The 144,179-nt window shown below is 43.3% G+C and overlaps 1 protein-coding gene across 2 annotated transcripts; it reads right to left on the bottom strand.

The window, feature by feature from the left end:
* Positions 1–101,707: 101,707 nt before the first annotated feature.
* Positions 101,708–143,718, bottom strand: LOC311523115 (uncharacterized protein). Of its 2 annotated transcripts, XM_084632835.1 has the most exons (6): positions 143,663–143,718; positions 117,803–117,919; positions 109,093–109,174; positions 104,598–104,651; positions 103,095–103,750; positions 101,708–101,965 (listed from the first exon to the last, which is right to left on the bottom strand). In XM_084632835.1, exons 5-6 carry the CDS (start codon positions 103,632–103,634, stop codon positions 101,873–101,875), a joined length of 633 nt encoding a protein of 210 aa, XP_084488961.1. In that variant the 5' UTR covers positions 103,635–103,750; positions 104,598–104,651; positions 109,093–109,174; positions 117,803–117,919; positions 143,663–143,718; the 3' UTR covers positions 101,708–101,872. The 2 variants fall into 2 exon arrangements, with proteins under 2 accessions (XP_084488961.1, XP_084488962.1); XM_084632836.1 differs by lacking the exons at positions 109,093–109,174; positions 117,803–117,919; positions 143,663–143,718 and having other exon boundaries at positions 103,095–103,722.
* Between the last annotated feature and the right edge of the window lie 461 nt (positions 143,719–144,179).

Genomic DNA, 144,179 nt, shown 5'->3' with positions numbered 1-144,179 from the left:
AGTTAAATGCTACTATGGTGGGCTTCTTAGGTACTTTCCCTCCCACCAAGAATGTTAAATTTAATTACATTATGGTCATTATTAACAAGCAGTTCAGCTATACTCACTTCTTGAACCAGATCCTGTGATCCACTTAGAACTAAATCGAGAATTGCCTCTCCCCTTGTGAGTTCCAGGACTAGCTGCTCTAAGAAGCAGACATTAATGGTGTCTAGAAATTTTATCTCTGCATCCCATCCTGAGATAACATGGACCCAGTCAATATGGGTATAGTTACAATCCCCCGTTATTATTGAGTTGTCTATTTTTATAACCTTTCTACTCTCTCTGAGCATTTCACAGTCACCATCATGGTCAGTAGTATATTCCTACTGCTGTATTCTTATTATTCCAGCATGGAATTTCTATCCACAGAGATTCTATGGTACAGTTTGATTTATTTAAGATTTTTAGTATAATTGATTCTGTGCTTTCTTTCACATATAGTGCCACTCCCCTACCACCATGACCTACTCTGTCATTCCTATATATTTTGTACCATGGTATTAGCGTCCTATTGATTATCATCATTCCACCAAGTTTCTGTGATGCCTATTGTATCAATATCCTCATTTAATACCAGGCATTCGAGTTCACCCATCTTAGTACATAGATTTCTAACAGTTGTATACAAGCACTTACAAAATTTGTCAATATTTAATTGTCTTCTTTCACGTGATGTAATTGAATTGTACTCTTTTTATTTGACTGTTTCTCTTTAGTTCCCACTTGTACTCTATCAACTTCTATCCTTTTTTCTTTATGAGGAGATGGAAAATCCCTATTAATAGAGCCTTCCCTAAGGGATGTCTCTGTCTGAATTATGTGCTCCTCAGCACTTGTCGGCTTTCCCCTCCCTGGCCCTTAATTTAAAAACTCCTTTACAACCTTTTAAATTTTACATGCCAGCAATCTGGTTCCATTTTGGTTTAGATGGAGCCCATACTTCCTGTATAGGCTCCTCCTTTCCCAAAAGGTTCTCCCGTTCATAATAAATCTAAACCCTCCTCCCTACACCATTATCTCGTCCACGCACTGAGACCCTGCACTTCTGCCTGTCTAACTGGCCCTGCACGTGGAACTGGAAGCATTTCAGAGAATGCTTCCATAGAGGTCCTGGACTTTAATCTGTTATGCAATAGCCTAAATTGGGCCTCCAGAATATCTCTCCTACATTTCCCAATGTCATTGGTACCTGCATGTACTATGACCACCAGGTCCTCCCCAACACTGCACATAGGTCTGTCTAGATGTCTTGAGAGATCCACAATCTTCGCACCCAGCAAGAAATTTACCATGCGGTTCTCCCAAGTCATCACAAACCCAGCTATCTATATTTCGAATGATTGAATCCCCCATTACTATTATCTGTCTTTTCCTAATAATTGGGATTCCCTCCCCAGAAGGTGTATTTTCAGTGTAAGAGGATACCATGACATATCTGGAAGGAGGGTCCCCACTATGGGATTGTTTCCCTCCACTCCAGTTTGATGTTCTCCTTCCCCGAGACTTTCATCCTCCTCAACAGCACAGAGGCTGTCTGACTGAGGGCAGGACCACTCTACTGTGTCCCAGAAAATCTCTTCTATGTACCTCTGCATCTCCTTTAGTTCCTCCAGTTCAGCTACTCATCTCAAGAGCCCATACTTGGTCTCTGAAGGCCATGAGCTTCTTGTACTAAGTGCACACATATGCCACCTGCCCACAAGGCAGGTAATCATACATGCTGCACCCAATGCAATAAATTGTATATCCCCCACTCTGCTGCTGGACTTCTGACTACATAATTTTTACTCCTGCAGCTTTTGTTTGGTTGGGCTTTTTTTGGGGAGGTGGGGTGGTGTTTACTGGGGGTATCAGACTGTTATGCTTCCTCTGAACTCCCTCACAGAACTACCCTGTTCACTGCTCTTGTTCGCTAGCTCTTCTGGTGGTTTAGGAACTGGCTTTTTAAACTCCTGTTCTCCCTGCATAGCCCTGCCCACTGGTTAATGGATCCTAAAGGGATTAGGATCAAAGCCTTGTTAAGAAGCTCTCCGCCTTGCCATGCAGGCCACTAGGCTCAGCACATGGCCCCCAAACAGACCACACTATAAACTTCAGTCAAGCAGGCACGCAGCAAGTACACAACAAACAAACAAGCAGAAAACAAACTGGGAATTGGTATAATCTCTGTTGGCAGAAGCTGTGTCTACACTAGGAGGGTTTGCCAATGTAGCTGTGCCAGCAAAACTTTTCTAGGGGCTGGTCTACATTGAAAACTTACATCAGCGTAAAGACATCTCTCAGGGGAGTGGATTTTGCACACCCCTGAGAAACATAACTATGTTGGCCTAACCCCCGTTGTAGATAATGCTAGGTCGATGGAAGAATTCTTCTGTTGACCTAGCTACAGGAGAATCCTTCCCATCCCAATGCAGTTGCAGCTGAGCCACTGTCACGCTGTAAGTGTAGACATAGCCTAGTGTAGACAAGGCTTTAGAAAAGAGTTGGAATTAGGTTCAGAGGAGCTCAAAGCCAAAAGAAAAGTGGCTCAGGGAATTTTTAGATCATACCTAGATACAACAGAAATACTATTAAAATCTGTGAGCCCTCAGACCCTACAAGGAAGTTGTGAATGGGATGACAGATACACAGTAAGTGTTCTTATTATATCATTAACCATTCAAGCCTTCTTATTGTGGTTACTAGGAAGACATCAGAACACCAAATACCAGCACACCCCAAGTGCATTGCAAGGCTACTTCACCTCTCTAGTATCTCTCCCTCTCTGATCCTTACAAAATACAGCTGCTACAGTTATCATTCTTTCCTTCCCTCTGACCACATCTCTCCTTGTTCTTGAATCTCCAGATACATCTCCAAATTGAACCCAAAAATGGAACAAAATCATGCGTATGGCCCTCTCATTTTTACAAATGGACTGAACTAAGACCCAAGGTCAGAACATCCTGAACTCTGAGGTATTAGAAATCCAGACCCATCTCTGAATTTTGCTGTTCGAGCCTCAATATAAAACATGGACTTTGGTTCAAGATGCAAAATTCAGACCTGGAATTTGAACAGCCTAGAGAGTTCAAGAGTGTTGTGCTTGGCCCAGTCTAGTGACAACAGCAAGCTGTAACATTGGATCTAGGTTTGAATCCCAAATCCCAGAAAAGTTAGGGTTTAGTTGGAACTGGGATTTTGGTTCTGGCTCAGTATAGCTCTAAGATAATATTTTTAAACGTTTGTACGATTTTAAATAAAATAATACATATATCTACATGCACCTTGTATAGTATCAGGAATGCCCACGTTTTGACATAGTGCCCTACAGCTAAATAGATAGGCACCTTTTCTCCCAGTCACAATTGTCCAGATCTCTTCTATTCCCATTCACAATGACAGCACATCCCTGTGGCAGCTACCGCAAATGCTTACATGGGAAACTCACTATTAGGAAAGTATTTAATTAACTTCTAGCTTCTTTTAATGCCATTTGGCAGCTGTAAACAAGGAGGAGCCAGCATCATGTGACCAACCAGTGGACCCTTTGCTGTACATAAATCTAGTTATCCCACTATATCTATTTCTGTATTTTTTATCTATTCCTCTCCCAGGGATATTAGGTGAATGAGATTTATCATCCTGCAAAAAAGCTACATTTTGGGATAACAGCGTCTCTTTAAGAAGCGTCTACACTTGAAGACACATGCACACACTGTCCCATCAACCATTAGACTCAGGATCCAAATATAGGCCGCGGTGACCAACTCAAGCCAGGTTTCTGCCCGCTCGTGTCCAGATGCTGTGCCTGACACGAGTGGCTTATCCAGGTGCAAATACCATGCCAAGGAGACAGCTTCCTACCTAAACAAAGCAACCTTTCCCCAAAAATAAATATATAACATTAAATCAAAATGCGAGGCTCTTATTGAGCTGAGACTTCATGAAAAGCACCAAACTAACCCAGTGACTACACACGCAGCCAAGTAACGTCAGCAGCCAGCACAGAGAGGCTGAGTCATTATTTTATTAACAGGCCCACAACTACTTTAATGGGGGCTTAGGCTGCAAAAACAAAAACATACATAAAAGCATTTGGAATTACTTCATAAAACACTAAATCACAATATTAACCGACTGACCTTTGCTCTACGCAGACCTGCTAATTTTAGCAATTACAGCCAACAACTTGAACATATCAAGTGGGCAACTGTTTAACAATAATGACATCTGCTTGGAAAATCCAATTATGTCTAAACATCTTTAAATCCCCACTAGGGGATACCTGCTTTCTTTTTGCAACTGTTAGTCTCTGCCTAATAGGATTTTAAACTCACAGCCTGCTGCACACGGAGGTGGCAGTGGCCCCCTCTCCCTGGACTGGCAACAGCAGGACTGCGATCATATTAAGCAGCAAGTATGAGTCTCTCCTTGGACAGTGATGGAAACAGTTTGATTTTCTGACATCCTAATCTGATAGACGGGTGCATTAGCTGGATCCCTTCACTCCTGCTTTCCCCTGCAGATTCAACTTTTCCCCCCACCTCTGATCTTATGTGCATTAAAGGCAACTGGTCGGTCCTAGGATGCTCCCTAAGGGGTTCCTCATGTCAGGGGCAGATGCTAGATCTAGCTGATCATGCATGCCCTAGTTACTAAGACGATCATTGCAGTCGTTTTTATTCTTTGCTGGGTATTTAAGGCAAGATTTCCTAGAAGACACTTAATGAATCTCTACACAGCTATATTTCCGTTCCAGGCCATTTTAAGTATTATCATCTGCATAGTGCCAACAGGTCGGGGTTCTTATAGCGTGAACCTAATCTTAGCAGCCAGATCATCTTGTGGACACCTCTTCTCCAACTCAGAGACCTGTTCTCCTCCCATTCGTGATCACACAAACACCCCATGTGGCAACTACAGCCGTTATTTACATAATAAAACATAGGCATTGTTTAGGTGGTAGAGTGATAAATGTTTTGTCCCTTTTAGAAAGTTTTAATCAATATGTAGCTCTTCATTTCATCTCCCTTTCCCATCTGTTTTGCTCCCCCACTACTTAGTTCCCTCTCCCCTGCTCCAAGGTTAGCAGCTCTGGTACCGCTGGTGACTCCTGCTCCTCTATATAGGGGCAATGCCTAAAACAAGTCATCTAGGCTGGCTGCATTTGCAGCCGTGTTTGTAGTTTCTAGGCTCATCACTGCAGAGAAAAGGCCTGTAGAAGCAGCTGGGAACAAGGAGGAAGAGCCAACACCACGAGACCAGGCAACTGTCCACAGATGTCCAATAAAGGTTCCCCAAAGACAGTGTGGGAAGCTCTGTGCTAGGCCGTTTACAGACAGTATAACAACAAGAGGCCTTATTCTGATCCCATGTACACTGCTGTAAATCTCTGAGCTCGCGGAGTTACACTGCTGTGAGATCAGAATCAGCTCCATGGCTCCTGCTCTTAATTGCCTAGCATCCCTTTGCCATCAGAGTTTGTCAGATTTTTGTGTCAAGATAGAAGAACAGAAATTCTTCTTTCTGCCTGCTTTTTTCAGATGGGGCCTGTAGCAAAATCATAATTATGTGTTTGCAGCGTCACAGTCTGACAGCATGGAGGAGATTATGATGTTACAATAATTATTGCTGCCCAATCCCAAGACTTGAGGAAAGTCTCCGTTTTCATGGCCCCATCCTATGATCTGCAGGAAATTAAATAGTTCTGATTCTGTTTTGGTCTAGTGACAAATGATGATGTAGTGTCAACCCATGATGATGCAAACACTGTGACATGGTGTCACAATGTGTTTCTTTTGCATGTCTGGATGAATACACATAGGTTGAAATCCCACATATTCCACATTATTACTATTGAGATGGCTCAGTACATGTACCTCGTACTGTGCAGTCGATGAGCTGTTGGGACAGTATACAGGAGCTCTCAGCCCCTGCTCCTGTGGGCTACGAGAGGTATGAGTGGGACATCTCATTACAAGAGGGAAGAACAAAGAGAAAAGGGTGCAATCTGTAGAAAGAGAACATACGATGGAGGTGGGTGGATGGAAGCAAGGAGACAGTTATGGAGGAGTGGAGGGATGGAGGGAGGGCAGGTGCTCTGTTCAGGAGCTCTGAACAGGAGAAAGTTAAAGATCCTATGGTGCCCTTTGACAGGCTGAAGAGGATCTCAGTGACACAGACTCCAGTGTCTCCAGCAGTGTGCGAGCTGAGTCCCGCTCATAACCAGAACATAATGGATATAACTTGAATAGGAAAGATGCTAGATTCTCAGAGACAGAGTGGGCCTGATTCATCTCTGCTGTAACTCCACCAACTTCAGTGGAGTCACACTAGGATTGAATTTGACCCATTATTTCTCCTGACTGTTTGGGGCAGAGACTACTGTCTCAAAGAAAAGGAGTACTTGTGGCACCTTAGAGACTAACCAATTTATTTGAGCATAAGCTGTAGCTCACGAAAGCTTATGCTCAAATAAATTGGTTAGTCTCTAAGGTGCCACAAGTCCTCCTTTTCTTTTTGCAAATACAGACTAACACGGCTGTTACTCTGAATACTGTCTCAAAGAAGTCAAAGACCTGACTTCCATTTTCTAGCACCTACATGGGGAAGTTCAGTAAAAATCAGAGGCAGCTTTGCGTGTGGTGGACTGAGACAAACCCTTTTGCACCAGTTTCCAACACACTCTTCCCAGGAGGCTGTTGGGTCATTAGTCATTTCCCCTGTTCACCTTAGTTCATCTTAAAACCTTCCTTTTCTCTTCTTCCGGGATTAACATGTATCTTTATTCACCTATTATTCACCTTTGTATCGCCCTAAGAGCACTGGAGCTCATGGGGTGGAGTGTCAGCACTTCCTAAGTTTTTTTAAAAATCCTTTATTGTTTTTCTTCCAATGTCTGCATTTCCATCTCCCCTGTGCCATGGCCCAGCCCTGCCATGCAACATTACAGGAGCTCCCCTCCTTTCTAGTGTCCCTCATCTCCCCATACTCTGGTCCCTGGCTCAAATCTGCATTACAGTATAATGAGCTCCCCTGCCTTCCCATTTCACCCTGTACTCTGCTTCTTACCTCAAATCTATGCTGAAGTCTTACAGGTAGGGTCCTCTCTTTCCTTCTGCTTCACATACAGGCGTGCCCTGACTTGTCTCTTCCTACTTTGGACACTGCTCTCATATGAATAAATAATTACCTGCATCACTCCAAGTTATCAACCTGGTATCCTCCCACTGTGTCCAGAAAAGGGCGTTTTCCCAGACCCTTTTTTGGACACAAGCAGCATCTGCCTGCTAAACTCCACACAACACCCCGACCTCTGAGGAGAAATGTTCCATACATATGATGCCTACAGACTATTTTGATCAGAGCACACATTGAACACACCAAGCCAGCAGGCTGAGGTTCTAAGCAGTCAGCGATGGAGTGTCTCTGGCCTGTGTTTATATTTGCCTGAGGAGAATCCCCAGCAGTGTTTAAACAGCAGCAGGATTAGGCCCAGCAGCACCAGGTGAGTCAGCGATGAATGACATCAGTGTTACTGAAGACAAATATGCCAACATGAACATGGTAGACGTGAGGAACCCGCGTGTGGTGATAACATTTTTTTAATCTTATTTTTTATTTTATTATTCTCACTCTTGTGGTTCCTCCAGCTCCCAGAATGAACAGGGATTTTTATTGCTGGGGTTAAAAAACACAAATTTGCATTACATCCTGGCTCCTGCTGTAATACTTCAGTCTCGTTTCTCTCTCGTCCCCTCTCCAGAACAACTGATGCTATCGCAGCCTGATTTAATTTCAAAGACGGATTGTGATTTGGCAGTTGGGGGGGGGGATGAGGGGGGAGCCAAGCTAATCAAAAGTCACCATCTGCTGCGTTGCCATGGGGATATTCCTCCCCAATAAATGTGCTCTTTGCCAAAATCACAGATAACAGCACTATAAAGGGTGGGAGGTGGGTGGTGCGGGGGGTGGATAAAAGAAAGAAGTTCCAACACTAGGGGGGAAAACGAGAGAGAAACAAGGGAGAAATGAGAGCCAAAGACAAAGTGGGAGAGAAGGAGACAGAGACGACAGAGAAGGAAAGGAAAAATGACAAATGGACAGAATACTGAAAAGGAGGAAGAAATAAGAGACATAGGCAGACAGGCAGCTAATGATGAAGAAATAGAGGAAGACAGAAAGACAACTGAGGAGAAGGAAAGGGGAGACACATACAGACATGCTACTGAACAGGAGAAAGACTGGAGCTGCTGCATAAGATGTAACAGCAAAACAAGTAGAGATAAGATAATTGCCCTCAAAGAGTAGGTTCTGGTGATTAGGAGACAACTGAAGTGTCAGTGAAAATTCCCAAGATGATGGTCTCAGTTCAGAAAGGTATCGCTATTCAAATTATGAAGCAAAAAATGTAAAAGCCCCCTGCTGCGACGAACAACAATGCACAGTGATGGTTGAGTTTCTGTTCCCTTAGCAGATAGTCTAATCCAAAAAGTACCAACAGTATCCTGCAGTAACAGTCCCAAATACCACAGCAGCTTCTGGGGTAAAGTGCAGTGTTTTGCTATGCTGTAGAAATTCAGTCCAGATTGACACAGGGTTTGGTTTTTAAAATAAAAATTCCCTGGAAATGAATGTCTTCAAAACATCTTGGATAGGATGGCAAAAGGGAAGGGTCACATCATTAGCTAACTATGCTGTCTGTTTTCTATCCAGCTTTCTTATTTTTAATATGAATATTTGTTGACCACTTGGGCTATAGAATCTCAACAACCACCACCCCAGGACCTCCCTACCCCAATATAATTTTAAAAACAGCTGTTACTGTACCTGTCTCCTAGAGGGCAACAGCTTCATCACCAGGTGGATTTTGGCAGTGGCTAGGGCTTTACTAGCCTGGTATATGCTGGGGCTTCAGCGCTGAGGATAAGCCAGTTGCCCAAAAGCAGCAGGATCTCCCCAAACCTGAAAGGGATAAAAGAGGTAACAGCTGTAGGTCACAGTGTGCTGAATGCCCCCTGAGCCTACTTAGACCATGCATGTGTGTGTGGAATGTCCCCTTAACCCCAATAACTAACAAAGGTATGGGAGTCATTCTGACCTCTCCCCTCTGCCCCTCAAGTAGTAACCCAGCTAAGTAGGCCACTCAGTATCCATGCTCATAGAGCTGGATGAATTATTCCCAGCAGAAGCATGATTAGCTGAATTTAGACCTTTTCTTCTGTTTGAGAGTGATCCATGACTAGATTGCTGTTCCATGACTGCGTTGCTCAGAATTATTCAGAGACTGCTTTGGGTGAGCTTGTTTTGCATTTCAAAACTCCAGCTATTTTGATTGGAGGTTTAAGTCACATGGTGCTGTTCCCATTCCCTGACTGGATGAGTGTAATACAATATGCCAACCCTAAACATTCAAAAATCACAAATCAGTCACCAAAATATCATGAGACTTTAAATGTATAGATAGGGTTCTTTTTCTTGGCCTTCTGATTTTGGTGCCTTTAGGGTGCACTTGAGTCACATTTTCACACTTTTCTCCACAACCATCAGGGCTAGAAACTTAGTTTAAAAAATAAATAAGTAAACAAAAGCTAAAATTCTCTCCTAATCACATGACTCCAGGAGCTAGGAGTTCAAAAATAAATATGAAATATTGTGAGACTTGCAAAAGATGGCAACACTGGCTAGAATCAGATGGAATGCTCTAGATTATGAATTCGAAACTCTCTTCCTAGGAATATTCTCCATTATTTCTGGATGAATTGTTTTTTCAACAAACATTCCTAGCTGTTAATTCATGCATTAGAACATTTGTGGAAATGAAACCCAGAAGGACACAGACACAATTGGAGTGACAATTTAAAAATTCACAGGGAAGTTAATGCATAACTTTTTTCAGTGTAGTTTTAGTGCTGGGAAAAGGCACTGGTTTATTGGAACTCTCTTGGGAGGAAGGGTCCCTGAAAGGGCCAATCCATGAGAACTAGATTGGCCAATCCCCTCAGAAAAGGGGAGGGGCCAAAAAAGAATTTCTACCCTCCAGCTAGGCTAAAGGGATATTCAGCATGCTCTATCCCAGACACGTACACCAACCAGGCCAAGAGGTGCATTCCACAACCTCACCCCAAAGACAAATTACACAAAGACTAAGAAGCCTGAGCAGTCAGTGGCAGTAGTAGGACTTCTCTGGATCACAGCAACCATTTGTTTGGGGCTGGATTCAGCTTGTATGCCATACAGACATCACTGTATGCCACTCGTCCTCAGCTTCAGACAACTGGAACTGATAACAAGTTTTGCTAAAACCCATCTTGGCCTTTAAAAGGACCACTGTATTCACAGTGAAGGTAGTTTTTCCAGACAGGGATTCTCTCAGTGAAATGCTGAGATTTCCCCCCCAAAAGTCTGGAATTATAGTCATCCCTGCTCCCCTCCCAGCACTCCTTCCCATATAGCTGACCCTGCAAATGACCACTGATCCAAGGTGCTCCTATAGGCCAGAAATACACCAGGGTGAGCTGGAAGGGAGGACTGGACCACAGGTCAGTCTGGGGGAGGTAGGGCCCCTGTTCAACACCTGGCCAGTAGAAGGACTCCATGATGTCCAGTGAACAGGAAAAGGAAGCGATATCAGAGCTTTTAAGTCTCCCAGATCAATGAGGTGGTACATGCTCCATGCAAGGTCTCTATGGTTAGGGTCCTGGAGAACTGCTCTAGGATTGTAAACCATAGAGATACTTACATGTTCTCTAGGACTCTAACCAGATAGTCCTCAACACGCTCGCAGCCATAGAGATAGGGCTAGAGGATTGGGCAAGGTAATAGAGTGGCACTATGTAAGGGGTCACGAGCTGCATCTCTGTAACCAACAGCAGATTGGGGACCATGCACTAGGAGGGGTCTCTATGGTCAGGGAGCTGATTGTGTAGGGACAGGGGAAAATATGAGGGAGAGGGTAGGCAGAGAAGGGGTGGACCAAAAGAAGGGGGTGTGTAAGTGAGGAAATTTGAGGTGGGAAGTGGGGAGGCAGACAGAGAGAGAAAAGGGAAAACTTAAGCAGAAAAGGGAAAGCCAGCCAGCCAGCAAGAGAGAAGGATCTGAAGGACAACTTAAGAGGAAGAACCAGATAGAACAGTGTGTGGGGAGAATCTTTGGGAGAGAGAGACAAAGTGGAAAATGTTCTACAAATGAGGCAATGATTAATAATAAAATGTGCAAATTGGGGGACATTACATCATTTGCATAAATTCTTCAGATTTCTGGACCTACAATCTTAACAAGTAGCCTGTGACAAATGGCAGAGGAGGTCAGGCACAGGGAGACAGTTGAGAACGCTGAGTGTGAAAGTAAGCAGCTGGCTGGCAGCAGCAGTCTGGACACTAGGGTGACCAGATAGCAAGTGTGAAAAATCGGGACGGGCTGGGGGGTAATAGGTCTCTATATAAGAAAAAGCCCTGAATACCGGGACTGTCCCTTTAAAATCGGGACATCTGCTTACCCTACTGGACACAGAGGGAAGGCCAGGTAGAAAGCCTGAGACTGGGGCCTGAAAAAGCTGGGAACCTGAGCGGGGAAGCAGGCTGTGGCTGGCAAATGGCAGAAACAACTGCTCTGGTGGACAGCAGGAGGACAAAGCAGAGCAGTCTCCAACAAGACTGCAGATGATTGGACTGAACTCATAGTACAAGGAGAACACTACCAAATATATCTAAAAGGGAGCGGCAATCCACAACACTCATAGTGACTCCCTGCAGAGGGATTGGTTTCAGTCCTTTGAGATCTGGCCAGCTTGTGTTGTCTCAAGGAGGAAATAACCACTTGGTTATTCTCCTAGTCCAGTTCCTGGGATCAAGAAGACAACATTAGATCTAGCCTTTCCATGTTTACTGCATGACAACAGTAACAGGAAGCACAGACCAGCCATCCAGCATTCTAGGTCTGTGGGAACTCAAATATTGCGGGGGTTTTGGTGTTATTCTGATTGACTTGAAATAGGGCTAATTTTAGCTCTATTGTACTGACCAAAGTTTCCAGCTAGACCTCTTGCAAATTATAGTGACTGATAGTGGCCACAAATCAGGTAAGTTAGAGGTAGGCCTGAGTGCTGTCATCTGTGCTAGCAGTTAATTATGCGTGCAAAGCTGGATGCTGGGGTAAGATTCTCAAAAACAGCCTCCTTCCATTCTAGCCCAGCACAATCCTCCAAGAAAAAAATCCCAGGAGCTGCACCAGCTGGAAGCTCACAGTGTGTGTTGTCTGGTTTATTGGCCTGTGGCATGAAGAATGATGCCAGGTGTACACATATAGGATTTTGTTTGTAAGAAACAAAAGGGATCTTGCAGAATCCACGAGGCTTTACTTTTTATTCTTGAAACACATGTTCACCCAATTCTCTGTTAGGGATTGTGGGTAGTGTAGACCAAGAGGCATTTCCTATTCTAAGTAGTACTGTAATTAGGGCTACCACTAGAGGGCATTCAAAATGCTGCAATCTAGATTCTGATTCACTCCTGCATGGGAGAGAGGAGGCAGACACAAGTGCAGAGAGCGCTTCCACCCTCACACCTCCATGTAAGAGCCTGTCACAATGGTACTGTAGTGTTGGTACTCCCCTGAGAGCCTTGAGTTTAGCATTGTTGGTGAAAAGGAAGGATCAGGGCCATAAGCCCCTCATGGAGAATGGGGGCAGGACAGGCGCAGGAGAGACTGAGATGCTCGTGGGCAGAGAGGACCTGGTGCTGGAATGGTTGGCTGACCAAGTTGGGCTGCAGCTGACGACTAAACTCAACTCTGCTATCTGCACAGCAAAGTATTGATGGGAGTTATGAGGACTAGCTCAGGCAGGAAGAATGGAGATCTGGCTTTCCTATCAGCATCTCCCCTCCTGCTTCCAACATGGGCCTTCCTTTACAGATTGGGAAACTGGGACAAAAGAGAAGTCAAGTGGTAAGTCAGTGACAGAGCTGGGAATAGAACCGAGATCGCCAGCCTCCCATGCTTTAACCACTAGGCATCACTCACACACACAGCACAATTTCCTTTCTCTCCTTCTTCTTTTCTCTTGTTGCTGCGTACTGCAACGCAGGAGGGAGGGAAGCTTGAGGTGAAGGAGGGGCAAAAACGTGGAGGCAATGAATATGAGTTAAAATAATGAAAGATTTTTTTAAACAGAACTGTCTCCTATTCAGCCAGCTTCTCACTTCTTCGTCTTCTTCTTTTTCTTTTTTTCAAATTAAACAGCAAATTATACTTATCAAAGAAAAGAAGGTAAAGAGAAATCTGAAAGGCTGCGGAAAACCTTTAATTATTAGTATAGTGGCATGAAAAGCTGTTGAGCCCCTTAGAAACGTACATGACCAATTATCAAAAATATAAGAGATGCAGAAAGAAAGGTTTGTCTAATAAGTATGAATCGCAGGGCCATTTAGAACATCAGTGTTAAAGCATTAGAGTTAAATGGAAAAGTAAAAAGGGGCTGATGGTTTTAACTATTTCACAGGAGGACAAGAGGTTGATACTGATAAGACAAGCAGTATAGTGAAGTTAATTATCTGCGGCCCGTGGTGCACAAAGCTGTTTGAGCTGGTGATTAATAGAGATAAACCATTCAAACTCCACATTTGTAAGGTGAATGAAGATGGCAGAGGAACTGCGGCCGCATACTAACTAATCTGATGGCGAGGGGCCCTGTTTCTTCTTAGGGCATAGTTTGGATTTATCACATTCAAATCTGCCCTCTACCCCAATAACTGAAGTGAGATTTAGGAAGTGAGGGGCAGACGGACCAAATTTCCCCAATTCAGCTGGGTGTTTGCTGAGTTGATACCTGTCAGGAAAATGTGACTTGCTAGTTCCCTAAATTAATTAAAAATACTCCAGTGTTATTGCTTTTTCAGAGAATAATGCAAAATGGGTAAGTTCTGTATGTATCATAACATACTAACTAATGTCTGTATGCACTACTACCTCCTCTTGGCTGGAATCATCTGTGTGTCATAGGCCCAATACTGTTCACAGCTAACAGAGGATCTCCTTTAACTCGAGGCGTAGAAGGCCTGTGTTTTTAGAATATGAAGATCTTCATGCTATTCCTGCTGTTGCTGTGAAGTATCAAATGACTACAACTTGCAGCATAGTGATACACTTCTGCCATATTGGGGACTGTGGCTTTGTTACATATTCTGTATAGAGGCACTCAAACTTTACAGTGTTGGGCCCCATCTAAGTAACTAAAAACAGAAATAGTCATGGGGGTAAAAAGAGTTTGAATAAGGCACTTTCCTCAGATGTGCGTTTCGTTTTATAGCCAGAGAGTGCCCATGTGAATGATGGAAGTGAATTGAATGGCTTAGCAGTTTAATGAGAGGTTTGGAATCAGGAAGCAAAGATGTGGATGCTGTTAGGACTGACTCAGTCCTTCATCCTTCTGAAGTCAATAAACTGGCCACCAGGAGATTTACCATGTTTGGGTCTGGCAGATAAGAGTAAAAATCAAGGGCCTGTGTGAACATTCAAGATGGATATATAGACCTTCATCTTACAAGATTTCCAGCCAGATCTCCAGACCAAAGTGATTTGGATGTTTTCTAACAGTCGGAACCTCAAAACTCCAGAACTTTCGTTCAGATACTTCTCCAAATCTCTTAAGTGTGCACATTTCTCGGAGAGCTTTCTGGTACTTCCTGCTTCTTGTTGGTTCCAGAACTACTGCAGAAACCAGCCTTTCCTTTGTGATATTTCAGTGCTTCTGTCTCTGGGTCCCAGCTGGAACAATGAAGTTCTGAGCTAGCTGTTAAAAATAAAAATAGGAAAAACAGTTGACTCTACTTTTTTGAACCTCAGGCTATATTTGGTGTTTGGATTTCTAGTTCAATTTGAATTTTGGGCTCAGATTGAGGTCAGTTGTTGTTTTCCCCAAACTAGTTAACTCATCCCTGATAAGTCTGGAAAGGCAACTGAACTTGTGCATCTGCAAACGAAAGAATGTTATATTTTTGGCCAAACTAAATTGTATACTTTTTTGTTTGTTAATTGCATCCAGGACAACCTAGCGCAGGGCCAAGTTTCAGTCCGGTGGGATTTCTGCATGGCCTGGATACAAGCTATTGTATATGGTGATCTCTGAAGGAAATGCTGACAGATGGTGACTGTAAAGGTGACCACCAGAACCAGCTTCTGACACACCAACCTCATTGCCAAAGGGGTCCCTTAGTTTGTGAGATTTCATGTGGGACACTGAAGTTTGCTGTGCTTGACTGCATTGATTGGGACTCTTCCTGCTCCGCACAAACCAAAACCTTTTATTTGAATCTTTCCAAACTTTAGTGATTTGCATGAAATAGAACCAGAACCCAAACTGCACCTGGTTTTCAGCTTGCAAAACCAAAACCACCCTCGTTTACATATTATAGAAATGGGATAAAATAGGAGTAATGTCTCTGAATTGCCCTTTAACCCCCCACCCATGCATGACCTGAGCTGGATTCTGTTCTGACTTGTGCACCATTGCTTTGGTGATTTGGTTGAATTGGAGCACAGATCAAAACCAAAACATGATGTCCTTGACCCATCTCTCTAGCCCCAGACAGAGCTATCAGGGTGAAGATGAAGGAATATGCTCTCTACCAAGAAGTCTATTCTGCTAGTTCTCAGTGACCACATCAAGGGAGAGGTAAGAGAAGACTCTGCTTTGTCATGATCATGCATGTGGGGGGAGATGGGAGCACTAGCTTTTGAAACTGGCCCTCAAACCTATAAAGGGCCAAACCAAACACCCAGATCTGAATATCTTCAACAATCAGGGAAAATTCTGATCCAGATATGAATTTTGAAGCTTGGGGCCCATTCCCAACTGTAACGTCCCAAGACATCGAGCAAAGTTTTCCCAAAGGGTTCAATAGTGAGCATTAATCCTTCCAATTAAGATTCCTCCTTGGAAATTACAGGTCCCTCCCCTCACTTTGCTCATCTCCATCAGTGTCAAGTTTCGCTTGTTGCCAAACAAATGGGTTTAAGTAGCTTGATACAAAACAGTGGCAGAGCAGTTAAAAGAGCATAATGGGCTGGGAGTTATTTGTCTCTGGTTAATTCACAGTGTCAAATGCCTATAATGTACCTGAGCAAGGTCAGGGGTGGGCCTGTCCCTAACCTTACAAACCAGATTGGTTCACCCTTCTGAGAGGAGGGTGAGCTTAATATAGAACTGCAGAACGAAGACAGCATTCACTATAGCAGAGGTTACTGGTGCCCTTTAGATCAATGTCAAATCACACATCCCATATGCTGCTATAAGCAGACTCCAAACAACATCTGCATATTTTAATGGTTCAAGAGCTATTTGTTGCTATTGCTGGAGGTTAAATCTAGAATACACTGATTACCATGGACACAAGGACAATGATGGTTTCACCAAAAAATGTTCAGAAGAGGTTCAGATTCAGATAAGAATCTTTAAGGGTGTGTCTTCGCTGCACAGTTATCTTTGGCTCTTACTCATGTATTGCTGCTAATACCTCTCCCAACCATATACAAACCCCTCTCACTACAGTTTAGTGATGCTGTCAGTCTAGGCTAACTGGCCTGGCTGGAGCAGAATCTAGAGCTTGGGCTTTGCTTCAACTTGGGCTGATAGCCCACCCACTTTGCAGTGATGATGCAGGCTAAATCACTCAAGTGCGGATAGTTCTCCAATGCCTTCCCACAGTGCCAGAAGATCAGGCAGGTTGTCCCAGAATTCACTGGGAAAGAATAATAGAGTGTCTCAGCTTACTGCAGCACAAAGAACCAGGGGATAGGCCCCCACAAGGGCTAGAGACACATGTGGGGGAACACAGTACCAGTGAGAACACAGTAACTCAGGAATGGCTTTACAGCGTGGCTGCTCAAACTTGAGCTAACCCAAGTGGTCTGACCTAGGTGCCCATCACCCAAGTTAACTCCGCCAACTTGAAGATATCCCCTAAAAGTTTCTGCAGCATTGAATTGGAAATCTCAAGAGAACAGAATGATGTCAAATGAGATTTCTAGTACTTCCTGATTTCAGCTGAGCAAAAATCAGCCTTGTAAAAAAATCTTGCTGCATTGTGCTCCTTGCAACCATATCTCCAACTGAACAAATGAAGCCCTAGTGGTTATCAGACCGTGGGCCAAATTCATTGCTGATCTAATTCCATTGAAGGCTTATCTGGTTTAGGGACATTTGCACGTGTATAAATTTCCCTGAGCTGCACACCCCCTCAGGCTCTATTGACTTCATTTACTACTGTTCAAAACATTTGTAACAAATAAGTTAGTCAATTAATTTTGCCTTTATCTAGCTGCAATTTTCAGGGTGCAGTCTGAAATTCTCTTGAATTTTTGACAGGTTTCAGAGTAACAGCCGTGTTAGTCTGTATTCGCAAAAAGAAAAGGAGTACTTGTGGCACCTTAGAGACTAACCAATTTATTTGAGCATGAGCTTTTGTGAGCTACAGCTCACTTCGTCGGATGCATAAACGGTATGCATCCGATGAAGTGAGCTGTAGCTCACGAAAGCTCATGCTCAAATAAATTGGTTAGTCTCTAAGGTGCCACAAGTACTCCTTTTCTCTTGAATTTGTTATTTCTTCAGCTAATTCTTCATATGTACATTGTTCATTGGAATATCTGATATGTGAAAATCAAAATTTTAATTGTTTTGGCTAACTTTGATTGGACACCTTTTCTATCTCCTTCCTGGATGACTAAAACTTTTAGGACAAGATTTCCTTGGCAAATACTCAGATTTACAAGAGTTCAAAATTGACTCATTTGTATTCTCTAATAGTAACCTGGTATTCCAGTGGAATATTTATGGAAAGTCAACACAAAAGGAGTGTAAGTTCAGGTAAAGCAAACTTTTTTGTTTTTAACATAATTGCATTTAAGATTATTTTATTAAAAATTACACATTTTCTTTCCACTGATGGAATTATAGATGAAAAATCAGAAATAACAATTTATCCAAAACATTATGAAGTAAAAAAGCCAAGTTAGAAAAATATTTCCAGCATAGGGAGACAAAATATAATATCTAGAAAAATGTCTATGAGAGAAATGGGTTAGCTGTTTAAATAATCAAATTAAACAAGAAAACTCAGCCATCTCTGAGAGTTTATTAATCCACCTATGGGCGTTCTGAATTTGTGATGGGGCATTACATATCCCCAATAGTCTAGTTATCGTGAAATTCCTGAAAAAAAAAATATTTCTTGAAAATTAGTTTTAATTTACTGGGCATTTTTCTTTACTTAAAAAAAAAAAGTGAGATGATTGAAAAATACCTGATTTTTAAAGCATAAATTTCTCCATGCGCTAACACCTATTTAAATGATTACTGTATGTAGTGTTAGAAGTATGTACACAATCAAAGGGTTAATTTCACCTCTAGTGCAGAGGATCAGTGTAAAGCCCTCCACACCACTTAAGCCTCATGTAGGGGGTCAGACAATTGAATGCACGTGCAGAGGTGCCTGCCTACTTCCTTCTCCTCCCCACACCCATTCTGGTTGGGATCAGGCCAGAAGATTAACCACAGATCCACATGTTTTGAGAATCACCTCTGTGCAAGAGGACTGGGGTTGATATTCCTGCCTCTAGGCTAGAGTAGCAGCCACAGAGTCTGTGTGGCAGTCCCATGCCTTGGCTTTGGGTTGGAGGCAGAGGTGAAAGTAAGCCGGTCCAGTCCCTGGGGTAGTGGCGGCAGGGCTCCAGCGGTGATTTAAAGGGCCCGGGGCTCTGGCCACTGCGGGGAGCCACGGGCCCTTTAAATCTCTGCCCAAGCCCTGCTGCTGGAGCCCTGGGGTAGCGGCAGCATGGCTCCATTGGCGATTTAAAGGTTCTGGGGCTCCGCTGCAGTAGCGGCGGCCGGAGCCCCAGGCCCTTTAAATTGCGCCTGACCCCCAGGGCTCCCAGCCACCTCTGCAGCTGGTAGCTCCGGAGGTGATTTAAAGGACCCGGGGCTCCCAGCCACCACTACTGCAGCCGGAGCCCTGGGGCCTTTAAATCTTGATTTAAAGGGCCCAGGTATTTAAAGGCCCCGCCGCTTCGGGTTGAGGCCATGCCCCCTGCTCAGGACTCCAGCGTACTGGTAAGTCCTTTAAGTTACTTTCAGCCCTGGTTGGAAGGGATGAATTTCACCTATCCAATCTCCCTGCACTTCATTCATATAGACCATGAATGACCAGGCTTGATGTAGGTGGAATAAATTTTGCTTAGGAAAAAAAAAGTCTCAGAAAGTGTTGTGTTTCGAGCAATAACAACTAACAGTTTGGAAGCTCGATACAAAAATAATGAAAGAGTTTAGCAAAAGCTAACTTGAACTAGATGTGTGCACATGGTAGAGAAAAACCTTTGTACCATCCCACAGAGCCACCACGTCCAAATTTCCAACAGGATATCCATCAAGCGTGACATAATCCGTTTTAAAAAAAGCCAGAGGCATTGCCAGCTCTCATTGCCTGGTTACATCCTGAAGGCAGGGTCCTGTCTCTAGCACTTTTTCCCGTTGTAACTTTTTCATGGGTATCACCTGCATTGCCCAATTCTTGGCATTGCTACTACAGTATATCAGCTTCCCCATCAAATATGTATCTCTGCTGAAAGCAGAGAGTCTTTTCTCTAACATGGCTTGTTATCATCATGACTGTCAATGCTCAAGGGGCAGACATGAAGAAGACCTACCAACGTCCTGGACCCTATCCCATTATGATCCTATTATGTGTGGTCTCTTTCCTCTTCTCTCCTGCTGTATGATAGAAAGATTAAACGATGTAACATGGAGATGGTGTCTTTTGGAAGAAACAGCGTTTGTCAGCCAAAATGAAGTCGGTCTCTCTCTCTAGCGACTGGTCTTCCAACTCTGACTGGCCTTCTCTCACATTGTTTGCTCCTTTAATCTCTTCTTGCGATACATATGTGGGTGAAGCTCTACTCATGCTTGGAAGTGGATGATCTCTGCTCACCCAACCAGTTAAGCAAGTTGGTGGGGAAAAGTTTGATTTCCAACAAGGTTTGTCTGTATTAGCAACTTTAAAGCCATAAACCATCACTAGTGCAGCTCTACCTGCGGTAGCAATGGAGAAAGTGGTAGACAGAATTTAGGAGTTTTTCCCATCATCTAATTATTATTATTCTTTGTTTATGGCAATACCCATTATGTGGTGGGTGCTTTCCAGACTTTCAAGAAGTGACAATCCCTGCCCCAAGGAGCTCACACAGTATAAGACGACCCTGTCTAACTCTGCTGTGGTACAATAAAACCTTGCTAATTCACACTAATGATTTAGGGGTTGGAGACCAACAGGTTTGAGCACCTTAGTCTACCTTGAAAGTCAGTGGGTGGTACGGATGCCCAACACCTCTCAAGATCAAAGCCCCAGGAGAGCTAGCATTACTGAATATGGTGAAGCAGCACACACAAAAGAGCAAGGATAATGCATCACAACGTGTACAGCACACATTTATAAGTTCCTGATTGTGGGGGTTTAATTTTATTTTATAGTGCTCAGGAGCATACTAAGTGCCTTACAATAAAGTTCAGATGACTTGATCTTTGCCCCAGTGAGCTTACAAACTAACACTTGGGCATGTGCCTAACTTTACTCACCTCTGTGGACTATTCATAGCTCCTGTGAATAAAGATAAGCACATACTTAAGCAGTTTCAGATCAGGACCTAAATTCAGACACGGTGCAACAGGAATGTGTGCTTAACAGAGCAGCAGGGCAAGGGTGTGTGGAAAGAAGGGTGAGGGACAGCAACAAGATTATTTGGTTACTCAGCAAAGGCTAGCGTACAGTACTATAAAGTTTGAGATAAAAATAAACAGAAGGCAGAGTTCAAAATACTGCAGTTTTAGTAACAAGAGACCTCACTACAGCATCTCCTATTACATCTCGCTGAGGGAGGAAGGAGAGACTGCCAATTATAGTTTGTAAATTATAAAATGAGCAGGTTAGAGGGGGTGGGGATTAGAGCATTAATGTATTTCAAGTTAATGGTGCTTGGCATGGGAGTAAAATAGAGCATCTCCTAGCTACCATTTGGAACAGGTTTGATGGGAAAAGGGGCTTAAGACCACTTCAAATTGTAATCACTTAATTGCTAGAGTATTTGTGGGTACCTGGAAATAAAACCAGATTTTACAATGGCTCCATTTTCCATGATGAAATTGGAATGATCAGATTTCTTCTTCTATATCTTATCATTTCCGTAACTAGAGTCCAATGTAAATTTTCCAGACCTACCCACTGTAGCGTTAGCGTCGTTCTTGATGTAACTCCATGGGCTTGCATAGTGTTACATCATGGATGAATTTGATTCCATATACCTGGTACTATACCTTCACACAAACACATTAACATATACATACAATTTTTTGCACCCAAAAATTAGGTAGGTAGCTGGCTAAATTAAATCATTTGTGCTCCAGATTAATGTTTCCTGCATACTTTTGCCCATAAATTAGAACAATTCAAAATAAGAGAAAGACAGGAGGGAGAAAGAGAGAGAGAGCAATGCACCAAAACCCAATATTGCAGCATGTATGTGCTCTGGACTACTTCATTTCTGTGTTGAAACCAATTTGTTGCATTATGTTTCTATCTCTTGCATGTCCACATTGCCACAAGGTCTTATTTTTACAAAACAGACTCATCACTCTTTCCCACAGGATGAAAACATGGTTAAATATTCGCTGTAAAAAAACCATTATGTGATGTGCTAGCCAAATGATACACATAACTCCAACGTAAGTGCTTTTTTGGCAGCTACTCAAAGGAGCAAAAAATCACATCGTTTTTAGCCCCAGTGATAAGATTACACAAAAGAAAGCAAAATATACAAAATGGGTTGATGATAAATATTGTACAATAAATGGAGAATAAGCTGGTTTTCTTGCTGTCACACCCTTTACAGTTTACTGTAATTTTTCCATAACTCAAGGCAGCCATGCCACTTATTTCCATCCTTTGGGTGTCCCCAAAAAAACGACGAAAATAAGGATCTGAAAAGATTCCTTTTCAGGAACTTCCTCCACCAACAATTTCCTCTTTTTCAAATGAGGTTTTCAGAAAGGAAACCATGGCCAGGGCTAACATTCCCTATGGGAGGAACTCATCTTCCCTTCACATGCAGAGATGTGAGAATGTTCTCTAATGAGACATATCAGGAAAAGAAATAATCCTCTCACCAGTAGAGTAATTCCCACCGGATAGTTGAGTCTGGTGCTCAGTCCAAGATGGCGCCATCTCAGGAGCCATATTTTCCATCTGACAGTAAATGCCATGTGGCAGAAGGAGATTGGAGAGTATACCACAGACTATACGCACTACTTACTCCAGGTGGACGTGAGTGGGGACAAAAATATACTACCCTGAATCTTCACTCAAATTCCCCACTAGTGCTAAAAAGACTTACAGTGGAGCATCAGGGTGGGGAAGTTTAACAGACATTATATGTAGAGCTGGTTGAATTATTTGTTGCAACTTTTCTCTTTTCCTTGTTTGCAAGTCATTCACACATTTCCCCTGATTTCTTCAGCCATATTTATTTTTTGTAAATGCTGGCTGGACTATTTGAAGAAACAACTTTCAACTTGTGGGTTGTTCATGAGCTGTTCACGTCAGACTTTTTCTAGTCATTTTTCATTACTTGTGGTGTATGACTGGTCTCTTAAGTCACATGGTACAGCTCCCCAAGTAACTTTTTAAACAGGAAAATAGTGAATAAGAAGTACACTGTTTTTGTGAAGATCCTGTCTAGCTAGAGGACACGAACATGGTCAATAGAATGGCAGTGCAACATGAATTAATGTCTGCAAACACCATTTTAAAGAAGTCAGTTGACTCTATCTGTGATTTTGAAAAGGAGATGAGAGCCACCATTTCTATTCATAGGACTTGTATGTGTAAATGGAGGGCAGAAAAGATCCCTGTTAAGACTAATGCAATTTACACTCACAAAGCAAGTTATGGATGCATTGAGAGGAGCCACTATTAATGGGAGCTCCAATTGAGGGAGGTCAACTACTACTATTAGCATTAACAGGAGTAACACTGATGCAGTGTGGGGAAAAGACAACCTCAAATATAAAGAAACTTTCCCTTATTTTCTTAATAAATCTTATGCTCAAACAAGACAATAACTCCCAGCTCTTTCACTCCTCACCTAGGCCAAGCTCTGAGGCTAGAATCTGAACAGAGTCAGACTGTTTCATTCTTCATTCATTCACTCATTCTTCATTCATGAAGCTGTGATTAGAATGTCTACCAAGAGTGAAAGCTTCAGGGTGTCAGCCCTTCTGTGTGCATTGCAACCCCCCTTTAATACCAAATGAAGTCACACACATGTGCTTTGAGACCTTCACTGGGAGAAAAGTTAGTGGCCTGGAACATTCTCTTTAATCGCAGCTTTCATTACATCTCTGAAGTTGGATGCTGGCTTTGTCTTCGGTTGCTCTTGTTTATCGCCCTGTCATCACTGGCAAGTACCTAGCGGACACATTTATTCCCTCTGTGGCACACAGCAGCATCTTAAACAGATACCTGTAACCCTAATGATGGCCCTTTAACGAAGAAAAAGCAGCAACATTAAATGCAAGTGGCATATTACCGCACTTGTTTTAAATTGATATTTAATTAAAAAGTTAATTATTAATTAAGTTTATCAATCGCATATCAGTTGTTCAATAGAAAAGGGCTCATTCATTTAATTATCTGCGTGCAACTGATAGTATATGCTTTTTAGACTGGCAAGGTTATCTCTGCATCTCTTCTAATTTAGATCAGTTTAGCTTCTAATCTATCCAGAGTGCTTCCTTTTGCAGGCTTTTGATTTGATCTATAAATGTTTACTTACAGAACTGTTAGGTATTAGAGGCTGATGAAATAAAGGAGAGAGCACTGGCTGGGTTGCATTACGCTCACTGAAGGATTCTGCCGCTGCTTGGTTAGAAAGAGCTTCTCAGGGTTTTCTTTCACAGTGTGCCTGCTGTAAAAGTTTCAAAGAAGATAAACATCCACCCAGAAAGTATGTTAATAGCCCAAACAACGGGGAATCTTCAAAGGACGGGAGAGGCCTGTGAGCAGAGTATGGCGACAGACGCCACCACTAGGTAAATCACCCCACTGCCTTTGCTGCCTAAATGACCGCGGCATGTGGATCACGGCAGCAGCCGCAAGAGCAGACCATTTGCGAATAGTGCCGCATCTGGCCAAGAGCAGTGGTAAAATGTACTTATTCCTAAGGGCGCAGTGGATCAAGAAATCAGTCCAGGGCTTCTGTTCTCCCTTTCCACGTCAGAGAGTTATTGGGAGTTAATCAGCAGCTGTATATTTAAAATATATATTTAATATATATGATCTATTTACCATGTAGTAAACTATCCTATAGAACTAGTGCCCCCCCTGCACCATAAATGTATTTCTAAAACGTTATTTGGTATTTATTTGAAATTGATAATTGACTTGGTAAAATTCTATTAAATGCATAATCTGGATCCTACATTTTCAGCTGGAAAGCTCCATTGCTGGAGGACACTGGCACATTTCCACATTCTGAGAGAGTCGATTCTGCAAGGTGCTGAGTGTCTTGTCTCCCACTGAAGTTAATAGGAGTTGCGAGCACTCTGAATTTTGCAGGTAGATGAGGTTAGCAATAGGTATTATATAAATAACTAAAAATGGAAACAAACCTAAACTTCAGACCCAATCACCCACTACCCCTAAAACTCTGAGGACGTCCACATCTAGAGCATGCCATGCAATCACCTCTATAAATGATTACGATTTCTATAGCACAATAGGTGTGCGTTGCATTTCACAGGCAAATGTGAAGACAAGATCCCTGCCCCTTGGAGCTTACAATCTAAATTAGATCAAGAACACAACACAAAAACTACAACAGACCATGGTGGATAGGGATAGGGAAGGGTGGGAGGAAACACATCAGTAAACAAAAGGAAGAAAGAACTGCTCTTGGGGAAGGGGATTTATTCCCCACAGAGAGAAGATCTTTGAGTTGATTAGATTCACATGGTTTCTTGCTGATTGCTCAGACTTTTAATTAATGTTTGAAATTAATTAATTATATTTATGATTTTAACTTCTGCACTGGAACTTTTGTTGGAAGGCCTCACAGAAGTAGTATGCCTGAAGAAGGGATGACGAAACAGACAATGTCATTTTAGAATTTAATTTATCAAGGAAAGGAAAAGTGTTTTACAGCAGGCCAATAACTATGATGCAGAAGTTCATATAATGCAGGCAGATGCTATAAAAACAGTCGTTTGTGTCTGATTGGAAGACAACATGCCCAGGGCAACACACCTTCTTCAGAAGGAAAAGTACTGAGGAGAGAGGGCAGTTAGAAGAGAGGATGGTCATTTGCAATGCAAGATGCTTCTGGAGTTTCCAGAAGAGCTGGGAGAATGGTGGGGAAAAAATGTCCCCAAATATTCACTCCACTTTTTCACATGGATTCAATTTTGCCTAGTTTGTGTCCTTTGCATATTTATCTTTCACAAGCATCCCAGTGGCTGGGCCTTTCCAAGCATTAAAGTTTATGGAAAGTGAATTTCAGAGCTGCATGCCCAAGAACTTGTTGAAACCGAAGTTTACATTTGCAAGTGTCATCCTGATATGGGCTATGCAGCCTATCTGACCAAAAACACATTTACTCACCTTCTCGTAACTGTAACATGTTGCATATGTCCATTACAATGTAGGTGCATGCATGTCCTGTGCACCAGTGCTACAGAGTTTTCTCTAGGGGTACCTGAAGGGGTGATCCCACCCTACCCCACCCCACCCACACCCCAGCCCCTCGTGCTCTGAGTGGAGGGTTTAAAGGGTGTAGCTGCCCTGCCCCTCACACTGGAAAGCCAGTAGATTCCAATGTGTTTAGGAAGGAGGGTAGACTGCTTAATGGACATATGCAACATATCTTGAAGAACAATAGGCAGGAGACAGCAAGTAACCATTTTTTCTTTGTCCAGTGCTTGCGTATGTCCATTACACTGTAGGTGGCTCGCCAGTTGTTATCCAAAGCGATGGGGGTTGGCATCTCATGGGAAGAGGGACTGCTCTTCCTACATTTGCATCGTCCCTTGATGCAGCAGCCAGTACATAATGTCTGGTGCACGTATGTACAGATCACATTGCTGCCCGGCAGATGTCCACAAATGCTTCAGAGGCTGAATGTGCTCTGGTTGAGTGTGCTGTCAGCTTCTCAGACGGTGCTGTTACGCCCTTGGCAGCATACAACATAGTGATGCAGCGGGTGATCCATTTTGAGAGTCGCTGTGCTGTACTCGATTAACCTCTCAGAAACTCTGCATATGAAATAAAGAGCTGGGAAGAAACCTGAAAGGGCTTTGTCCTATCTAGGTAAGCCAAAGCTCAATGACTCACATCCAGAGTATGCGGATTTTGTTCATCTTTGTGAGCATGTGGCTTTGGAAAGAAAACTGGTAAGTGTATGGGCTGATTCCGGTAGAAATCAGATGCCACCTTTGAGAAAAACTCAGAGTGCAGCCTAATCTGGACCTTGTCTTTGTGGAAGATGGTGTATGGATGATCAGTGACAAGTGCATTTAGCTCTCCTAGTGGAAGTGATAGGCACTTAAGGGCTTGGTTACATTTACATTTTATGATGCTCTAACTTGCTGGCTCAGGAGTGTGAAAAACCACCCCCCTGAGTGCAGCAAGTCAGAGCGCTTTAAAGCGCTAGTGTAAACAGGCTCCAAGCGCTGGGAGCCGCGCTTCCAGCGCTCGGAGCTAATCCCCTCATGGAGGTGGATTACCAGGAGCGCTTGGAGGGCTCTCTCCCAGCGCTCGTGCGCGACCACATTCACACTTCAAAGCGCTGCTGTGGGAGCACTCCCGTGACAGCACTTTGAAGTTTCCAGTGTAGCCATGCCCTAAGGCGGCTATCTTTCCCAAAAGGTGTAGAACGAAGCAAGAAGCCTGAGGGTCTCTAACAGCAGACAACCAGACAACCACTAAATTCAAATCCCAAATTCGTGCTGGATCTTGGATAGGTGAGAACAAGCTATCCAGCCCTTTCAGGAAAGTGGTCATGATAAGGTTTGTAAATACAGTTCTAACATCAATTTGAGGACGAAACACTGAAATAGCAGCCAGATGCACCCTAATGGAGATGAAGGCTGCATCCGATTCTTTAAGATGTAAGAAATAGTCCATAATTGTTTGGATCTTAGAGTCAGGGACACATTACAGGAGGTTGCTCAGATGGAGAAATGCCTCCTCTTACTCATGTGAGCAGCTCTTGTAGATTTTCCACTATTAAGAAAGACTTTCTGGACTGCCAGTGAAGAGTGCACCTCTTCTGCAATTAACTACTGATGAACCATGCTGTGAGGTACAGCACTCAAGGGTTCTGATGCAGCTCCCACCCCTGGTTATAAATAATGAGGTCTCTGGTTAGTAGCAAGAGCAGGGGTTCCTGAGTGAATAACCTGCATATTGCAAAATACCACAGATGCCTTGGCCACAATGGCACTATAAATATTCTGCCTCAGTCTTGTTTCAGTTTCAGAGTGACCTTGGGAATCAGGGGTAGAGGTGGACATGCATATAGCAGATCCTTGTCCGATGGAAACAGGAAAGAGTCTGAGATTGACTCAGGGCTGTGACCCTCCCTGGAACAGAACCAGGGACACTTCCTGTTCTGGCAAGTAACAACCAAACAAATCCATTGCTGGAAAAATGTTTGTGCAAAACACCTAGCTAGAACTGGTGTGTTGAGAAACCATTTGTGGCCTAAGCTGAAGGATCTGCTAAAGTGATCCACTAGACCATTTTGAATACCCGGAAAGTGAAATACCCTGAGGGTGGCTGAATTCCAAATGCAGAAATTCCAGAGGTTGACTGACTTGCACCCTGAGTATGTTCACATAAAACACCACTGGTGTCAGTGAGAACTTGGACAGACTTGCCCTGAGTATGAGGCAGAAACTGCTGACACAGTTGGAACATTGCACACAACTTGAAAATGTTTATGAGTAACTTGGCCTCAGGAGCAGTCCACAAACCCTCAACCTGAATCTTGTCCAGATACACTCCCTACGCCTGGCTGAAATGTTCCTTACCAAAGTCATGGAGGTTAGAGGTGAAGAGAAGGGGATTCTCCCACACACGTTGTTTTGGCTCACCCACCAGCCCAGAGAGGACAACAGCCCATCTGGGATGTATACTCATTTGTCCAAGTGGTGAATGGGTGGGTGATAGACTGACTTGAGCCATGCCTGGAACACTCTGAGGTGAAGCCTGGCATGACACGTCACTTATGTACATCCAGTCATGTGACCCAGGAGCCTGAGGCAATTTCTCACTGGAACTGCATGGTTGGTCCTCAAGGGACACACAGAGATTCCGTATTGTCTGAAATCTGGAAAGAGGCAAAACAATCCTGGCAGCAGTTGAGTATAGGACCACTCCAATGAACTCTATTCTTTGTGCAGGTGATAACATAGACTTTTCTTTGTTTATTTTCAGGCCCAGGATGCCTGGGGTCTGGAAAGACCCTGAACCAGCCAGTCGTCCAGGTAAGGATACATGTGGACATCTCTCTGGCAGAGGTAGGCCGCTGATACCTCCATGTATTTGATAAAAGCCCTTGGTGCCAATGAAAGGCCAAAGGGCAGAAAGGTGACTTGGTAATGATAATCTTCTATGATAAACTTCAGGAACATCCTGTGGCTACGGTGAATTGCCACATGAAAGTAGGCATCCTGGAAGTTGAGGGCAGCATACCAGAACTAGGAAAGGGATAATCATAGTCAGGGACACCCTACAGGACTTTATCTTCTTTTTCAGGTTCTGAAGGTCTGGCATGGGTCTGAGGTCTCCTCTGGCTTGGGGTATTAGGAAGTATCAGGAATAAAACCCCCTGTTCTCACAAAGAGGTGAAACTTCTTTTCTAGCTCCCAAAGAATGTAGAAGTCTGCACTTCTTGTCCTAGTACAGGCTTGTGAAAGGGGTTGCTGAAGTGGCATAGGGAAGGTGGCAGTGCAGGGGGATAGAAAGAAAATGCAGGGCATACCCCAAATTCCACTGTGCTCTTAGCACCCAGTTGTTGGAGGAGGTGGACTGTCACGCATGTAGGAAATGTGGTAACCTGTTTTGGAAAGGAGGAGAAGGGCCAGTATGTTGAAGGCTGCATACTATGCTGTCCTTAACATGGGACTCAAGACTGATGGCTTCAAGGCCTGAGGATGTCTATAGGAAGAGACTGAGAAAGTAGAAAGAGGCCTGCTTCTCTCAGACCTATGCTTTCTCCTGGATTGGTCAGCTTGACAGAAGGGGAAATATTGCTGCCTAGGCTAGTCCTCTTGGTAGCTGGTGTGTAGAGGCCTGCGAACTTTGAACTGCTGTAGAGTCTTTTAGGGTATGTCTACACTGCAGCCAGGGGATAGACAGACTTGCGCTAGAGGGACTTGAGCTAATATACTGAAAATAGATATGGGAATGTTGCAACACCAGCAGATGGTTGCAACACCAGCTACCACCCACACTCAGACCCACCTGACCCAGGTCTGAGCTTGGGTGGCTAGCCCGAGTCTCCACCAGAGCCACAGCAGCCGGACTGTTATTTTTAGTATGTTAGCTTGAAGCAAGCTAGTGCTAGTCTGCCCACCCAGCCTGGGAGACTGACTCCAGCTGCCGGGTAGACATACCTTTAGTGTGTGTAATACCACATCCATTTTGTATGAGAATGAAGCACAGCCTTCAAAGTGAAGGTCTCCAATTACATGTTACACCACAGCAAGAATCCCTGAGGAGGGCACCCAGGAGGGACTGCGCATAGTCGCTCCTGTAGCCATGGCCCTGGCAGCAGAATCCACAGTTTCCAAGGAACTCTGCAGATTGAGAGACCAGGCGACCTTCTGCAACAAGGGACTGAAATTTTTCTCTAGAGTTTTCCATCAGTTTATTTGCAAACTGCGAGATTGCCTCCCAGTTTGAATAATTGTAACAGGACAATAGGGCCTGACGATTAGCAAGGAGGAGCTGTAAACGTGCCATAGCCTGAAATATTTCTCCTAGAGAGATCAAGCTTCTTGGCATCTTTTTGTTTGAGGGTAACTTTAGCCCAGCCCTGACAACTCATTTCGTTCACCATGGCCAATACTAGCGAGCCTCGCATAGGATGTAATAAAACTGCTCACATCCCTGGGATAGAGCCTGGTATTTGTGTTCCATTCATTTGGCCACTGATAGAATTGAGAAAGAGGCTTACACTCACTGTTTTAATAGGTTGCACAATGGCACCATTTATAGGCAGGGCTACCTTGCCTGCGGTAGCAAGATGTAAAATGTCAATCAGTTTGTGAAACAAGGTGGGTGAGATAATATCTTTTACTGGACCAACTTCTGTTGGTGAGAGAGACAAGCTCTTCTTAGCTCTGAGCAGCTTGAAAGCTTGTCTCTCTCACCAACAGAAGTTGGTCCAGTAAAAGAGATTACCTCACACACTTTGTCTCTCTAATATGTTGGGACCAACATGGCTACAACAACACTGCATACAACCATCAGTTTGTGAGTATTCTTCTCCTCTAGCTCCACCTGTATACCAAGAGAAGCAGCCATTCTCCCGGGGAACTCTTGGTAGTTGGTAGGAGTTCTTAAAATTATCTGGAACTGGGGAGGATGCCTCTGGCCCAGGGCCTCATCATGCGATGAGGAAGATCCATGAAGGGAAGGCAAGAGAGAACGCTCCCAGGGATGGTCCTCCGGTATCAGTGTAGGCTGCAGCTCCCAAGCAGGTTGAGGTAAGTTCTGTAATTGTAAGTCCATAGGTTGCTTGGTACCAACTGTGACAAGCCTCTTGGTATTGACTGGAGAAGGCTGTCTCCTAGGGGATCTGCTCCTATGAGGCAGAGGCAATGTTGATCTGGATGCTGGGAGTATTCCCCAGGATATCCAGTACTACCATTGAGGAGATTTGTATGATACTTGGTCCTATTTGTATCTGACCCAAGATTCCCAAACCCTGACTCTACTTCTGTCAGATTTGCATCCATAAATGTGTGAATGAGACTTTGACTCCTGGTATTGTGAGACTTGAGAGCCCACCTTGGAGTCTGATGAAGAATTGGAGTATTTGGAAAGCCAAGGAGGTACAAGTACCAAGAAGGGTCCTTGGTGACTGTAACTGAGATCTATGCTGGGAATGTGGCACCAGAAGAAGCATAGAAGGCTTCCTAGCTGCTGGTGCCCTGTGGCAGGGAGGAGCTGGTACCAGACTGGACAAGGTTGAAGTAATAGTCAATGAGTCCACCACAGAGTGGTGCCAGAGCTGAAGTTCTTGGACCCTGGTGCTGCATGAGGGTCTTTGCCCTGAATTAATGGCAATGGTGGTACTGACAGGCATAAGAAGTCTTGTGCTTCTGCATGGGCCTCTGGCATTCTGGGCACTGATATATTGTTGGTTGCCCTGCTGTGATCAGAGATGTCTGATCAGTCACAGTTGCTGAAGTAACCAGTTTCAGTGGCTCCTGGGAGGGTGCTAGAGTTAATGACTCAGGTCTATTAGTATGAGCGAGTACTGGGGAGCAGACAGCTGAAGGACAGGATGCACTGTGTAGGAATGCCACATTCTTGACTTCGAGGCGCCTGATGCCAACTTATTTTTCTGAGGCCATGATTGATCTGATGTCTTTAGACTCAAAGAAGATGGTCCCAGTGACAAGGATCTCCTGGGGCTCCTATCTGCCAGTAAAGCTGGGGGAGCACTATGGGAAGGAATCATTGAAGAGTTTGCCTTGGATGATCAAAGGGGCTCCGACAGGGATTTGCTGAATTATTTCAAGTAAGGAATTTATAATGCATCTGCTCATGGATATTCTAAAAGAAATCAGAGAGGTTATATTATTTCTTATGAATTATGTATGCCAATCTACTTTCCATACAAGGATGGAGAATTTGAAACTGCATCCTCCGTGTTTTATCACAATATCTGACTGTGGCACTAAGCCAGGGAATATCCCAAAGTTGTGGCGGGGTTTGTTGGTTGGTTGTTTTCGACATTGAAACAGCAACTTTCATACAAATAAGCGAAGCCAATGAAACATGATAAAAAAACCAGAATTGTCTGTACACATTCTGGGTGCATTTGAGACTTTCATAAGATGCTTTCAATGACCATATGGGAGGGGGAATCTGGAGTGGTTTGTCTTTGTCTTCTGTGATTGATCACAGCGTTTGGCAGCCTTGAACCTGAAGTTCTTCTGCCTATACTCAGGAGATGGGCTTTTGGGATGAGAAAGAATTTTTTGTTAAGTTGCAGGGATCCAAGCAGCCCCTTCCTGCCCCAAGTGGTCCAGCAATGGACTTTTGGGGACTGGGCTTTTCTAGGCCAGTGACACAAGATAATAATGTTTGCATCTTAGTGTGATAGCTCAGTATCACAGCGCCACCACGCACACTTCTAAAAGATGTCAATTAGGACTGGGTGAACCAGTTTGGATCAAAAAAGAAATGACTGAACTATCAACCAAAACTCGAATTGGTTCCAAACCATTATAACAACTTTTTAAAACTATGATTGTTTCCTCTTTGAGCCCCTCTGCACTTCTGGGCTTTCTTGGCACCAGGAGTACAAATGCCGGGGTGGGGGAAGCATGTTTGTGTGAGTTTTCCAGCCCAATTTGGCAGACTCAGCTGTTAGGTAGTTTAGATAAGGGGATGATTAGTGGACTCAGCCTTAGGTTTGAAATACCCAGACTCCCTGGAACCACAGGTTCAAATCCCAGCAGGGTTGACTCAGCCTTTCAACATAGATAAAGTGAGCTCAATGCAATTTAAGCTGCAGCTACATTAGTAAAACAGGGGCATGTAGTTCTCCAACAGTGTACCCCTTCACCCCTTGGATGTAGCAATGGTGGACACTATAGTAGAGACTGAATTCAGCTAGGTGACATGCTGGTAAAGTCCCCTTGAGCTCTGTCTACACTACACTTTCTGCTGTGTTACTAGTGGAGCTGCACTGGTGGTGATTTGTGGATCCTAATTTTCCTAGAGTAGACAAAACCTTATTGGATGGGGCATCTTTCAGATGAGACTGACTGTTCTGTGCACACGTTAAGGATCCCATGGAGCTATTTGCTGCCATTCTCTTTGGCAAAAATTTCCTTCCCCACACTGTTATATTGGCCATTCCAGAGCTGGCTGCAGCTTAATGGTGCTGTGTATTCATTGCTTGAGAGTCACTCCTCAGTGAAAAGCACAACAGAAATGTATAGTTATTCTTATTATCAATCTGTCTGCTGATCTGATCAGCATTTAAATGTCTGGGATTTTAAAATGAACCAACCCTAGACATTTTTTGAGATTCTCTTATCACTGGCAATAACACTGTCTGTCAAATACAATTTGCAATTAGAGGTGATCAAATAATTTTTAGAAAACAAGTGAATGGATTTTTCTTTTTTAAATCATCTGTTTGCTGATTGTCCATGAACAGATCACAACATCCTAGAGTTTATTCATTATTCAAAACTATTCACAAATTTCTTCTCTGAATAACTTGAGCTTTGCAGAGGGTTTGTGAACACTGCCTTGCAATTATTTGCAATATGTTCTCTGTTGGTTAGACACTGTAAGTCACTGTAAGGGAACAGAAACAAAATCACATGACTTCTGTAACTAGCAACGGTAGACTGAATTTTCAATTTCCCACTGAATATACAATTTGAAATTCACTTTAGGCCAACATTCAAGTGCTGGAGTCAAATATTCGCTTTTCCCTAGTGTACACCCTAATAAAACTCGAGGGCTCAAGCATTCACAGACAGTGAATGGGGAAAGGTCATGCATATGGTAAAATGGAATGACATTTTCAGATGCAAATGAAAATTGGTGGAAAATTGTTTTCACTCAACTCAGCACCGTTTGCAACATTGGGACTGACTGATTGAATCAATTGTTGTTTGCAACATCGGTCCCAGGATATTAGAGAGACAAGTGGGTGAGGTAATATCTTTCACTGGACCAACTGTGGGTGAAAGAGAAAAGTTTTCAAGGTACACAGAGCTTTTCTTCAGGCCCTGTGTAGCTTGAAAGTAGTACTAGTAGTAGGCATCCTTCAGTCTCGAGAGACCATGGGTATGCGCCCCTGTGTAGCTTGAAAGCTTAGTCCAATAAAAGATATTACCTCACCCAGCATGTCTGACTTAATAAAGGCTAGTTTGGGTAGCAGACATTCCTACCCTGAGCTTCTTACCCAGTCTAAATACAAAGAGTTGCTATTAAGGTGATTCTACACCCTTTCTCTTCCTCTCCCACTGAAATATTGCCTTGCTCCTCTGTTCATCACATCAACAGCCTGAATGATCTGATGCCTCCCTCCCCACAAAAAAGCCCATTACCTGCACAAGCTGGGAGATGCTATGTATCTGTGTACCTACACATGGCTCTTTGGGGCAAGAGCAGCATCCCCAAACCCAAGGCTCCCAAAGACATACAGTTAAATTATACCTGAACAATTGACACAAAAAACATGTGAAAAAATAATTTATCTGATCCAACCCCCTAGGACACCAGGCTTCTCAAAGAGTATAACAACCCTCCTGTTGTTTAAGATTATTTCTTCTCTCCTCACGCCCATTGGTCTGCCATCACTTTCATTATGCTTTGGTCTAATTTAGATTTTCCTTGGGCCACTGACCTTGCCTTTTTAATTGACTGTAAAATACCATGCATGCCTATTATGCCATAAATATAGAATATTCATAATCTCTAAGAGCTGTGAGAAAAAATTCCCATGAATATATAGCTGAATTCTTGAATGAATTTGCCTCAGCAATGTTTGGGCCCCAAGTGTTCAGTGTGCACAAGAATTTACGTGATTGGGTTTTACTAGCATGAATGCTTATGGAATGTGCATTTCACATTTGCACTTTGAATACACATGGAAAGCAAATTTAAGACTGACCATGGGGAAGCATTCACATCAGAAACCTGTTTGTAAGGACATGGCTACAGTAGAGAGTTCACAGCGGTGCAGCTGCACTGCTATAAGCTCTCGAATATAGCCACACTAAGCTGATGGGAGAGAACTCTCCTGACGTTTTAACTACTCCAGCCCCCACGAGTGGCAGAAGCGGCTCTCCTGCCAACATAGCACTGTCCACACTGGTGCTTAGGTTGGTATAACTTATGTCACTTAGGGGGGTGGCTTATTCACACTTCCCCCCTCCCCCCCCAGCGACATAAATTCTGCCCACGTAAACTGTAATGTATACGTATCCTAAGAATGATAATAATCCAGTCACAGAACAGAAGCACTGACTTACTTGACCCATCACAACTCAGCAACAAAACTCCAATTTGTAAACCAGGTCACAGAGTGAAAACGAAAGCAGCAGCAGCAGCAGCAAACATTTTGTTGACCAATTCTGAGCCTGTGTCAATCTGGCCAGGAACATTCCATAAACAGCAAAAGGTGAAATTTGCTGAATAAATCATTCTTTTCTATTACCCTCCTCAGCCAGATTGTCCATTTGTCCCCACTGACCATAACTTAGGCATTGTCCTTGACTCTGAACCCATATTGTCCCCTGATGTTCAGAACTCTACCTACTCCCACACCCTTCCACAGTCTCAGCACCACCCCCTCTGTTGATCTCCGTAGCCAGGCCCCCCCCCACATCACTTCAATAGTTGTAACTCTTTTCTCTGTGGAGTCCCTGCTTTCCAGCCACCAACCATGCACAATGCCACTATTCACCTTCTCCCATGGACACAGAAGTGAAACTCTCATGTTTGCCCTCAAATAACTACACTAGCTCCCCATTCATTACAGAATTTGATACAAAATTACACTTCGAACTGTCCAGGGACTTATTCTATCTCTTCTCAGTACTCCATTCCCACTTCCTTTTGCCCTCCCACATGGCCTGCCCATTAGATGGAAGATCCTTCCCACCTTGAAGCTCCTGCTATCTAGGACATGCTCCATACATCCCTCCATCTCACTGCAAAACAGGACTGAAATCAATCTCTTTCCCCCTTCCCTTAAACATCTTAACTTGTTTCATCCGTCCACTGTTATTTATTCTTTAACTCTGTACCCATCTGATTTACAGCAGCTCCATCAACTGGGGTACTGTTTGCATGAGAAACGTTAGGCAGAATGGCACTCTACTGCCTATGTGCGCCTGTCGCTGTAGGGGTGTGTGGTGAAGGTTTAAGAGTCAGAGGAGGTTAACTGTTGGCTTAACCTTCCTAAGCCCATCTGCCTTCATGCAGGCAAAGACGCAAGCTCTAAACATGTATTATCTTTTCAGTACATTTGTTTCAGGAGCGGGTTGCACTAAGCAAAGGTACGCCAATTGATAATAAACCTGCTCCACAGTGTCATTTGTGGGTGATTTGAAGAAAAACAGACCATGTAATCAGGTCTAAGGGGGTCTATAATACCAGCAGACGCTAGTGCTGTCAGCTATAGAAAATAATTAGAATGTTATCCCTGTGGCAAGGAGAATGTAAATACATCTAAAATACGACATAATGACATTCTCCTCTGTAAGCCAGGGGATCTGCTTCAAATAAAAGGGCCATTAACACAACAATTAAAGCCGAGGGGGCCAGTGAGACAGGGAGCCAGCCTGGTGCAGGGCGAGGCGAGCGAGCACCCAGCGTAAATCTTTCGCCATCGCAGCCAGGAATGTGACTATTAGCCCTCCCCTGACCTGAGGGCATCCCAATAATGCATCTGCACTCTGTCAGGGTCAGGATTTCGTAACGTCCTCCAGTGTGGAGAGGAGGGCCAATTGTACAGTGCGGTGCTAGAAAGAACTAGTCAAAGGGGGCATGTCCATGTAGCGGGGCTCAGGGCCTCAGCCCTAATTCAGCCAAACATAAGCACAGACACTGCTTTCAGCATAGTTCCAGTGAAGTCAGCAGGACAACTCTTCTGCTTAGAGCGAAGCATGTGCCTACGTGTTTTGCTGAATCATGGCCCTTGTGAACTTGCCAGAGCAGAGCTGAAACTTGGCCTTTTCATAGCGTTATTCCTCTCTCTCTCTCCTTCCCTCCCCTGCCCCCAACCTCCCTGTACGTGTACAGTAGGCCTAGAATCTATCCCCTCTCTGTTTCCTTGGGAATTATGACACCCTCACTCAAGTGCTCCTGACCCTGATTTTTAGAGATCACCTAGACCCACCCACCAGAATGTCCTCATTTCCAGCTCCGGGGAACCTTTGAGGCAAGCTGTATATTGAATGCAGCATAAATTTGAACACTATTTCAGGGAGATTCTGTCACGGGTTTTGCTGTCCATTCAACAGACAGCTATAACAGAAAGCCCTGCATACATTTCAGACAACTGAATAATATTCTATCAGTTCTATAAACCATAGAGCAAACTCATACAAAGGACAGACAGACACTTAGAGGAAGGAAAAGATACAGCAGTTACCACACCATGTATAGCTTGCCCCGAATAAGAAATGGACAACAATGACAATATGGCACAATAGATAAAATCGCTAACATAGTGGGAAGCCTGATTTTAGGCAGAATGTACCTATCTCTGACACATACCCAGAGGGTACTACCTCTCAAACTTTGACAACACTTGTCATACCAATGAAATATCATTGAATTGAACCAACAAGCTCAGCCTCACAATGATGTCAGGCTTGAATAGAGGGACACTGCCAGTAATTTAGGCCTCAACTGTAGATTTTATTTATGTATTTTAAAGAGAAAGGTCTTACAAGGTTAAAACGGTTTTCATGCTTATTTTAAAAAAGTAGTGACTTTTTTCACCCCTAAATTTAAACTTTCTCCTACCATTATGTGAACTCATGTTCATATACTATGGAAGTGTCAGAACACTAGAACTAGAAAACTAAATGGGAAGTGAAACTGACCTGTCTGGTTCCACTATCAAGGCAGAGTAAAATACCAAAAAGTAAACAAACAGCATAATGAGTCAAAAGTGAACCAGACTGAAACATTCTCTCTGTTTTATTAATCTAAGGGAATAACAGTAATAAAGACTTTTTAAAAATGTCTCATTTTTAAGCCAGCCATGTCCCTTTCAGGACAACAAGATGATGCGCTTTTGGATATGCGGCTTTGGGTGTATGAGCATTAAGCCCCCTGTCTATCATCCACAAAAAAAATGAATTATTGTAAATATTTATGTGACATGCAATATATTGGCGCTGTTAAAAGTGACCTTCAAAGAACTTTTTGTTTTTAATTGGGCATGTGCCCTTGTCCGATTCTTTAAGATGTGTAAGGCAGACCTGTAAGTTTTAAAAAATTATGACTGGGGTTATTTACCTTATAAAGCCCCATATTACAGTGAAGACACTATAACTGTATATATAAATTCTTACATATATTAATGACCTCCAGGGAAGGAGCATTTGTGTGTCGAAGGGCAGATCTACTCTACAGGGTCAAGTCGACCTAAATTACGCAACTCCAGCTACGTGAATAACGCAGGTGGAGTCGACGTAGCTTAGGTCAACTTACTGTAGTATCTACACAGCACTGGCTCCTTACCTTATGCTTCTCCTTCTGGTGGAGTACCGGAGTCAACAGAAGAGCAATTGGCGATCTATTTAGCGGGTCTTCACTATACCCGCTAAATTGCCTCCCCTCCTTCCCCCCCGTGGATCAATCGCAGCAGCGTCAGTTCACGGTAAGTGTAGACATGCCCTAAGGGCTGAGAGAATGCACAACTCAAACTTCCCTCTTTAAATCTAGAGCCTGGTTGTCAGACATGCTGAGAACCTGAAGCTCCCATTAAATTCAGCTGGAGTTGTGGCTGCCCACCATTTCTGAAAATTAGCTCCCATCCTTGAAGGTAGACGTGGAAAAGATCTTTTGTTTATCTCGTCTGTAGGTCATCAGATTTATCCTTACCAATGTAGAATTATTCCCTAAAGAACAAGTACTAGTGCATGGTCCAGTATCGAATAAGTAGTCTATCTGTCTAGGTATGGCACTCATCATTGTATTATTTGGGAACAGAATTAAGTAAACAAAAATTATCCAGATGTCTAATATAGAGCACTGTTTGAAGATTCTCATTATAAATAAACACATAGATACTAACTAGTAGATTTGCACATCACACATCTGAGCATAAAATCATAGAAATATAAGACTGGAAGGGACCTCAACAGGTCATCTCCTCCAGCCTCCTCTGCTGAGCAGAATCAAGTATGACTAGACTAACCAACAAGTGGTTGTCTAACCTGCCCTTAAAAACTTCCAATATGGGGATTCCACAACTTCCGTTGGAAGCCTATTCCACTGCGTAGCTATTCTTACAGTTAGAAAATGTTCCCTAATACCTCATCTAAATCTCCCTTGCTGCAGATTAATCAGATTATTTTTTGTCCTGCCTTTAGTGGATATGGAGCACAATTGATCACAGTCTTCTTTATAACCGTCCTTAACATATTTGGAGACTGTTATCAGGTCCCCACTCAGTCTTCTTTTCTCAAGACTAAACATGTCCAGTTTTCTTAACCTTTCCTCATAGGTTAGCTTTCTAAAGCTTTTATCATTTTTGTAACTCTCTTCTGGACTGTCCCCAATTTGTCCATATCCTTCCCAAAATGTGACACCCAGAACTGGACACAGTACTCCAGGTGTGGCCTCACTTGTGCTGAATAGAGTGGGATAATTATCTCACGTTTTATGTATGACGCTCTTTTTAATACACCTCAACATATTAGCCTTTTTCACAACTGAATCATATTGTTGGCTCATATTCAGTTTGTGATCCACTATAACTCCTGATCCTTTTCAGAAGTATGACCGCCTAGCCAATTGTTGCCCATTTTATAGTGGTGCACTTGATTCTTCCTTTCTAAGTGAAGTACTCTGCACTTGTTTTTATTTAATTTAATCATGTTGATTTCAAACTGATTCTCCAATTTGTTAAGGTTATTTTGAATTCTAATCCTGTCCTCCAAAGTTCTAGCAACCCCTTCCATCTTGGTGTCATCTGTAAATTTTATAAGCATACTCTCCACTGCATTATTCAAGTCATTATTGAAAATATTGAATAGTATTGCCCCAGGACAGACTCCTGTGGAATCTCATTACATACGTCCTCCCAGTGGGATCACAAACCATTTACAATCACGCTTGGGTACATCTACACTTAGAGCTGGAGGGGAGTTTCCCAACTTTCATAGGTGTACCTGTGCTAACTCTGCTCAGGTTAGGACAGGTACAAGTAGTAGTATAGCTGTAGTAACGTGGGCAGCAGCATGTGGTGGTGTGGGCTAGTCCCCCAAGTACAAACCTGCCTGGACCCCGGGGGTATGTACTTGAGGTGACTAGCCTACGACACCACTCATCACTGCCCTAACTTGAGCAGAGCTAGTGTGGGTCCATCTACATGAGCTGGCAATGGCACTCACAGCTCTAAGAGTAGACATAGCCTTTGAATATGGTTTTTCAACCAGTTATGTACCCACCGTATAGTAATTTCATCTAGACCATATTTCCCTAGTTTGCTGATGAGACTGTTACATGGGATTATCTCAAAAGCCTTACTAAATTCAAGCTATATCACATCTACAGCTTCCCCCAGCCGCTAGGCCATTAACCCTGTCAAGAAGGAAAATTAGGTTGGTTTGGCATGATTTATGCTGGATTATTTAATCATTTCTTCTAGTATCTTTCCAGATTACAAAGTTAGGCTGACTGGTCTATAATTCTTCATATCCTTTTTGCTTGCCCTTCTCCCGTCTTCTGAGACCTGACCCATCCTCTGTGAATACTCAAAGATAATTGCTAACAGTTCTGAGATTGCTTCAGCTAGTTCCTTCGGTACCCTTGAATGAATTTAATCAGTCACTGACAATTAGAATTCATCTAATTTATCTAAATATTCTTTAATCTGTTGTTTCTCTGTTCTGGCTTCTGTTCCTTCTCCTTGTTAATATTAATTGTGTTAAGTATCTGGTCACAATTAACCTGTTTAATGAAGACTGAAGCAAAACAGGCATTGAACACCTCAGCTTTCTCGATGTCATCTGTTTTTAGCTCTCCTTCCCCACTAAGTCCTGGACCTACACATTCCTTTGTCTTTCTCTTTCTCCTAATGCAGTTATAGAACCTCTTCTTATTGCCTTTAATGTCCCTTGCTAGGTGTAACTCACTGCAGATGCAATAACTTATAACCTGTAACGCAAGGGCAGCAACTAATGCATTTGCTTGTCCCACATAAATGGGCCCTTCAGTCCATAGGCACCAACTCTATGAATGCTCCAGGGCTGGAGCACCAACAGGAAAAAATAGTGGGTGCTGAGCACTCACCAGCAGCCCCGTTGATCAGCTTCTCCCCCTCTCCTCAGTGCGTTCCACCCACCGATGGGCCCCACCTATCAGCTTCTCCCCCTCCCTCCCAGTGCCTCCCACCAACTGACGGCCCCTGCCAATCAGCACCTACCCGTCCCCTCCAGCACCTCCCGCCCAGCAACGGGCCCCACTTATCAGCACCTACCCCTCCCTCCCACCAACTGACGCCCCCCCCTGAATCAGCACCTACCCCTCCCCTCCAGCACCACCCGCCCACTGACAGGCCCCACCAATCAGCTTCTTCCCATCCCCCCCAATACCTCCCACCCATGATCAGCTATTCAGCAGCATGTAGGAGATGCTCAGGGGGAGACGGAGAAGTGGGAGCAGGAAGAGGCGGGGGAAGGGGCGAAATGGGATGGGAAGAGGCAGGGCAGGTATAGGGGTTTGGGGGAAGGGGTGGAGTGGAGGCAGGGCCCGGGGTGGAAAGGGGGTCAAGCACCCCTGGGACTCAAAGTCAGTGCCTCTGCTTCAGTCTGTACTAGAGCTGTTTAAAAAAATCTGTAATAAAAAAATCCAGCATCTGTAAATAGGGCTAGGGCATTTTTCAGCAAACTGGGAACCAAATTTCTGGAGAACTGGAGCTTTTTGGAGCAAACTTGGGTTGATTCAAAGTGACGTGGGAAGCCAAAGCAAAATCAGATGAAACTTGCCTTGTTTGTCTAACTTTTGTCTGAACCTAATTCGAGTGAAACTCTAAGGATGACACAAACCTCATCATTACAGTACCCAATGGGGTCACATGACAGGGTACTTGGCTTTGGAGTCTTAGCCAGGTCATGTTACTGCGGCCAGGAAATAAAGTTTGTTACTCTTGCCAGAATTCTGTGTATCAGACCCACATTACAGGAAAAAAAAAAAAAAAAGCAGCAATCCCAAAAACAAACAAAAACAAAACTAAAAACACTTGTGCAAACACTGTGAGCCAAACCCACTGAATTGCTTTTTTCTTTCTTCATATTTCTAAAATACACCTATTGTCACCCATACTGTGCTCCGGGTGCAGATCAAAAAATATTTATTAGCACCCATGTATATGTACTACTATAGTACATTGTGCTGGAGCACAAAACCATAAAAATCAGAGTGGGAATTAGGAGTTTAAACCAAAATCCTCGTTTCAAATAAACCTGCATTTTAGGGAATTCAAAATCTGCACCTAATCTAATCAGCTAGTCAATATAATTCAGGTTTCCAGGAGCTGGCATAAGGCCATGTGTTGTAGCCAATGACCATGTGCTGTAGCCAGTACCCTGGTCCAAACAATCAGGAACTTGGAGGGTTTGAAATTCAGATCCTGATCCAAATATTGCATCTCAAAAACATCTCTAATTAAATAATGTTGTTCATCAATTTCTCTCCCTCCCCCACACCCACAGCCCAATAGAGTATTGAAGCCTATATATTCCACAGTGCTTTCTCCAGTCTTACATTACCTCAAAATGATGCTTCCAAATCCAATCACTTCATTTGACAAACTGTTTCACAGAGACAAGGTGGGTGAGGATATATCTTTTATTGGACCAACTTCAATTGGTGGGAGAGACAAGCTTTCCAGCCACACAGAGCTCTTCTTCAGGTCTGGGAAAGGAGCTCCCAGCCTCCCAACAAAATGCAAGGTGCAACAGATTGTTTAGCATAAGTAGTTAGCACACATTTAAGGGACCATTCAAGGTAGATTTCAGAGTAGCAGCCGTGTTAGTCTGTATTCGCAAAAAGAAAAGGAGGACTTGTGGCACCTTAGAGTGGCCCGTTAACGCCTCTGCAGGCCTAGGACAAAAAGCCAGAAATCCAGTGTCTCTGGTCAATCCATGATTTTTAGTGTCTCACAGAGTAATGAATTTAAGCTTGGTCCAGTAAAAGGTATTACCTCACCCAGGGCCGTCCCTAGTGGTGTGTGGGGCCCGGGACAAATCAGCCTCCCCGCTAGTCTCCTCGCCTTCCGCCAGGCATGCCCGCCTGCCCACCCGTCCGCCACTCTCCCCCTCACTGCCCATCTGCCTGCCTGCCACTCGCCTCCCCACTCGTCTCTTCGCTGTCCGTTCGGTGGCCCTTCTACCCCCGTCCACTGCTCTCCTCCTTGCCGTCTGCCCTCTTGCCTGCCTCTTCACCCCCCTCCTGGCCTGCCGCTTGCCTCCTCACCCGCCTCCCTGCCACTCACCTCCCTGGTAGTCTCCTTTCCATCCGTCCAGTGTGCACTCCTGTCCGCCGCTCTCCTCCTCACTGGCCGGTCGCCCGCCCGCCTCCCTCCTCACCCCCCTCCTGCCTGCCGCTTGCCTCCCTGTTTGCATCCTCACCATGCTTGCCCTCCCACCTCACCTCCCTGCCCACCTCCTCACCTGAATATCTGAACAAATGGCGTCCCAATCATACATTAGTCAGGACACGGGACAAAGGGCTAAATATTGGGACAGTCCCAATTTTATCGAAGCACGGGGCTCCCCAAAGGGATGGCTCTGACCTCACTCACCTTGTCTCTCTAATATCCTGCTACACAGCTACACCTATACTTCATAGACTGTTTCACAGCCTAATGGATCTCACCAATAGATCTCCACTGTAGTGACTATACTGAAACTGGGCATGAAGTTAGTCAAGGATCACTAGTTGGCCCAGATGATACTAAATTGGGAAGAGTTGTAAATACCAGAGCGAAATAATACAAAGCAACCTCATCATGTAAGAAACACGGGGCATGGCATAAAACAACAAAATGAGGTTTGACGTGGAAAAAGTACAGCTAATGTTTCTGGAGAAAAAATAATCCAGAAAAAAAAATCCAGTGAGAAGGAGCAATCTGGAAGTAGTTGTGGCTGAAGAGAGCTAAGAGGGACAGCAAATAGTGTATTAGACAGGGTATGAGTTTGCAGTAGGATATGGCTGGGAAAAAATGCCAGCAAAATTTTGCATGCATTAAGGCATCATGTCAGGAGGCAGGGAGGGGAATAATCCTTCTCTGTATACCTCTAGGGCAGTGGTTCTCAACCAGGGGTACCCATACCCCTGAGCTATGCAGAGGTCTTCCAGGGGTTTTGTAAGCAAACAGGTTTTAAGTGAGATGTAACTTGAGGGCACGCAAGACAAATCAGACTCCTGAAATATGTACAGTAGTCTGGAAAAGTTGAGAGCCACTGCTCTAGGGCAATCATACTACTGCATTTGGATCTGAGCATCGTGTTACCAGAAAGATTGAAGGGGGGTTCAGAGAGAAGCAGTGAAAATTATTAGAAGATCAGAGGGTTTGGCTTATATCTAGAAAGAGAGAAATGCAAACATGCGTAAGGGGAATCACAGTCATAGCTTGCCAACATAAAGGTGCAATGGTGGAACTCCATAGGGGGAAAGTGATGCCACAACGTGGATATATGTTAATACTCAAAAAGAAAAGGAGTACTTGTGGCACCTTAGAGACTAACCAATTTATGCATAAGGTGCCACAAGTACTCCTTTTCTTTTTGCGAATACAGACTAACACAGCTGTTACTCTGAAACTTAATACTCAGTTACCTTTACCTCTCTGGTGGTGTCTGCTCTGCCTTCTTACTTGCAGGTGAGGAATGAGACTCCTTCCATGAGATCTTTCCCAGAGATGGGCCAGATCCAAAAGTATTTATCTGCATCCCCTCCCCAAAACTTTTTTGGGGGGGCAGGAGTCAGATAAAATGGCACTTGGATTTAAACCAGCCATTTTGGGGATCTACAAAGCAAAAACTCGACCAGCAAGATGTCACAAATCCAACTCTGTGCCCAGTTCCATCAGTGCATGCTTAAAAAAGAGATGGGCCAATACTGAAACCAATTATCCATAGCTCTCCCCCACTCCCAGATTTTGGGAGTTTGGCTAAAATGGGATCCAGACTCAAACCACTCTTGGTTTTGCAAAACCATCCCTGATTTTTCCCTACACTCACCCATCCCCATGTTCTTTCCTCCATTGTATCTCCAGAGGGCAGGTGGTCAGATAAACTCAGTGTCTGAGCAGCCAGCATAGGCAAAGGCTGCTGCAGAACAACAGAGCCAATCACTGTCATCAGGGGTTGGGTTTTTTGGGGGTGAGGGGGGTTGTAATGCAAACAATAAAAAACAAAAATCTAAAATAAACCCAGTCTCTGACTTTGGTGGAACTGCATAGGCATTTCTTGTTCATGTGCGGCTTTGCCAGGAAAGTTTTTTTTCTTTCAAAGTGGGGCAAAAGGCTTAAAAGTGACAAACCAAAGGGGAAAAAATCCCCCCAGTGAACAAGTGTCCTTCATATTTTCAACAAGGGATGGATTTTCTTTCTTTCTTTCTTTCTTACTTTCCAGCCACTAGGACTCCCATCTGGTTCCTGTTTCCATTTGTCTGATCTCCCAGAAACCTCCAGAAGTCATAAGCATCAGCCAAAAATTCCCCAGGCATGGACTCCTTTCCAAAATAGCCCACAAAGGGCATTGTTTAGGTTGGTTGGCTGGGGAGGAGAAGAGGGGAGAGTTTGATTTCTGAAACATTCCAGGGAATTTCTTGCAGCAACCATTTTTTTCTTCTGTTTCTCCTCTGTCCGAGCTCCCCGCTTAAACTTGTCACCGGCTGCTGGGGTACGTGCAGATGTGGCAGCCTCCACTCCCATTTTACAGCATTCAGCATCTCACTTGGGAGCTCAGCACAAGATGCAGTTCTACTCCAGGGTTCTATACCCAGCCCCACACCCCTCAAGAATGGGAGGAATGGTTAATAGGTGGGGTAATAAGATTGTCTGTGTGGCGGCCTGCTTACTATATTAGCCAAAAATTCAAACACTAACAGTTATAGATAATACCCCATCTAAACAGTACGGTGACACACACACTAGAAATAATAGTTTAGATGAGATAGATGATACAGACAGGTCCAGACCCACGGACATACTGTATCACTCAACCACCAGTCTTCAGGACCAGGAGTAAGGGATTGGGACAGGACTAGTTCAGATCAAATAAAGACCAACCCGCACCTTTGCCCCAAATTCAGTCTTTACCATTTCGACAAAGGTCTCCCTGAACATTTTCTCTGTAGCTTCCATCTGACTGGGAAGTCGTTCTCTGTAGCTTTTACAACCATAGTCTGCTGCAGCGCTCCGGGAGGACATAAAATGGCAGCAGCTGAAAAGCATGGCCCTGCAGCCAGGGGTCTAGGGATTCCTACATGAACGGAGGGACTAATATTTTACCTAGAGAGCGAGTGGAAAGGGGGAGTCCTTTTGAGAAGGGGAGATTTGTACAAAGTTCCTTAATTATCATTTTGCTTGGGACCTTTGATTGACACTGTCTGGGTTGATCAGGATTTGTCCTTTTGTGATGTAATTCATGTGCTGTATTACTGTATGTGCATTTAGGATCAAATTCAGGAAATCACTTAAGCATGTGGTTAATTACCATTGACTTCAATAGGACTTAAGCATGTGCTTTTAACTGACCACATGCTTAAGTGCTTTCCTGAATCAGGAACATTTTATATAATGAAAGAAGTAAATATGATTATTTACTATATACATCTCTGTTCCACGCACTGTTTCCTGCAGGGGACAATTGGCCAGAGCCACAGGGACTCTAACACGGTCTGGGTCTCCCTGCCCTGTGTACAGGGCAGCCTCACAGTCATTGGATTAAGTAAAGCTGCCTTCCAGTTTGGGAGGGATGAGAGGATTCTCCAAAACAGACAGCAATGTGTGTGCATGTGTGGGGTGGGAGCATAGGCATAATTTGATTTCTATATTTGGGCGGGGGGAGGGGAGGGAGAGCTCTAGTCGAGCCAAAGGGGCTACATGTGGTGGGGAGGGGCAAATTCTATGCCTACCCAAGGCATGGGTGGAGGTGGTGGGAATGGGGAGAGAATGGCTCAGGAGCCTGAACATGGGGAGTAGACGCTCACTTGTAGGTCACCAGGCAGCCCAGGATGGCAGTGACTGGGAGCTACCCCCATTCAATGGCTGTGTGATATGAGTCGCTCCAGTCCCCAGCGGACACGTGTCTACTTCCTAAAAACCACCACCCCAACTGGAACAATCCTGCCTTTGTATGGAGACGGGCTGGACGACCTAAAAGGCGTCTCCATACAAACTCAACTTTAATAGAGTTACGTAGGTGTAACAGAGCAGAACTGCGCTCAGAGGGGACGTCTACACTGCGGCTGTAAGCAAGCATCCGAGCCAGCCTGTGGACACAGACGGACAGCTGCTTGGCTTGAGCTAACATACTAAAAATAGCCAGGTGGGCATTGTGGCTGTGCCAAAGACTTGGGCTAGCCACCCAAGCTCAGGCCCAGGTGGGCCTGAGAACCCAAGTTGCTGCCTGAGCCATAACATCCACACTTATTTTTAGCAGGCTAGCTAGAGCTGAGCTAGCTCTACTCCGTCTACCAGGGCGAGGAGGCTGCCTACCCAAAGGCTACGTATACGCTGCAATAAAAGACCCGGGGCCCAGCTGCAGTGGGCCCAGGTCAGCTGACCCGAGCTCAGGCTGTGAAGCTATAGAGTTGCAGTGTAGATGTTCGTGCTGGGTCTGGAGCCGGGACTCTGACTCCATGAGGAGGATGGGTCTCAGATCCAGGGTTCTGAAACCCCATGAGGGGGCTCCAGTCTGAGCCCAAGCCTCTACACTACTATTTCTAGCCCTGAAGCAGAGCCCCGTCAGCTGACCCAGGCTCTGAGACTCTGTGCCACAAGTTATTTATCGCAGCGTAGGCATACCCAAAGAGTCTGCAATCCTTGGCTTGCTCTGGTGGCAGTCTCAGCAGAGATGACAAAAACTGAATGGGCCGTTGAGACCAAAGTCATCTCTTAACATCCCAACAGTGATCAATCCCGGCCAGGCTCAAGCACATTGGCCAGAGGCAACATACGGAGGTATGCACCTCTATAGCCAAATGCAGGTGGATCTACAGAACTGCGGTCTCCAGGGCTGTCAGTCTTGCACCTCTCACCAGCATTGAATTCGTACGCATACGCACAAGGAAATTAACATGGAAGCTGGGAGATCTGATTCCCAGCCCAGGTAGACAGACTCGCTCAAGCTAGCACACTAAATATAGCCGTGTGGACAGGGGTGGCTCAGGCTAGCCTCCCGAGCTCAGACCCAGAGTATCAGGCAGGTGTGGCCTTTAGGCAGCTAGCCTGAGCAACAGCCAGCGCTATCTTTAGTGCACTCGCTCATGCTGAGCCAGTGTGAGTCTGTCTACCGGCACTGGAGGTCACACCTCCCAGGAGCAATGTAGACGCATCTTTAGAGCTGGAAGACACGTCTGAGGTCTCATCGAATCCATTCCTCCCTGAGCCAGGACAAGGCTTATTCCCAGCAGTGTGTTCTTCATCAACTTTTTCTCGTCCAGTTTTAAATGATGCCAGTAGATTTCTCTTCCCCTAGTTGGTGAGGGTCTGGAATGTCATGGACCAACCACCATAAAAATCCTGTCACACCCCTCAGTCATAAAACAGACAGACAGCTGCTGAGTCTGTTGATTTAGAGCTAGCAAGACATTTGCATAAGAGACCTATTGGCATTTCTAGTGATTGCACCGCCTGAATTGCCTCTACCAACATCTCTCAAGTTCTCAGTGCAATTAAATACTTCATCAATAAAAAATAAACACTCTTCATTTTCTATTTATAAAAGAATCCCTTTCCCCCATGTTTTATTTTAGCAAGTGCACTGAACCATGCTCTCAATCTGCACTTCATTTCCTGCTATTCAGTTTTCTGTGGTTCACAGACAAAAATACCTGGAAAAAAAGAAAGCACAATAACAGATCCCAAGGGGCTCTGATTTACCACAGGAAAAATTGCAGACAGAGCACTCTACAACTGGAACCCACTTATCAGGCCTGGGAATAAGGAACAAGCCACCAGATCTGACCAGGAGTAGAGAGGGCACACAGGGGTGGGGGACAGGATGGAGAAGTTGGAACAAAAGGGCCAGGAGCCAACAGCTTCTTGGGTCCTTCATCCCAGCTGAGTCAATGGAATGTAACCTGCTCCTCACAGTTTGCCATTCAGCCCAGCTGGAAAATTGGATCAAAAGCAGAAACACCACTAAAAACTCAAGCATTAGCAGAGATTTTGGGGAGTGGTGTGCAGGGGAATATCATAGGGTAACTGTCCTGGAAATAAACAGAAAATTTTAGTCTAGCTCTGTTCGGCCAGCACTTTTCACCATCTTGATATTATATTTCTGCAGCTCCTTTCATCCCCAAGGATCCCAATGCACTGTAAACTATGTCCAGGAATCACTTCACCCACCACTGAAATGCAATGTTGCTGGGGTAGTAGGTAGCAGCATGTTTAACAATGCAGAGCAACAATTTAGAACAAAAAGTGAACAAGGATGCTGCATTGAAACTGCACATAGGACAACAGAATGCAAACACCCTCACTGTATCTTAGCAGGATGCTGGGATTAACTGCTCTAACGATGCAAAAAAATTAATGCCATGAGGTCTTCAATGTCTACAAGAGGTCAGGCCCTGAAGAGAGTATCACCTGAATCACAGTGCCTTTCTTGGCACAAGCCAATGGATTGCTTCAGTGCTGACTCAGGACAGAGCATGCCAATCCCCAACACCACCCTGAAAATGTAATAAAGAAAAAGGAAATGAGATATTAGATCTGAGCTGAGCTTTAGTGAATAAATGAGACAAAAAAACCTTCCAGCAAAAAAATGACCCGATGAACCCATCTCCATTCTTTGCCGCAGATCAGGTGAGCAAAGTCAACATGAGAAGGCAGCCGGGCCAAGGGAGAATAAGTGCAAAAGGAAGCATCTAGCAGAAGGGGCGGGAGACTGACAGCCAGAGGAGCTTTTTCTACACTAGCCAACTCTATAGCCAAAATCCAAATCTGAGGCTGCTCCACAGGTGGTAGCAGTGGTAGAGGTTGTGGCACGGACAGGCAAGTTTTTACCGTGTTGTCCTTGAATATTATTACTCTTATTATTTTGCAAAACTTTATAAAGAAAAACTTCCACCTGCCTTTTATCTTCCTGGAAAGTTTGAGGCTTGAAAATACATATATATACACTCACACAAAAGACACATTATAGATATTTGCACCATGATAGAATTTTTTACCCAACTGCAATCAGAGGAGGGGATCACGCAGAGGCTAGGGAGGAAATAAGTGATAGTTGCTTGAATTTGTTTATGTTCACCCCTATATGCATGAGGGAATGAATATGGTCAATAATATTCTAAGACAGTGTCACGTTTATACTCTTTGGTTACCAAGAAATGACTTGTTGAGCGTCTTAGGCATTTACAAAGAAGATTTTTTCCATTCGTTTATATGAAATATTTTATAGTGATTATCCAGCTACTTCAGGCTTTTATCTTGTCAGACCTCACGAGCAGAACTGGGTCAGATGGGAGAACTCCAAGGAAAATCCCAATGTGCTGTAGGAAGTGGTGCCATATTTCAATAGGCGGTGCTCTGAGTTAGTTTTGTACCAATGCCTAAGAGAGTCCTATCCAAATCATACCCTGATTTATTACATTCTGCCAACCTATATTTCTCTTGCAGTTTCAGCTGGATATGGGATTCTTCACCTCCTGTCCAAACTTGTTGCAGTGTGTTCCTGTGCATTGTTAAACAGCGGCTACATTCCACTCCAGAGGCTGATGCTCTTCAGCGGTAGGTGAGTCATTTTTATATTTGCTCTCTGTGAAATACTTTGGAATCTTCTGGGAAGAAAGAAATCAGAAATATAAGAGGCCAAAAATCTAGCAGTCCTTACTTAGGCAAACACCTACTGAATTAATGAGAGTTTTGCCTGAATAACAACAAGGACATAACAAAGCACCTCAGGAGTTGGCCAAGTTTTATTATTTGGTACTAATTTTTCATTCATTAAAACTCTACGTCACTGGTCACCCTGGAATGGAATCTACCATTGTCTGGAAGTTCCCCTTTCCCCTTATAGAGCAGTATTGTCTGTTTCTAGTCCCATTCTAGGATGTCTTAGAGAAGGCCAAGATTTGTAGCATTTCCCACTCCATGACAGCTTAGTCTAAATGAGGACCTGGAATTACACATCATAAACAAGGTAACTAAGTCTTAGAATTGGACAGGTCACTAGGTCTCTCTTTTTGTCCAACAGTCTAAATAATGTTTGCATTCATTACATTTAATTCCAGTGTCTTCTATATCCTCACACCCTATTTCTAAAATTGTAAGGAGATAACATTACTTCAGAGAGTTTTTGTAGTTACTTTGTCTTAGGACACATCCCCCCTGTATTATTATTAGTATGGAATCACACACATACAGTTAACATGTTCTAGATAAAACTTTCCTATCACGATTCCCTTTTGTCAGCATTCTTTTAATTATTATATGTCCCATTTGCAACAAGATTCTATTTTGAAGTCAATTAGGAGTGGGGTAGTTCTGTGGGGGTTTTGACTTTTTTTTTTTTTAATTAAAGATGATCTATAGTATTTCCCCATTTTAAACACTTACCACATGCTCCTTTGAACACATCCACACACTCTTACACCATACTTCAAAATCAAACATCTCATTTATGGAGAGTGTCACGGTTGCTCTTATCTGTTGTGCTAATTAAAGCTTTTTTTAAAAAAAGTGATGGTTGTTTGAAATATATATAAATGATTCTATAGCATGACTTTCTTATCATCTATTTTAATGTTTCAAATCAAGTCCTCTGCTGCATTGCATTCTGGGCATTATGCAAATGAGAAATTCTGAATACACTGTACTGTCAATGAACTTTATTCGGTACATGTTTGGCACATGGACTACAGCATTATTTTTTCAGTGTGTGTGTGTGTGTGTGTGAGAGAGAGAAGGACTGAATTGGAATTTACAATGCTTACATTTGGGGGACAGCGTCACTTAAAATATTTGCAAACATCTTATTAAAACAATTATCTGTCCATAAGAGTTATTTGCAGAATTGGGGACTTAGCAAAGAAAACAAAAGGAGAAAATGCTACATGTGTGCAATGACGTTGTGGTAGGAATCTTAGCTTCTGGAATTTCTTCACTTTTCAACACTTGATTACTTAGCTTTAATATTGCACTAACACTAGATTTTGCATTTAATTTCCTTAGTTTTCTTAATAAAAAATGAGATGTAAGTAAATAAAAAAATAAAGTTTAAAAACAAAAGGGGAAAGTGTCATTAAACCACAGTCTACAAATGCAAATGATACATTCTAAACTGAAATCACTTTAATTGAGGCATCTTTAATTGAGGCACCCTAAATTCCATCAAAAAAAGAAAAGGAGGACTTGTGGCACCTTAGAGACTAACAAAGGTGCCACAAATCCTCCTTTTCTTTTTGTGGATACAGACTAACAGGGCTGCTACTCTAAATTCCATCAGGTACCTTTTACCTCATCAGTCCTAAACAGATTCCTCCTTATTCCAGCCATCCTTGACTTAGCTATTTGCAACAATTACCTCCTTACCAGAGACATCCTTAGCCATTTGGCTTCAACTGAACAATGCATAACAAATACGCCCTTAAATATGGCATCCTTAGAAATAAGCGGGGGAAAAAGAAAAGTTGAGAACATAACATACGTGTGCAAAGATACCCATTTTAAATGTGCACAGCTTTAAAACTGCCAAAGCAATTTCCTTTAAAACTGAATTGTTTTTCTGTCCTCCGCAATGAAGAGTCTAGTCTTAGCTGTACTTGGAGCTTGCAAAAACAAATGTTTTACAGAATACATATGGGAAGAGTGGGTTTTGCCTCCGCACTTGTATAACTCTAAAAAGTAGTGCTAGTCATAAATTTTCCATCAAAATGTTTTTTTCAAATGGAAAATCACTCGTCACAAAATCTGAATTTTCTATGGGAAAATTTGAATTTTGCTGATTTTTTCCCCATTGGAAAAATCTAAATGGAATATTTCTTTTTAAGCCAGGTTGATCCAAATGAAAATGTTTTGGTTCAACATTTCCAAATAAAAAATGTTCAAATCTTTTAGTTCCGTGAAAAAATTTGAGATTTTGACTTTTTTTCCCCTTCCAGTTTAAGACAAAAACAAATTTAGAAACTTTGGAATTTCCCATGGGCTGGAAATTCCAATTTTCAGCCAGCTCTTGGTTCCCAGCCAGGCCACCCCTACTTTCCACCGCCTTCCCCAAGCCCTGGCTGGCTAGAGAGCTATCAGGAGATCCTGCCCCTACTGCTAGCTCTCCTCTGAGGGATAGGGCTCCTGTTGGAGAAGGGCAGACTGAAGGGACACAACAGGCCCAAATGGAACCTGAGCACAAGGCTGGGGTACAGGCCCACAAAGCTGCCTAAATTAGAGCCTGCAGCGCATGGAAGAACTGCCCAAAGGGAAGGTGTCTTAATCCAGAACTGAGGCTGGAGGGCAGTCAAGACTGAGGGAGGCAGAATTCATTTTAGGCATGTGGGATTTTATGTCGTATTTCTGTTGACTGACTGTTCTTTTTAATGGCATTTACATTCTCGTAAAAGTACTGGGATAGATCTGTGCAATGGAGCAATTCCTGGGTGAAATCCCACCTCCTCAAAGATTGTAATAGTTTGAAACAAACCTACAGAGAGAAGATCCCACCAAAGACTGGAACTATCTTAAACAGCTAAATTTCAAGCCTCACTATACTAGTGCCTACACAATGGAATGCTGTGGGGTGGGGAATCCAGATCCACCTTTTGGGATTCATTCCACTTTGGCCCTTTCCTGCTCCAATCCTATACCTGCCATTTTCAGCACAGGGCCTGTATTCTCACTGTATTAACACAGGACCCCCCACACTGCAGACTCAAGTGTGTCACATATACAGTGATATTTTTGCCTTCATTTTTGGCTCCTTGTGTATTCATCAGCTGGCTTTTTTTGTGGCCAGCATCCCCTCCCTACCATGCTGCTCTTTGGATGCCAACTACTTTCCCCCTCAAAAAAGAGCCATAGCAGCAGAGAGACGTCTGGTTTGCTTCCTGCCTGGCACTGGCTGGCACAGAGCAGTCTGGTGTTTTCAGGAACACTCCTTAGCTGCGTGCTCCACATGTCTGTTCCTCCTGGGAAAGTCTCCTCGTGTAGCTAGACTTGGTGACGTCAGAGGAGGCCCAGTTCAATTGTCCCCAGTTATTATGAGAAGGGTTGAGTTTATATGCCACACCTCAGCTTACAGGAAGTTAGACTGCATAAATCTCCACTGGAAGGGAAAGCAGTTTGTAGTTCAATAGGTTTGTAAAACTGCTATAGGAGACAGCCCTGAAGAGCTTTCACTTATTTAGCACATAAAAATTGGTGCCCAGTTGAGCCACATAGTTTGATGTATTCAATGGACAGGGATTTGTGGGGACTAAACCCCAGTAGGCAGATGCTGACATTGAACCAAGTTCAAAAGATTCAGAGGTTCATAGGGGGTACTCCGCTAACAAAACTCTGATGCCCTTTGGGCCTGATCCAATACCAGCTGAAGTCAATGGGAGTTTTTCCATTAATTGCAATGGGTACTGGATCGGGCCCTTTGTTTTCTGTGTATCACACCTTTACGTTAAGAACTCTGCCTGTTTATAGAGAAAGCAGCCATTTTGTTCTCCATGTGTTGCAGAGGGAAGATACAAACAGAATGCAAGAGCACATTTGGAGATTTTACTTTTGTTCTGTCTTGTTTTGTCATTTACCTTCATCTAGAACAGAAGTAATTCATACTAGCAGTCTCTGGCTGCTCTTTGTGTATGGAAAATATCTAACAGTTCAGTGCAGAAAAATAGCCCAAAACTCAGATGCTTGGGAACAATCCAAAACTCTTGATACTGCAAAATCTGACTGGGAACTTCATGAGAACAGGTTCCCTTGCAAGACATCACAGAGTTCTTAGGCCAGATCCTAAGTTCTGGTCAAATTTACTCCAGCACAGTAAAGGAGATTTAAAGCTGCCCTAAAGGGACAACTAGGAACTCCCCCAACACTTTATGTCATCTGTTCCTTTGCCGTCTGTCTTTGGGTTCTTCTAGCATGGGCTGGAGGCACTATGGGGTTATGCTATACTCCAGCAATCCTTGATTGTCAGAACAGTCCCTAGCTGGCTTAAGTCAGAGCAACCCTCTGGCTGTTGTAACATACCCTGGGTGCTAGTTTGGGCCATAGCCAGCCTCAAGACCAGGAATGCAGAAAGACAGCTTAGGACTAATTTTGCCTCCTGCCCTTCTCAGCTGCACTGGGCATGAGCAAGAAAATCCAGCCCTTTTTACATATTGCTCCAGAACTATCAGAGAGAACAGCCCTTTGTGATATTTTTGAACTCCCAATCGCATTTAGACACCCCCCCTCCCACCCCGTAGTAGCCAGCTCTGTTTCAACGATATTTTGAGTGTGGTACCTGTAACTGTGATATCTAAGCCCAAACACAATGGGCTTGCAAACCTTGCAAGGGCAGGCTCTTTAGTGACAGTTCTGACACTTACTGCCTTCATCTGGATCCCAAATAGCAAACAGAACAGACTCTCCCCTGGAATTTTGGCATCTCTGTTCCCAGCCAGAACCAGGCAATACAGACACATAGAAAAATGAAAAAGAATGGGTGGAAAAGTAACCAAACATTTTCAAAGGTTTTATCCAGAAGTTCACAATGAATTGGACTTAATTCATGCAGACCTGGTTCACCCTTTGCTAGTATATACAGAGACACACACATAATCATGTGCTGTGATAGGAATTACCCTGATAATACAGACTGAATTGTCCTGTCCCTGCCCTTCTTGCTTGCCTTTCGCCCTGCAGCTAGCAAAGATAATGAGTAACACTGATATTAAACAGGGATTTGAGCTTTTTTCCCCTTTTTTTTGGGGATAACATATTACAGTAGATAGAAAAATCCATCCGACTTTATTTAACTGTAACATTTATTAAGAGGAGTGAAAAGGTCAGTGCGGAGCTCCCGGCATATGGGCTAAACTCCTTTCCCTAGCCTTGAAGGCGACAAGAAAGCAGATCCTTTAAGATGTAACTATCTTAAGCTCCCCTCCGATGTTTAAACTCTTAGTAATTCTAGGTTTTGGAGACAAACGTCAAAGCAGAGGGCTCTTCCCTTCATTATTCAAGTAAAGGCCCCATCAATATTATCTGTAATAAGAATCTGCTGTTGACATGGCTCACCCCGCAGTTCCTGTTCCAGGCAGCAGCCCCTGTCAATAGGATTAAAGTGAAGGAATGCCTTTGACAAGTCCACTGGCTGCTGGTTCATTGCTGCCATCAGGCTGCCGTTTTGAAAAGACATCAGGCACCCATTTGCAGGCACAGTCATGGCTGGATGAGGGCAAACAAGACCAGCATGCCAAAAGGGGACCTAAACTTCTGGACTCTCATGAGGAGCTCTGTTACTTGCAGGGAGTCCGGGCATGTAAAGCCCAATTCTCCCACTGCAGGATATGCATAACACCCACTGAAGTCATGTGGAGAATGGGGCCACAAAAATGGGAAACTGACAGGAGAAATAAGGCAGGGAGAGAGAGTCTGTGACCAAGTTGAAGTCAGCAGAAGGCCTTCTCTGCTTCTCACACCCAGAAGGCCTTCTTCAGATCAGTCCCACAGTTACTTCAGTTAAGTAATTGGCAATACCAGCTGGCTGGAGGTTTTGAGAGGATTTTGATCAGTCATACCAGAGCTGATAGCCCCAGGGACATCATCTTCTGCCCATGGACTGGATATACCACAGGCAGCAGCTGTGCAAGTCTCTCTCTCTCTCTCTCACGCACACAGAGAGAGAGAGAGGCAACATGCATCAGCCCAGACCCAAGGAGACAACGTTCCTGGAAGGGTGAGAGAGGAGCTCAGTCTCCATGTTCCAAGCAATAGCTGGCTTCTCTGCTGCCAGTTGTGATGGATGGTGGGTTTTTTAATGTATACACCTACCCAAAGTAGACTCTGGCCATCAATCTCAAATGGGCTATCGATCAGACACAATTTCCAGTCACTGGTGTTGACCCATGCCAGACTGGAGCTGCTGAACTCGATGTGAAAGGTCTCTAGTCTATCCCAAGTCTCCTTGGTTATCTAGCCCTCTGACCTGAGCGGCACTGGAATCAGTGACCTGGCTATGAAAGGCAGGTGCAGGAAATACAGACTCCATATGTAACCCACACACTTTCCAGGTGTGGTGTTCTGTCCCATCTAGTGGAGGGCGGGGGGAGAGAAAAAGTCTGCTCTACAGCCTTAGCTAACAGCCAGTTGGCTTTTAGCTCATGCAGTAGAGACTTGGGCACTGAGCTCCAGAGGTCCCTGGGCTGATCCGAATGACAGGGGTCTGTCGGGGTTACACATACAGATGAGTATATTCTCCAGTAAATTTTAGCTGTGTTTCTTCACATGTTACGAGAAGGAAGGAGCTCATCTTGGGGACCATGTACTGCATCAGCGTGAAAATAAAATACTCCTAGTAAAAGCTCTGGAAGGAAAAGAATTCTATGCAGGAAGTGTTCAGGATTATTAATGAACAGTTGGGTTTATCTAATACTCAGTAATTCTGACCTGCATTTTATTTCTCCTCTGCTTCCTTGTTTGATATAACTCCTGTTACAATGGTCTTATAATTACTGACCAGCTTGCAAGCCCCGGGATTCACAAAGCCATGCTCTAACGGCAGGGCTGGTGAATTGAGGTAGGAAAGCCAGAGAATGGACCGTGTAGCCCTGCAGCATTGCTTTCAGGCCTCTTTAAAACCAGCTTTGTGTGACACCAGCTTAAAACCCAACGCTGAGCTACAAAAAAGTCAATTGCTAGGGAAAATTATGGCCACCTAACCTTGCATCATTAGGTTCTTCAAGTGGAGAGTGCGGGTGTGTGCGCGCCCCCAATCCGACCCCCTCATGTTTTCCAGTGACTAAATCTCAGTCTAATTTGTTCTGCTTCTGTCCCCTCAGGTGCTGAGGCCAGGTCAGGAAGCAGGCAGCCTGGAGTAAATAGATTAATTCTGTCTTTTGCTTTTTTAAACTCTATTATTGTCCTTAGGAAAAAAAATAACCCTCATTTTCAGGAATTGTTACATTTAATTAGGCTGCAGGTTCCACTGGGCTCCAAAAACAGAGCCAAGCAAGCACAAACGTCAAAATATTCTGCTCACAAGACGAAAAAGCCCAGGCAGAGCATTTCAGGAAAGGGAGCCCTGTCAGCAGCCCTGTCAACCCTGCTGCAGATTTTTCAATTCTAATTAGAATGATCTTTAATATTTTTTAAGAAACACATTTTCCATCTACCCACTTTGTGTTCTGATGTGGGTTTTATTTAAACTGGCCTGATTTCCTGGAGTGAGGAATACATGAAATGGAGACACACACATGTACACACCACACACATGTGCCACACAGACACACAACAGTGGAAAATGGGCCAAGTAAGTTTAGATTTCTATTATTCCAAATAAAAAGGCTTCCACTCCCAGCCACCAATGCATCCATTGTGTACTCGTATGTGAAATCAGTACAAACAGGTAGAAATGAGGGGCCAAATTCAGCCTTGATGTAAGCAGGTGCCTTCAGTAGGGGCTCTGCCCATTTATACTATGGGCTGAATTCGGTCCCCAGGCTTCTGTCTGTGCATGAGGCACCTCTGATCTAAACCAGAGAAATATTTTTAAAGGCCCCAATTCTGAGGGGTGGTGGGCACTCACCAGTCCCATCAAAGTCAGCAGGTGGTTGTGTTTCCTTTGCTCCTAGGAGGAGATGCCCAAACTTTGTGACAGCCCACAACGGTATCCCCTCAGCTGTGTGTTACACTAGATCATCTAGATGAAGATAAATTGCCTGTTACTTGAAGATTCTGGCAATTTACAGAAACCCCACAATGGATCAGCTTTGGCCCTGTTGCTACGGCAGGAGGGCAGCCCGGGCCGTTTTCTCATCAGGCTACTCCTGTACTATTATATGGGGGAATCTGCTCCTGTGGCCTGCATGGTGTTATGTGGGCTTTGATTTTAATATCAACATTAATAAGATTAAAATGTAACCAAAACAAAAGGGGCTAAGGAGCCTGTCTCCCCTGAGAGTTTAAAAAGCAAATGTTTCAAGGTTCCAGGTGAAATTCAACCCACAGTGAGGGAGGGGTCTATGCAGTGATCCCTGCACCACTTATATCCCATGGTAGGTCTCTGCAGGAACATGGAGGAGAGAGGCAGGGTAGCCACAAGGGGGTCTTCTGCATCTCTATGCTCAACAGTAGCACAGAAGGGGCTGTTGGGAGCTGGCCAGGGAAGACAGCATAGGATCCACTCTTATATGGAATGAGTGTCTTAAACACCCTCGCACAGAGGCAGTGGCTGTTATTCTAGCCCTTGATGGAAAAGCAGACATGGACAGGCTGTGTCAAAACCCTGCAGCCTGTCTACATATGGTTTTATTGGGAAGGAGTAGTGTGAATTCCACTTCTCCCTCCACCCAACTCTCCAGCCTAGTTCCTCACACAAAGCAAGGGTCAGGTGAACTTCATTCTAAAAACCAAGCATGATCATCTCTTAGGGGCAGAGAGAAAGAACACAGCAACAGGCCTAAATTGGGCCCCACTCCATCACCTTATAAAATATACCTTATAATTCTACAGTATTGGCTATCATTGCTGCTCGGTTACGAGTGGAAGCTCGAATGCTTTGGACCATGCAATATTTTTGTGGAGAGCTCCTCTGTGCTAGTTTGTGAACCCTAAAATGGGACTCGTTAACCTTGTGTGTGTCTAACCATCGCAGGTGGAAGGTTTTCTAGCACTTTCATGGCACCTTCATGCAGCTTAATCACTTTCTCTGTAACTAGTCTCCTGCTTCCCAGTCTAGTGCCCTACTCCCCACTAACTGCTAACTCCCCACTCTGCTGCCTTGCAAATATTGACCCTACAGGAGCAGACAACAGCAGGAGGGTGAGCTAGATTCTACTCTCTTGTGCATCATTGACAGAATCCACAGCAAAGTTCCAACTGCAGAATCTTTATTACCAAGAGGGTGATGATATCAGAGACAGAAAGTACCCAGCTGCAGGGGAAGTCTGTGGCACCAGCATCTTTTGACGTGTAAACTGAGAACATTTGACCTGGGATCAGCGAGACAGAAGTATTCCACAAGGTCAATTTCTTACAGAGTCAATTTTCAGCCTAGAATTGCACTTTAAAAACAAACCTGAAAGGCATGTTGTAGTAAAAATTGTGTGCTCTGCAACTGGGGATGGTGGCAACGCAGACACTCCCAGGTTAAAGCTACCTTCAGAGCAAGAAGGTAGAGAAGCTGGCTCCTATCAGAGATCAAAGCCCCAAGGCTAGCTTTCCCTACATTACCACAAGCCTCAGTTGAAGAGCACACACTCAGGGCTAAGAGGGCAGTGGTTCGGTGGTGGTGGGTAAGTTGTCACCTCATGAGCGTACCCAGTGTGAGGAGAACTTCCTGGTAGAGCTCTGTCTTCAGTTGAATCTCTCTTTCTGACAGACTATAGAGGGATGTGTGAGAAGGTATGTGATTCCTCTAGTATAAATAAAAAAGAAAAGGGGCTTGGGAATGAAAAAGCGACGAGTTCTCTCACCATTGGCAAGATTTCAGAGTAGCAGCCATGTTAGTCTGTATCCGCAAAAAGAACTATGTGGCACCTTAGAGACAAATTTATTAGAGCATAAGCTTTCATGGGCTACAGCCCTCTTCATCAGATGCATAGAATGGACCATATAGTAAGAAGATATCTATATCTATATTTATAGATATATACACATACAGAGAAGGTGGAAGTTGCCATTCAAACTGTAAGAGGCTAATTAATTAAGATGACCTATTATCAGCAGGAGAAAAAATCTTTTGTAGTGATAATCAAGATGGCCCATGTAGACAGTTGACAAGAAGGTGTGAGGATACTTAACATGGGGAAATAGATTCAATATGTGTAATGACCCAGCCACTCCCAGTCTCTATTCAAACCCAAGTTAATGGTATCTAGTTTACATATTAATTCAAGCTCAGCAGTTGCTCATTGGAGTCTGTTTTTGAAGCTTTTCTGTTGCAAAATTGCCACCCTTAAGTCTTTTACTGAGTGGCCAGAGAGGTTGAAGTGTTCTCCTACTCGTTTTTGAATGCTATGATTCCTGATGTCAGATTTGCGTCCATTTATTCTTTTGTGTAGAGACTGTCCGGTTTGGCCAATGTACATGGCAGAGGGGCATTGCTGGCACATGATGGCATATATCATATTGCTATATGTGCAGGTGAACGAGCCCCTGATGGCATGGCTAATGTGATTAGGTCCTCTGATGGTGTCACTTGAATACATATGTGGACAGAGTTGGCATCGGGCTTTGTGCAAGGGTAGGTTCCTGAGTTAGTGTTTTTGTTGTGTGGTTGCTGGAGAGTATTTGCTTCAGGTTGGGGGGCTGTCTCTAAGTGAGGACTGGTCTGTCTCCCAAGATCTGTGAGAGTGAGGGATCATTTTTCATGATAGGTTGTAGATCTTTGATGATGCGCTGGAGAGGTTTTAGTTGGGGGATGAAGGTGACGGCTAGTGGTGTTCTGTTATTTTCTTTGTTGGGCCTGTCCTGTGGTAGGTGACTTCTGGGTACTCTTCTTGCTCTGTCAATCTGTTTCTTCACTTCAGCAGGTGAGTATTGTAGTTTTAAGAATGCTTGATAGAGATCTTGTAGGTGTTTGTCTCTGTCTGAGGGATTGGAGCAAATGCGGTTGTATCTTAGAGCTTGGCTGTAGACAATGGATCATATGGTGTTTCCGGTATAGGGTGGTGTTTATGTGACCATCTCTTATTAGCACAGTAGTGTCCAGGAAATGGACCGCTTGTGTGGATTGGTCGAGGCTGAGGTTGATGATGGGGCCAGCAATAAAGGGGGAACGCTAGGAAGGGTTTAGGACATTTTCAAATGGGTCTCCCATAAACCCAGGAATCTCTCTCTCTCTCACCTCCCCCATCTCCCACAAAAACCCAAGTGTATGCATGACACACATCGTAGTTTGTGAGGTTCACAAAAACTCAGGCTCCACAAGGACATCCCATCCCCGTCTCTGTGATGGTCATAGGCCCTATGATCATTCCCTGCTGCCAGCAGTGACCCTTCTTGGTGACCCCATGCCCATCTCATGGGGAAACACCTCTAGTCAGTTGGGTTTATCCGCTTAGATTGTTCATTTTTCTCATATTTCCTGCAGAAGCACTAGTGGCGAAATACCTCAAAGGAGGCCAAAGGGAGGCCTGGAGAATTTTACACTGTGGCTGTTCAGGAAAAGTCACCAGCCTTTGCCTTCAGCCAGGCAAAGTTTAGACACTCCCTGAAAATGATGAAATACAAAATTGCACAATTCCCTACAGTGGAGAAGCAGCTGGTGGATTTGCCCTTGTCTTGACCAAATCATCAGTGCAGAGTCTTGCGTGCTTAGGAATCATGTCTGTAGGGGAACAGATGGAATTCTCTTGTTTGGAGCCTAGTCACTGACTCTCCAGGTAGTAATTTAGCAAGGGGAGAGCAGATAATTTCCTGTTTGACTGGTATATTTCAACGGCCTTTCTCCTCCAGGGTGCAAATGGGTAGGCGGCCAACCCTGAAGAAGAGTCAGATCACTTCAAAAGTACAGGACAAAAGAATGCTTGGTCCTTTTATAGTCACCCAGCATCGCAGTCATTGCTTGGGTGACTAGCACTGTAAGACATTTCAGGCTCTCCCCCACAGAGGGTAAAAAGTCAAGAGGGTATTAAGCTGTCAGATTGGGGCAATTTATGTATATAAACAGAGTCCTGCTCTGCTGATTTACACCCTGATAACAGAAGGCCCACAGGTAACAAACACAGAACATCACCACATCTGCCAGTGGGAGAAGTTTGGATTGAATGATCCATAAAAATGCAAGGCCTGTAGTTATCTAACTTCACATCTACATACACACGCAAACAACCACAGCCAACAAGTGCTCATGAAGTAACATGATACGAGCAATAAACGCTTTCCCCCAGCAAAAGTTAGGAGAGAGATTAGATAAGGCGGCTAAAACAAACTTTAACCTCCATGGTGGGAGCTCAGCCGGCCTTTTTCTTCAACTCAATTAAAAAGTTGCAGAGTTCCAGGGCACTGAATGCTTCAGAGGTTGCTTCTGCCATTCTGCTTCTAGTCCCTACTATTGCAGTTCTCTTCTCTATGGTAATTCCCCAAGTTCCCCCTCTCCTCATGCCAGCACAACCAGAAGGCCCATTCCCTCACATATACAAAGTATGACCCCCATAGCTCCCCTGCTTCTTCACACAACTCCACCAATTCCCTGGTTGATTCAGGGTCCAGTGGAAACTTGCCTTCCACGGGTTTGATCTTGCAGTCCGTAGATACACCAATATTCTTTACTGCAGTGAAGTCAATGGGGCAAAATTAATGAATGTTTTATGTGAACTTTGACTTTTATATGGCTCACAAATTGTTTGCTGAGGTGATTCATTCAACTACTTGTTACTCTTGCTGTGAGATTATTACTTTAGCCACAGGTGGCTGGCCTGATTTTCAGAGGTACTGAGCACTCTTAGCTTCCAAAGAAGGCAATTGATGTGTTGGTTGCTCTGAATATCAGGCCCATGGTGTTGTTTCTGTTCCTTGCCTGGGTGATTGAGTGCAGGAGAAGGACTTGAGCAAACTGCGTCCAGTTCCAACTTCATATGGTGGGACATTTGCATAAGGACCTACACTTGAGACTTTCATTTCCACCAATATTCTTACACATGAAAACTCACTGGGATGAATGATCACAGGAAACAAATCGAAAGGGTCATGAGTCCCCAGGTGAACTCACTGGTTTTAGTCAAATTAATGCCGGTGCATAGCTTTAATATGGCCTGCTTGTATGAGAGAAGGGAGCAGGACTGTGCCCTTTCATTTAAAATCCCTCCATGGGAAGCCTAAAGCTGGTTTAACATTCCTCCTGATCCACTTTGTGCTGTACAACTGCACCACTGTGGCCAATGGCCAAGAGAAGAGTCAGTGGCAATGGAGCCCAAATGCTGCTGCAAAGCCATGAGCCAGAGGGAGATGGCAGCATCACTTAGGGTACGGACACATGGCAAGCAGCAGCCCATGGCAGCGAGTCTGGGTCTACAGACTCAGGCTCTCGCTATGGCACTAAAAATAGCTGTGTAGACATTTGGGCTCGGGCTGGACGAGGGTGTGAAGTCTAGGAAATGGGGGTGGGCTTCAGAGCCCAAGCTCCTGCCTGCGCCCAAATGTCTACACCACTACTTTTAGCGCCCTAGCATGAGCCTGCGATCCCAGTCACGTAGATCTGGGCTCCGAGACTCACTGCCGCAGGGTTCTGCTTCTGTTTCTGACATACCCCCAGAGACAGAGTGAAGGCCAAGGGTCTGTGCACCTACGGCTCGATCCCAAGCAGAACTCCCAAGGTCCATGTGGATCTCATGGGATGCATGGGATGTGAGGGACAAACACCCGCTGCTTCTTTTGCAAAGGAGAGGGCATATCGGAGCCCCTTCACTGAAGAATCTGGAGGAAACCAAATGAAGCAAGTAAACTTCACTCCTCTAGGGGTAGTTCTGGGTAGAGGCACAAACTAGCCCTTATTTTGGTGGGTATATACAATATATACTACAGGACTGTGTTTGTCTTCTGTATAACTACTACCTTTGCTTAACCATACCATTGAATTTACTTGTGCAATGGCAACACCCACATGCTGCTCAGCAAACTTTAGTGCTCATTACATGCTTTGTGCCAAAATAATAATTGAAAAAAATAATTGTATTTATCACGTTGGATATTCCGTTTGTGATGTAAGATCTTTTGCCCAGTGAAACCACAGTCTCCATCCTGGGGAGTTCATCATGTTTCCACACACACTGTATAATGATATCCAGCAGGAAATCCCCAACATTAGAAGCTAGCATTTGACACTAATCACTATTTTCAAACCCTCATAAATCAACCAACCTGGAATATTGCAGCAAGACAGTCAGCCGGCAAAACAAGATACAACTGGTGAGGGGGGACTTCTGACAACAGCTAAATGGATGGACATGTTTGTATTCCCTCATCTATTTTGTCAGAATAGGAAAGAAAAGACATAGGATTAAATGTTATAAATGGGAAACAAAATCTCCTATGCTATAGACAGTAAATTTTGGCAACGGGCTATTGAAGAGACAAACCAGACCAGGACTATGCTGTTTGCAGCAGTGACCCCAAGACTATGCCCCAAATTCAGAAGGACTCTGCACTATTTACACTATTGTCCAGTGTTCTCAACATGTATGTTACACTGGCTTAGACTTACCTCCTTAGACTCATACCCGCTAACAGTATCGATGTGGAACCTAGCCCCTCCCTTTCCACTTCACATTTGACCTGCTAGCCCAAAATCTGAAGTGATGCATAAGGAGGTGTAAATTTAGAACTGGTGATTCCCTTAAACCTGCTCTGTTGATGTGTAAAGGAGTTTAAGATGGCATAACTCACTCACACACCAAAGGGCCACAAGAGAGGAGCATCGCCAGAAAAGTGGCCGACAGGGCTTGTAAGAAAATATAAATTAAATTAAGCCACCCTCCATTGTAATTTACATCTTTGTCTGACTCCTGAGTGTGTAAATTACACCATCGATTCCCCTATACTTCACTGAGTGTGTATAAGCAGATCTAAAGGAACCTGAGAGTAAAGGCTTTTCTACAAGCAGCTGTGCTGGTTAACTTAAACTGGTTTAAAAACTGATTTATGTAAAGCCCCTGTATGGACACACTTATATCAGTTTAAAACCGGTACTATTGGTTTAGTCTGGAAATTTACCGTTACAAAATAAATGGATATATCAGTTTTAAAACATTCATACATAAACTTGCATCAATTTAAAAAACCCACCTTTAGTTGAACAGCAAAACTTTGTGTATCAACCAGACTAAAGGGAGTCTAAGACCTTGGGTGAAATTGTTGCTCCTCTGAAGTCAATGGGTTTAAGCCCCCAGTATAGTTACAGCATTGTAGCAACCCTGATCTAATGCCAACTAGTGTAGAGGCAGTGCACTAGCGTAAACCCTGACTTGCTGACCTCAGAGCATGCGAGTCACAGTTTATACTGGAACACTAGATCGGCAGTAGGGTTTTGCACCGCTGTAGTTACACTGGTGACTAAAACCCCAGACCAGCCAAAGCTTAATACCATTTACACTTCATCTTTAATTTGCCCTGTCTCTTACCTCTTGCTACAAAACATACATCGATTTGGAGCACGATGGCCCACACATCAATACAAGGTCCACGATGTCATGTGATTCTGCATTGCTGTTGCCTCTCCTTTCTATATACTGTTTGTGGCTTACAGGCATATTTACAGATTAGGTTGCATGTAAAATGTAAAGGGAGGCAAGCAAGTATGCCATATTACATACAGCTACTTTCATGTAACATTGCTCTGTATACAGTTCAGTAAGACTATACATATCATGGGGACAGCATTGTTACACAAAAGTATTTGGTACCATATTGTTATACACAGAGATCACAAGTAATTGGTGGAGTCTTTATACCCAGGAGAATATTTGATCCAAAATGTTTATACTTGTATAACTAGGCAGATTCAGATGAGATCGAAAACTTTCTAGATATAGTATAGTGGAGTTTTGTCTTGGAGTCACAGTTATTTGTCTTTGTTTCTCAAATGCTGGAAGTTACTAACTGGTTAATGCTCAATTCACTTTAGCATGGTCTTGGGACGCTCAAAGCAGAGCTGTGATCTTTTCCATAGCTTCTATTTTCTGTATTGTATCAGGTACATTGTAATTATAGGATTTAACATTCTGACATTTTCTTAATCTGAAACAAAATTCTGTGGGTCATGAATCAAGCATTCTGGAATTTGCCTGTTGCCTGTCTTTGCATTGCAGCAGAAATCTCATCATTTAAGGGACAGGAAAACTTACTGAATTGCTCAATTAAATAATAACTGATCTTGAAATCACCAATAAGATTGTATTGCTCCCATACAAAACTGGAACCAGTCCACTTTCTCTCCAGGGACAGTATCCCTAGGATCATAGGTTCATATAGTAGAAATGGAAAAGACTTAAATAGTGCTAAAATAATTCATTCCCGCACAGAGTCTAGCTTCTATAAAGTGGATGTATCCACTGTTGTTGTTATTAGCAGGAAAGGTTCATGCCCACCCAGCACAGGTGCAGAGTATGAAAGGAATAACATAAAATAACGAGCATGTCAGGAGGTGCAGAAGACCCTAATATTGCATTAGTGAGAACGCTGCTGGCTAGTCACCAAGCTACTCCTGCCTAGTAGCAAGAATGAGGCCTGGGGAGATGGGGAAAGGAAGAAAACATAGCCTCATTGACCTAGGAGGATCACACTTAGGGCCACATCTTCTCAGACATGCCCTTTTCAGACCCTCTCCCCTTTCTGCCATGCCCACAGTGAATAAGGACACCAACATGCAGGAGGCCTGAGACTGCTCAGTGCAGAAGACTATACCAAACTCTTAATCTCACTTGCACCCACAAGTAACCTGTGGCTGCAGTTGTGCTGAAGCTCAACAACCTCATGGACCCTGCTATGTACCATGCAACAATGTTATGGCTTTAATGTGCCATAACAGAATCGGTGCACCTCACCCTTTTCTTTCCTTCTATGCCTCCAACACACGTACAAAGCTTGGCAGGATTCACAGCAAGAACACAGAGAATACCATCAACTTGATGTTATGGATAAAGTTCCTGAAATCTTTGTGGTCAACGAATGAATGAGGCCCAGAGCTGGGCTCACATCAGTATGGACATCATCTATGCATTCAAAAAGAGTCCTGATGCCACCCAGTGTCTATTAATGTCTGGTCACTGCAACACGTTTCCAAGGCCTGGGGGGCATTAATGATTGGAAAGTACCTTAAGTGATTAAATTATTTTTCAAAGATGTAGTGGTTTGTGGCTAACACTTTTTATTCCCATGAATTATATACTACATTTTCCAGTAAATGGCTCCTCCAAAAGCATGTTCACTACAGTTCCTTGCTTTCCAGTTTGAATTTAATGTCAACCTTCTCTTTCAAACCAGGGACCTGCTAGCTTACTCCAGGATCACTGCTTGGGGTTAACAAGCAAAAAAAATGAGACTAGCGAGTCACAGCCTCCCTAGTCCACGACATAGAACCATTGCAAAGTCTGGTGCTGTTGTTGCGTATGACAATTCGGGGAATATGTCTGCGTCCAGTTATTAATTCCTCTTTGTGTTATGAATAGAGTTTATGACTGTAACCTTCAGTATGGATTAGAGCTTCCGTTCTGTAGCAGAAAACAGGCTATGTCTGGGGAACTGAAACTGGGCCATCAAAGAGTCATCAGTACTGAATAGCTCTACCCTGCTAGAACAATGGGGTTGCTATAGGCAGAGTCACTGACTTTTAACGACTCTGCCAGCAACTCTGGGGCTGCAGCACGGAAAATTCCAGTGGAAGGACAGAAACAAAGAAAAGGTGTTGCAGATTGCTTATAAACATGACCTGCTAAGCACAGGCAGCCACTTCGTTGCCAGACCCGGAAGACTCAGCGGGAGAAGTGAAGGCAGGAGGTTCAGGTCCCTTATAGGGTGACCAGACAGCAAACGTGAAAAATCAGGAGAGGAGGTCGGGGGGGGGGGGGGTAATAGGAGCCTATATAAGAAAAAGACTCAAATAAATTGGTTAGTCTCTAAGGTGCCACAAGTACTCCTTTTCTTTTTGCGAATACAGACTAACACAGCTGCTACTCTGAAACCGGTTTCCTTCATCCCAAAAGGGGTTACGGGCTGGAAAAGACTCTTTATAGGGACTGTCCCTATAAAATCAGGACATCTGGTCACCCTAGTCCCTTAATGACCTGAGCCAGACTTACAACACAAGGCAAAAGCAGACTAAGGAGGATTGCATTTAGGAGTTTGTTGTTTTGCTAGATCTGTAACTCTCTTGTGCTGTCTGTAAGTAAAGTGTGCATATGTATTTAAGAAGCTCCTTTGCGAAGTCTGTGAATGATCCTTGCTTTGAAGAGTTACACTACAACCCAGAGGCCCCATGGTGGTGAACCCTAGGAGAGGATGCATAAGCTACTGAAAAGGCTGGTGAGGTTCAGCTCTGATCTCAGGGCCCAGGGCAGTTGAACTCACATCCCAGAGAAGGAGCCCAGATAGGAAGTCTGTACCTTGGGTGTATGCCCTAGAAACCCAGATTAGGGACAGTGACTGGACTCCATGCAGACCTAGCTGGCTGGAAACCAGATGGGATCCAAAGATTGGGTCTGATTATAACAGTTTGGTGACATCTGCTGGGGAGAGGGAGGGGGATTGAACAGGCAGTGCTGTGCAGAGGAACCTTCTATTAACCAAGGCTGTATCATTTCCCTCAACGTCATGAGCAATGTTGTGTGGATGGGATTTGAAATCTATTTTCAAGATAATACTTAGCTCAGATGTGGCATCTGTGTTACAGAGAAAGTCCTACTTCTGACCTAGTTTCCCAGTGAAGTCTAACTGAGGCAACAAGATGGTCAACTGACCTACTCATAATCCTACAAGGCAAGCAAGAGAAAGGATGATCCAATAACAAGGGCACTAGCCTGAGACACAGGTTCAAGTCCCTGTTTTGCAATAGCTTTCCTGTGAGATCTTAGGCAAATTGCTTAGTCTCTCAGTTCCCCATCTGTAAAATGGGGATAAATACATTAAAGATTGTGAGGTGCTCAGATAGTATGGTAATGGAGCCATATAAGTACCTTATATAGTGAGGAGTTACCAAAGGTGGTAAAGAAGCATGGATAACCAGTACATTTTGTGTATCCCCATTAACAATGTAGGAAGCAACTAGGAAAATTTTTGGCAATGAAGCCAGCCATTGATTTGCTCACTTGGCTGAAAGAATGATGCTAGAGAACAGGGATACAGAGAAAGAACTGGCCTCAAACCAAAGGATTTTGAAAAGCTCTCATTTTGCATTCTTTGCCCTTACTTAATCCAGCATTCCTAAATGTTGTCTGTCTTCGGGCATGAGTGAAAAACTGGAGGCACAGGGGAGGGGGGACAACTACCAGAATTTCCCTACTTCTAAGCCTCACTAAACTTTCCCTTCATTTCATCCCAGTCCAAACAATCCAGAAGTTAGAGACAAATCCTTCCCAAAATTCCAGATCTCTTCACCTCTAAAGAGATGGGTCTGGCGGGTTTGTGCAGGAAATACAATCCCGCTAGACTCTACTCATTTGGATCTGAACTGGGAGTTCAGTTATACCTGCAGTGACTGGCCAATGATTCCTGCTTTTGGCAATTATTTCACTCCTTCTTTGTAAGTGAACATCATGGAGTCACATGCTTGCTTCTCTCACTCTGCCAGCTAACACTGGACTCTGTTCTGTGCCACATTGTTCTGCCCTTGTGATAACACTAAGCAGTTCCAATGGATAGAAAGAAGCTGAAAGTGCACTGGATTGCTACTCTGAGCCGCAGAACACTAAAACATACTGGACATCTCAATAGGCCTGTCCCAGTTCATTGTTACAGAAAAAATGATGCCAGTGTCCATTGGGAGGCAAACTTGCTGATATCATGACATTATATTACCGATACCACGTACTGTGATTTCTGATGGAATGTCTAGTAGCCCTACAATAAATACATTCTTAATAAATGTATTATAATGAATGCTTCAGCAACTACTTGTGAGCATTTGCAACAGTGGGTATGTCTACAGTGCAGCTGGGATGTGTGATTCCCAACTTGGACAGACAGACTTGCGCTAGCTCAAGGTGAGCAAGTGTGCTAAAAACAAGCAGGGTGGATGCTGGAGTGGCTTGGGTAGCCACTTGAGCTCAGACTCAGGATGTTTAACTGCCATCCAGGCTGCAACATCCAGACTGCTATTTTTTAGCATGCCAGCTCAAGCAGGTCTAGCTCAAGTTTATCTACCTGTGCTGGGAATGCACCGAAGCCAAAGTCACCAGCACAGCTTAGATTTCATAATCACAATAAAGAGCCAGGATTATTTAGAGACATTTGGTGAACAACTTCAATAATGAATATATCTGTGAAAATCACAGGCTGTAAACAAAAGAAGAAATGAAACCTGTCAAATTATTTGCTCTTTATTCTTCATTCAGCTCTATTCAGTGCTATCCTTTAGGAGACCCCATTCCACTAGCTCCAGCCCGTAACCCCTTTTGGGATGAAGGAAACCGGTTTCAGAGTAGCAGCCGTGTTAGTCTGTATTCGCAAAAAGAAAAGGAGGACTTGTGGCACCTTAGAGACTAACCAATTTATTTGAGCATAAGCTTTCGTGAGCTACAGCTCACTTCATTGGCTGCATTCAGCCTCTTACAGTTCCGTTCTTTACCCAGTGGGGGGGGGGGGGGAGACACAGAATGGTCCCTTAGGGACTTACCCAGGATGGGACCCAGAGAATCACAGTGAGACAATTAACAGTGCTCCTGTACTGATACAACATCAGCTGCATTGATGTGGGACCATACTGTGCCATGAACTATGCATGGGCTATCAGCATTTACCAGGCATTGTACTCCCTAATGGAAAGAGCAGGTTTCAGACTGTAGTCCAGTAACACCAACAGGATCCATGGACCACAGTAGCCACTGATTTTAATAACTGCTGTCATTTATACAGTGCATAGGTGTACATGGTGCTATGCAGGCATAAAAGACATGTGGGCCACCTTCTGCTTTCAGTTACAGAAGTGTAAGTCCATGCAGCTACTCTGGAGTTACACTGGGCTAACTGAGAACAAGATTTGACCCACAGCCCCTGCCCTTGGGGAGCTTACAGTTTAGGAACCCTCAACCTTTACTCTAATATATAGTCCCATTCTGTTGACCTCAATGGAAATACACAAATGGTTAAAGCCTTTCTCATGAGAGAAAGGATTGCAAGATTGGGCTCTAGCTAGATAAAACATGATGGGACATGTGGAAAGGCCATATCAGACAAGGGAGAGAGTAGGGTGTGTTTACACAGTAGCAGGTAATGAGGTTACATGTTTTTGCAGTGCACCCATCACATCACCCATACGTTGTTTCTTATTTCATGTTGCTGAGGGCTTGATTCTGCAACATTCATAACAATGGGAGTTTTGAACTGAAGTGAGGCAGGATCAAGCCTTAAGTGGGCATGGGATTTGGAGAGGGACGGTTGGTTTTGTGGGGTGGGGGGGGAGACTAAATGAGTGGGGCTTGAAGAGGGATTTGAATGAGAAACAGGATCCAGGAGGACATTTCAGGCATAGAGGGCCAGGATACTCTATAATCAAATTGAGTTTCAACTTGGACATGCGACTAACTCCATGTGAGTCTTCGTGTTGCAAGGACAGTCAACAGACACCCAAGAGCTGGAAAAACATTTCCTTTCATCAGTTACAACAAAGTAATGGCAATAATATGTAGGAACAGAAAGTGGTTCTTTACTTTTTTCCCTTAACATCCCCCCTCGTTTTTTTTAATTTTGCTGAGTGACAGAGGATTTAAATGCAAAGTGGATCTAATGCACACCCTGAAGTCAGCTGGCAATATGCAAATGACCTGTCAGATTAAAATCTGAATGAAAGAGATAACAAGCTTATCTTCATAACAAAAGACTCTTACGGGCAAACTATTTGACGCGGTGTTGATGTTTGTTTTAACCTGTGGGCTTTGGACAGTGCAATATTTCAGGGTCTGTGCTCCCCTCCTGTTTCCTCTGTGTGTGTGTGTGTGTGTGTGTGTGTTTGCACTGGCAACAAAGGCAAGCGCTTTTAAAAAAGAAAAAAGCCAGCAAGGGCTACAACAGTTGATTTCAAAGTCTCTTTTCTGGGGGGGTGGAGGGGAGGAAGGTGAGGAATGGCTCTGCAGAGCCAGTGCTAAACAAGGCAGCAATAGGTCAACTCTCTCCTGCTACCAGCACTCCAGCTGCAGTGAGAATAAGCAAACAGTAGCCGGGGAAAGAATTAAAGGGGGGGATGAGGCGTGCGATTTATTCTTCTGGCACGTGTGCAGGGCCTGGAGATGGATCAGCTGTATTTATTCTGTGAAAAGGGGAAAGAAAAGGAGGCAAAAGAGCAAAGCGAGTTTCGCCGCACCGGGGAAAAAAAGATTTTCAATAAACCCCCAAAGGGGGAAAAAAAAGCTGCAGGTGTCTGCGAGGGGGTCTTTATGGAGCCACGTGGGGAATTAGCAAGTGAGGCAAGCTGCCTTTGGAAAGGAATAGGTTATGACTAAATTTGCATTTCTTAATTTAGGGATCTTCCACACACAAGCACCATAGAAAAGGCTCCGCATAAAATGTGGTTGCTTCAAAGCAAAGAGGGGGTGTGGGTGGGTACACGGATGGGAGTGGGGGGTCGCGGCAGCCATGCCCAGCTATTCACAGCATTAGGGATCCCACTGCACCAACACTCCCTCCTTCCTGGTGTCGCATGGGTCCCCTCATCGCTGGATCCATGCCGTCTCCCCGCTTTCTTCTTTCCACACTATGAGAAGTGTGGAAGCACTGAACACAAGTTCCTCGCCAAAGCCAGCATGCAAATTCTTCCCTTCAAATTCCTTAAATGCTGTTGGTCAGTGCCAGTGTGGGCTGTTCTCTCTCTGCTGGGAAATGTAAGCCCAAGAGGGCAGAAATAGGCTTCCCCCAGGCCCTCTAGTGAGCCCTCCAATGTTCAGAGTGCAACAGAATCAAGAGTCAGAATCTGTTCCCGCTCCTCAGGATTATGCACATGTATTATCCCCATAGAATCATAGAATATCAGGGTTGGAAGGGACCTCAGGAGGTCATCTAGTCCAACTCCCTGCTCAAAGCAGGACCAATCCCCAATTTTTGCCCCCGATCCCTAAATGGCCCCCTCAAGGATTGAATTCACAACCCTGGGTTTAGCAGGCCAATGCTCAAACCACTGAGCTATCATATTACAGAGGAAGAAAATGGCAGTACCTGCCAAGAAGAGTGACTTGCCCAAGGTCAGCTATTAGTGTAAGTCACAAGCAGAGCTGAGGACAGAACTCCACTTTCTTAACTCCGCAATCCTAGTCAATGCTTGCCCCTTCTTCACCTGGCTCATGGCTTGCACGCGGGAAATGAACTTGCTTCATCTGTTCCTGCATCCCTTCTGTGTTCACTTTCTGTGTTCACTCGTAACCTGTATCACATGTAAGCTTGCCCACTCTAGTACGCACAGTGGAGCTGGTGTATTATATGTGGGCTATGACACTGGATGGCACAGCAGCGAAACAGGGTTCCTCAAACCCCTCAGCAGAGGCCAGGCACATGGAGGAGTCAGACTTGGCTTGTACCTGAAAGTGCGGGGAGAAAATTCAATGTAAACTCTGTGCCTAAACCAGGGGTGAGCAAACTATGGCCCGCGGGCCGCAACTGGTCCATCAGACATTTTAATCGGGCCTTCGAGCTTCCGCAGGGGAGCAGGGTCTGGGGCTTGCCCTGCTCTGGCGCTCCAGCCGGGACGTGGGGTCGGGGGCTGGCCCCGCTCCGTGCATGCCGTGACACCACATGACTCCCAGAAGCAGCGACATGTCCCCCCTGCGGGTCATATGTAGGGGCAGCCAGGGGGCTCAGCACACTGCCCCCACCCCAAATGCTGCCCCCGCAGCTCCCATTGGCCAGGAACCGCGGCCAATGAGAGTTGCAGGGGTGGTGCCTGTGGATGGAGCAGCATGCAGAGCTGCCTGGCCACACCTCCACCAGAGTGGAGACATGCTGCTGCTTCCGGGAGCTGCTTGAGGTAGGCTCCACCCAGAGTCTGCACCCCTGACCTCCTCCCATGCCCCAACCCTCTGCCCCAGCCCTAATCCCCCTCCTGTCCTCCGAACCCCTCGGTCCCAGCCCGGAGCACCCTCCTGCACCCCAAACCCCTCATCTCCAGCCCCACCCCAGAGCCTGCACCCCCAGCCGGAGCCCTCACCCCCTCCCATACCCCAACCCCCAATTTTGTGAGCATTCATGGCCCGCCATACAATTCCCGTACCCAGATGTGGCCCTCAAGCCAAAAAGTTTGCCCAACCCTGGCCTAGACAATAAATCTTACATAGCCTGATTATTTTTTTTTTAAGAAGGATGTTTCAGAGAAGCCAGTGAGGCTTGGACAGGAAAAGGTCTAACACTTTCTAAATTCCATAATCCTGCATATCTGCTCCTTCTCTCGAACAGCTTCAAAGCCCCATGGCTTCTTCAAACTCTCCTCCTGATGAGAAGAGTTCCACTCATCCAATTAGGGAACACAAACAATATCACGTGACTCATCTGATGATTAACAACTAACTAACTAGCAAAGGTTGAATGTTGACAATTGTGTACTGAACAGTCACAGTGAACTGTCCAAGATCAAACTATAGAGTTAAAAAAACCCAAAACATTGACTGAGTGCATTCGAATAAATAAACCTGAGGAAACCCCAATCTACCCAGGCACATTCTGTGACTATACACAAAACAAGGAGTAACTCATTGACTGAATCATTCATTACAAAGTTTTATCCCTACCAGGACAAACAATGATATTTTTTCCCATCCTTCACTTTAGAATCCAGAAGACAGACATCATCCTGAGGGCACTAATCTAGACCATGATCCTACAAAGACTCAGATAGGTGCTTAAAGTTAAGCGTGTGTAAGTCTTCACAGGATGGAGCCTTAGCCAGGAAGCTCTGGGGATAAAGGCCACGTCTTCCTTTGTGTTTGGACAGCACCCAGCACAATGGAGGCCTTTGGGTGCTGCCACCATGTAAATAATTAACAAGTGACACGGTTAAAGTGAATTTAAACCTTAATTTTACAGTTTGAAGAGGAAAAAGGTTCCCCCCCAAATGGAAGTGGCATCAGGAAGAAGTTGAGAGAAAGAGCTAAACTTTCTCAAGATTCAGGGGTGCTTGTGTCTGGTGGGAGCGGTAGTGCTGGGAATAGATTCCAGGTTTGCTAATTCCCTATTCACCCAACCATGCTGCCTGCTTCACACGTGATTTTTATCCGGACAGCATTTCTTTAAAACAAAAGGCTAGATAAGCTCAAACATATTGGCATAAAGTGGGGTTAGACTGTTGCTCGTGTTCAAGTGAAAAGCAAGGCACAGCATGGCCTAGGAATACAGTGCACTGGGCTGCCCTGGGCATCTGGCACCTAGAGTGTGAAATGATTCTTTACTCACTTGTAGGGACTCATCTCTTACCACTCTGAGGAATGCTCGTATCAGAGTGGAAAAATGGATACAGGCAATCCCTGACTGTGGATTTCGATGCATGGTATACAATGCAATAATGTGCCTTGCTCCATCGGCTATTAAATTCAGTAAGTTGAGATACTGTACATAAGAATGGCCCTACTGGGTCAGACCAAGGGTCTATCTAGCCCAGTATTCTGTCTTCTGACAGTGGCCAGTGCCAGGTGCCCCAGAGGGAATGAACAGAACAGGTAATCATTAAGTGATCCATCCCGTCGCTCATCCCCAGCTTCTGGCAAACAGAGGCTAGGGACACCATTCCTGCCCATCCTGGCTAATAGCCATTGATGGACCTATCCTCCTTGATGATGGACCTATCCTCCATGACTGACCTAGATGGTACTGAAGCAGTGGTACTGAAGGCTGGTGCTGAAGCAGTTCCCATATCAGAAGGGCAAAAACACGTCCAATCCTAGAACTTCAATTGTTCCTGAGAGTGACTCTTCATAACACTCTGAGATAAATAGAAAACCAGATGGGATTCCAGGATGGAGTCTCTGAAGTGGGAGATTCCAGAGGAATCTAGGAGGGCTGGAATATATCCAGTAGGAAAGGAATTATTTATACAAAGGTTCTGGAGGTCACAGGAACAGACCTGGAGAACTGGAATGTTCTTCTGCAGCAGGAGCCAAGTATCTATGCTGCATTATTTACTGCTTGATGGAACAAGAAAGAAATGCAATAAAGCTACTAGGGTTGAAGTACTCATGTAGATTTCAGCACATAAAGGAAACAAGAATAATGCAGCACGAATCTCTATGCATCTGAGGGTTCACTTAGAACAGTTCTTGCAGGATGCCAATCTTCATATGCCTTCCACGCTTTTCCCAGGGCTCAGTCCTGCACAATGGAAACAAACAAGTTCCAAGGTGATCTGTGGGACAGGGAGTTGTTATCTGCTTGCACAGCATCTGGCACAATGGGGCCCTAGCCTAGTTAGCCTGTAGGCACTATTGCAATATAAATATTAAATAATAACAAAGAGACAGTTCTCATGTAAACAGTGACTCTCAGCAAGGCATATGGTTAGAATGGAAACTTAATGTGCTATTGTCTTGGATGTGATTGTAGGGCATGAAACCAAAGGCCCTGGAGAACCTTCCAGGGCACAAGAACTGCAATGAACCAGGGAAACTGCTACATTCCCTGTGGTATATCTAATTTCTGGGGAAGGCAAATTAGGCAAAAAATAATTAGGAGTGAGGCCCCTCTCATCTGAAATTTGGGCATGAGCAGATCTTAGCCCATAGATTTTTTCATAATATCCATTCTAGAAATCTCTTTAAGGACAACACCTGACTTCCCCAGAGCCTCAGACAAACCTGCAATAAGGTTAGTGTTCTGACTGAAGCAAGCAGCAGGAATAAACTAGATTCCTTTCAAGCACTCACAAAAACGTAGTTGCTCAACCACCTTGTTATTGTCCTCTGACTTCTGTCCTGCACCTCCTCTCGCGTTCTAAGGTAGGTATTGCATTTACTCACCCCTTGAGCCATTCAATTAGCATCAGATACAAGAGTTAAACTCTTTAGGACCACTGTACTATACGTGTAGGGTGACCAGATGTCCCGATTTTATAGGCACAGTCCCAACTTTTGGGTCTTTTTCTTAGAAAGGCTCATCATATCCCCTTGTCCTGATTTTTCACACTTGCTGTCTGGTCACCCTATATACATGTAACCTAGTTTAGTACTTCAAGCTTTTGTGACTGGTACTTCTGGCTGCTCCATACTTTGGGGAAGAATGACTCTGCATCAGGACTTAATAACCTAGGCTTTTCTTCATAATGGACTGAATACAAATCCTCAAAACACCACCTTCATACATTGAGGATGTTCAAATCTGGATCCAAATCAAGATCAAACTTCATGAGTTGGTCCATCTGTCGTACACACAAGTCTATTAGAGAAAGAAGCTAGTAGCCTGGAGTAACATATGAAAATCAGAAACTAGCAACTAATCTTGGTGGATAAGTACCACAGCTGATTGAATAATAGGTAACAAATCATGTGTCCAACAACTCTGCCCGCCTTTTATGTTTGTGGAATATCTGTGAGCAAGTTGAACGAGGAGTACTTGTGGCACCTTAGAGACTAACACATTTATTTGAGCATAAGCTTTCGTGGGCTAAAGCCCACTTCAAGTTGTGCAAGTTGTGATTGCTTGAGATTTACTTAGTTATGTTATTTGTTAATTTCACGAACACTGTGGCTTGCTGTTCTTCTTGTATTGATTAGTTGTGAATGGGTCACATAAATAACATGGTATTGTTTCTGATCCCCAGTTAGATGGGCCGAACTCAGATTTTGGGATGAATGCTTGTAAATTTAAAATGTACTTGCTATGAACATTAATGCCAGTGAAAAGCAATGGTGCAGATGTTCACAGAAAGCAAATACAAAAAGAGACAAGAATGTGGCCAAAGCAGATTTGTTTAAAAATCAAACTAATATTCAGGGAATGATTTCTGCAGTATTTACACACCTCTACTGAATCATCATATTTGCAGACAAATGCCATCTTCCCCACACCTAAGTTATAATTGCAGCAGCTCCACACTTTATAGCAATATTGCAGTGTTGCCACTTCTTGCAATTTTATCCTGTGTCTCATGATATGCGGTATTTTTCTTAAAGCCCCAGCCCCTGAAGGCAAGTGATTAGGTGAGAATTTCAGATTTCATTTATTTTTTAAAGCGAGTTTCTAAACCTCATGGGTGTGGAGAAGAGTGTGACAACCAAGTGCCTCCTAAAGGCTCAGAAACCAGAAGGCAGAGAAAAAGAATCCTCATTATTTATTGCTACTGTATTTTAATCTCATGCTTTTTAAGCTAAACTCATGATTTGGGAGAGAGGGTGATTCATGATTTTTGAAGGCTTGGACGATGCTGTAGTGGAGAAGAACACTCAAGGACTTTTCACAGTGTGCTCCCTTCCTTGGTTGTGCTGTAGAACACTGAGGGTTTTGCAAATAGATAGAAAATAGAACCCATCTGTGCTGAGAATCCAACAATGACTCTCTCTCTAGGCCCTAGCCCTTTTGAGACAATGTTCAGCATTTAGGCAAAAGAGCTGAGTCTGCCTTAAGTACAACCATTGTGACAGACAGTGCAGGCAAAAGAAAAGTGTAAATGCAGGGAAGGAAACTGATAGCTTCATTTGAACATTTGAACATTGACTCCACAGAACAACTGTCAGAGGTCCTGGTTGAGAAGGCTGCAGCCACTGCACTGCCAGCTAAGTGGAATATTGACAATGGCTTCCCAGTATCCACCGAACTCCGTGCCACTGAATCCACAGTGGAGAACCTTTAAAATCAGCCTGAAGAAATTAAACAAATTCAATAGCAATTTGGCATGAAGCCCGTTCTGTTAGAGGGAATTTCCTCTTTCTCCCCAAGGAAGATGGCTGGTAACAGAAGGAAGGAGGACATCTTGAATGCAACCCTACTACTCCTAAAGTAACTGGACACAGAGGGACTAGAGATCATCCCCAAACAGTTGGGAGCAGACACCAAGCCATACAGAAGGAAGACCTCCAGGTGGAGCAATAGCGACCATTAAGGAATTCTCCAAAGCATTAGTTCATGCAGACCTCCAGTAGCCTTTCTGACCATTGGTGCTAAGGGCCCTAAAAAGAAAATTTAAGCAAGTGCCTCTAAAGATGGATGAGGTGAACTACGATCACAAAACAAGGATTGAGAATGGAGACCTGTAGTGTCCATATCCAGAGCCCTCACAAACCCAGACAATTGGTTTGTTTATTACAAGGGAAGAATGTATGCAGTCGCTATCATTCTTGGATGTGAGTGTGGCTGCACAGACCAAAGGGAATCGTCCACTTGGAAGGTGGGTCTCTTGACTGCAGGGACATTAGCATACGGCAGGCAACAGGCCTGGAGACTGTCTCCTACCATGATGGGGGAAAAAATAAGTTGTTACATTTAAGCTCTGTGTGCCTCAATAGGAAGAATCCCACAACTAACTTCAGTGATCACCACAAATTCTCACGAATTTGCAACACTGCCAACCTGAAGTGTTAAAAAATCATGAGTTAGGCTCCACCAAAATTACTTGACTAGCTTAAAATCCATTATTTTTAAAAAACAACAATAAATGTGGGCGCTCTTTTTGTTCTGGTTTGAAACCTGTGGGCTGCACTCTGGTCTTGTTTTCAAACTTTTCTTCGTAATCGTGAAGGCTAGACACTTCTTTTTAAAAAAATGAAAGCTGAGATTCTTGCCTAGTCTCTTGACTCCAAGGGCTGGGGCTTTTCAAAGAATACCAAACATCTTGAGACAGACAATAACACTGGGAGAGTTGGCAAGAATACACCTGGACCTAAAGGGTGAACAGGAGTCACAGAGAATTCAGGTCTCAGGGCTGTAGTAGACTCCTTGCTTCTGTATCGCCCCCATTCATGGATAGGAGAGGTGTTCGGCCAGTGGATCTGTAGAATCACAGACATATTGGGCCATGCCCCTTCCCCAACGCTTCCTCTGCACAGACACACAGTGCCCCAGAGAACACAGCTCTACAACACTCAGGGGGTCCAGACCCTCTCTGTGGCCTCCCCATATCCTGAGTGCCTATGTAACAGAACCACAGACTTCTCCCCGCTGCTGCCTACCGGACCTTCTGTGGATAGGGGCAGGAGCTGCACCTTAAAATGTTACTTTCTTGGGATAGGGACCAGGGCCCCACTGAAATCAGTAGCAAAGCTCCCATTGACTTCAGTGGGGCCAGGATTTTGCCCTATTGGGTTTTGTAAATGCCTATATGAAGCATATTTCAGATTCTACGAAAACAGACATTATACACATTAAGAACCAATTCCTTAAATATCAATACTTGGATATGTTCACTTCCATATAAGTCAGTTTTGTGTCATCAGGCTATTTTGGAATACAGTCTGATGTATTTTACCTGTAGCTTCCATTTGACAATGCCATTTGCAGGCAACGCTGGGATACTGGACAGAAGAAAGTTTGTAGCAATTTAGAAATAGCTAATATACCAAAGAGGGTGATAAAGAGCTTTATGAAACAAAAAACAATGCAGAAAATCCCCTGGTGTTCCCAAACAATCAGGAACAGACTGACTTACACTCTTGGCCATTTAAGTATGAAATAAATAAAGAAGATGTTGTTCATTTTGTGTGTGTGTCTAATTCCATGTTCTCAATACAAATGCATTTAAGCTTGTCCCTTTAAAAGAGCTCTGGACAATCGGAATCATCTTTACAGACGACGGCGTCTGCTTTTAAATTAGCTTTTTAAAAAGCAGCCACTCTCTCTTTTCCCTTTTCCAATTCCCATTCACACTCAGTGCAGATAAACACCGACAGACCAGGGAGAGGAGCCATCCTACACTTAAATGGAAACTACATTTCAGAGGAGGGTTGTTTTTTCCTACAACACATGTCCAGCTTGCAGCCTGTCTGAAGCCATTTGGCTGCAGAGACTGTGTGTGTGTGTGCGCATGTCCCCATCACCTCATGTAACCAAAAAAGTGTTAAAAACTAGGCTCTCAATATGGCTAACACAGTATTTGGGTCTGTCCAGGTCCTCCTTGAGGGGATGCTGTTATAGCTGCTGAATCTCCCTTGAGTCAGACAGCACCTTCCTCTCCCACGGACATCTGCTTCAGTCCTCTTACAAATCTATTTAACGCAGTTATTGACTGTCCTGACTTTTATATCTCAGTGCTCTCAATTACACTGGGGCAAATCTGGAGTAACTTTATTGAAATCAGTGGATTTACAACAGTGAAACAGAGCAGAATTTGGCCCAGGGTATTTTATTAATAATCTTTTGCACTTCTGTAGAGCCTCCCATCTGAAGACCTGAAAGCACCTTACAAATCTCAGTGAGCTAAACCAGTGAAGTGGGTTAGTATTTTTAGCACCGTTTTATATGGGAAAAGAGAGGCACACAGGGGTTAAGTACTTTACTGAAGGTCAGACACTGAATCAGTGACAGAGCTGGGAATAGAACCAATAGCCCTGACCAGAGCTGGAGATAATATCCATGGTGAACCACAAGCCCACCCAAAGATAAGCCTTGGGTGCAAGGCTAGAAGCGATCATGGAGCCTTATCCAAGGCTCACAGAAGTTTGGTGAACAGAACTTGTGCTTGTTCATGGCGCTGGGAACCTGGCAGGGCTCTCTCTTCCTTGCTCTCTACCAACAATCTTTCGGGCCCTCCTGCAGACATCCAAGACAAGAAAGGATGATTAGCCCAACCCTGCAATCTCCTCTGCTAACCGCTGAACCACACTGCCTCTCTTAAGAACAAGACCTTTTTCGTAGCCACTTCTGTCAGTCACACCTCAATTCCCCCAGCTTGCTGTGTCTTTTAAGTTTCCCCTCTTTAATCCCAGGAACGTGCCCTGGCATGCTTTATTTCTAGATCTCCCTCCATTAGAATGAAAAATTTAAATATATAGAAGGATACTGACTTCACTCTGCTTATACATTTCCGGTTTCCACTGCTCAAAATGGAACAGGCTCCTATGTGTTGCTCCCCTGATCGCTAGACCCTTTAAGATGACAGTGTCCCCCGCTTTGCAGGTGGCAGCTCTGGGAAGGATATCGACGTGAGAAAGCAGTGTTCCCCATCGTGAAGAAACTATGAAGTGTATTCAACGAGAATGGTTTTAATTACAATCGGAATTTCTGAGCTATTGTGCCGAAAAGTGACCTCATTTGCAGCCAAAAAGGGCACACACTCGACCCGGGAGGCACCACGAGTTGGAAACGGTCAGGGAAAAGTTTCCATCCTGCAGCAGTGTTGGTGGAACAGCTATCACACATAGAAGTATTGCTTAAAGGTGGAATATTTTGTTGACGTATTAAACAATAGAATTGCTCTGTTTGCTAAAATGAAATTTTATAACTGGTTTCCAGGTTTTGGCGTGGGATTCTTAGGGCCTGTGATACAAATAAGTTCAGCCTTCAGCAAGGTAGCTACTTTCACTCAAACGTCATTTCTCATTAAAAACGGTCTTCTTTTCAAATGCATTCCCTCAGGAAGTGGTATGTCTAGTGACTGCAGCAAGGGACCAGCAGTCAAGCCACCTGGGGCTGGTGTAAATTGGAGTAACTCCTTAGAGTCAATGGATGTAACCCTTCAATTCTTGGGCTGACTTTGAAAGGGAATGGTTTCAGAGGAGCAGCCGTGTTAGTCTGTATTCGCAAAAAGAAAAGGAGTACTTGTGGCACCTTAGAGACTAACCAATTTATTTGAGCATAAGCTTTCGTGAGCTATAGCTCACTTCATCGGATTCATAAAGTTTATGCATCCGATGAAGTGAGCTGTAGCTCACGAAAGCTCATGCTCAAATAAATTGGTTAGTCTCTAAGGTGCCACAAGTACTCCTTTTCTTTTTGAAAGGGAATGTTGTTCATTACAGAGGATTTGGAACCCCAACTCCTGAGTTCTATGCCCAGTTTCCCCCCGACTTGCTGTGTGACTTTGCACAAGTCCTTTTATTTCTCTGAGCCTCAATTTCCCCTCTGTAAAATAGGGTATAATGATAACTCGCTGGGAAGCTGTGAGGCATTAAGATTTGTAACATGCTTTAAGAATTTTGGATGAAAGGTGCTACAGAAATATTATTACAACAAAGGTTGCATAACAGTTTCCATTCTAACCCGGTTTTCAGTTACTCGTAACTTTCTACCATGAGAAAGGTACACATACAACCTTTATTTTGCCCTCTTGTGTGCTTGAATTAGTATACCATCCTTTCTTGAACTTAATGTTTTCCCAATAATAAATATATATATATATATAAAAGAACATTTATAGTAACTGAATACTACTCTGTGTATATCATACAAGAAGAGTCCAAACAACATCACTGATACAAAAAGCACACAGTAAGTCATGATAATACAACACACTACACAATTACTTCACAGCTAAAGCTGGGGAAAAAATTTTAATAAAACATTGTTTTCAAGCAAAACAAATATTTTCATAGAAAATTTTCACTTAAGCCTTTTCTGGTTTTTTTACAAAAGAAAAAAATCCCCCAAAATTAATAGAAATTTTCTATTTTCATTAAATTTTAGTTTTTGAAAACCATTTTTTAACTCAATGTAATTTTTTGAAAATTGAAAAAAAAATCTGGTTTTGATTAGTTTTTTTCATTGAAAAACAAAAACACCCAAATATTTCTGAAAAAAAAAGGGGGGGAAATTAGCATTTTTGGACTAGCTCTAATCACAACACACATTAATTGGGAAAATTTGCTGGCATATATAGACTACCTACATTTTCAATAAAGCTTTCTTTGTAGTTAATTGCCTTATCCCTGAGTTGTACCTAATGCAAGCTTAGATTGAAAAGAATTTATCATATAAAAGAGCAAAGTCAATACAGATATATTGGATCATATGTCAATGAAATTGGTCTAAGCATACAGGAATGAAATCTGTAATACAAGATGTGGCAGGTTGTAGAAAAACTGATAATATATTGTATTTGAGATTAAAGATCATAATGCATGCCCAGATCATAATGCATGGACAGATTGAAGATTCCACATGCAATCTTAACTTTTGCATCTCTTGGCTTTTTGAGTGATTAACTCTGCATCTTTAACTGAAGTTTTCTTAACATAGATTTTTAAACTGAATTACATGGCTGTTCATTCATGCCAAGTAGTGAGTGGAATTTGGAGAAATCTGTGTTGAGGAAAATAGGTGCAGTTGCACCTTAAAGCAAATAATGATAAAACATAGCATTTATATATGGGTGACTGGCCTGTTCCTGTACACATACACACACACACACACACACCCCGGCACTGTTCCTCACACATTCTTGTCAACTGCTGGAAATGGCCCACCTTGATTATCGCTACAAAAGATTTCCCCCGCCCCCCGGCTCTCCTGCTGGTAATAGCTCACCTTACTTGATCACTCTTGTTATAGTGTGTATAGTAACACCCATTGTTTCATGTTCTCTGTGTATATAAAATCTCCCCACTGTATTTTCCACTGAATGCATCTGATGAAGTGAGCTGTAGCTCACGAAAGCTTATGCTCAAATAAATTTGGTAGTCTCTAAGGTGCCACAAGTCCTTTTCTTTTTGGGTGGATATTGTGATTAAGGCACTGGACTGCAAGTCTGAAGATGTGGGTTAAATGTTGGCTCTGCCACAGATTCTCTGTGTGACCCTGGCCAAGCAACAATCTCTCTGGAACTGAGTTTCTGCATCTGTAAAACAGGGAGAATATTTCCTTACCTCACAGAAGTATTGTGCGGCTAAATTCATAAATATTTGGAATTTGCTTACAGAGCCTCAGGATAAAAGAGGCATAGAATTGCCAAGTACTATTATTATTATAGCACTTTACATCTTCATGGCACTGACCAATCATTAGCCAATTCATTGAAGATCATGGTGTTTAGATTAAACTAAACTAAATAACTGGATTCTTTTGTGGTACAGCTCACAAGGGCTAATGCTGTTGTGCAAATGACTCCCAATTACATTAATGGTGGGGTGCTCATGCTACAGGAGAAGCCAACATTTACACCAACACCACTCAACAATTGGTTGGCACGTTTTCCTTTCCTTTCTCTCTCTTTGGAGATGGTTTTCTGGCTGGGTGGTGTTTTCCTTTTACTCAGCCTTGTTTGAGCCACTTGTTGCTTTTTACCCCAGAATCTCCTTTTTCATTTTTGCATTAAAAAAAAAAAATGAACAGCACATTTGTTAAAAAAAAAACCACACATGAATATTTTCTTTTCAAACTACTGAAGAATTGTTTTGTGGCCAGACATAATTGGAGCACTGGTCAGTTTCATAAGTACTGTATATCTCTGACTCTGTGAGCTAGAATCAGAGCCATGCAGATAAGGCTGTCATCAGAGATAACAGCAGTCAACAACCCTCAGTGTCATTATCTCAGCAAAGGGAAAAAGCAGGCAGCTCCCCTCAATATACAAAGTGTGGCAGTTATATATGTCTCCTTTACAATGATAGATGGTGGGGGATAAAGGGGAAATCTAACAGAAAACCTTGAAAGCCAGCCTGCTTGCTCCCTCCAGTCCCAAACTGCGAATATTTTTTATACACACAGTAAACAGGCACCCCTTCCCAACACATGCACACAGCAGAGTAGCTATAGCAGAATAACTCACGGACATAAGTCCATGTGAAGTCAGTCTTTCTTTTGTTGTTGTTGTTAATGGAATTTCTTAAAAAGGAATAATGAAGCAGTGATTGTCACACAAGCCTAACTGGAAGGCAAACAAATCTGCCAGATCAAGGCTTTTTAATTTGAAAAAATAAATAGAATAAATGTGAATTTATTTGCTATGGTTTGATTCCTCTCTGAAAACGCTAACCGTTAAGCCCCTTTTACCTTATAATCAAACTTCAGCAGCATAACAGTCTTTGGCGTGTAACTGTGCTGTACAAACTGCCCAGGGATTTAACAGTCTGCATCCTTCTTTCCACACACGCACACAGTATAAAACAGAACACTTCATCGCCACAGACTGCTGCTTCCAAACACTGACTTTTGTGTCAGCACCAATACACCGAAACATCCACACAAATGTGACATGCTGTCATTGCCCTTTTGAACACGCAGGCGAGTTGCAAAGCTCCAATCTAGTTGATTCTAATTAAATGCCTTAATCAAAGCACAAGGAATGCAGGAAGCAAAATAAAATAAAATAAAAAATGCACACAAAATAGAACAAGTTGAAATCATAAATAAAATGTTCTGGGTCTGTTTTCTTTATGTGCATTTCTGAAGTGACAAGAAACACACAGTAGGGCATTTAATTAAATCAAAGGGTAAGGAAGGGGGGACCTGGAAATGACCACGCTGCCTGCTATTATGTTACAGTTCACTAAAATGAAAACTTATTTTTAAACCTCTGGCATTAATTTGAGATTATTCAGATACTTAATTAAAAGTGCAGCATGTGTTAAATATTATTTCAACAAAGATTATCATCAAACCCTATGTAATAAGATCCTTCAATGCTTAGAGCGATATTTTATGCAAATTTTCGGTGCCACCAAATGAAGGGCTCTTCAGTCTTTTTTCCCCCCTCTTCATTTTGCTGCAGCAAAATGTTCCAGCCAGGAGAAAAGTTTCTAGAATAACAGGGAAACTATAGATAATACAATGCAAGGAATATCATCTCAGTGATAACCAAGCTTCTGTGATCAGCTACTTTACTGATAACACTTTAAAATAAATGAATAGGGGGCAAACTGTGCAGGCTAAGACTCCCACTATACTTAAATGGGCTAAATTCTACAATCCATGGGATTGCACGGGTTGTCTGACAAGACTGAATTTGCGCCGATGGGAATTCTGCTAGAGTAAGGACTGCAGGATATGGCCCTATGTGTGTTAGGAATGGGCCAAATATTCAGTTCCTATAGAAATAAGACAGGAAGCTTTTTAGAGCAAAAAATATATTTTCCTTCCTGGACTGATCTTGGCCCTCACTCATGTGAGTAGCCCCAATGGAGTTGATGGAATTGTTCACATTAGTAAGAGGTCTGGTGCTAAGCTTTTAAAGGGATATGTAGATGTACAGTGCTATATGTAGGAATTTTAACAAAAAGGATTAATTACTTGCTATTCTGAGCAATCCATTTTGTTTGAATACTAAGCCAGTCAAAAAATCCAAAATGAATACCTACTAGTTACAAGGGCTCTCATCTCGCATGATGGCCTCATCAGTCCTCTCTTAACAAACTTTAAGTTATTGACCAGGGCCAGTTTTGTATTTTTTGTTAACGGATGAATTGGTTTCCAGGGAAAATTTCCTTGTTTAAAGTGAAATGTACGTGTGCTGGAGGATATCATGTCGTTTTTTAAATACAAAACATTACTACTCACAGTGTGATCTAGGTAGTAATCTGACACAAATCATATTTGCTGTTCAACAAATATTCAGTAAATTATTTGTCTGAATACCAAAAAGTATTTATACATAGAAGAAGCCACAGTTAAAATGCAGGAAAAGCAATTACTGTCCGTTTGGGGGACCAGTTCAGCCAAGTATAGTTATCAAAGACTCATTGAAATAATCAGGATAAAAAGCTTCAAGACTACAGATGACCTAAAATATATTTTTCTGATGCATTAATGAATTTTTACATATCTAACACTTCCCCGCCCCCTCCCCCCCACAAACTGACTACCCCGTTGCTGGTTCTTTGGTCTGAATTTGATGCTGTAGCACACTTTGAGAGCTCTACTGAAATGACAAGACATATATTTTACTGAAAGCACAAGCCATGAAAATACAGTGATGGATAATTCTCAGGCGAGATTGTAGTGATTGGTACTTGGTCTGAGATTGTTGTAACATGCAAAATGTACTGGTTGCTTCAACAATAAATACATGGGAGAATAAATAATACAGAGATAAATGATTATAAAAGAAGAAAACTCAAAGAAGCAAAATGCCAGCCAATGTTTCAGGCTCTGAGACAAGAAGTGGAAGATGGTGGCTCTTGGTGCAACAGACAAAGGAAAGGATTTTTACATTGACCATCATTAAAATGTACTGTAAAAAAAAGTGTATTAAAGTATATTAAACACATATAAAATCATGTAACTGGCTAGTTGCCTGCCACATTAACATGTACTCACAATGATATTTTACCCAACTTTCTTTGTAGGGCATCTATTCAGGCTGTGATCTCTTCAGGGCAAAGATTTTGTCTTCATGGCTCGTCTCTGAAGTTCCTAGTAAACTGCTCATTCAATACAGATAAGAAATGACAATCCTCTAATAGTTCAACATGTACCATAGGAGGTGTATTTTTAAAGGATCTACTTTACTGGCAATGAAATGGAATGTTCAAGAGTTGGCAACATTTTTCCTTTAATAAAAGAAGTGCAATGGACTATAACTCAAAGACTAGGGAGCACCAGCAAGAATGACCATATCAGCTATAAGTTCTCTATCTAGTCTATATTCATAGCTAAGACTATACACACGGATATAGTATATACACACGTGTACACAGATAGATACAGGAACATATGTTAATACATATGTTATGGAAAATAAGCAAAGGCATTGTTCCTGGGAGGATCTTTTAGCTGCATGCTCTACAATAGCATTTCCAGTTTTTTAGTATTTTGGCAAACATTAAACAGCAATTCACTTTCTGGGAGAAATACTCCCCCAACACCATGTATCTTCATTTGAACCACAGGTTTCAGAGTAGCAGCTGTGTTAGTCTGTATTCTCAAAAGAAAAGGAGGACTTGTGGCACCTTAGAAACTAACAAATTTATGAGAACATAAGCTTTTGTGAGCTACAGTTCACTTCATCAGAATGCATCCCATGAAGTGGGCTGTAGCTCATGAAAGCTTATGCTCAGATAAATTTGTTAGTCTCTAAGGTGCCACAAGTACTCCTTTTCTTTTGAACCACAGTACAACATTTAGTGGTATCTTACTATAAAGAAACCAGACTAGTAGGATTTTAACCCTGAGAGCATATGATAAATACAATGATTTTAATTGTAAAGTATTAGATCATTTCCTTGTCACTCTAATGTATAGAACAACATAGTAAAGGGAGTTATATTTTTGCGGCTCCACTGCTTGATGCAATCCAAAAGCTATCATCAAAAGAAACAGGATACTACTGCCCTCTGTTGGCATCTGAAAAGTAAGTTCCCCAGGAGAAGTTTAAGAAGAACCAGGGTCTGATCTACACAGTCTCTACGATTATTTGATAATTAATTACTTCTGGGAGCTGTCAGATTTACTAAAGGAATCTCTGATTCTTTTTATTATGTCATTTTCATCCCTATGACAACACAGTCCAAAGGACAATGAAAATATACAGTGTGATGAAGCCCTTAAACAAATATGAAGTCCCTGTGTTTTGCCCACCAGTCTAAACAATTTGATAGTGGCAATAATAACTCTATTCACAACACAGCTTTCCCAGTGCAGCTCTTGTAAACTTTCACTATCTTAACTGTTAAACAAAACTTGGACTTTATCAAGGACCCTTTGTGCTTTATCTCACTACTTTATTTATGTGCTATGAAATGACCCAGATAAGTGATAGAGGCTACCCAGGAAAAGGGGGAGTAAGATTTATGCAAAAGTAGCTGTACAGATATTTTAAAAGATGCAGGGTTCATTACAATCAAAGAGATGGAAATGAAGGGCTGTAGAATGGGAGGAAGTGCACAAAATTAAAACGGCAAAAGTGCTGCAGTTCTCAATAGAAGTAACCTCATTGCAATCATTTTCTTACATCTTTGACAAAAACAGGGCATCCTGCTATTCTCATATAAGGCTAATTCTCTTTTCTCATATAAGGTTAATATAGAAGGCTTTTGCATCCTCATATAAAGCTAATATGTAATTATATCTTTGCATTCAGCAGCAGGATGAATAGTCATCTTCAAGTAGCACAAATGTTCTTGGGGCCTGATTCTGTCTTTACCCCGATTATAAAACACTGGAAGAATGCCACAAAATTAAACCCAGTGGGAGTTTAGAATCAGATTTCCGAATGTAGTCATTTTAAAAAGTAAATTGCTATTCCTTCTAATAATGTATATACGATGTAGGGTTCAAAGCTGCTCCCACTGAGATCTCTGGCAAAACTCGAATAAATACACATATACAGGTGGGTGCATAACTAGAAAGAGAAATGTGTGTGTGATTGGTATTTCAGACAGACATACAGACTCCCTACACATATGTACATTCAGTTGTTTAGGTACTCATGCACACACACAAACAGTTCATATATTGCAGGCATTTAAATCAGCTGATTAAAATGGGTGGGAATTGTAAACTTTAAAGGAAAAATTAGAGTCCATAATATGAAACAACCAAGGGAAAACTGATCCTTTAGAAAAAAAAAAAAGTTCAGATGACAATTACTGGATGCCAGTGCATCCTCTCAGGTGACAGGTTAACAGAGCAAAATAAATGTCAACAAAATTTTTTGATAGTGATAAAAATGCATGTTGATATTTTGATGCCTTAGGATGTACAATTGCAACAGTCTCCAAATGGATTAAGACTTTCAGATCAAAGCCAAGGTTTGTCCATGCTGAACATGCATCTTCAGCCTAACATACATTTAATAAAAACAGTCAAAGTTAATTCCTTTCTGAGGGTGTCTCAGTTTGCTCCATCTTACCTGGGTCCATTTATTGGCTCAAAGAGGCTTCGAAGTAAGACTGGCCTTCATTTCTGAATGTGATACAGTGCAGAAAACGTTTTTTAAAAATAAGTAGTTATAATAGCTTCCTGCGTGAGAAAAGCCTAGCAAAATCATATACACAAAGTAATAACTCTTAGTATTGTATTTTGCACATTTTATCTTTGTTGTTATATCCCATTGCCTTTGAAAACAAATTAAATTAGATACATATTATTTAGTGGAGCAAAACTCACTCCTAAATAGCATAGTAAAACATACTTCAGGTTTGGCTGTGCTAGTAAAGATCTCTGTCTGAAGAAGTGCAGTACTCAGTGTAAACACATAAAATGTTGGAAGTTAATGGGGTTCTGCTTATTGAGTTTTATCTTTATAAATTCATACAATTCCAGCAAATATATATATATATTAAAGATCTTGCATTTGTTTTCCTGTATTTTACCTGCATGGAGCAGTGGTATCCAGGACATACTTCAAATGCTAGAACTGATTACATATCTTAGGGGGAAAATTACCTCTGGTACAACCTCCATTTCCTAGCAGTTGACATGATTCCCAATATGCATATGATCATGGGTACTGGGTGTGCGTAAAATGCATGTTTACTGGTAATCTTAAATTGTCTGTATACACAGGAAGCTTTCTGTTAACTGATGACGTTATTCGTCTTGACTAGTTTTAAAGGGATAAGGGCAACATGTTTGAAGTGGGTTTGTTGTTCCTTCTGTAATATAAAGTGAAGGAAGAAAAAACTAGTGTGCTTATTATTTATTGACTGGCTAGACAGTTCAGGCTCAGATATCTGAACCTCAAATATCTGAAGCTGACTGCTCTCTGAATGTTATGTCCTACAATATCTGTTAATCACATGGAAAACTCCCTCCATTATCTGAAAATTTGATTATCCAAAATTCTTCAATGCTCCCCCATTACATTTAGATAATTGAGGTTGTACGGTGCATAACTGCAGACAGTTCGAACAGCAACAATTATCTTTCAGCTGATATAACTATCAATAGCATGTGTACAGCATATACTACAAAGGTTCTATTGTGTGCATGGAGAGAGATAGAGATGAGATAGATATAGTTCTGGGAGGCCATCTTCTTAGTAGTAAGAGTACAGAATTGGTGTCAAGAGACCAGAGCTCTAACTACTACCTATGCTACTGACTCTCTCTCTGTTACCGTGGGCAACCATTTACTTTCTCTGTACATTAGTATCCCAACCAATAAAAAGGGAATAATGACAATTATCCATCTTTGTAAAGTGCTTTGACACCCTCAGATATAAAGCATTATATAGAAAAGTGCTGGGTGCTATTGTCCTTTTAATCATGTTTTTAAAACTCAGTTGAAATGAGGGATTGAAAATATAACTCAAACCATTTAAAGAGACAGACTTTCACCTGGTATAAATTAGCAGGGACTTCAATGGAGCTATGCTGATTTACACCAGCTAAGGGTCTGCCCTTTAAACATAAGTTGCCAGATATAAGAAAATCAGTACTAAAAAGTTGTTTATACATTAAGTACAAATTATTCCACACAGATTCCAATTTATTAGGACAGTGAATCGCAGTTAACTCGCGCGATTAACTCAAAAAATTAATCACGATTAAAAAATATTAATTGCGATTAATCGCAGTTTTAGTTGCACTGTTAAGCAGTAGAATACCAATGGAAATGTATTAAATATTTTTGGATATTTTTCTACATTTTTAAATATATTAATTTCAATTACAACACAGTATAAAAAGTTGACAGTGTTCGCTTTATATTATTATTTTTGATTACAAATATTTGCACTGTAAAAATAACAAAAGAAATAGTATTTTTCAATTTACCTCATACAGATACTGTAGTGCAATCTCTTTATTGTGAAAGTGCATCTTACAAATGTAGATTTTTTTTTTTTGTTACAGCACTGAACTCAAAATAAAACAATGTTAAACGTTAGAGCCTCCAAGTCCACTAAATCCTACTTCTTGTTCAGCCACACTAAGAGAAACAAATTTGTTTACACTTACAGGAGATAATGCTGCCTGCTTCTTATTTATGTCACCTGAAAGTGAGAACAGGCATTCACTTGGCACTTTTGTAGCCGGCGTTGCAAGGTATTTATGTGCCAGATATGCTAAACATTCGTATGCCCCTTCATGCTTCGGCCACCAGCCCAGAGGACATGCTTCTATGCTGAAGATGCTAGTTAAAAAAATTATGTGTTAATTAAATTAGTGACTGAACTCCTTGGGGGAGAATTGTGTGCCTCCTACTCTGTTTTACCCGCATTCTGCCACATATTTCATGTCACAGCAGTCTCAGATGATGACCCAGCACATGTTGCTCATTTTAAGAACACTTTCACTGCGATTTGACAAAATGCAAAGAAGGTACCACTGTAATATTTCTAAAGATAGACACAGCACTCGACCCAATGTTTAAAAATCTGAAGTGCCGTCCAAAATCTGAGAGGGATGAGGTGTGGAGCATGCTTTCAAGAATCTTAAAAGACCAACACTCTGATGCAGAAACTACAGAACCTGAACCACCAAAAAAGAAAATCAACCTTCTGCAGGTGGCATCTGACTATGATGATGAAAATGAACATGCATCGGTCCACATGGATTTGGATTGTTATCAAGCAGAACCCATCATCAGCATGGATGCAAGTCCTATGGAATGCTGGTTGAAGCATGAAGGGCCATATGAATCATTAGCACATCTGGCAAATAAATATTTTGTGACACTGGCTACCACAGTGCCACGCGAACGCCTGTTCTTACTTTCAGGTGACATTGTAAATAAGAAGAGGGCAGCATTATAGCCTGCAAATATAAACAAACTTGTTTGTCTTAGCAATTGGCTGAACAAGTAGGAGGACTGAATGGACTTTTAGGCTCAAGTTTTAAAGTTTGTTTTTGAATGCAATTATTTCTTTTGTATATAATTTCTTTTGTATTTAATTGTAAGTTCAACTTTCATGATAAAGAGATTGCACTACAGTACTTATATTGAAAAATACTATTTCTTTTGGTTTTACAGTGAAAATATTTGCAGTCAAAAATAAATATAAAGTGAACACTGTACACTTTGTATTCTGTGTTGTAACTGAAATCAATATATTTGGAAATCTAGAAAACATCCAAAAATATTTAAGTAAATGGTATTCTGTTATTACTTAACAGTGCGATTAATCGTGAAATTAATCAATCACTTGACAGTCCTAATATTTATCATTGCATAATTTTTATGCTTCATTACAAATTGGTATCAACTGTTGGCATTTAAGCAAGGTTAATACAGATTTCAGTAAATAATAATCTAATCTATCTAGGTATTTAGACTGTGCTCAGGGATCCTAAAATACTTTACTGTCTCTATATAAACAACCTAATTAAAATGCAGCCACCTCTTCGGTAAAGCCTGTTGCTGAACAACATGCTGTATACCATTGCCAGGAAGGGCAATATATTTTCCAAGGACACCTGGATCAAACAACAACTCTTAGGAGAAATGCGATGGGATCTGTAATGTCACAGAATAATAGAAATGCAGGACTGGAAGGTATCTCAAGAGGTCATCTAGTCCAGGGGTTCTCACAATGAATTTTTTGGTGGCCTCAGAGCATGGCCACCAACTCTTGCTTAAGGCCACTCTGACAAACCAATCTCTCTGTCCCTGCCTCCCACAACCCTTCAATGAGAGCCCACCCTGGGGAAGGGGGTCAGGAACTCACTAGCAGCCTGTGGAGTTCCAGACTACCCATGCCCGGATGGGCAGGAGTGAGGAAGCTGCCCAGGGGAGCGCCCTGGGGACTGAACACCACAGCTGCCTCTACTGACAAGAGCTGCCTCTGGTGTCGCACTCTCTGGTCCCACGTGTCTCCAGAGGCGTTGCCTGGAGCTCCCAGGAAGGTTGTGTGGGGCAGGTCACTGATCTCTGCTGGCGGCACCAGCACAAACACCAAGGGGATGCATCTCACTGCCCTTGGTAACAACTAGTCAGGAGCAACAGCTTGGTACAGCAGGGAGGGGGCCACTGGTTTGCCCCCCATCTCTGCCCATGCTTTTGTGGCTGCCATGGCCACAAAAAAATCCGTTGGTGGCAACATTTGAGAAACACTGAGTCTATCCCCTGTGCTGAGGCAAGATTAAGTATAAGTCCCACAGAGGAGACAGGACCTTGGTCATTGTGATCTCATTGGAACAAATGTACAAATACTGTAGAAAATTAATGCTGTATAGTTATTCTAAACCTATTGATCACAGGTGAGTGACGCCTTTGGTGTTCAACCCAGATCAGTAAAGGGTTGCATCACCATCTGTCCTGCAACTCTGGGTGACTTCAATGCTATGCTGCTGTGGCTCACAGTCCTGACACCAGCAGCCAGCCTACAAACATTGAGGTCACACCCTGGCTTACACCACCCAGTTACTTTTTGCAGTGATCCCAACACCCTCCCACTTCTGAATTTCCCCAAAATTGTCTGCTACTGGGACAATCTGCTGAGGTTCCCAGAATTGTGAGTTACTGCGTTACCTCTCTCAGCCTGAACAAGTGAGAGTTTTGCTACTGTTTAGCTGTGTGACAATTCCCTGAAACACTAGCTTGTCTGATTTATCAGCAAACTCCTCAGGCCTCTGCCAGTCGAAACCTTGCGTTGCAGGTAACAAACACTAAACCCCATTCCCAAGACATTTCTCTGCAGTGTTCAGCCCTTCCCTGGAACCACTGTTCCCTCTAAGCGGTGTGTGTGTGCGCATGTACACAGATCCGAAACACTGCGCGCACAAAAATTTGCACAGAAGCACAACAATTTGCACAGAAGACATTTTTTGCGCACATGGCCTGTCAAAAATTTTAGGGAACATTGCCTGGAACACTCACAGAACTTATCAAGTTTGCTGCTCCTTTAAAGAGGCAATACACTGCAGTTCATTAATTTAACTGGGGTTTGACAAACACTCATATCAATCACATCACTGCATTGGTTTATAGTAAAAGTAAAACAAATTTATTTAACAAAAGGACATAGGATTAAGTGGTACCAAGTATAAGGAACGAAGACAGAAAGGGTTACAAGCAAACAAAAGTAAAATATGTTTCTAAGACTAAAACTTAATTTCAGCAAGTTACAACCTTTGCCTAAGCAGGTTTCTCACCTCAACTCACTTTCCAGAGACTTCAGCCCCCTTGGTTAAAGGATCCAATGTTCTGTGATTCAAGAGCTCTGGCCCCTTTAATCCCGCAAGTGATGGATACTAAAATGGCATTCTGTTCTGCTTATATCTCCCTGTTACAAGAAGCAGGAAGTCTCCCTGGGAGTGCAGTCACCATCCCCCATAGACTTAAGTATTCATCCTCCTCCACTGGCTCTCCTGATGGTTTTGCTTACCTTGCACACAGATGTGCTTTTCTTTGTCTTTGATCACACCTTGCCTAATTTATATTCCCTTGTCTGGAACAGGCATGGCTTAGGCACTGCTTGCTAAATATATTTTAAGAACATATGTGCAGCACATATCTATAAAGTCTCGTGGGTTTACCATCTATATTAATGATTAGTGAGTTATTAGTTTTCCAGAGATACATTACATGCCATCTCTTGGACGTATATCTTGATGTCAGTGAGCTGGGATACACGGACTATGTCAGGCCTGAGAAGAGCTGCTGACACAGAGTAATGAGCCACCAATGGGGGGCTGTGTCACTAGGTGAACAAATGCACAGATCTGTATGCATAATATAGCCTTGCATAGTGCAGACATACTTGTAATCACCATAAACCAAACTTCTTAAAAGCAGACAGAATGTGACCGTTTTGGATAGAGAGATGACACCTGAATACTCTGCTATCTTTTTGCTTTGTCTCAGAAGCATCTGAAATTCTACTTTAAGACTTTTCCACATGCTGGTTTCTGTAAATCACCCATCTCTTTTGGAGTGCTAAGGTGAGGTAAAAATTCTGTGCTCACTTAAAGCTTTTTATTTCTCTTGTAACATGGACATACTGGAGAGCAGATTAACTGGGGGAAGGGGGAAGGAAGGGAAAAGGGGGAAGAGAGAGCGAGCAAATGGTATTACCAGTGACCTAATTCTTCCTCTTAGAGAAAGAAAGGGGGAAGAAAGCCTCTTGTGATATCTAAGGGGGAACTTGCCTTGTAAACTAGCCTCCTGCATGAAACAGAAACAAGAATGTCACTGGTTGATCCAGAGGGGCAACCAAAAGCAAGGAAGAGCTTAACAGACCTGGTATTTTCATTTCAGTGCAGCAACAGGTATTATGCTAAGGTCCTGTCTACACTACAGAAATAACTGCACAGATGAGGAAAACTAGTGCATTCAAAGATCCTTTGGCCATAACTATAAAACATTTTTGTGCTATATATTTAATGTGTATCAAGTTTTATAAGCTACAGACTTGTGTTTTATAAAAGGGATCATCACTCTGTTACAGCATTCTCTCTCTCTAAGGTTTCTATACTTACACCTAAGTACCATACATTAAACCCCGCTCAGTCTGCCCCATTAGTACACCTAGTGTCATAGTAACCCAGTATTTCAAGATGTGAATCATTTTTACTCTATACTATAAGTGCCAATTATAACACTACTAGACTCTTTTATCTGAGCACTTTAGGAAGGTGGCTCACCAGAATCATCCTCTTTTTACACAGAGAGGTCATGTGACTTACCCAAAGTCATAAAGTCAGTCAGTCAAGAACAGAACTCAAGTCTCCAGATTCCAGCCTCTTGCTCAATCCACATTTGATACTAAAATGTATCATTTATCATAGCAGATCAGACAATCAGTCCATGGCGCCCAGTCTCCTGTCTCTAAATAGAGTTCAGTGAATAGTTTGTAACAGATCATTTATTAGATGAATTTAGCCTCATTTTCTGCATGCAGAACATCCAGGAGCAGATCATTATTTCCTTCGTATTATTTTTATTAAAAAATTATTCAATGGGCTTTTTTAGGTTTGTTTTTGTTTGGATTTTTTGTTAATTTTTTAAAGCTGCTTCAGTTGATCAGTTCTCTGTGAGTACTTCAAATTCGCTATTTGAGCTGTGACTGGTCAGATCCATTGCATGGTGTCATTTCTGCTCCCTGACTGGAGGAGCACACAAGCATGTCAGGGCCCAAACACTCTCACATGCAAATTTCACATTAAGTCTCCATGTGATTTTGATATTTGTATTCTGGGATTTGATTTACTTCATGCGAATAAAACTGAATGGCAAGAATATTCATGGGGCATGTATGCAAGAAGAATGTGAAGATGGTCTCAACTAGTTCTCTTTTAAAATTCCAGTGCCTTTTTTCTCTCTCTCTTTCATTATTCCCCCAGCTCTTTCTCCTGAGTGTCTGGTATCCAATGTTTCTGACAACATGGTGGTAGAGGCAGTTGCAGTGGGAGAAGAGAAATTTCTTCCTGACCCCTGCAGATTACCAGTTTATACCTTCGAAACATAAGATCTAATTCAATCCATCTAGCTAACCATTTCTACAACATCCATCATTATAGTACTGGATACTAATTTGACTGATTTAAACTTGGTAGCTTGAAATTGTATTTGATTTCACCAAAGGATTTTTTTTCCTTCATGTGTGTTCTCCAAAACCCATTAATTTTCATGTGCAATGGAAACACAGATTGAGATTTGAGGGCTATTTCTTCTACTTAACATGCAATCTTAAAGAAAAAAAAAAGTATACATTTAGCTCTGAAACCTGAAGTGTTCTTTGAGGGAAAACGAATACGTTTTAGCCTTAAAGGGATCACAGACTGCAATTATATAATTCTTGTTAACTGATGTTAAAGATAGGCTGGAAAGAATGTATGCTGAGGCCCTGTAATAAAATGAGCTCCTTTACTCCTTTCAAATGTTTGCAAGCCTTGGAGGTTATCCAAAGGTCGAATACAGGAAAAGTCTTGGTGAACAGAAAACATAATCATGAGTTTTTTTAATATGAGCCCTTTCTGTAATAAAATAAAATTATTGTAAGGGAGGGGAGGGCTAGCTCCGTCTCCTTAGATCTAGGGCCAGGGGGGCTGAGCTTTAATCAAATGCTGCTGTTCTATACCCCTCCCCCAGCTGAGCCTGTTGCTTAAAGTAGAGAGAACCCAGTTTAGGTGTGTCAGGGTGTGATGCAAAAGTACCAGCAAAGGAATGACTTAGGTTGCAGCAGTATTCTATAAAGGTGCAAAGACAAGAGTCTGGAATTGCACCCCCTTGGGTTCACTGCAGAATAGGGCAGGCACTCCAAAAAAAGAAATAAATACAGTATATGGTTCTTCATCATTGGCTAACTCAGCCAAAGAAAGACAGAACAATACTACCCTCTGTTTATATTACGCTTTTTGTTCTGAAGGATCCAAAATCACTTTCTAGAGCAGATAAAGGAGAATCAGTCACCTGCCACTGAAATGCAGCTGCTTCTGGAGTGGAATGAAACCACTGTTTAATTTCTCACAGGAACCTAAACAACAGTGCTAGAATGGAAGTGAAACAATATGGAGAATACCACATCCAACTGCAACTACCGTACAGGGGAATTTGGAGAGGCACATTATAATTACCCAGATTGAAATTTGGGAGAATACGAGGGTAGCAATCTCTACTTTTGCAAAAGTGCTGAGAGTTCTTTAGTGGTCTCAGACAGAAATACCAGGATGAGTTTTGCTCTCAATAAAGCACTCTCCATCTCACTTAACCCTCAGTCATTTATTATGAAGGCTATGCCACATGACCTAAGCCTCACAGATCCACAAAGACAAGGGCTTCCCCATGTCTTCATTGACCAAAAAACAGATCTTCCAATATGTGGAAGTCTCCCTTCGCTCACTCAGAATATGAATCTGGCGTAATGAGCAATGTGGCAGCAGTGCTGGATTAAACAGCATTAAAGAACACATATAGATCCTGCAATCTGAAGGCTACCCAGCACTGTGGAGAAGGTGCTCCTCCCCAACCCAATTTCTTCCTGAGCTGCTCTCCTTCCTTGACTCATGCATTTCCCCCCCCTCCTCTCCCCATCATCATCATGTCCAAGGGAAAGAGCCCGCCCCTTCAGATTACTGGGCAGAATTACGAAACAAACAAACAAACAAACAGGGCCTCACATTTCACTCCTCCCAAGCAAAAACTTTCCTCCCTGCCACAGCCAGAGGCAGCCCAGGCTGGCCGGAGCTCCGAGTACTCCCAACCCCCACAGCCAGAGGAGCCTCGGGGAGGCTGGAGCTGCCCCAACCCTGCCGCGCCTCCCCTCCTGAGACCCCCAAAGTGCCCCACAGGAAAAGCCCTTGTCTCTTCCCAAAGAACCTGAGCTTTTTATATGTGCCATACAGGTTCCTGAGCGGTTGAGGAGGTGGTATGTGCTACTCAGCTTCCTGGGTTCGTCAGTAATCGCCCTGGAGTTCAGGGAGATTGTGATGAACCCAGGAAGCTGAGTAGCACATACAACCTCCTGAGCCGCTCCGGAACCTGCATGGAGTATAATAGTAAGCTAAAACTTTCCCCATGCCAACTACCAAAACCTGCACCTGGGTGTCCGCCTGCAGCGCCTGCACCAGGGGAGGTTTAGCCTCCCTGGCCTATTATACCCACCACCTAGTGCTGGGTAGATGCCAGTGCAGTGTGAACATGTGGCTAAATCTTGCTTGCCTGGGCCCTACAAGGAGTCCCACTGAAGTCAGACAAGCAGGATCAAGTCTATATTGCATATATTCACTTTAACATCAAGTCACTGTGCATTAATTCACCCCACTAACTTGGGGTGCAACTGTCATCAATGTGTTGTCCAGCACCAACAACGCCCTCTTCTCTCCCATTTCCAGAAACAGTGTTTGGGGGTCCAGGTTTTTCGCCCTGCAGGACAGACAAGCCTTCCAAACGCTTAATAAAATTACTACACTTGAAAAACAGTGCATTTTTATTATTTTAACTTTTTCAACGAGGACCCACGCTCTTTCTGTAAGGATGTGATTCGTGTCCTACCACATTCAAACAGCAATTGGACTGGATATTGCTTTTAGACAGTGTTCTCTTTCCGATGGTATTACACGAACTGCAGTTTATTTCATTTCACGTCGCCTTCATTCAGCTCTTTCTCCTCTTCTTTCTGCATGGGGTTCCTCCGCTTTAATCTTGCACTCCTCCTTCTGTGTTTTAGCTGAAAATTCATCAGAAAATTCAGTTAAATCGTGCCCTTGAGAATTCAAACTTTTCCCCATTCAGGTCCTAATCCAGGACAGCACCTCGCTAGCATGTCCTTAAATCCCACTGACTTCTAGGATACTTAAGCACATGCTTAAAATCAAGCATGTGCCAAATTGCCCATCCTGAATAGAGATATTTGCCTGTATTGGGGCCTCAGATAATAGGGGATAGCCAATAGAGTGGACATGTACTCTGAATGGCTTGTGGAATGACAGACAAGGAAGCACCAAAAGCCAGATTTTCAAAAGTGGTCAGCTTCTGCAACCGAGGATGGATTCTCCAAAGAGTTCAGCTCCCATTTAGGTAATAAAATAAGTGGCAAGATTTTCAGATGAACTCAACAGGTTGGGTGGGAGGGCTTTGATAAGTCTGACCATGACTTATCCAGAAGGAGCTGCTGAGCACTTTTGAAAATCTAGCCTGCTGAGTGCTGAGCCCTGGCAAATCTGGCCTCCAAGTCCCTTGGAAAATCTGTCTCCACAGCATCAACTTTACAAGTCAGGCTCAAAAAGTAGTTTTTGCACCCTCAGCGAGCTCACAGACGACAAAGGGTTTTGCTGAAACTTAAAAGAAAAATTCACCTTGGGGCAAACATCACGCCTGGGCATTTTCTGACCCCAAAACGTGAATGTCTAAAAACGTGATGAACGTGTGGACAGAGGTGGCTGTCGTGGAGAGTACTCTGCATCCTTAACTCGAATGGATGGGATTAAATGACTGCCATAATGAGTGAAAAACTCATAGGAGAAAGAGAGGGAACAAGATGGGAAAGGAAGGGAAATCCTAAGCAGCAATTTTAGTGAACTTCAAACTTTCCAAAGGAAATGATTCTCCCCTGGCTTGAGGCTAAGCATGAACATGTTCATACCAGCTGAGTATTTAAGGTGCATTTGGAAGGCAAGTTTAGAAGACTAGATTTATTCTTAATAATGGAGCCATGCCCTCCCACCCATATTGCTGGACACCAGCCAGGCAAAGAGTCTGTGAGCCTATGATTATAAAAAAAAAGGGGGGGGGGAGGCACCATATACATCCACTTGACATTCATCCAAGCTAGAGACCCATGTTGCTATGATTGCTACCTCTGCTGCTGCTGACTGCAGCACCTTGGCTACTTCTGCTTTTGCCACCCTCTCTGCTGCTTTGGCTACTGACTTCAGATCTACTTGTGTTTTCACTGCTGCTGCAGCTGCTGCTCCCTCTGGGGCTGCTGCTCCCTCTGGGGCTTCCACCGCTGCTGCTGCAGCTGCTGCTCCCTCTGGGGCTTCCACTGCTGCTGCTGCTCCCTCTGGGGCTTCCACCGCTGCTGCTGCTCCCTCTGGGGCTTCCACCGCTGCTGCTGCAGCTACTGCTCCCTCTGGGGCTTCCACCGCTGCTGCTGCTCCCTCTGGGGCTTCCACCGCTGCTGCTGCAGCTGCTGCTCCCTCTGGGGCTTCCACTGCTGCTGCTGCTCCCTCTGGGGCTTCCACCGCTGCTGCTGCAGCTACTGCTCCCTCTGGGGCTTCCACCGCTGCTGCTGCTCCCTCTGGGGCTTCCACCGCTGCTGCTGCAGCTGCTGCTCCCTCTGGGGCTTCCACCGCTGCTGCTGCTCCCTCTGGGGCTTCCACCGCTGCTGCTTCCATGCCTGCTGGAGCTGCTGGTGGTGCTGCTGTTTCCAGTGTAACCAAGTGACTATTCAGCAAAATGCAGCTCCCGGAGGACAGTACAGGCCTGCAGAATCCGAAGGATGGCTCTGAACCTTTTGGCAAAATATGCAACCACAAAAAAATATAATAATCATGGTACTACGTTCAAGGCCATTGCCTGTCATCATAGCAAACAGCTGAGTGCGGGGAAGGGGGACATGGAACCATGTTAGCTGGAGGGATAGCCAGACTCAGAGGTTCAGAGCGTCTACCTGACAACACAGCTTCAGTTCTCAAATTCCAGCATTATTGCTACACAGATCAGAGTCACTTAGGATTTGGGACTTGATCTCAGTCCAGTAGCACAACCATTTACCAGATTTTTTTCAGTATTTTCATGTGAGGCGGCTTGGGAAGCAGAGAGAGAGAGAGAGAGAGACAGAAATGAAGGGAAGACTAGCTCGTTTCCAAAATCTGTTTGCTCAGTATCACAGCAAAAAAATCTCCCTGACCAGCAATCCAGTATGAGACATGGGAACACAGAAACTGAAACGTGTGTTTTTCCCAAACTGTCAGACCCTTCTGTGTGTGAAGAGATGCCAAAAGATTTCCCCCATAGGCAGGAAAAGTCAGCCACAAGTCAAGCAGTCATTGTATAGTCTTTGCCCCAAATTTCTGCCGAGGCACTTCACTCCTGGCCCACAACACCCCTTGCTGTTCCAATACTGGGCTCCCTGCACAGTTCTGCCAACGCAGTCCTGCAGGATACTTTTAAGATATGCTGCTATTGGACTATGCCTTGGACTAGGATATTCCTTCTGGTGGCACTGGAAAATCATCAGCCCATATGTAAGGGGTTTTGACAATCAAACGACATTATTGGTAAAAATCTGTAACAGTGTAATACACACAAAACTGACATTGGCAGACATGAGTAGGCAGTTCCTGTTTCAAGCTTACCTTCTCTTCTTCAGGTTTCTTTTCCTCGGCTATATCCAAACTATTGCATCTGACCTGTTGGAAAGGTCAGGTATCATGTCAGCTTGTGACTAAAGGCGTCCAATCCACATAAAACATACTTATTTTTCATTATAGTACGAACATGTTGTCCCAATAACAACATACATTGAAAATATAATTTCTCTGAGGGTGCTGCAATCTAACTACCAGTTACAGGAGCTGGTTTCTGCAATACAGTTAACAGTCCTTTTCAGGAATGCTAAATCCAGTCCAGGACATAGGGAGGACCTGTGTGGTGATGCTAAATGGCACAAGGTGTGTTTAGTTAATATGCAAGTTAAAGAGTCAGAGGGAGCCACGGGACCTGTCAGTGCCCAGCAGCCTAAATAAAGAATCACTATTATATTCATTACAAACAAGCCCTATCTACTCTCCACCATGGAGGACACTGCAGCCACTAGACCAGCAACAACAAACAGACACCTAGTTTTTTATTTTTAAAAGAGCTCTTTCCAAGAGCATGTGATCTATCACAGCAGTTCATATATAGGACTCCTGGGTCCTATTCCTGGCCCTGCCACAGACTCCCTATGTGACCTTGGACAAATCACTTCCCCTCTTCCGGCCTCAGTTTCCCCATCTGTAAAATGGAAATAATGATACAGGGTAAATTCATTAATATTCACAGACCCTTTGAAATACTGGCATGAAAAGTGGTCCAGAAAGGAAAGCATTATTATTTTCTCTATGTGCATTTTTCTACCACAGACTATAGTGTGTATCTATATTTATTCTAAAAAGCAAATGGCAAGTGTTTGGTTGCAAAATTTTAGGTAAATTGCTTTGTCAAAAAATGATTGTCTTACAGGGATCATCTTAAGGGAAAAATCCAGCAAACAACAGGGGTAGAAAAAAATCTGGTTTTCCATTTGTGAAACGTCTGTAGCAGACCGCCCCGACAGTGGTACGACCAGCATCACAGAACTTGGACTCCAACACGAGCAGAGACTTTTCACCAGTACCCTGAAGCTAACAACCCAACACTTGTGGAAACTGGTCAGGACAGTAATTTTATGTCTCATTTGACAGGGCGATGGCGGAGACGGACACAACAATCACTCCCAAACAGTAGCCAAGTAAGACTCAACAGACATTCTGACAGACTGTGGGATTTCCAATGCTAGCACACTCAGGATACTGCAGGAAGGACAGTGCCGGCCAGTCCCAGCTCAGGCACACTTCAAATATCATTACCCAGGGAGTCTTGCAGCATTTTGCATTATGAAATGGCGATGACATGATCACTCAGTGCCATTTAGCAGAGTGAACTAGAGAAGAAAACAAAAACAAGGCTAAAGAAACCATGAAAGAAAGGGTCGGGGGCTAAGACCCAGGTACCGGAGAAGAAAATAGAGAAGGTGAAAAGTACAGGAAAGAAAGAAAGAAAAATAAAGGAACAGGAGGAGACAGAGAGGTGGAGAAAGATTTAGGATAACATACAAGAAAGGGAGAGAAAAAGCAGGAAAAGAGAAAGAGAAAATCACCACAGGAGACAGAGACAGTCATGCTTAGGCTATGTGTACGCTGCAATCCAAGATATGATTACAGCTTGGGCAGACATCCTTGTACTAGCTTTCCCCACACTAGTGCTAACAAAAATAGCCATGTAGATGTGCCGGCACAGGCTCCAGCAATGCCAGTAGGCACCCGGGTTCCGGGTGGACTCATACAACACGTGCTGCCACATCTTCATTGCTGCTTTTAGAAATCCGAGCGTGGGTAAAGCTAGGCAGGGCTGTCTACACAAACCACAGGCATAGCTTGGAGTGCAGCATACACACGCTCTGGGCTACACTCAAGAGCCGGTAGGAGACCCAAAGGGCAACAGCTGCCTGAATGAATCCTGCTGGATGTGTGTAAGTCACTCACTTACGATGTAACTGCCACTTTTAACAATCTACCTGAATATCTGCAACTGCTTCATTAAATTGTAGCCCTGTAGGTCTGCTGACAAGAACCTGCTTCTCTCCCCTTTGGTAATTACCCCGAAGGCTGTCATGCTCACTGGTCAAGAAACACCACAACAAGTAGCCTTTCATGCTGCAAGCTTTACCTTTGACCCTATCTGTTCACATGCAGCAGGTAAAGGAAGGCTGATGTCTACCTACCACCCCCCCCCCCCCAGCCACCATTACACTTTCCCACTGCCAAGACACACCCTCCCACCCCTCTCTCAGGGGGGTGAATATGAACTCATTAGACAGACAGTCCCCTGCAACACTGCAGAAGGAACGGGAAACGGCCCACTTCTCCCACTGCACACAGAGAAATAGGGTGAATGCCAACTGTGACTATTCCCAGCTGGTCTAGCTGTGACTGAACATGCTGAAAGGAAGAGAGAGATAGCCGGACTCTACATACACGAGGAGAGGAAGCTTGGCTTTGGGGTTAAGGGCCTGGACTGAGATTCAGGATACAGGTTTCCTGTGGAACCATGGGCAAATCATTTAATCTATACCTGTTTCCCACCTGTAACATAACTAATAATGGGTATGTCTACACTGCAATTAAAAACTCATGGCTGGCCTGTGCCAGCCATCTTGGGCTTATGGGGCTTGGGGTAAGAGACTATTTAATTGCAGCACAGACTGCAGGACTGAGATCCCATGGGTCCCGCAGGAGCGGGTAAAATGTACTTTGTTGCGGGTGGGATTGGGTGGCCAAAAATCCCCCAGACTTTGGTAATTTGCGGGAAAACATCATCTCTCATCAGTTTTTCATAAATAGAATTTCAGCAATGTAAAGCAAGTTTTTTCTTTTTTTTTAAATAAAGGATTTAATACTTGACTTTAAAAGGGGGATAGAAAGAGATTTGATGTCTATTATAACAGGAGTTAAAGTAATTTTTTTTACATGGTGTAAGCAAGATTTATTTTATTCTTTTAGTGATAAAATTTGTGTCTGAAGTCCATTTATATGTATAAAATATATTAACTGACCATGCCATTTGCGTTTCTTTGTTTTGCGGGAGGAATTGGTCTCTCTTGCGGGATTTGCAGGATTTAAGGTTTTTGCATATGGGAGCAGCATAAAAATGCAAGAAACAATGTGGGAGTGAGTATTGTGGGGTGGCACTGGAGTAGAATTTTAAAAATAGTACCATACAGGGCTCTAGTACAGATGTTTGGGTTTGGGTTGGAGCCCAGGCTCTAGGATCCTGTGAGGTGGGAGGGTCCCACAGCTTGGACTAGAGCCTAAGTGTCTACATGGCAATTAAACAGACCCTTAGCCCGAGCCCTGTGAGCCTGAGTCAGCTGGCACGGGACAGCAGTGGGTGTCTAATTATATCATATTGTTTTGCCCATGTTAAAAATCTTACAACTGTTTCATTGAGAAGCTCTAGGGCCTCAATGCTTCAGAGCAGGGGCTTGTAATTTGGCAGGGAGGTCACACTTGTTCAGGGTTGTGCCTTTTGCCATCCCTCTAAAATTCACCCAAATTTGGCCGAGTTGTAAGCCTCTGAAAAATCATAGTTCAAACATGCTCATTGGAGATTTGAGAGAGCTTGGAGCTAAATTCTCTTCTGAGTGCTTGACTTTGCAACCTTAATGTTCTTTTAATATAGGTTTTTAAATGTAATTTATAAAAACGATAGCCAGTGATCTTTAGTGACATCTAAACCTGTCCCAGGTTTCTTTCCAGAGTTTGGAGACAAACAAAAGCCTTAGAGAAATGATATATTACGACATGCACACATTTAACCACTGCATGGCAAACTCTGCTGATGGGGTTAATTCATTTCAAAAGTAGGCTGTTAGTCATCAGAAACAAGGAGGAGATTCATGCAGTTGCAGAGCATGGCTGGTTCAAGCAATGAATATGAGTGAAAGGCTCAAGATTCAGCAAGCAAACTTCTCTCCTGCCCCAAATTCCTATGAAATGCCAGATAAGAAGGGTCGTCCATATGCCCCAGGCAGAGCTCTACTAGGATTGGTATCATCCCCGCCCTAGCATCTAGGCCCAGCTGACAGCCACAACATTAGGACTTTAACAGTGTAGAAAGCAGAGCAAGGTAGGAGAAATACAGCAGAGGTGGCAAGTTAGTACTGTTGCTGCTTTGAGACTAGAAATTTTGACCCACCAGACATTCTCTTCTATATTCACGTCCAAGCTGTTATTACTCAACTCAGTCATAGAGTCTGGGTCATTAAACAATACCGACAAGAATGCTGTGGAGAACTCTAGCTGCCTATCATCATATCACTAAATTACATTTTTGATCTCTGTGGTCAGAAATATCTGATTGATATCACACTTTAATAGCTCCCAAAGAACCGTAAAAAAGTTACCACAATGCTTATGGTAGAGCTTCTGAAAAGCCAAGGCAATCATTGACAAAAACAGAACTTGGAAAACTTCTAATTAACAAGAGGGTCCTCTGTAACATGTGACCTCCCACACATGACAACTACCCAAGTGACAGACAGATTTTTACCTCCAAGATGAAGATTTCTATCCACAAATCTGACAACAGAAGGATGGAAATGTATGTCACTTGTTGATCTTCCCATGGGAGCCTGCAGAGAGGAAAAAGAAAGAAAAGGTCAGGCTGAAGCGTGTGTGGCTGTCTGCTCTGAGGATGTACCCCATGTGTAACAGAGAGCTTCCTTCTTAGTGTGCCCCCCCACACACACACTTCATCAGGAGTCCTCCTTTCCTGCTCCTATGAAGCAGGATATGTCCATAAGTCTGGACATGCAGACGCATAGCAAGTCCAGAAACACACAAAGGATGACCAGGAGTAATAGGAGAAGGTTCTGAATTCAAAATGCTCTTCCTTCTCTCTACTACTAAAACCAGATAACCAGTGGAATTCAGCACACCTAAATGGGGACCCCATAAAGGGCACATATCCTTCAGAAGGCGCAGAAGGGACCTTTCTTATAAAACTCTGTCACAGTCCAGCCCTCTCCCAAAACAACGCCTATAAATTATCTGATGGGGTATTTTTTATTTGCTAATCTCCAGAAAAATGGGATGAAAACAAAGTATTCTGACTCCTTATGCGGCTGAGACCAAAATGGTAAAGAGTAGTATAATTATGATGAAGGGAAATCAAGACAGGGCGTACATATGACAAGAAATTGCAAAAGCGGAACAATTTCACTTAGAAAAATGGAGAGTTAGAGGGGCTTTGACAGTGGTCTTACTGAAAACAGATCAGATCTTTTGTGTAACAGACACACGATAAGAAAAAGGGGTCACAATCAATGAAACTAAAGACAGGGAAATTTAGAACAAATTGAAAGGGCAGAAAAGCTGACTCCTGTTAAGGATCATTTAAAGAGCTCCCATTATGATTGTTTATGTAAATGATCTCTACCATCCGGGCCCATAAAACAGGGAACTATCTAAGAGTATGTTTACACTGGCAGAGTTACAGCACCACTCAGAGAGCACTGAAGGGAAACCACTGTTGTGTGTTCACACTGTCAGCTGCCTGCGCAATAGGGTGTTCATACTTGCGGCACTTGCAGTGGTATTCGGAGCGGTGCACTCTGGGCAGCTATCCCACAGAGCATCTCTTCCTTTTCTGCTGCTAAGAGTTGTGGGAAGACGGAGGGGATTGCGGGGCATCCTGGGTCCTGTCCCAATGCCCTGTGTCGCATCCCAGCAATCCCTGTGTTTCCGTCCATATTTGGTGCCATCTTTCAATGGTTTGTGTACTGTGCGCTCTGCCTCTTCGGTCTGCAGGAATGGATCCCGCACTGTTACCAATATGCTGCTCACTCTCACCAATAAGTCACGAGTGGCAGTGGAGTTATTCCTTAAACTACAAAGGCAAGAGGAGTGCGAAATTGATCTCACCATGCGTAGTAATTACAACCTGAGATTGCTTGCAGCATTCACGGAGATGCTGACCACAGTGGAATGCCACTTTTGGGCTCGGGGAAACAAGCACTGAGTGGTGGGATCACATTATCATGCACGTCTGGGATGATGAGCAGTGGCTGCAGAACTTTCAGATGAGGAAAGCCACTTTCATGGGACTGTGTGATGAGCTCGCCCCAGCCCTGTGGCGCAAGGACACAAGAATGAGAGCTGCATTGGAGAAGCGCGTGGCGATTGCACTGTGGAAGCTGGCTATTCCAAACTGCTACCGATCAGTCGCTAACCAGTTCGGAGTGGGAAAGTCAACCATTGGACGCGTGTTGATGGAAGTGTGCAGGGCCATTAATCACATCCTGCTCCAAAAGATCATAACTCTTGGCAACGTGCATGACATTGTGGGTGGCTTTCCTAACTGCGGAGGGGCAACAGATGGCACGCATATTCCAATTCTGGCACCAGACCACCTAGCCACTGAGTACATTAATCAGAAGGGCTATTTCTCAATGGTTCTCCAGGCGTTTGTGGATCATGTGGCCATTTCACGGACATTAACGCAGGCTGGTTTGGAAAGGTGCGTGACGCATGCATCTTTCGGAACACTAGCCTGTTCAGGAAGCTGCAAGCCGGGACTTTCTTCCTGGACCAGAAGATCACCGTAGGGGAAGTCAAAATGCCCATTATGATCCTGGGAGACCCCACCTACCCCTTAATGCCGTGGCTTATGAAGCCATATATGGGGCACCTTGACAGCAGCAAGGAGTGGTTCAACAACAGGCTGAGCAAGTGCAGAATGGCTGTTGAGTGTGCTTTTGGCCCTTTAACGGCCCACTGGTGCTGCCTCTATGGGAGGCTGGACCTGGCCAATGACAATTTTCCTGTGCTTATAGCCGCGTGCTGTACACTCCATAATATTTGTGAAGGGAAGGGTGAAAGCTTCACTCAGAGCTGGACCACTGAGGCTCAGCACTTGGAGGCTGAATTTTAACAGCCAGAGACCAGGACTATTAGAGGGGCACTGTGCTGGGCCATAAGGATCAGGGATGCGTTGAGGCAGCAATTTGAAGCGGAAAGCCACTAATATTTGTTGCTATGCTCGGGACTGCAGTGATTGTAATGCTAGGAGGTGTTTGTGATTGGTGCAGACAATGCACTCTGAAGGTGTAAGAAATTTGCCTGTTGCTTTGCAGGGCTATGTTTGCTTTCAGTTAATGGAATAAAGATTGCTTTCAAACCAAAACAATTATTAAAAAAACAACCACCGGGGGAGAGAGACAAACAAAAAACACATCAGCATGGAGGGGAATGGGGGAAAGGAGGGTCGTAGGAGGAGGTGGGGTCCCGGGACTGTTAAAGATTTGCGTATGTCCAGCTATAATATCCAACCTTCTCCTTTGGCGTACAGTGCAGTAGAGTTCAAACCGATGACCAGAGAGGTGAGAACAGGCATTGTGGCACACCTCACAGCGCTGTAAGCGACCAGAGTGTCTACACTGGTACCGTGTCTCCCATTGGGGTGGTTTTCTGCACACTAAGTGGCTTGGCAGTACGTACACCTCGGGAGTTACAATGCAGAAAGCTGCTTTACTGCGCAGAAACTTGCCAGTGTAGACAAGGCCTAAATCAGATACATGCATGAGTTCAAAATCTCCATTCTGTTAGGACAAAGCCTACCTTGTCAAGCATTTTAGAGCCATGGCTGGTCAGTCAGGTTAGAATTGGCTGCAACTGGCACTCCCAGAAATGCTGACATTCTTTTTGAGGGCCACTCATCTACACACTAAATATAATTTTGGTACCTATGGAAAGGAATCTGTCCAACGGTGTATCTGATGGGACTGTCATGCTCTGTCCTCTTATGCTTACATGTTTCTGTCCCTCAGATAACTGGTTTGATGGGTTTGCAACCTGTATTTCACTCATATAGTTTATTAATTCATAAGAACTTTCATTCTCTGGAGCATTTTAGGAATTCTGCAAACTTTTATAGTGCTTATAGCCTTGTCAGCCATAGAAGCCGATTATTAAACAAAATCACCTTACAGGAAAAACTTTGTTTAATATTTAAACACAAATGTTAAGCTGCAAAACTTTAATTTTTAAAATGATTGTTATACTAATAGTAGAGCCAGGACAGAAGCTGCTTTGTTCTGTTGGAAATCAGCCTCTCAGTGACGCTGTCCCAAGTGATGTAACTTGCTGAGCGATATGGCAGACACCATGACGTAGCTCCAAAACACCAACTAGTATTGAAAATTCTATTTACTAAAAGTCAAATCCCTGACACAATGCACAGCCCAACACTGCACTGGGATTCTACAGGTTCATGTTGGGGTGAAGGAAAGAAATCGCCCTGCCAGCAAATCACTCAGCAGGAGTAGCAGTACTCTGCAGCCTCGGAGCTGCAGTAGTCTCTGCAGCAGCTTTTGTGTCTGATCTTTGTCTATTTAGATTGTAAGCTCCTCAGGTCAGAGACAGTGTTTTGAAGTCAGTGGGAGTTTTGCCACCAACTTCAATGCAAGCAGGGTTGGACTGTATTTCATATGGCACCAAAGTCCATACACACAGTGCACAAGAAGAAAAAGACTGTTTTATCCATTCCCGAAATGCAGCCACCTCTGGAGGGGAATGTTATGCTTGTTTACCACAAACACTACACAACAGTTTAGGAGAAGTAGTAATGAACAACATGGCAAAACCCAACCCTGCTCATATTGTGGAAATTTTCATTTGTGAATCAATGAAAATAATGTGCCAAAATTGCTATGTATTTTATTCAATCAGCTCTTATAATTGAAAAATATAGAGCTAACTCAGGGCAGCCAAAATGTAATTGACACAGCTGCAATGTAATACATTCTTGCAGAAATTTTTGTGGGGTCTTCTTTAATCACTGCAAATGATCAGAGATTTATCGGGGAAGGAGGAAGCAAGCAAAGCAAAGCATTTCTGGGTTCATAAGGAAGCACTAATCCAAGACCTATAATCCAATGAGAAAGTGGATTATTTAAGGAAAAGCCTTTGTCTCTATAGTGAAAGTTTTCTCTACCCTTTGAGATAAGCCAATAAATTCAGAAGAAACATTAACAGCCTTGAAACTTTGCCAGAATCTATGATTTTCACATTAGTATTTTTCAGAAGATACAAAACAAAATGGTAATTTTTCTGTTCTTGCTCTGTTGCACTGCATAGATATTGCTGCACTTCACTTCCAGCCCAGGGCAAAACTTGGGATATACTAAAATCCCAAAGGAAAACCCACTCATGGTATTTCCAACACAAGCCAAAGAACAGTAAAACTCTCATAAGAAAGACAGTTCTCAGGAGATTCCCAGACCAAAGAACTCCAGATTAGTTTCCATAAGCCTCTGGATAAACATCTGAAATGCTTAAGATTCAGTAAGAAATTGGCCTTTTCTACTGCACCTCTCACACAGCCCCTTCATATGCTGCTTGTCTATTTAGGTTGTACAGTCTTGGGGGCAAGGACCATGAATTTATGCATTTGTGCAATGCCAGCACTATCAGACCTTGAGGCTGAGCCTTTTGGGCGCTGCTGTGATATAAATCTTAATCTGATGCCATGGGCCAGGACTAAACAATTGGACCTTCTTCCCCCATCAGTCTACACCAGTCCAGTCCGCTATAATATTGGTGTCAAATTCAGCAAACAGGCAAGTTTTAATACATGAACATTCATTAGACACAAGAGAAACACCTAACTAAGTCAAATTAGAACAAAAATGAAAAAAGTCTATGGAAAAAAAATCATCTGTATATCACTCCTTTTCCACCTCTTAACTACAGCATGTTGGTCCATCCAACCATACACTGCATCTCTAAATTAGAGACAGCCTAAATAAACATTGCTATTGAGGAAGGCAGCCCAGAAAGGGTCCCATCAGAGGGATCTGTTTTATGCTAATCCTAGTTTGACAAAAAAAAAATAATAATAATAATCCCTGTGGAGACAAAATGGGTTTGGGCATTCTAAAGCTGAGCTAAAATCCCACTCTTCCCCCCCTTGTATAAAGCGAGCAGTCTCACAAAGAATCAAACCGTAGATTATCTTCAGGGTTATTGTGATTCGACTATGAGCTTTCTCGTTAGCCTGCCAATGGGGAAGGAGAGGGAGAAAGCGTTCGGAATCAGGCTGTTATCATTTATACCACATTACAATCCAAAATGAAAAAATGACTTGCTCCAGATTTGATAGAATAAAGCATCTTGAGATGCAATAGAAGTACCCAATTTTCAATAAAGATATTAAACCTAAGCTTCAAAAAAACGGGAATAATTACATCGTTTTTTGCTTTGAGTTTTAATGTTAAAAGTGTCAATTTATAAAACTAGGTGAACAGCCACAATTCATATGCAGACTGCAGCTAATTAGGCCCCCTTTGATCCTTTATTTTGCCTGGAAGCTTATTTAACAACTTTACACAAAACTCAAGGTTTTGGCACACTTGTGGACTGGGGGAGGGAAGGAGGGCTCAGCAGGGCATAATTCGTTATGCTGTTTGCTTAAGGTAGACATCTCATCATTTCCTAAACCATACAGTACCATCACCAAAACCAGCGAACACTTCCTAGCAGTGAGATCTGCTATTATTTGAGATCTTTGGATGGGAGGCCTTATAGAGATTTATTATAAATAATAATGCATTATTATTAATAGTATGATTTTCCATACACATGTTCTCAATCTGAATGATTTTAGATTAAGAAAACAAAGAACTAATGCCAAGTCTTCAGAAAAGCTCAGAGTGTATAGGTCTCCTCTGGAACAGGCTGCCTCTAAGAACAAACTGGCTGCAGACTCTGCCCAGTGGCAGCATTCTTAGAATGTAAAGGTGCAGTGTAGAAAGAAGAAAAGCGTTGCAGTTTCATAGATTTCACTTAGATTGTAGTGTAGTCTTCCAAATGAAGAGGTGGAAGCCCTCTCACTTTGGACACCTAATACTAAACTATCAAATAAAGTGTGGGGGACAAATTCTGTTCTGTTTCACCATGCAAATCTGGAATAACTCCAAGAAAAATGATAGCTTTACTCTGGATTTACACTGAAGTAAAAGTGTAAAATTTGGCTTTAGTGGGCTAGATAGGATGGGACCCCATAGGACTTTTCCACCTGTAATTTTGTGGCTATACTATATCACACCATCTTTTTTCTTTCCACGATGGGGTCCTCCAAGACCTGCCTCAGACACCTCAAGGTCTCCCATCACCCTACTCCGAATTTCCCCCTTTGTTCTCTCTGGCCACACAGACACACACACTGCTCCTGAACTGAGATTTGTAGCAGGAGAGACAGGATTGACAGTCATGAGCTCCTGTTTCTGGCGTTCTAGGAGACTCGCCACAGCAGCAGTAGGGAGCAGAATCATCAGGCACAATGGATGTACAGTGGTCTGGCTCCCACAAACACATCTGGAGGGCCAGTGGAGCCAGAGTGATTCAAGGGCAACGGTCTCAACTAATGAAAGCAGCTGTTAGTTGAGTTGACTCCTGGGCTGAGTACAGGTTTTTTTAATGTCTTACTTCATCACTGAGAATGAAATGTGGGGTGAAAACGATGAGATTACACAAATATTAGCTGCTATGTTGCAACAATAAGATGCTTACAAGAAAGGAGAATTTCAAAAGAGATTGGAGTTCCTGGGAATTGCAACTGGCAGAAACTCTTTTCTTTTAGCCAAGGCTCATCTACAAGTCACACAGTTAGATGTTGCCAGAGACCAATCCAACTGGGACGAAAACCCCATCCACCCATCCGCTAGACCACTAGTGTGTCACAACTGTGAATTCTGTGTAAAATTGCCCACACCAAAGACTTCCAGATGAGCAGGCAAAGGGTGCCGATAGATATGGAATTGCACCCAGGTATGTTAAAGCATAAGCCTGAGAGTCTGGACTCCTGGACTCTTAGCTGTTGACTTTCAGTGTCGGGGGAGGAGGATACTCACAGGCTCTGACTTACTGTGTGATCATGGGGCATTCATTCAGGTCCAGATTTTACAGATATTTAGGAGTTGCTCCACTCAGCAATGCAAGCCCTACGTGATTTAGGAGCCTAAGTCATTTTCCAAAGTAACTTAGGCACATAGAAGCCTAAGTCTCATTGAAATCCAATGAGAATTAGGCTCCTAAATGCCTAAGTCATTTTGAAATGAGGTTCCCAAGTCACTTAGCTGTTGTAATTCTGAGCAGAGCAAGACTTAAATACCTTTAAAAGTCTGGGCTCAAGCATCTCTGAGTCTTTGTTTCTATAAAAGTGAGGAGAGACATGCCTGCATCACAGGAAGGAGGGGGGACTGAGGATTAGGTTTAATGCATTAATGTCTGTAAAGCACTTTGAGAGCCTTTGATTAAGGTGCTAGAGCAAGGCAGCGTTATTGTTAAGGAGCTGTTGCCTCAGCCTGAGCCTAAGAACTGTAAGTAGAGAGAGAGCCCAAATCCTCATCCTTCTTCCCTCTTTGGAACAGAAAGGGAGGTGCTAACCCCCTCCCGATCCAACCCAATTGAAAATAAGACCACTCCCACTTCTCTTGGCCACTACAAGTCTTCTGCCCCCACCCACCTTCTTTGACCCTAGAGACTCTCTCAGTATTGCCGAACTGAGCATGCAAAAATTCACACCACCTTTTGCTTGGGCTGCAGCATCAACCGAGGCCCACCTCTGCTGCTTCCTAGATTGAGGGAGGGAATCTTGGGGAGCAGCAGGGAGATTCCATGCATCAGTGGGAGGGACAAGTTGGGACTCACTCCTTCCAAAAGTCTAGCTCTAGCAAATCTCTCTCCCTCTTCCCCAGCACAGTGCCCCCTATACAGTGAACCTATCGTTCTGAAGTTATAACACCTCTCAGGAATAGCCAATTAAATCTTGGAGTGTGTCAGTGTCCCCATCCAAAGGGCCCAGTCCAAGAACAGAGATCCTTATCCAAACCACAGCCCATCCCCATCTCGGGTCTTTGCTCACCTCCCCTCTCCTACAACATGAATGTTTTCATTTTAACCCTATCTATAATCCCATCGGGTGTATAACATTTTATAATTTATCATTCAGATACTGAACAACAACTCTCAGCCACCATTCATCTCTCACAAGTTCCACATGTCCAAACAGAGTAATCCTCTCACCTTCCAGAGCTCCAGTCCCCGGCTTGTACATTGCCCTGGCTTTCTAGACACCCCCAGTTCCAGGCTACACAATATTCTGCCTTTCCAGAGCCCCTGTCCTATTCTGTGCAACCCTCTGACCTTCCAGACATCCTAGTTCCTCTCCTGGAATCTTTCAAAAAATTGATCTTCCTCACCCCTATCAGAAGCTGTCCTGCCTTGTTATTTTACTGCCTTTCTTCTTGTCTTCTTCAGGTACATCTGTTAAATCAGTCTTCACCAGGAAGAGCAGGAGGACGCAGAAAAGAAGGTACCTGTAAGAAGGTAGTAGAGTTATTTCGTCTCTTATGCTATGGATTACAATATTAATTATTTAAAAGCAACAATCAGTACAAGCCATTTATACAGCATGAGAGATAGTGGTGGCTACTTTAATTTATTCACCTTGTCATTTTCATATAGGTATTGCCCTCCAGATGCTGGCAGCTAAGCACTTTCACACAGCGATTCCGTTTTGTGAATAGAGTGAGACCCAAAAGTTCAGGTTAAATATGAGACAAGGTGGATGAGGTAATATCTTTTATTGCACCAGCTTCTGTTGGTGGAAGTGACAAACTTTTGAGCTTCACAGAGCACTTTCTCAGGTCTGGGGAAGGTAACCGGAGTGTTCAAGCTAATTACAAAGTGGAACAGATTGTTAAGTATAACACATTTGGAGGGGAGACCGCTGAAAATGGAGTGGGCAATTAACAGTCACAGGACAAAATAAGGGCAGCACACAACATGATGTGTAACAAATCATTCTTCTCAAATCTGCAAAGTAAAACCAGGCTATAATACAGCAGCTCTTCAATCCCATTCCTAAATCACCGTTCCCATGTAACCCACCCAAGAATCATTAACCACTCTGTCACAGTTCCTTTTGCCTCTGTTCCAAGGCCCCACTCTCCAGGCCTCGTAACAGAGAGTGCCAAGACTTTGAATCTCTCCTGTGAGTCTTCTCCTGCAACAGAATTCCCTACCTGTAAGTCCTACCCCTGCTCCTGAGATCCACTCTCCAGCATCAACCCTCTTGTGTTGGACTCAGCTTCTCCTAACCAGGGTGGTTCTTCCCTTTCCTCATAGGGGCCTCTGCACAAGCTCTCCTTTAGCTCAGCAAGGGTTCCCCAGCTCTGGCCAGTCCTTACCATTGAACTTTTACCCTTCTCAGTGATTCCCTGTACCAGTTCTCCTGTGCTGCTACTGCTTCTCCTTCTCCTCCGTGGGTCTCTCCTTTGCTCCTCAGGCAGCTCTCACCTGCCCTTCTCTATCTCTCTCAGTCCGTGCTCTCAGGCATCTCTGACTCACGAGCTCTCTCCCCTCTCTAGTGCCCAGGAGCCCTCTTATAAGATCAGCTGGAGTGAGTTGACAAGTTGCAGGTGCACTGGCCTCTTCCCTCTTAAAGGCCAGTGTCACCTGGTGGCAGGCTGGTAAATAGATTTTCCAAAAGACAGATGGAAAAACTGGGCACAGAGAGGTTGAGTGTGTTCCCCAAGATGTCATAGCAAGTCAACGGTGGAGGCCAGAAGAGAACCGAGGTCTCTTGACTTCCCGTCCAATGTTTTAGCCACAAAAGCATCCTTCCTTTCCTCCTTCTTTCTCAAGAGCCACCAATATTTCCATGGAACTCAGGTAATGGTTACTGGCTGGGAGCAGTAAGATGGTGATCAAGGTGCTGAAGATAAACACTGGAACTTGTGTATCCAAATAAAAGGCTATGAAATATTCTATTCCAGAAACAATTCCAAGGAATCACAAGGGCTCTGTTGGCTCAATTCCTTTTGTGCTTCTAACACAGAGGGAAACATTCTCAAATGCGTGTGTGGGTGTAAGTCAGGTGACTGCATTGATACATGTTGCTTGACACTTTTATATAAGTTAGTTTTTGTTGTGGGCTTTGTTTGTTTGTTAATTTACCAGTCTCAAAGGGAGACTGTCAAGGTTGGGAGACTCCAAACTTGACCTACTGTCTCTTTTTTCTCCTTTAAATCAATTTGCAAGATTCAAATAGCTATGTTTTGCCACTTAAAAATAAAATAATATATGTATTTTGAAAGTTAACCCCCCCAGTATCAGCTACTCAAAGTACATGCAACAACAAAATGATGTGTGCTGATCTACAGTCTGAAGCAACTCTACAATGGCAAGCTAGCTCCTGTGCATCCCAGCACACAACAAAACTTACAACCAATCAACAAAATCCCATTTAATACTTAACAATACTTTGCAATTCAATTGCACCTAAATCCAAATATCTTAAAGTACTTAATTATTAATTATGTCTCCTAATCCCTCTGTGGGATAGGTCTGTTTTACTGATGAGGAAACTGGGGAACAAGAGAGGTTAAGTGACTTACCTAAGGCCATATTGATACACTGCCTGACCAGGAGAAGAACTCAGCAGTCCTGACTCCCAGCCCCTCTCTCAGAGAACTAGACAATGATCCCCCCATTGCAATACATTGCATTTTGGTTTTTATCCATTAGTTGTGTCTGCTATTTCATCTGATTTTAAATAAATCTGTATAGTGCTTGTAGTCCCACTAATTGCCATCATATAAAGTAGAAAGGAAAACTGTCACTTCATTCATTTCCTCACCACCACCCTCAACCAATGCAGGGCCATAAACTACAATACATTCAATACAATGACTCTGTATTGAGGGATTCCACCATTTCCCTTGGGAGGCTATTTTGCAGTTTAATTGTATATCAGAAAGCATCTCCTTTTGCATTCTGGGTAGGAACCTCTGAACTCTGCTTTGCTGTTCTATAATGTGGTCTAGATGAGGGGTTCTCAAACTGGAGGTTGAGACCCCTCAGGGGGTCATGAGGTTATTATGTGGGGGGTTGCGAGCTGTCAGCCTCCACCCCAAACCCCACTTTGCCTCCAGCATTTATATTGGTGTTAAATATATTAAAAAGTGTTTTTAATTTATAAGAGCGGTTGCACTCAGAGGCTTGCTACGTGAAAGGGGTCACCAGTACAAAAGTTTGAGAATCACTGGTCTAGAGCGAGTCATTTTAACCTCCACACTCTCTCAAGCTGATATACAGTGAGGGAGTCTCAGGACACATTTATAGACCAATCACTGGGAATTAACTGGAAAAGCTGCACAAACACATGGATATTTGTTCATATAAGAAAAATGAATGGCAGCTGCCTATGGTACTGCAATCAGGGGCAGTCAAGAAAATGGGGAAACCACCATCTGTGAACACAGTTCCAGCACAGACACTAGCTGCAGCTGTAGTCTCTCACTCAGCCGATGCGGTTTGCTAACTGCTGGTGTAAATATAGTAACAGAGTTGCACATATGGCAGGCCACAGGGGCTGTTTAATTTTAGAAATCAAAACTATCAAGTAATTAAGTTAGTCATCCTTCCTCAATTCAGGACCAATACAACCAGTTCCAGAGGCAGTGGTCACAACCACTGTGGTTTGTTTGCGCGCGCGTGTGTGTAAGTAAGTGTAAGCAGCAACTGGCAGACACATGATTGTACTTTTCTGAGTCTAGTTTTTCAAATCAATACTGGACAAAACTAGACTTCTGAAGATGTACCTTTAATAGAAAATCTATGTCTGTGGGTCTGTACTATGAGAGTAGGTGTTTGAGATTCAGATCCAAGGCATTTCTGATATGAATAAAGTGTTACCAAAATGAAGGATGAAAAATGTTCTGCATCCGCTAGCCTTTTTACCTCCAGAGGCAAAGTGTATGTTCAGTTGTATCTTAGCTCAGCAAGTGAAAGGATTTTGGAAGCCTCAGCCTGGTTCCTTGTGAACATTTACCAACTTTGCAAAGTCACCGCACAATTCCTAATCTTTTTTTCAGGAGAGGCTTGGGACTAGCTGAAAAATCAGAGAACAGGTCAGGATAGAGGTGCACCAGCAGAGCTGCTTGGGCGTCCAGGACTGAAAAGCAGGTGTTGCTGGAGCTGAGAATTGAGGTATATTGGCAGAGCTGTCAGGATCCTGGGACTGGAATACGAGGTGCTGTTGCAGGTCAGACTTGAGGTGGATGAAACAGCTCTGTGTGTGGACACTGCACAGAACTTAACTACATGATACCTATCAGCAGCTAGTCTAGTTCTGCTGTGGTAAATGAGGATACTGGACCTTTCTACATTGATCTCAACACATCCTGCACACTTACAATAGAGACCTTGATGCCTCAAAGGATAAGCAGCTTTCTTCAGGGAGTTTATCCTGAGAATCAGCACCAGTTGCATCAGGAGGGTTGCAAAACCCATCAATATGGGTTTTCTCTTCCAGTTAAAAACCAATGAAGGAGGAAAGCAAACAAGTCAGGGAGGGATTTTCTGTTTCTCTAGTCAAACATGCTAAGAGCAGTTCAAAAGAGGCTAATTAAATTCCAAAATCCCCAAGCAAATACGCTAATAATGATTTTGAAATGAGCAGTTAACCAAGGAAGCTTTCAAGGTGGGACTAGTTTGATACAGGAGAAAATGTGTATATGAGAGAGCTGTACAATGTGTGTGTGCGCGCAAGAGAGAATATCTGTGTATAGCCTTTGTACATAAGTGTATGTACGTGTGTGCGTGTGCACGCATGTGAAGGTGGCACAGAGAGGACACTTTCCCCCATTACTTCCCACTACTGAGAAGAAAAGCAGCCTGAATGTTCCCAGTGAAGTTTCAGATGTACTAAAATGACTCCCTTTCACTTACATATCTGGAGCTCTATTTAGCTATCCCTCTGTGTCTCACATGATTCTGGGCCAAGTTCAAGGAACAGGCGTCATGGCCTATCACAGACGCAGAATAGTAAAATGTAACATACAAGTTTGCCAATTCCCTTATGGACCTCCACGGCTGATTCATTTTGGCCCTGCGTCTTGTACCATCAATTATGCCAGCACAAAGTGAGCTTAAAATTCTGCTATTGTGATCTGAAGCAGAGAATCAGATCCTCTGTGTGTGATGCATGTCCGACCTACAGAGCAGTTATGAGTAACACATCAAGAGTGCCTGAGAAAAATCTACTTTAAGTACTTATATGGTCCAAACTACCGTAGTATCTGAGCACCTCACAGTCTTTCATGCATTCATCCTTACAATAACCCTGGGAGGCAGGACAGAGCTACCATTTCCATTTGCCCATCGCAGAGAAGGGAATTGAACCCAGGTCTTTGAAATCCCAGACTACCAACCTAATTACTAGGGTGGATAAAAGTCAATTAAAAAAACCACAGATGTTTTTAATTTAAATCAATGTTTTTATTTAAATTAAATATAGGGTTTTTTAAATAAACCTGTTTAAAATTAAATTTGAAATCATGACAACCTACATTAAGGCCTAAAATTATTATAATCTATTAAAATAATTTAAATTAAATACAAAAAATAACATTAAGCAGTGCATGTTTGCTGACAAGTTTTAAAGAAAGTCAGACCACTGAACTGATGGAAATCACTGGCTAAGCACCTGGAACCAGAGTTCATTGAAGTGCTAAAACAGCTTTTGACAGCAGTAGCCTCTTCTGCAGGTGCAGAAAGAATATCTTCTTCATTTCAGTTTATTCAACTAGTTCAATTCAATGACTAGTTCATTCAAAGATAAGGAAACAATTGGGGGCCAAAAACAGCAAGAAAGCTTACTTTCCTCTTCCAACGTAGGAATAACAACGAGGATGGGATCTACTAGTTCTAAAGCCTTGAAGAACATTGTGATCAGAAACAATCGGTTCAATTCAATAATTACAAATAAAGGAAGTATTATTTAGTAAGTTAGTTAGCTTTCAGTGCAAAACATGTTCAGATAAACTTTTCCCCCCTTATGTATCAAGCACATTTAAGGTAGTTTTATTTAATAAAAAAATGTAAATGGTGCTCTAGTGCATTTTAATTGAGTTTGAATTTCCATCCAAATACAACTTGACACAAACTGCAAGTAAAAATTCAATCATCAGATAAAAAGTTATGCTATGTTGCTTAAATATATTTAGTTGCAAATAAACAAGTTTTAATGGTTACCAACCAATGAGAAACAACCTTTCTTTAGAAAAATAACTAAAAAGTACACATGTAAAACACAATTAAAATCAATAATTTAAATCACATTTTTCTGCTTGTTGATTTAAATCCTGATTATAATTGGTGATTTAAATTGCTTTGATTTAATCAATCCACTCTGCTAATCTCTGGACTATCTTCTCTCTCAATCAAATGTCAACCAAACATAAGTACATAGCTCTCCTCTCTTTCTGCATCAACATATTCTCCTCAATTCTCATGTTCCCTGTCTCTAATTTGCCCTTCTTTTCCATGTGTTCCTACCCAGGCCAAATTGAATTAATCTTTTCAGGTAAGACTTCATGAAATTCATTCACATGCTTTACTAAAATTCAAATATACCTACCTCTTTACTTTTAGTCACTATTTTTTTAATTATATAAAATTAAAAAATCAAGCTTTTCCTGCAAAATATATTCTTCATAACCCACTGTTGCTTGTTAAATATATAAGTATAGAGTTAGACTTGTAGGATAGTAATTGCCAGGATCACTCTTCTTTCTTTTTTGAAAATTAGTACAACAGTTGCTTTTCTCCAACCTTCTGGTATCTCTTCCTGATGCCCATGGCATCAAAAGGAATTGTCAGTAGTTCAGCAAGTTTGTTGGCTATTTCCATTAATCCCTTGGAGAGGTCTGTGTATTTGTGTTTCCCCTAGTATTCTTGTAATTCCATTAGTTGCTTTCTGTTGGAAAGAATTAGATCCAGGATGGCTTCTTCTCTACTTGAAATCGCTACTTTCTGGACCATAAATTATCTTCCACACAGCTTCAAAACCTCTTTGGTGATGCTTGAGACTCTATATTTGTTATTCAACAGACTTCCAGGCAGTTAAAATCCCCCATCAGTGTATCTTTTGGTTTCAAGTGCCATAAGAGTTGGCCTAGCAATTGTTTCGGCCACCACATTACTGGAAAGATATTGACAAGCACAAGAGGATGTTAAGAGTAAGAAAAATGATAAAGGATGTGGTGCAGATGAATTTCTTTGAATTCCTAGAGGCAGAATGGGGGAGCTCTCCATTTCCTGTCCCGCAAACCCCTGCATGCAGTCAACCCTGCAGGGTGACTGGACTCCCCTCTCCACACATGTGTACAAACCCTGGAGGTCTCACCTCTCCAGGATAGAACACACACGACAACAGTCATTTTAACTTTATACAACCCTCCTGTTCTTCAAAAAGCAGTTCTTCCTGAAGTGACATCACAGATAGCTATTTGGAAGATTGCCTTGGTTGACCAGAAAGTCCATCTAGGGGTCAGAGCAAGGAACTGGGAGTCATGATTCCCACCTCTGGGAAGGAGTGTTGTCAGGTAGTTAAGAGCAACTGAATTGGAATCAGGACCCCTGGGTTTTATTCCACATTCTGCCACCTGACTCACTGTGTGACCTTGAGCTAGATACTCAGCAGCGTTATGCCTCAGTTTCCCCCTCTTTAAAATGAGGAAAATAATAAGTGCCTAACACATACTACGTAGGCATTTGAAAATTAATGTTTGCAAAGTGTCTCAAGTAAAAGACTCCAGAGAAAAGTATTATTGTTGTGAGGTGGCCTGGACTTGTCTTGGATGGTGCTAGGAGCTCTGATCTTTGTATGTGAATTTTTTCCAGCACTCCACGAGTTCTTCTGCATAGCAAAGTTAAAGGGAGCGAGAGTGAGAGAGAGACATCCACATTTGATTGGCTGTGACTAGCTGCAATTAAAAACTATAATTTATTATCCCGGATTACGAGTATAATTTCAATGCAGAGAATTAAGGTTTTCTTCTGAGATGGAAATAAAGATTAATTTTTAATTTCCTTTCTCACTGCACATTTAAGAGCAATGGACTCCACAGAAAACTACAGGTCAAAATAATTTTATGGGGGGATGACAATGTTCCATTGCTGAATAATTTAATGCTCTTGTTGCTTTTTTAATATTGGACTGCAGCTCCCTCATGTGAGACAACAGCAGCAGATGCGATGTGTGTGCCTGCGCTGCAGCAGTTAGGTCAACGTGACTTTGAGACAACAAAAAGTTTCACTGCTCGGCACTCGGGTGAGCTTCAGGACTTCCCCTGCTGGTGTGAGCTGCCTCGTATAAGACAGGAAGATACAGTCTTTAGAAAGGGATAGGCAGTAAGTGCTGGAACGGGTGAGGGGGAAAGGAGGGGTTGTTGTGATGAGATGAGGGTTTGAGGAGGAGGCACGAAGCAGAACAGAGGCTGGAAGAGTGCATTCAGCTGCACAGCAGGTGCATTTCATCTGGAATATGCTAAGTAGAGTCAAACTGTACAGCTTTCAGAGGGGAAGCCCTGTTGGTCTGCATCAGCAAAAAACAATGAGGAGTCCTTGTGGCACCTTAGAGACTAACAAACGTATTTGGGCATAAGCTTTCGTGGGCTATAACCCACTTCATCAGATGCATGGAGTGAAAAATACAGTAAACAGGTATAAATATACAGCACATGAAAAGATGGGAGTTGCCTTACCAAGTGGGGGGTCAGTGCTAATGAGGCCAATTCAATCAGGGTGGATGTGGCCCATTCCCAACAGTTGACAAGAAGGTATGAGTATCAACAGAGGGAAAGTTATTTTTTGTCGTGACCCAGCCACTCCGAGTCTTTATTCAGGCCTAATTTGTAGTTGCTGGTGAGTATTTGCTTCAGGTTACAGACAGCCCCCTAATCTGAAGCAAATACTCACCAGCAACTACACACCACACCACAGAAACACTAACCTAGGAACCAATCCCTGCAACAAACCCCGTTGTCAACTCTGTCCGCATATCTATTCAAGGGACACCATCATAGGACCTAACCACATCAGCCACACCATCAGGGGCTCGTTCACCTGCAGATCTACCAATGTGATATATGCTATCATGTGCCAGCAATGCCCCTCTACCATGTACATTGACCAACCAGACAGTCTCTACACAAAAGAATAAATGGACACAAATCAGACATCGAGAATTGGAACATTCAAAAACCAATAGGAAAGCACTTCAATCTCCCTGGACACTCAATAACAGACTTAAAAGTGGACATTCCTCAACAAAAAACTTCAAAAAGAGACTTCAATGAGAAACTGCAGAACTGGAATTAATTTGCAAACTTGACACCATCAAATTAGATCTGAATAAAGACTGGGAGTGGCTGGGTCACTACAAAAAGTAATTTTTCCCTCTGTTGATATTGACCCCTTCTTGTCAACTGTTGGGAATAGGCCACATCCACCATGATTGAATTGGCCTCATTAGCACTGACTCCCCACTTAGTAAGGGAACTTACATCTTTATGCTGTATATTTATACCTGCTTACTGTATTTTTCATTCCATGCATCTTATGAAGTGGGTTATAGCCCACAAAAGCTTATACCTAAATAAATTTGTTAGTCTCTAAGGTGCCACAAGGATCCCTCAAACTATACAGTAGATCAGGGTAGCCAATAGGCAGACTGTGGGCCAAATCCGGACCACCAAATGCTTTTGAATGGACCAAAAATTTTTTTTATTTACTTATTATTGTTATTATGGTGTGAAATATGTTTCTGTGGAGTCTGGACCTTGACTATACCTTGACCAAGAAATTTGGACTTTGACAAAAAATAATTGACTACCCCTGTAGTAGATGCATTCCCCCTGGGGTATGCTGGTTATAGTAAGTAAGATCCAAGAGGTTAAGTTTGCAGACAAAGCCTATTATTTATATTTCCATAGCACATCATTTGAACACAATAAAAATATTGGAGAGATGATGGATCCCACAAAGGCCTTGCTACAAAGGCTATATTATTGTTTTCCAAAAACAACTCTTAAAGGTAGCTAAACTGGCACAGTAAAATCTGGGAAATCCCCACACTTCCAAACCCAGTAGTACCCAAAGTAGGGTTTAATGCAGCAAGAGAAGGGAGTACAAATTCATGTGTATACATTGCTTTCAGGAACAGGTTTTCCTATGTTAGGCTCTCTTCCTGCTGCTTCAGGATCACATTGTTAAATGCCTTGGGCGCAATACCTGACCCTTTAAAAGCTGCTATTGGAGGAAATCTCATCAAAATTCTAAAATGGCTTATATCATTGCTCCAATACTAAGAAATTAACAAAAAAAATAGCCATGCTAGTGACCTGGATCCCAACTAATCAAATAACCCCCATGCTTGCAGCAGCGTGCACTAGAGGACCTAATACTAGGCCTTTCCATCTCTAGTTTTTGTGTTTTATTTACAATAATTGGTATCTGAGGGTATAAATGGGATTAGATGCTTAACTGAAGCATTTGCTGTTCACTTGAGGATTAAACTGATGACTATTTAGGGTCAGGGAGGAATTATCCCTCAGGAATTATTCCACTATCAGACACATCGGGGTGAGGAGAGTGTTTTGTCAGAAGAGGGCTTATTCCATGAGTCAACTCCTTAGAACTGCAGAGGGACCTCAGCTCCTTTTTGTCTCCTCTATGTTTTTAGTGTAAAGCTCTGCTAGATGACGAAAAAGGGACCGTTTAAAAGTGATCATCCCAGAAGATAGATTATTGTAGCTACCCAATAAGCTGATTTTCAATATGTTCTAGAGTAGCTATCTCTCTTGGATGTCTGGGCTACACCTGATTTCAGTGCAGAACACTAGCAGAATTAAACACACAGTTCAGTGCAAGCCACTGCTGGCTATATCTGTTCCTGCTCGGTTACTGGAGTCATGGTGCATAAACTGACCCTGAATGAGACTGCAATTTCATGAAGCAGAGTCTTCTCTGGGAGGAAGTGTGGCTCTAGGGAATTAATCCCCTTTGCTCATCAGGCAAGCATTTGACCCTTCTCATGCTTTACCTACAGTTGTGGGAAGTCTGTTAGGAGCCAGTCCTGAGCCTGGGGAATTGGAGATCACAATATTGTGCGGTTCTCACTGGACATTAGGTTTAAAGTTGTTTCCCTCTCCATTCTCACTGCTTCCTGGATTGGAAAATCGAGACTGCACATATATGTGCACACACAGACAGGCACACTCTTTTTCTTACTGGGACCCCCTCTTCCCAAAATTAACATGAATGACATTTTTCTAACATCTTCCAAATGGTCAACTTGATTAGACCTCAAAGTTGGCGGAGTAGATGACTATAGACCAATATTGTGGCTCTTAAATTGGATCAACATGAAATGGGAAAATGAAAGAAAAATGGAGATAGCAGTTAGCATGCTATGATATTGGGCAGCATAGAACGAAATCAGACAGTACAGCAGATCAGCATGCTGAGAGAGCAGGCCATACCACCTTGTTAACATGCAGATATCAAGTTCTACATAGATGACCAGCTCCTTGTGCGGGAACCAAACTTTTTCTGAGGTTTGAAATTTTGTTCCATATTTTTTCCCTGCCTGTCTCCAGGGTGCAGGCAAAAGACAGTTCCTGTGGTATTTCCATCCTCACTAGACATAGGAGAAGCCGGAAATCACACGGGGAAGTCTCTTCCAGCTGAAGAAGTTCATAGATGTCACAGTGGGCCTGTGGTCTTTGGATGCTTATTCAAACCATACCTCAGCCTTTCTAGGTTTGTCACAAAACTCAAAGAAAATTAAGCTAATTCCTGCAGATAAGCTTCCCCAAATCCCTGACATTCCAACTGTATTACTCTGTCTCACATCCACTTATCACAAATGTAGCAGCTGGCAACTGGGGACTGTTCTAACCATTCAGTGCCTGTTTACTGCCATAGGCTTATCCCACCTCAGGCTAGGATCTTATTCAGATCTCACAAGCTAAAGCATGATCAGTCATTAAATTGGGAGACCTCCACGGAAAATCCAGGAACTGCAGAAAGCGGTGCTGGTGATTCAGTATGGAATGGTCTTCCCTCTGAGTCACTGCTGAATCAAACCACCAGCATGATGTTAAGAGACACTGTGTTTAGGATGAGGTTTAAAAAAAGAGGCCCTGTTTTTAGCCATTAAAGTTCTCATAGCACTTTTTGCAAGGGCAGGAGTATTTACCTATTGCTTTGGATGGTTTCCAACTTGTATAATTATTACATTCTGCCATGCTAAAGTCACTATGTATTTTGAAGTTGGATATGGAATTTTACTTCACTGTCTGTCTTCAACAGTTGTGTCACATACACTGTTAGGCCTGGGCTACACTGCGGGGGGCGGGGTTCAAACTAAGATACGCAACTTCCGCTACACTATTCGCGTAGCTGCAGTTGAAGTATCTTAGTTCGAGTTAGCAGGCCGCCCTTATGGCGGCGAGTCGACCGCGGAAGCTCCCCCATCAACTCCGCTTACGCCTCCTGCCAAGGTGGAGTACAGGTGTCAATTCGGGGATCGATCACTACCCGCCGAGCCAGTGAGTAGTGAAGACGTACCCTTAGTCAGCCAACCTTTTTAAACCTCCTCCCCCCAAAAATGTGGATCTATTTCAGTCGTGGGTGAAGCATTTCCTCCATATAAAAGGCCTTATTCTGACAGTGCAGAGCACGCCCAACTACCATGGATTTCAATCTCGAGTTGCAGGTGCTCTGCACCTGCCTTGATCAGGCCTAAAGAGTGTGTGAAGCCAGATTTTCAAGTACTCAGTGCCCACAATTGGGGTCAGATTTTCAAAAGAGCTCAGGTTCCCAGGAAGGCTAGATTTTCAAAAGTGTTCAGTATCATTCAGTCTGACACTAGTGGACAGATTTTCAGAAGAATTCAATATGCTGAACTCTTTTGAAAATCTGGATCTGAGCTTTGAGACTGACTGGGACAAAAGGAGATAAAGAACTGAAAGCTATTACAGTGAATCCTTCTCATGGCCTTTCAACACAGGCTCAGTGTCCAGTAACAAACCAGTATCTGTGCACAAAGCCTGGTATGTTTCTCCAGAAATGGAGTTGAGATGTTTGTCTTTTCTGAACTTACTGTTCCAAAAACACGAGTAACCCTGACATAGCAACTGCCTCCTCCTTATCATAGTCACCAAAAAGACTGAAAAGAATCAAGCAGCACAGACTTATCTTCCACAAGATGTTCAGCACACCAGGTCTGTCTTACTGATTAGCTTCTACTCACTGTTTCATTGGAATTTTGCTGTCTTTTTTTTTAACACAGTGCATGCTTGCCATTTCCTGAGCTGTTGAGTGCAGCATTGTTTGCTGATGGTATCAATTTGCACCTCTGGAAAACAGGATGGTTTACATGGAGGATCCTCATCACTGGAACCTTTTAATAATCAGTTTCACTATAATAAATAGATTGACCAGTGCTCCCCATTCAGTACTCTGGGCAGATCCTCCCTTATTAACTTGCAGATGAACTCTGGATACAGCTGCCTCTGTATAGGGTTCCCTGGGTGAGCTGTGCACATGGCTATGGTGGGAAGCTCCATGCCTTGGAGTATACCAGACCCATGAGACCAGGACTTGGTACCCTCAATACTGCACTTCACATTTGTGTTTGCAGGCCTTGGGCACCCACTTCACCTTTAAGAGTTGGGAAAATGGGTCAAGGATTATTTTCAGGAGAAGGAGGGATGTTGCAAGGGGCAAGGACAAGAATCATGGAGATCTGGAGGCTAAAAAGAAATGGGTCATCAGAGGAATGGTATATGTGCATTGTGAGCTAGATAGGAGACAATGAGTAGGCATCTCCCAGAAAAACACCCCTGGCCTGACCTTCACTTCCCCACCCTCCAGCTGACACATCTCCTACACCCTCTAAACCCATCAAAATGCTCCCACACTCTCTGGAAAAGTTTCTCAACAGGATCCCCAAAATACCAAAAAACCTCTTGCATCCAGACTGGTGATAAACTGCCCTAGTGAGCACATAACAATATGAGGCTGTTCTCAAGAGGGACATGTTCTGTGAGCTATGCCATTAGGAGAAATAGCCGCTAACACAGACTCCATTTTCTCCTCAGTTTATCCAGATAGGCTTCCTGGTACCAGAGTGATATATTGTTTAATTTCCCAGTGGTACTATGAACAAAAGTTTCTGCTGAGGAATATCCAAGCTGTCTTGATCACCAACTATACATCCCTCATGCAGCCTCACTCACATCTGTCAGTCACTCTCATTTTGCTCACTATCTTTTTGACTGCTCACAAAAGGGAGGATTTAACTCAAGAGTAAACCACTATTGATTTCAGCAGCAACAGAATTAGGCAAATGCTGAGTGCTTCTGAAAATCTCACCCAGAAACACTAACACTGCAATTACGGAAATCTTTACTCCTAGAATATAACAGATTGGCCCAATGCCGCAAGTGACCTATACTCCGGGAAGGAGTCCATTTAATAACAACAAAAACACCATAGGTCAGATTCTAACCCCCTTACTCATGCTGAGTAGTGCCTTAATCCAGGGATAGTACTATTGAGGGCAATTGGATCAACATGAGTAAGTATAGGTATAAGAATCTGACCCTATGATATCAGAGTTGAATTCAACCACTTTGAATTTTAGAAATTAAGGGATTTGAATCCCAGATTTGAACCCACCTCTAAAAATTTGGTTCTTGGATCCAAAACCAGTAAGGGATTATTTTCCAGTGCAACCACATCCCAAACAGAAATAACGAGATTTCATCCCAATATACCAGAATTCTCAAGATGATCTCATGAGATTTCCAATATTCAAGATGGCAGAAATCTGACTCTCAACATTTCAGTACCACTGAAAGTGGATCCAGATTCTCTCTCCAAACTAAACCCTGAACCATAGCCTAATCCAGGTCAATACATTGCCTCCTTGGTCCATATCTTTATCTTGTGTTGCCATAAATACTGATAAGTACTTAAGTACAAATACGAAGAACACCATTACAGAAGTACTTATAAGTATGCTGTGGAAATAGTATGCATGTATTTTCAAGTGAAAGCATAAGTACTAGTTCAAGCAGTTTTAACTCCCAAATCAACTGTCTGGTCAATATATGGACAACTACGTAAATAATATAACTGCATAGTAGAAGAGAAAGAAAAAGAACAACATTGAAATTGTATTCATATATACAAATAAGCATGGCATAACAAAAATATCTCTTATAAATGTAAATAAATTAATACATTTCCCTTCCATTTTATATATATATTTATTACAATATTTTGTACAGACAGCAGCATCACTCCATGAAATGGACATTTTTCTTCAATTGCAGCATAATCTCAAACATATCCTGAAGACGGTTCCTTCTTGGCAAAAGGATTTGCCCAGCGCTACTGAATAGTCTTTCCAGAGGAGCAGAACTTGGCAGTATGGTATTAAATTTGATAAAAAGCTTAGCAATTGATGGATATCTTTTCAGTTGATTCAATTCATGCGATGGATCACTAAGGTACTGCATCCCAACAGTCCGTAAAACGGAGAAAGATGTAGGTGCCCCGTGATCACCCAGGCCACAGAGATTAGTGGCAGCTTTGGGTGTTGTAACTTGTTCTATCGGCTTTGGTCAAGTGTCATAACAAATCAGATCTTGTATAAAAAAAACTTCCTCTGCAGTTTTTCTATAATCCTGATTATGCAGCCAGTGCAACTTAAAAAATGGGTCTGACACAGAAATAATGATGAATTACTTTGTACTTCTGTTACTCACAGCTGTATCAAAGATCAAAATACGCCCAAATCATTTTCTAAGTCACTTCTTCAAACTATCTACCAAGCAAGAACTGTATTTTGGGGGAAATGAGTCAAGTCTGGATTTCAGCACAAGCACAATAGACAGAACTGTACCATAGAAAGACTATGTTCTCTTCCACTGGAAGTCTGTAAAGTGCAGTTGAAACTGGGACATCACCTTCAGCCACTCACATCAAAATTCCAGCTCTGTGTTGGTGAATTTTGGCAGCTGAAGTCACTCCATCACAATATTAATGCTACCACGCATGTCATAAATGTGGTGAAAGCAATTGAATTCTGAATTCTATTGTGTGAAGGCAGGTTTGGGGATTGTTTTTCCAAGTGTGTCATTTACAATCTCAGCACTCTTTGGACTTTGGTGTGCAGCATTGCTTAAGTCAGGGCACTTACCCACCACACATCTGAAAAGATGCTTATATTGAGAATTCTTGGCAAGAGTCCTACAAGCATTGATAGTTGCTAGCACTCCAGTGTGTGCAAAAAGCAGGTCACAATGGTGGTAAGTAAAATATTCAGTCAGCAGTATCGCATGACAGAACTTCAGTGCTCACATGGCTATATATATCAGAATCTGGGCCTGTCCACTTGTTTGCTAGCATCATCCTCCATCCCTCCAGGTCCTGAAAACAGGGCTTTAACGAAATTGCTACCATTGTCTGTGACTACATGTTATTTTTGTTGAGGCCAGATCAGACTATGTGTGGCTTCTCAGTTGCTAGAGAAATGATCTTGTTGTACGGATGAGTTCCAACAAAGTGTTAGAAACCTAAGACTACTGACTCTCAGGTTAGCTGAGTCAATCCACCTGGGTAACACCCACATAGCTTCTCGCTTGATATGACCACACATCGGTAGTTGTGCAAACATAACGCACAGATGCCAGTTTGTTTTTAACTCTTTCAAGAACCATGCTGTACTGTCCCACTAATTTATTTTTAAATGTTTCTGTACACATAACAATGGTCTTGGGAATAATTCCATTAAGTAAAATGAGAAAGCTTCAACAATCAATACGGCAGCATATCACTAACAACAAAATTGAGAATTAGCTTATCTGTTTTTCATTTGGACACTAGTGCAGAAAAGTACCCAAACAGAGGGCCTTGTACTTTGGGATATCCTCAGACACTGTAAACAAGTCATCACCAGCTTGCTTGCCTCCAAAATCCTTCCTTTTATGCATCATCTTCAAATATTTTCTCCATGGTTTCTCTACAAAACAAATAACTATTTTATTGAGCGGTACTATGCATGTATTAATTTTTAATTATTATTCTGATCACGTACAAAAGGAAAACAAATGCTAACGTCACATATAAAACATACTATAAATACTGCTTGTGCGTATGTTTTACTAACTGAATTAGAATAAATATGGTATTTGTGGCCTTTTTTGGCCAGAAAACACATCAAAACAGCACTTCAAGAAATAATAAATATGTCCAACTAAGGGGAAAATGCAGCTAGCAAAAAATTAAATGAATCATATTTAATTAATAATATATAATTATTTACCTGCAATGTTTGGTGAAATTTGATGGTGCCTTATATTGTCCACGAATTGTTTCCCCATAATCTTCACTGATATCTCATAGACTTTAAGGCCAGAAGGGACCATTATGGCAGGGGTGAAAGTAAGTCTAGGGACTTACCGGTATGGGGCTAGGCTGGGGCCAGCTCTGGCCCCCGGAAGGGGCGGGGCCTCTGGCAGAAGGGGAGGGGCTGGGGGAGGTCAGAGTCAGCCCTGGCCCATCCTGTACCGACAAGTGCCTCCTTCCCCCTCCCTGGGGTTACAGCTGGCAGCGGTTTAAAGGGCCCTGGACGGTAGCGGTGGCCAGAGCCCTGGGCCCTTTAAATCATCCCCAGAGCCCCACCACCACTTCCCCAGGGCTCAGGCAGCAGGGCTCTGAGGACAGGGCTCTGGCAGCCGCTACCACCCCGAGCCCTTTATATCATCCCCAGAGCCTGCCAGAGCCTTGAGGAAGTGGCGGCGGGGCTCCGGGGACAATTTAAAGGGCCCAGGCCCTTTAAATCACCGCCCCAGCCCCGCCGCCGCTACCCCAGGGCTCTGGCAGCAATTTAAAGGGCCAGAGGCTCCAGCCGCTGCTGGGAGCCGTAGGCCCTTTAAATTGTGCCTGGGGAAGCCGATCCACCCTGGTACAGCGCACTGGCTCTTGCCGGTACTCTGTACCGGCTTACTTTCACCTCTGCATTATTGTTATCTAGTCTGACCTCCTGCACACTGCAGGCCACAGAACCTACCCACCCACTCCTTGAATAGGTTCCTAACCTCTGGCTGAGTTACTGAAGTCCTCAAATCATAGTTTAAAGACTTCAAGAAGAATTATCGGCCAAGCAAGAACTGTGCTTTGGAGCTCTCACTACAATCTGCAAATGGAGATTGTCTTTATTTTCAGACTCCATTATTGCCTGAAGAAATATTCCAGAATTAAAGAACACCCAGAAATGATTTACAACTCAACAGGAAATGAAATGGGAAGTACCATCAATGACAATCACCAGCAGTGGTACTAGGCAGAAGCAGATTAAGCAATTGCTTAGGCCCCAATTTCCCAGAAGTCTGTTCAGCACTGGAGCAAGACCAGCAGCTGGTAGCCATTTTCCTATTCCACCCTTCAGGGGACACAGCTACTGGTCTTGTTCTCTCTCTCTCTCACACACACACAGAGTGATTCACCCGTCTGCTGGGCCAGGCTGACAGTCTTCCTGCAACTAGTTGCAGGGACCAGTCAGAAGTGAAGGAGCGAGGCCGGGGGAGGGGGGAGGGGCGACCAGCACCCTCTATGGCTGGTGGAAAAACAGAGCCAACAAAAAGAAATCCCTCGCCACTGGAACTGAGGGCCTGAAGTTCCCAAGTGGGGGGAGTGGGCCCTGGGGCCAACCAGAATCCAGGACCATTTGAGGGATGTGATAGTTTCAAAAAATGATTTTGAAAATGTGCCTGCAGATAAAAAAAGTTAAATATCAAAGGTATTTAAAGCATCAGTAAAGTACTTTGAAGTACTTAAGTACATGGGAACACTTAAACAGTGCTCTTTTCATTGACAACATACCGGTACGATTAACTCACTCACCCAAATATACTGAATGATACATAGCTATAAACCAACAAACTTATCCTTAAGAACATTCTTTGAATTCTAAGATGACTTAAAATAATAAACATTTTTATTTATAGGGTGCCCGGAACACAAAGGCCTTTGGAAATAGGTATCAGCTTCTGATACTTATTAAATAATACCACAAATGTACAATAGTGCTTTACTGACAAGAAAAATGACATCCTCCCCATGAAGAGCTTGAAGTCTAAGTTCTGACATGTCATGAAGAAGGAAAGTTAAAATATTGCAGGGGAGAGGGAGCAAAGACAAGACCACAGCAATATTATTACATGCCTCTTGAGGGTTATGCAGGTTCTTTTATTTATCATTAAACCTCATCATCTTTGGGAGTCAGTTTGATCTAATGGCTTGATTGGGAGCCAGATAACCTGGATTCTACTTCTGGCTCTACCACCAGTTTGCTATGTGACCTTGGGGGAAGTCACTTCACCCCTCTGTGCCTTTTTCTCCCCTCCTGAAATTTGTTTGGCTTGTCTACAAAGCTATTTGGAGCTGGGTCTGTCTGTCACTAGGTGTCTCTATAGTGCCTAGCACAATGGAGCCCCAATATAATTGGGGGCCTTTAGGCCCTACTGTAATACAAATATTAACAGGGATTTATTATGGTTATTTAACTTATCGTGCAAATATTTCTTATTCATTCATGTAGTTAAAAATCTTCCCAGCATAAAATCAAAATATAAAGAGAGGAAATTCTGTTTGTAAAAATCCAGGATGGAATTAACAACAGATGATGTTTACAGAGAGATTTAGCTAATGGAGCTTTGCACAGCTCTGCACCCTTTATGAGAAGTTTCACACCCATCGAACAGCCTCCTTTGCGTATCTTGCTGAAAATTACTCACAGCACACGGACTGGTGTCCAATAACCACTAAAACCTAATCCCCTTTTCCACTGCTGCAGAGCATGGAGGTTTGGCACACCAAAGATGTCGCTGAGTCACAAACTACCTCCGGTTCACAGTGAATGTGCCTCAATTCAAGATGGTGGAATTACAAGGGTGAGAGGGGAGTTTGGGCTCCATGGCCCATTTAGTCCTAGCCCCCCGATAATGTCACAAGGGAGCCACAATTAGCACCACTTGGGACAGGGTTATTTGGGGGTGTGGACACCTACCCACTGGGAACTAGACAAAGAGCCTGCCAAAATCATTTCTCAGAGGAACCACCAGTTTCAGTCAAACATACTGTACCTTAGGCCTGATTGGAATAGGTTGACCTAGAAAAGAAAGGCTCCATATCCTAATCCCCAGTCCTCAGTGACCCAAGACAACCATTTCAGAGTAGCTGACACCTGGCTGCATAGTAGTATCATTTACGACAGGAAGTGTGACACAGGAAAGAGACTGGGGAGCAACTGCCAGGACCCAACGTACTGCTTTTGGGATAGGAGACCTGTAACTGAAAACTGACAAAAACCCATTAATCAAAGACACTGTATAGATAACTCTGATCAGCCTGGCCTCACAAAGCCCCCATATGACTCAGGGCCTCACACACCAAGTGAATAAGGCGGCAGTTTATCCTGGCTCAGGCCTAGCAAACGCAGCTTTGAGAAAAGGACACCGTTTTTTAATGTTTTCCTCTTTCAGGCACTGAGTGAAGAAAGAAAAAACCCAAGCTCTGATGAGAAAGATAAATTCTCAAAAACAGTGACAGACGCCCAGAGCAGATACCAGGGGAAAAACAACACTGAGATCCGATTAGCCCAGTGAATCGGCGCTGCAGAGGGTATCTCTAAACCAGAACACCCTTCCCTTTTCCCCTCTTATCCTCCCCTTTCCGTCCCTACCAAGGCCCCCCTCTCTCCCCGCAACTGGAGTTAGGGCCTGACGCCGCAAACGCTCACACACCCCAAGGATCCCTGTGACGCTGGTTATGGAACCGCTTGGGTCTGCAGGGTGAGGCCCTCGGGAAATATGGTGACAAAGCCCTTGCTTCGTCTCACTGTCCACAAGTTTCCCTGTGCAGCTGCTGTTGCTCTGGCTCCTGCGATCTGCTATCCTGCTGTCTGCAGCTATCCTCTCACCTGTCTCGTTCCCGTGGTCAGGGGGATTGCTGGGCTAGCATGATTCAGAGGGTTTGACCTAGAGGACAGGAAAGAAAACATTAAAAATCTCTGACCTGCCAGGGATTTGAGACTTTGCCCCTTCACAGCCTAGACTGGCGAGCCGACTCCCTGACCGGCTCACTTGTTCTCCAACTGCCAGACTCATTCTAGAACCTTCTTTGCAGGGATTCAAATGTCAGTCTGAGAGTCCCCTGCTGCATCTAAGCTTCCTGTGCACAGAGCGATTGTCCTGCCTTTTTATCAGTACTCTCCCTTCCCAGCTCAGTCCACTCTGGGATCAGAACTGCAACGGCTGCATCCACCTTCAAACACTGTTTATCAATAGCTGGCTCTCTCAGAAGCACTGTGCTTTGAAACCACTGGGGTCCAGCAGGCTGGGAACCACATGAGGTAATGGAGGCCACAAGTTGATCGAGATCTGGCCTCTCACGTCCGTAACTCCATCACCTTCACCCTCACCGCCCCAAACACACAAACTCTTTTTCAGCTTCAAGTTCATCCCTAGGATTCAGGCTCTAACATCACCAAACCTTATCAGTTCTTCACCTACATCAACCTCTCTAAAATAATTAATCAATTCCTCCCCATCCCTGCTGTTGCTATATCCTTGCCTTTGGTTATTCTGCAACCCCCATCTCTGGGGTCTCCAACATATCTCACCTCACTCGCCTCCAGTCTACCCAGATTCCCATTATTAAAGTAGTTTCAGCCCCACTGTGTTCCCCTCATTGTATCCCTCCCTTAGCTTTTCCTTGCCTTTCTCCAGATGTCAAGATTCACATCTCTACTTTCAAGGCCTCGCATAAATCTACCCCATCTTCATTTCTGCTCTCATTTCTTCCTAACCATCTCAAGCATCCCCCTTCCCTGCTGCCTTCATCTCCTTCCACTCTCCACCAAGTTTGGACACCAGTATTTAGGCACATAGCATCATCTCCATGTCACCCCTCATGTTTGTGCCACCCTCTCCTGTTAGAAGCTCCTCCTTAAAAACATACTTCCACAAAGTCTTTAAAATTGCACTTCAGATGCTGAGCAGCACCCAGTGTATGTTGTCTGAACAGTTTGGTCGGCATTTTTTCTAGATTGCAAGGTCCTTCTGGCAGTGAGAGAATCTTCATGTCTATGTGCATAATGCTAAGTGTGCTGGTGCTCAGTAAATACCGTAATGAGTAAAGTCCTGAGAAACAGGACTAGCCGAGTTTTCCACATCATCCCTCCAATCCTTGACAAGAAACAAGTGGCCAGTCCAGGGAGGGATTGCTGTCTGAAGTGAAACATGCTAACCTATATCAAGAACCCAGGGAACCCCAGTCATTCCTACTGCAGTCAACTTTAATGTCACATCCCCCTACCTTCGGTAAATGATGGCCCCTATTCCCTCACACAAACCCGAACATTATTTTAAAACTTGCCGTGTGACTCAGGATTAGCGTAGCAAGGGTACTGCAGGTCACAACCGAGATATACGGGCAGTGCTGCAGGTAGCAGTGTGAGCACTGGAATAGCACACAGAGGGATGCTACACCCCACAATGTCTTCCCTTGATAGTCAGGTTTCTAGATGTTTACATTCACTCCAACTTTAAGAAATGAGAAAACAAGGCTGTAGGGAATGAAGCCAAGGAGACTTCCAGGAGACAATCGTCTTTTCTACTTCCCCTCATGCCGGGCTCATGGCATTTCAGCCAGCCCTGCAGTGCTCCAGAAAAGAAGGAAGACAGAATGAAGGTGAGTGAAGGAACACATCAACAGCATCAAGCAAAGGAAAGAGGAGAGGGAGGAGGATGGGCTAAATGTGGGGCTTCTGAAGGGCTCCAGCATCTTAACCCTTTCCATACTGGGAGTAAATGGGAAAGTTTTCCCCAAAGGTGCTGCAGAATCCATTTCCCACTGTAAAGAGGTGTCCATTATCATTACAATGCCATGGCTTAATGTGCATATGTACACAGAGTTATCATTACCCCCCGAACCACCTGTCTCCCGAACCAGGGAATTTTCTGTTCGTTACTATACGGAGTTTCCTTCTCCTCCAGAATCCCAGTAGCAACCCAAGTGCTATCCATTACTGAAGCAACAGACTACAGGAGAGATCCAATCCAACCAGTCCCAGGCAGTCTTCCTTTTTCCTTCACCAGCATTCTGTAGGCCAGGAAAGGGACACAGCCAATTCAGGCTTTGGGCTAGAAGGGGAGGGCTTCGAGTTCGGCAGAGAATTCTTTCCCAGGTGCCTGGCTGGTGGGTCTTGCCTACATGCTCAGGGTCTAGCTGTTCACCGTATTTGGGGTCAAGAAAGAATTTCCTCCCGGGTCAGCTTGGCAGAGACCCTGGCTGGTTTTCACCTTCCTCTGCAGTGTGGGGAATGGGTCACATGCAGGTTTAAACTAATGTAAATGATGGATTCTCTGTAAATTGCAGTCTTTAAACCGTAATTTGAGGTCTTCAGTAACTCAGCCAGAGGTTAGGGATCTGTTACAGGAGTTGGTGGGTGAGGCTTGGTGGCCTGCTATGTGCAGGAGGTCAAACTAGATCAGTGTTTCTCCAATGCAGCCACCAGGGCATTTTTCTGCAGCCACAACCGCCTCCTGGGCAGAGATGGCGGGTGGAGAAGCAGCAGCCCCTGCCTGCAGCTCCTGGATGTACTCCCTTGGTGTTTGCTGGCACTGCCAGTCAGGGATTTGCGCCTTGCACCACACAGTCTCCCGGGGACTCCAGGCAGCAATTCTGCAGATACGTGGGGCTGGTGTGTGTGCTAGATGTGGGAGGAGCCTTTGACTCCGCCGGTAGCCAGTGACTCACCTTCCTGGGGTGGAGGGGCTCCAGGGACAGGATCCGGACTTCAGCTCCCCGCCCGCCGGCTTCAGCCGCGGGGCTCTGGGCTTCAGCCCCCCCACTCCCCAGCTTCAGCTGGAGGGTTCCGACGGTGAGCTTCAGGCTTCAGCGCCAGGGTGGTAGAACTCGGGTTGGAAAAATTGTCAGAGCAGCCACCAGCAAGAGTTGGTGGCTGCGCTCTACGGCCATCAAAAAATTGGTTATGAGAACCCCTGGACTAGATGATCATGATGGTCCCTTCGGACCTTAAAGTCTGTGAGTCTATCATACAGCACGATCATGTGAAGTCTGTTGCTCCGGTCCCGACAGAGGCCACCAAATGGTCCTACAGGACCAGCCAGTCTTCTGGGCACCAATTTGGATTCCCCACTCTCTAAGAAAACTACCTCAGCAGCCATGCCTGAAGCAGTGAAATCCTGTGGCCTTTGTAGTACACTGACAGCCGCTTTAGCAGGTACTCCTAAGCCTGGTCTGTCTTGCCTGGCTACAGGAACTGTATGAAGCTTCTCTAAGCACTCTCTCTTTGCATGGCAATCTTAACTCCATTAAGCGGAGAAGTTCTTTTCTTCCAGTTCGTTCTGTTTACTACTTTTGTATTCTGTGGAAACAATTTGTATTCGTTGCTGTGCAGCCAGCAGAATGAGCACAAGAGCACAAATTATTGACTTTACGTAGGGCCTAGATAAACAGTATCTATTAAAATAAGGGCTTAGTAGAATAACTTAGGCATTGTCTGCACTATGGGTACAATGGCAGCCGCCATATGGAGCCCTAGCTATGCTGACATAACCCTACAGCGTATATGCAGTCTACACCAACGGAAAGAGTTTTTCTATCAGTGCAGGAAGGCCATTTCTCCAAGTGACAGTAGCTAGGTCAACAGAAGAATTCTTCCGTCAGCCAAACTGCATCCACACTGGGGGTTAGGTCAGCCCAGCTACGTCGTGCAGGGATGTGGATTTTTTCAAGCAACGTAGCTGTGTCAACCTAAATTTTAAGGGTAGACCAGGCCTTAGATATTGAGGATTCACAGAATTTCCCCCCTAACAGTTGACAATTGTAAAACGGGACAGATTTAGGGGCTAGCTATATTCCTCTGCATACCTATTTTTAACAAAAAGATTATATATATTATTGCATAATTGTTGCATATATAAATACCAAGGTTCCTGAATGACAAGATCTTTTGCATCCTGACCAATATATGTGTTCAATGCCTTTACATTCATTTTGGCTGCTTATTTCACATTGAACCATTTTTCAATTAATATATATAAAATTGAAAGTGAAACTGCAAATCCTATATAAGCACATTTTTTAAACTGTTCAAAATAAATCGTTGCAAAATGTATTTATTAATTTAGGTCTACACATAGGACCCAATCCTACAGAGTGCTCTGCAGGCAGGACTCCATGGGGGATAAAGGGTCTGGGAATACAGATCCACTCTCTGGACCGAGCCGCATAGGGTCACTATTGTCTCAGAGATTTGAGATCTTCGGTCCTGATCCAGCTACTCGCTGTATGTGCATGGGCCCTTGCACTTGCGCAGAGCTCCTGAAAGTCACAGGGCTTTGTCTGCATAGAATTTGCTTATTGGCTCAGGAGCCTTAGAGTCCAGTCAAGCAAACCTTTGTGCAAGTGCGTAATCTTACTTACATGAATGATTCCATTGATTACAATGGGACTACTAGTGTGAGTAAAATTACTCACATGGGTACAGTAAGGGGGGGATTTGCAAAAAACACATCAGCACTGGCCTGTTGCCACACTGATTTCAGAGGCAGCAGAGTTAGGCCAATACCACCGATGCCAAGTTCCTGATCTTTCTTCCTTCAAGGCATTGCTACGATAGCCATGTGATTTGGTGAGAATCACTGTTTCTATTTAATAGAAAAGTAAATTTCTAGCCCTTCTGGCTGTGGAGAAAAGCTTGAAAATGTGCTCTGAGTGCCTTCTACGGGCTCAGAAACTGAAAGGCAAACCAGAAGAACCCAAAATTTTAAAAAAATAAATAAAAGACAATTTTCAAGCCAGTCTCATGATCTGTGTGGCCTAACCCATGACTACAATGCTTGGGGTTGCCAAAACTGCAACACTGAGCTCTTCTTAAAATCCCAGCCTGTGTGTTGCAGGATCAGGCCCTTATTAAGCATATCTCTTCCAATTTATTTAACACTTTTTGGGTCACTGTTAAAAGGCCCTATGCCACAGAGACTGAAATATAATTTTACAAAAACTCATCGAAAACTTTAAGAATATTTCACATTTTACTGCTTCCAGCACGGTTTATGATCCATGTCTGTTAAATAAAATAAATAAATACATAATAAACAACTTACTCTTGAGTTGTAAGCATGTTCTGTTTGGGCTAGAAGGCCAGCAGCAAAGACTTTACAAAACTGTTCGATATATGCACCTGCTTACGAGTGGATATTTTGTCCCATATTTCTGTAGTAGGAAAAGAAACCAGAGGTTTTACCTGACAGCTTTTTACAATCCAGCCAGTGTAAGGTATAATACAGTCTTTTTTTTCTCCGGGCTTCTCAGATCTCAGAAGCATGTGCCAAAAGACTGTCAACTTGTTAAAAGTACATTAATGCAAATTCCAGAGCTTTCAGTTATGTTTATGCTAATAGAAAGCCTCCCGCTCTGTGACAGGCCCAAGTGAAGAGTCAGTAACAGGAAAATTAATTCCAGCTGTTGAAATTGATTTAAAACTAACTTATTCATAATAAAAAATAAAGCATTCCTGAAATAAAAAATAATTTAAGAAAAGCACAAAATCATGTTTACTGCATGAGAGCTGAATAGGTTCTCCTGTTGGGAAGAAATCTTCCAAATTTAATCAACCCTGGT

The sequence above is a fragment of the Lepidochelys olivacea genome, assembly GCF_965140295.1.
Source record: "Lepidochelys olivacea isolate rLepOli2 genome assembly, chromosome: 7".
Taxonomy (NCBI): domain Eukaryota; kingdom Metazoa; phylum Chordata; order Testudines; family Cheloniidae; genus Lepidochelys; species Lepidochelys olivacea.
Note: the sequence above shows the minus strand (reverse complement) of the source record. Positions and strands in the feature narration are given on the sequence as shown.

Excerpts from the sequence above, each read along its gene's own strand:
- LOC311523115 (XM_084632835.1), bottom strand. The coding sequence starts at position 103,634 with ATGGAAGCAGCAGCGGTGGAAGCCCCAGAGGGAGCAGCAGCAGCGGTG. Across the intron at positions 101,966-103,094 it reads TGCAGTCAGCAGCAGCAGAG|CTAAAACACAGAAGGAGGAG; the intron begins GTAGCAATCATA and ends ATGAATTTTCAG.